A 144,179-nucleotide genomic window follows, 5' to 3' on the forward strand; every position below is an offset into this window, starting at 1 on the left:
AATCTCGTAGATATATCTATAAAACTTTACAACGGTGTTTTATAACTGCCGTGCTTATTTATTTGGACTGCTATGAAACATCAAATTATTCACAATGATATTATAGTTTGTTTCTATAGAACTCAACGAAAACGTAACTAAGTTTTATTGAAATTATCACAGAAACATTTTCCAAATGAAATATTCAATCAACTAGTCGATTTCTAATTCGTATTACTATTGCATATCAGCAAACTGTCTTATAATCGAGTCACTCCAATATAAGTTTGTATATAATTCTATTAAGCTCTCTTGAAGCGTACTATATAACAAAATATTGACGATTCGGCAATAATTAAGGTGTAGTTGTTTATATAGGTGAAAATAAAGATCACATAGGCATAAGTGAATACAATAATCCTGATACATGTATAAATAATAGAACATACATGGAAATCAATAGGTGAACTTATTGATAATTAATTTACACTAAATTTATTTATATTTGTGGAGTAACAATTCTATGATACTTTATGGGAAAGACAACAGTATCTAATCACCACAGACCATGGATACTGGCATTACCAGAAAAACCACTGATGAGGATATCTTCTTTAAGAAAATATAAACTCATTTCTTAAAGAATCTGTAGAAATATTTAGATATTTGTTATTAAATTATTTCAAAGTTTAAAATTTGGTACACAGTCTACATTCTAGATAAACACTTGGGTCGTATTTTATTCTATTCCACACAAGTAAAATCAGAGAATACAGCTAATAATTCATATTAAATACAAAGGATAATTCTATTTCCAACAATATTCGCCTAAAGAAATTACAACAAATTTTTCTTTGTGATTACGCAACGTTGTTAAAATATTTGCAATTAATCTTACCATTCAATGAAACCGCTACCTATTCAATTTCCAAAACATGATTTGGTATTTCATTTTATTGAATGAAAGTACCTCTGACTGTATTTACAAGAATGAATTATAGTTCTATTTCATAAACGAAGTAATATAAACATGTGCTACTTAAAAATGATACAAACTAGTGTCTTTTTTTTAATCCTGAAATCTGCGAGGAGATTCCATAAGTACATAATTACAATAAAATATGTGACTGAAAATACATAACGGAAATAAGAAAGAGAGGGAGAAACAGAAGGATTGATTTTTTTTGTCGATCATTTTGTGGCTCGTATAAAAAAAATTAGAAAACGTCAGATTTTCAAAATTCTAAGAAATTTTGAAAATCTGACGATTTGTAAAAAATAAAAGAAATATTCGTCTGGGTAAAAAATCGAAATTAGCATCTTGCAATCCAGACCATTATAGAGTATACTATACAGAGTATACTATTCCATCTTTATGGAACTGGACTGTTCCTTAATCAACATAACTATATAACGAGATAATGGTACCAGAATTTTGGAACTAAGATATTGCCTACGATTTTCGTGTAATTATTATAATTAAATACAAATTTATAAAATATGAGTACCTATTGACGAATGTATACCAATATCTACTGGAAAAAGATTATATTCGGACACGAATATAATCTTTTTCCAGTAGATATTGGTATTCATTGTGATTTTTGTAGTGTCAATATTTCCTTTCTATTTTTACTCACTCAAAAGGTCGCTCCGAAATTTAGGTGTATTTAAATTAGAAGGTCAAATAAAATATACTATCTTTTCACTGCGCTTTTAACGGGAGTGCCCATTTTTAAACTAATAGAATTTCTTTCCCAGAAGGCGTCTTGTAACAAAATTTTATTCTCAAACAAAAGTTCATTCTTATTTTCCATCTCTTTTGAAGATTGAACTAAATCTACATTGCTTTTCAAAAATTAATTTATTTAGTTTATCGCCAGAAGCATTAGATAACTTAGGTACATATTCGAAGAATAGTACCTATGGATTTTCTACGTATATAAGTACCGTTTTTTGTTACTATAAGCAAATGGGTAATTATTATTATAAATCTCATTTTTTAAAGTTAAACAAAAAGTATTTACAACATTTAAATTTAATTTGACATATTACAGATTTCCGAAATACCGTTCACTATTTACCTCGATATATAGCTATATATAGATAGGCTTTATATACTTCAAGGATGCATTAATTGTTATAATTTCTCATGGGAACAAGAAGTAATGCGTTCCGTGCAGAATAAACCACGGTGTTTCAGAAAGTATACAGAGTACATACATGTGTATGTACATACATACATACATACATACATACATATATATATATATATATATATATATATATATATATATAAGACTATCATTTTAGTCATAATAACTCTACACAGACCTATTACTAAACCGGGTGTCGATATTTATATATCACATTTCCAAATAGATTGGAAACTTTACACAATGTCAATCCTGTGAAATCCTTTGTCTCACTCGTGATTCTGCCAGCAAATAATTGTGATTAAACGGCCATTTTTCGGTTTGATGAGTGGAATATGATAGAGAAATCACTAGGTACAAATGCACGACAAATTAATTCTCAAGAGTACCAACGCATGGGAATTACTATCAGCATTACAGTGTTTTCTATGCTATCCACGACATAGACACTACTTTCCATTAAAGCTGTCAACTTATTTACTATTAAATTGAAAAGCTATTTATCGAATAACTTTATAGTCTTAAAGTTGCTGGAGTTTTATGTGACTCGAAAGATACACTGTCTTCCGAAACAGCTTACTATCACGGTCATTCATCAAATGTTATTTACATTGACCACATGAACATTTTTAATCGATGATATTATCCATTTGTTAATGAGTAATAATACAATAAGTTACCACTTCTTTTCATCATTAGGATGTCGTAAAAAACGAATGGTGAAACAAAGCTTCATACTGCAGTATTAGAGAAAGAATACTCGAGATATAACCATATATACCAATACCAAAAGAACTTAATTATCGAGGGTTAGGTAGCAGCATCCCTCTTAAAACACCTCCAAGGCCTAACTACGGTTGCCAACCCGCATGCCAAGCGTGGCAACTATTGGCAAAACCCCCAATAGAGGTAGGCCTACGTTCAGCAGTGAACAATTAACGGCTGATATGATAGCATAATAAGATTAAATTATAGTTCCCTCTAACAAGGAAAACTTACGTCTGGACACGAGTGGTATTTTAACTACGCCCTAATAGCCTTATTCTTAAAAAAAAATATGATAAAAAGTTCTTTTTCAAAAATGTCAACACTACTGAACGTTTATAATACTCGTAGAGCATTATTCATAAACATTCAATAAACCCACAATAACTAAAATAGGTTTTTAGAGGATTTACGCTATTATGTTGCAAACTTGTCGTGCTTTAGTCAGTTGTCAAAAATATTATATGGTTTTATAAAAATCTTGCAAAATATACTACTCCCAGTATTATATTCTTGTACATACAATTAAAAAATATTGTATTTGCTATTTTAATTAAAAACAAATACATATATGTATATATCAAAATATTAATATACATGAACCAGGTTAAGCAAATACAATGTTGATTGAACACGTCTTTAGGAAGGGTGCGTATATCATATTATAGTTATGTAATTCTTCATAATCGATAGCAAATCTTTAATTGATTCATATTTTAGTTTATAAGAATTGAAGATTTGCATGTATATGCGTAAAGTAATATGTTGTTATAATTTAATTAATATTAATAATTTATTTCATTATTATAATTTTATAAGACCACTATTTGACGTTTTCGCATTATTGGCTTATTATAGTGAATAAAAAGTGTTATTTATGAATAACACTTTGCTATTACAGCTTTATGATATTTGTATAGATCATCTACACCTAATATCGCTATTATTGCAGAATTACAGTGAATTTATCGATAAAAATTATTACAAGCACGTAATTTCCTTAGATTTATTTTAAGGGACTCATAAGGGGTTGATATTTTTTATGAATAGAACAGAATCTAAAAGAAGTCCACTCCACACACACAGGTAACATTCGACCCGCCCGCTGCCTTTATTGCATATTCTTTGCCTATATCCTTCCAAGTTCATTGTTTTTATGTGATGTTTTAATGTAAAAATCTTTGTTCGTAATATATATAACGAATAATTTATTATCATAAAACGAATCCAAAACTATAAAATATACGTTTTGGAAACGTACGAATTAGTATAATACTTATTACACTGAACCGAAAATAATAGTTATTGAAATATTTATCTGTGTGTTTACTAATTTCTATGTTAGCGTTTCACGTAAAAATGGCTCGAATTATTGTTGTGAAATATTCACAGTATATTAAGCTGAATAAGAGAGTCAACATAGAACCTTCAAGAAATAACTCCTAAAGGGATTAAATTAGTAAAAGTTGTCTGTTACCAAGAATTGTATTTACTCTATTGGCATTAACCCTACTTAACAATACTTTACAATATAAAAGTGGAAATAATCCTTTTCAGAATTAACTATTATTAAAGGTTATGGTACTTACACGTAAACGAAGTTACAGGCATAAGCAGTTCAGTATATTTTGATAATTTTTAGAAATATCTCTGTAAATACGAGTATTATTTCCAAATAAGTATTTGTTAGGTTTCACATTATAACTTAATGTGATTAAAACAATTTGCATGGAATATTCATTAATGAAAGGAATATAAACCATTAAATGATAGTAAAAACGAAAGCGAAACGAAGATATGATTATCATCTATGGATGTCATCTATCTATCATAAAACATAGACGTACTAATATATATTATTTACACACGAGTTCAATATTTGATATATCTCAATAATACGTATAGTTTCAGTTCATTTTTCTCTATATAAACAGCACAAACATGCATATATATTACCTACATTAGGTATATATATAACTAACAGTAACTGCAATATAGTGACATCTATAACATGTTTCTGCATCCACAACTTGCAATAGTAAGTGGACAAACTTTCCACAGTCGACGATCCGTAGCTCGGTAAGTCGATCGCTAGTACCTATGGTAGATTATTTACTTTTTACTAATTACTACTTACCTACTACTCCTTTTAGAGTTAAATTATAAAATAATAAAAAGAACCCGTCCGTCCATTCCTTTTACAACACTAAATATTAGCAACTACTAATGTTTTCGACTTGAAATTTGTATATAATAGTTCACATTTATTGCAAAGGACGTAACTGATATTTTAAAGGGTCCTACTAATCCAGAAGGGATATCATATGTACAAACATGATAAACACGTATATACCTAACGTCAAATATATATGTATCCAAAAAATCTAAGTTTTAATACAAATTTTATGTACGGAATTCTAAATATATGAGTGAAACTCGCATTTGATCGATTTTATTCAAATTATATTTGATTTGACGAGTAATCATTTAGCAATGATTACTTGTAAATATTTGTTACAACATAAACTTGATTAAAATATGAAAATCATATTCATATATTTTACTATCCACCCCGACTATGCACGAGTACCTTTAATAGACAAATTTTTTATACTTTAGATCGCATTATTGTATTTTTGTAAGAATCTCTGATTTTTTAAACCTGACCTACAGACATACTGATCTGACTTTCTCCACAACGATTCATGCTCTACTGGCTTCCCATCATTGTATACAATTATTATATAGACCAGTCCACCATTCCATCTTAAGCCATTGAAGAACAAACACATATACTCATATATTTAATCAAGTACCTAAATGTATGTACATATATGTAATTTTAGTTAGTAATAACTACATACATTGTTTAAGCTCTTAAATGTTGTTGTTGGTTAGCAAACGAACTCAGTGACAAGTAAAATATAATATTACTAACTATATGGAAAAGTAAAGTGTATATAGGTAGTTGACTAACTTTGTTACCTGCAGCTAAATAACGGAAAAGTACCAACAGTAAATTTTCTAGGAAGGAAACGATTTGTTTAAATACGACAAAACTGTATAACATTTTATTGATACATATGTTTATGTATAAAAGCTTGTTTTCTCGGTAATTACAAAACATTTCATTTTAACCCAAACGTGCATTCAGAATAAATTAATAGAACAACTACAACTAATATTTATGTACTCATAGTAAGTTTTGTTCTGTAATCCAGATTTGCCTGCGTGATCTAATACAAAAAATAAAGGTTAAGTTTCAAGATTGTGCCAAATTTACATTAAATCTATCCTGCCATTTAGAAGGTTTATTCGACCATTACATTTACTAAGCACGTTCTATGATATTTTATAGACAAGATCTAGGTAACTACCTATTATCTACATTTGCGGATATTCGGTTTATTTAACCGAATTTAAAAAGAAGTTGGTTATCGAGTCAGTTGTATTTTTTTATGTTTGTTATCTCATATTTCTGTCGATTTTAAACCGATTTGGAAAATATCTGAAAGGATGTACTTACAGATTAGTCCCATAGAATTGTTATCAAAATCGATTTAGAAGTGTATTTTTAAATCAAAATAATTGATTTTAAAACAATTGCAGACGGTTTTTTTATGGAACACAGTTTAATTAATAGATGATTTAATTTCTAAATAATACAACGCAAAAACATTATTTTCTCCAATAACAGGATTGAAATTGAGCTCTCTATTTTAGACAGTTAAGACAATTAAATAAAAAATATACTCCATATTTCCATAGTAATTCATTCGCTTATATACTCATACTATAAATGCACACAGTAAAGCGCACTATAATGACATGCTGACAAACAAATAGAGGTGGATCTGATGACGAGTCGCTACCTTCACTCAATACAATCAATGCGGTACGTTCTGTAGTGTCTCTACAAACATCACACTATAATGAGATGTAACAACACATACATACTTAGCGTTAGCGAACTACTTTTTATTTAACTCAAGGAAGACGAATATTTTACGAAAGACCATATCATAAATTTGTTGATAAGAATTATTTTAGTTCCTTTACCATTAGGGACTACTCACACTTATTCAGCTCTATGCAGCTTTTATTCATAAAAAACAACGATTTTGTATGGAGACGTGTACGCATCCAATTAGCTTTCCACATCTATTCTGTTTTCTCGGCAACTCAGTATAAAATGAGGATAAATGTGTATTTATCATACGAATGCTATAGAGAGCGTTCAGCGCTGTTCCGCCGCATTCACCATCGAACGCGGCGAAACAGCTCTTTACAGGGATGTTTCGCGACTCCTTGTCGACAAGTTGCGTCCTGTATTGTTTTGGCATTGATTTATTATTGCGTTTGCGTACGCATCGTATCATTATCATTATTTATGTAATTATAATTATTTTATTTTTACGAAATACAGCATATTCTACACCGTACGCAGTAGACAAGTGTTTCAGCGGAGATAGCACGCTATGACGGCTTTTCTCATTCTTACGACGCCGTACGCGGCTGATAGAAGCAGAGCTGTATAAGTGTGATCAAAATCGTTCAGCAAAACGCGAATAGAGCTGAATAAGTGTGAGTAGTCCCTTAGTATGCATACAACTACCAACATTTGAATTGACTATCAATATTATTACCAAAAGTTCCATATATATATATATATATATATATATATATATATATATATATATATATATATATATATATATATATATATATATATATATATATATATACATATAATATTTTTCAAATTGACTATCAATGTTCGATTGCCATTCAATCCACGAACATTTTGCATTACGTGTTTCACCTCTAACCGAGACAGCTTTAAGCAAATTAATAGATCATTGTTCGGAGCCTAGTGTTAGTAGATTTACTGTGTTCGCAGTTTGGGCGCCGAATGGTTAACACCTGGCTTCATACTATACTATAAAATATTATTTTAATCGTCCATTTTTCCGCCAGCATCTTATGTTTATGGGGTACAAATGATATGAAAGCCTGAAATATTAAAAACGTTTGGATTTAATTTGTATATTACACTACACATAAATATAAATACACGATAGTCGTATGACCTTTAGTATCTATGTTGTATCTACACAATACTTTGTGTGTATATATTTGTTTTAGGAACTATGATTACCCCCCTAGGGAGTTGTGATTGCAAGTCACGTAGGTATGTTTTAATAAAAATTATAGTAATGGTTTTCTTTAATATTCATTAATATAGCTTAATTTCTATAATATAGCCGTGCCATTTTATTCTCAAAAACAATGCATAAGACATTTGCCAAATTAATAGTTGTGCCATTAAAATTCCAAAAGATAACAATCACAAAACAAATAAAAAAAACATAATCTTAGTAAAAATAATCAGTTTTTCATTACTCCTGTCCAATAACAATAATTAGAAACATTATTCTGTTTTTTGTTAATCTGTCTCTTCTCATACGCTTCTTACTTCTTACAGCATACAGCCTTCAAAGTAGATAGCATCTTGTAGATACTTCCAAAGAAAATTGGTTTGAACGAAATACATTTAGATATAAGTTTTTGACCTTTGAGGACAACGCCTTTCTCGACGATATGGGCGGTTAAATTGCTATACTTTGAAACCTTATATGTCTCATAATAATGATCGTAGAATAATGAAGTAGGTACTTACGACCTACGGAATACTTTCCCTTTATTATCTTACTAAAGTAAGTTTAAAGCCATAGTTTCTGCCTCGGTTTCGCACGTTTTTTTTATAGATTTTTATCAATGAATGATTTTTAAAATCAGGTAAGTATTTAAAAGTAATCAAAACATACCAAATTTTACGCACATTTGTAAAAAGGGAATAAAACTGAAAATCTGGGAACAGATATAAATTATAAACCATAGAAAGTCCAATATACCACTAATGAAACTGTCTAAAATTAAGAATTCGCATGAGTATCGAACAGTTAACGCTAGGTCATTTTGAGATTAAACACGTATCGCAAAACGTGTGTAAACAAAATGACAGTCGAAGATTGAGTACAATAATGGAAGATTATGGAACTTCTGGTAGCAATAGTAGTAGTGGTAGTCAGAAATAATTCTAATCGAATAACTAATGATATCGTCTTACACACGATAACACCTAGTTTAGTAAAATATTTAGGTTAATTATTTCTTAATTTATCCATTACAAACAAAAATCAAGTATTTCTTCATTAGAATGTTAGTACTAAAATGTAAATATATAAACTAATTCTGAAAAAAGCATACTGTCGTCTACAACGAAGGGTATCATATATCAATCTACTATAATATTATCAAAAACTAATGTTGCCTATGCATTGTATATAAATTTAACAGTGAATAATTTAAATGATTCTTCCCTTTAATTCTATAGATACACATTTGAGTCTCTCGCCACCATCTTTCATTTTTTTAAATATTATAGTTACCTTATTTTTTATATTTATGGTAGACATATAATGCAAACAAACTTCATCATAAATGTACGAGTACTTCGTTCAAAAAGATTAGTTTACTCTTATAGTACCGCGTATAGACTCGCCATTATATCACTATTTTTAGAGTAGTTTATCAATTCCAACTTTTTTTTATCAGATACATATAACTTGACTTGTGCCTTCCACGTTTAACTCATTTACTTTAGAGAATTGCAACTCGCTCTCTAATATGCAGTTATTAGTGATAGATGGATGAATATCATACCTATACCGCGACATTCATGGGATAATAAGGAAGGAAGGGAAGTTAATCTCTTCGGTCGAAGTCATCGTATAATTATGATAAAACTTCACTTACAAGTAAGTTCGTTAAATCATTAATTATACTTCGTCTTCAACCTCAAGATTAATTTATTACACTTGTAGATATTTAGAGAGCTGCTGAGTTGCAAAGTACGAGCCTTCAATATTTTAATTACTCATACTCACTATTATTAGGTATAATTGCGAATGTGTGTCTAATTTTTGTCATGAAGTTTAAATACCTACACTATTTTTTATACTGATCAATAAAAACATGTATATTCCGGTCGATGCAGCTAGTCTATATACTATAATATAACACCAGTATAATAGACAAGGTTAATTTGTATTATATAAGACATTAAAATATTTAGGAAAGTGCCAAGCTGCTATCCTTGACATAATTATGGGAGTTCAGTGGATAGTAATAGAATAATAAAAAATTGGCGCTGAAAAACTTCAGAAGGTGAGACAATGACGAATATTACATTTGTATAAATTTCGTTCATTTTCGTGTCAGTTTCGATTTATCTTATCCTTATACGCCCACCAGTAGTATCTAACAACAACTAGTGATATAGCTTTACCGCTCATATTAAATATCGTTAAACAGATATAATAATGATTATAGAGTTGAGTAGAGAAGAGATTGTTAGTAATGGGAAATAGCGACCTATTGAAAACTATCGCGATTAATTCTTATAAATTAATCACGATGGGCCAATAGAACTGCTTAATCTTCACCTATTATTCGTCACTGGTGTCTGCTAGTGTATACCGATAGCACGTAATGATGTGTACAATAGTTTTGTACTAGTTTAATGTTAACAACGTAGTAAAATAACTCTACCAAAAAAACATTAAAATTATCTAATAGCTAATAGCAATACCTATATAAAACTAAAATCTCACGGGGTTAAAATTAAATTTAAACGTGAAATTATTTATCAATTATTTACAAATGGCCATGCAGAGATAGACTATAATACTAAAGTGTAATGTTAATACCCTCGAAATTCATGGTAGAATTCCGAGGTATATCGAATGTTCGTTATTGATATTTATACCGTCTAACTTCCAGTTCAGGAATTTCAAAACATCTTCCAAAGCAACGGTAAAGAGTTTCGGTGATACTGTCACCTATTTTACATTCTTTTGCACTTAGGACTTTGATTTTGTACCTGGTTCAATATTATATATAACCTTATTCTAAACAGTATATACTAGTGTATATAATAATAAAAGTAATAAAATATCTTCAAATTACAAAAGTGCACACACACACACTCACGTCCCAGCGTATTTTTACTGTTGTTGTTCTGTATATGCTATGCACGCATATATTTTTATTTGTACTTTTAAAAACAATATTAACTATTGTTTTATAATTACCTAAATCAAAATAATGCAAATAATGATCTACCTAAGATGACCGCCTACCACATCGCCCAACAGACCAATTTTAACAAGCAATCAACTAACTATTTTAAACCTACATGGATCATTATACGAGTACCTTTCCCTTGATTGCCTTTGATTGATACTTATTTATCTTAACTACTAACTTTTATCCGCAACTTCGTCCATGTTACCATGATATGTTTATTGACCGGGTTTAAAAAATAATTAGCCTAATATATAATAAATCCTAAGTAAATGCTGAATCATTCTATTAATTACCTACTGGATCATCTCTTTGTTAAAAGCAAGGAATTTCTCAATAACTTATAATAAACATGAACGGATAATTAGGCAGTTTAACATCAAATAAAGTCAATAAAATATTTACATTCATTACTATTAGAGCCTGGAACCTCGTTACATTTACAAGTATGCAACTCTTAAAATATGTCTAACTAATAAAGGCCCTAAAAGTAACTTTAAATATTAAAGATAGCAAAATAATAATTATTCTTCTTTATTCCATATAGTACTTGTATACCAAATTTCATAGTGATTGCTTAAGCCATTTAAGCGCTATAAAGTATAAAACAAACAAACTCACTTTCACATTACATAATAAGGGTAAATTGTTAATATCAAATTATTCGAATTATTTTAAAAAAATAATAAAATGGTAAAAACAATTTACCATTTTCCAAATGATTACTATAAAAATAAAGCAAACTATCACATTCTTTTGTTCTAAATAAAATTAAAAAAAAAATTGAAAAATTTTACATTATCTACTTTTATAACTATGGAAGAGGCTTTTGTTCAGCAGTGGACAATTAACGGCTGATATGATAATTATTATCATTTTAAAAAGTAATCGATCTTGAAGACAAAAGTTAACCAATTTGAAAATGATCGTGAGTAGGATTTGATAAAAATATTTTAAAAAATAGAAACTGATTTAACAAAAAGATGAAAATATAGGTAACTAGCTTTTATTCGCACCTTCATCTGCGTGACCGAGATATGTTCTTCTTCATCCCAAATAATACGTGTATAAAAATTTCATGACGATTGGTACCGTTATTGTGCTAAGAGGTAACAAACAAAAAAGTCACTTTCACATTAAATTATACTAATGTTACTTATGAGGTTGTGGACATAATATTGTTGACAAATAGTTAAGAACATTGCTTTTCATAAGGTAATAAGATTTTTTAAAAACTTTATTAAGAAACATTGAGCTTTTGAATAGAGCAGAAACCAACTTTAAACAAAACATGTTAACAAACAACTTACTTTTGAATTCGTTCTTTAAAAAAAGTGGTGAACAATTGTCTTTATTAACTGTAGTACACAACTTAATTTCTATGAAGCACAGTAAATGCCAGACTTTTGTTAACAATTTTAAAAAAAGAAAAAAATATTACAACAGGTATATAAACTTTCAAGAAAGAGGTTATATGTAAAAGGTGGAAAATACCTTGATGACAGTAATAAATTACGAATGTCAAAATAATAATAAAACCAATTAAATAATCACTAACTAAGCTAAATAAATCCTAAGTAAATGCTGAATCATTCTATTAATTACCTACTGGATCATCTCTTTGTTAAAAGCAAGGAATTTCTCAATAACTTATAATAAACATGAACGGATAATTAGGCAGTTTAACATCAAATAAAGTCAATAAAATATTTACATTCATTACTATTAGAGCCTGGAACCTCGTTACATTTACAAGTATGCAACTCTTAAAATATGTCTAACTAATAAAGGCCCTAAAAGTAACTTTAAATATTAAAGATAGCAAAATTTACTTAATGGAACTATTCTTTTGCTTTCATAAATTACATTACTAAATAATAAATAAATTTTTTGTCTGTCGTTTAATATACCGTAAACAAAACCGATCAAATGTGAAAAAAATACCGGCATTCTTAAACACAAGTCATACTCCAAATGTATCATTATTATTTTTTTTTTAACAACACAGGGGTAAACGAGCATGCGGCTCACCTGATGGTAAGTGACTACCGTCGCCCATGGTCACCCACAACACCTACGACATTGCAGGTGTGCTGCCGGCCTTTTAAAAAGGAATATGCTCTTTTCGTGAAGGTTATATTGTCGTATCGGTTTATACTCCTATTTAAGAGTATTTTTAAAATTAAGGTACCTTGATTTATTCCGAAGAGCATAGATTTGATCTGCTCCAGTAAAAAATGTAGATGACAGAGAGACCCGTATTAAAATCCATTGCATGGTATAGGCAAAAGAAAGCAGAAAAACAGACAGACAGCAAATAGTTTTGCTGTTATTTTACTGTTATTTTCTACTATACTACTGTAATACTGTACACAAAGTCGTTAACATCTCATATTAATGCGAATAACGTCCAAAGAGCTAAAGTCACCCGACACTATACCGATGATATCCCGGACGTCAATTTGCAGGAGATTGAAATGGCTCTCAAACAGCTTAAAAACGGCAAAGCGCCGGGGGAGCATAGAATTACAGCAAAACTTCTGAGAGTAGGTGGAAAACTATTGAACTATTGAAGAATTATAGACCGATATCCCTTCTGAATCGCGTCTACGTGCTGTTTTCGAGAGTTCTGACAAATTGTCATACGCGCAAACTCGACGACTTCCAACTACCCGAACTGAGCTGGCTTCCGAAAAGGCTTTAGCACCATAGACCACATACATACGCTAACGGCAGATTATACAGAAGACCAAAGAGTATAATCTTTTCTGCTATAATCTTTGCCTTTGATTCTGTCGATCTCTCCAGCGGCACCAGATCGACTATAGATATATCGAAGTGTTGAAGTGTACATACAGTAAAGCTACGATATCTATCCGAGTACAGAACCAGAGTACGAAACCCATCCCAGTGCAGAAAGGTGTAAGACAGGATGACGTCATATTTCCGAAACTCTTCATAGCTGCATTGGAAGATGTTTTTAAACTTTTGGATTGGAAAAGATATGGTATAAATATCAATGGCGAACACATCACTCACCTTCGATTTGCCGATAACATAGTAATCATGGCAGAATCCCTGGAGGATTTGAATACTTTGCTCAATGACCTCTGGTGACCAATGGTGTTTCTCAACAGGTAGGTCTTAAGATGAACATAGACAAGACTAAAATTATATCCATGTCGCACCTATACCAGTTACGATTGAGAACACTGCTCTTGAAGTTGTCGACGAGTATACCTGGAACAAGCTATCCGAATAGGTAGCCCAACTTGGACCGAGAGGTCAACCAACGAATCCAACTCGACTGGGCAGCACTCGGAAAACTACGCCACATCTTTTCGTTTAAAATACCTACAAGTTTGAAGACGAAGGTCTTTAGACAGTGTGTGTTGCCAGTGATGACTTATGGAACCGAAACATGATCCTACATAATTGGCCGTGTGCAGCGGGCTATGGAGAGGGCTATGCTCGGAGTTTCTTTGCGTGATAGAATCCGAAACGGAAACATCCGCAAAAGAACCAAAGTGACCGACATAGCCCGAAGGATACGCAAGCTGAAGTAGCAATGGGATGGTCACAGAATTCGAAGAACCGACAACCAAGAGGGAAGAAAGGTTCTTGAGTGGCGACCTGATACGAGCGTACGTATTACGAGCATACGTTACACGTAGCGACCACAACATGTGTACTTAATTATTGTCAAATTTCAAACGGGTGATAATAGGAAGCGGGTGCTTATGCACTGACCTTAGCCAGGCAAACAATAAAATTCATTTATGTTATTATTCTAAAAGTTAAGTTTACATTCATTTAATAGTAATATGAAAATTTTATAATGCCTTTGATCTGTGCACTATAACCGAGTTTAATTACTAAAAATGACCGCCCACCACATCTTTCAGCAAGCTAATTTTGACAAACAATCAACTGACTATTTTAAACCTACATGGATCATTATTCTTTGCCCAACCCTCATAATACATGATTTGATTTATACTGGTCTATTTTAACTGCTAGCTTTTACTCGCGACTTCGTCCGCGTGACCAAGATATGTTTACTAACCGGAATAAAAAGTACTTAGCCTTCTGTATCCTACGTGTATACCAAATTTTATAGTAATTCCTTAAAACGTTAAAGCGCTATAAGGTAATTAACAAACAAACAAATTCACTTTCACGTTTATACTCATAATATAGTAAAGGTAAACAGTTCATACCAAGTTATACGAATTAACTTAAAATGTTTTAATAGTAATAAAATGGTAAAAAATTGCCGTTTTTCAGACGATTATTTTAAAAACAAAGCAGGTTCTTTTCTGTTCTAATTACAATTAAATAGAAAAAAAGTTGTTGAAAATTTTGAAAGTGTTAAGTAGTTTCAAGATTTTTAATGGTAAATTTTTGTGTGACTTATATTACCTACTTATTATAATTATGGGGGAGGCCTATGTTAAGCAACGGACAGTTAACTGCTGATATAAAGATTATAATTGTGTGCATTTTAAAAAAAAAAATCTATCAAGTAGGTACTAAAAATATTTAGAAATTAAAACTGATTTAACAAAAAGATGAAAATATAGGTAACTAGCTTTTACTCGCAACTTCATCTGCATATGACCGGGATATGTTTATTGATAAATAGCAGCTCATGTTCTTAATCACCCTAAATAATGCGTGTATAAAAAATTTCATGATGATTAGTACTGTTAATGCGTAAAGTCACTTTCACATTAAATATAATAATGTTATTTATGAGTTTGCAAACATAATATTGCTAACAAATAGTTAAGAACATTGCTTTTCAAAAAGTAATAAGTATTTTAAAAAAAAAACTTTAAAAAGAAACATTGAGGTTTTAAATAGAACAAAGGCCAACTTTAAAGAAACATGTTAACAAACAACAAAAACTGGTGAAAAGTTATTTTTATTAACTGCAATATACAATTTAATTTCTTTGAAATGCAATAAAGGTCAAACTTTTGTTGACAATTTTAAGAAAACGAAAAATATTGCAACATGTATATAAACTTTCAAGGAAAAGGTTATGTGTAAAACAATTGTAAAACCAAATAAATAACCACTAACTAAGCTAAATAAATCCTAAGTAAATGTTGAATCATTCTATTAATTACCTACTGAATCATCTTTTTGTTGAAAGCAAGGAATTTCTCAATAACTTATAGTAAACATGAACGGATAATTAGGCAGTTTAACATCGAATAAAGTCAATAAAATATTTGGATTCATTACTATTAGAGCCTGGAACCTCGTTACATTTACAAGTATGCAACTCTTAAAATATATCTAACTAATAATGGCCATAAAAGTAAATAAATACTTTAAATATTAAAAATAGTAAAATTTTATGGAACTATTATTTTGCTTTCATAAATAAATAAAACTACATTTTTTTCTGTCGTTATATAAACCGAGTCAAAACTAATCAAAGTCAGTCTCCACATGTATCTTTATACGCTTATTTAAGAATATTATTAAGGTACCTTGATTTATTCCGAAAAGAATTGATTTAATCTGCTCCAGTAAAAAACATTTGTAAATAACAGAGAGACTCGTATGAAAATTGTATGATGTAAGCAAAGGAAAGCGGATAAACAGACAGCAAATGGTTTTATACTATCTAGAAATAATAATAAAATAATAGAATTAAAATAGAATTTTTTTTCTATTTCAGAAATTTTAATGTTAGTATTTTAATTTGAAGGTTAAAAAATCCAACGCAATATCCTAACATTATATTATTAATTCTATTTTTTGGCACCTTCTCAAATAGTCTAATGCAAAAAAGCCTCATAGTATTAGAATCTTTAAAGTGATAAGCATGAGAAACGTCATGGATGTAACGGTACAATCTGTGTTGTCCATTATATATTTGTCTGTAAATAGCTGTAACTCTCTTAAGAGGCCGTTACCTCTTAAAAGTTGTGATAAATATTCAATTAAAAAATCTGACAATAGGTGCATACTGCATATAATAACTATATTGTCATTCCAAATTGAGCAATATTAATATCAATTAATAATTTATACAATAGAAAAATTTAACTTATTAACAAACTCATTTACGAGTTTGTAATTCTAAAGAAATCATGATAGCTAGACATACCTACGTACTCACGTTTATAAAACTCGGATATCGTATCACTTTCGATCATGTGGACCGTCAACTTGTTTGCCATTCTAAGTTGCACAAAAAAAATATCACAAACAAAATATCGAATTTTAATTAAATTTAGTTTAGAACTTAATTCAATATTTAGAATATGTTATTAATAGCAAAAAAATATTTTAATCGCGTGGAAAATACAAAAATTTGTCTCGCGAATGACGTCACGAGCACAGATAATACAAAATATTATATAATTGATACCTAAAAAACTTAATAATAAACTTTATACTTTATGTAAATATTGCCTAGAATGGATATTTAATAGATGGAATCTTAATAAAACAGATATTATTGGAGAATTCAGGTACCGACGGAAACTTAAACTAACGTATAACGATCATCATGTGCATAGAGTCGAGAATATTCGGAACTAACTTGTGTATATGAGACTAGTTATGAAAGAATGAAGCGAGATATGTGTGTCAAAAAGCGTTTGGCATTGGGTTTTGCTACCCCCCCCCCCCCACGAAACTTGGCGTGAAAATAAATATTCAAATCTTAAGAAGATTTGAATATTTATCTTAATATACCAAAAATACGCCTATCTAAAAGAGTTAACGGAAAAATAAAAAAAAAGAACTAGAAAAGGAAACAATCCTATTGGCGACCAACTAAAACCACTTTCGCATGCGGAGGAGAATCACGTTTATTGTTTACTAATGATCCCGTCCGGCTTTTCACGGATAAATAGAATATTCACAAATAATATATAGCCTATGTTACTCGCTGATCCTGCTGTCATATATGTATATATATGAAATATTTTTTAAAACGGGTAAAGTGATTTTTGAGTTTATCCATTACAAACAAACAAAGCTTTTCTCTTTATAATATTAGTATTATAAAGAGAAAAGCATATATATATAGATATGTCCCTGGCCCACTTTGATTTAGAGCCTCATATGACTGTATTTTTTGTCAATGAAGGCTCCTAGCGCCCGCTATGAAATCGACGTTTTCAAATTCTTAGCCCCCATGGTTGACCCTAGATTCCTATCGATTCAGATTTAATTTCTACAGACATTCATTAGGAATTATATACAATTAACAAGTGACAACCTAGTCATTGGGACAATATTATTTTATTCTTAGAATAGCAAACAAGCTGACGGCCTAATATGGACTGTAAACTCAAATTAGTTACAAGTATATTATAAATACAGACGTTTGTATATTTGGGTGTTTATGTAAAAATACGAAGAACTGAAATAGATAATAATATTTAATATATATTATGACCGAGTCGCTAACTCAGTAGATGTCATCCAATTCTCACTCGAATCCACGACAAGAAACCATAGCGGTAATTCTCAATCATATTTTTATGGTTACTAAGACCATTAATATGTCTTTCTTGAATGTTACATAACAATAAAAATCTAGCGTCTTTTTTATGTCGGTATAGATAGTAAGTTATGTTACAGTACCTTAATACTGTTACTTTAATTACTTAGTTCTATAAATAGTGCTTAATAAAAATATATGAAATCTCTTCATTAAATCTAGATACTTTCTGATAGTATATAATTTTTTTTATAAATACGTCATGTTGTTTTAGGTTTTAAATCGATATATTTAGATGTAACATTTTTAGGTAATATATCTGTAACTATACTAAAAATGGTGTTGTATCACATCAAAAACAATTCAGTATTAATAAAACAACATATCTGGACAAATAATAGCCGTTAAATAATAAACAGCTATGTAAAGTGTGTTATTTAAATTTAAATGAAAAATATAAGGGTACAATCAACTAAGAGATAACTGTAAGTAAACTAAGCAAAATTATACGTGTAATGTAAATCTAATTATTAGATACAACTAACGAGATCAAAATAACCTTCTAGATAATTTAGAATCATTACGAAGATTACGTTGCTTTAGTGGGCACATTTAACAAAAAATTATGAACTTACATGTGCGGTGCAAGAGGCGTCGATCCTCCTCAGCTAACGTTCAGAAGCACATAGTATTACAAGGGCACCGTGCGAGAGTTTGTTGTGCCGAGGCGGCTGACGACTGGCGGCTGGCTGGCTGGCGGGCTGGCGGGCTGTCGGAGGCGCTAGGGGCGAGCGCGGCGCATGGGAAGTGGAAGAAGGCTCTGCCGTCGGGTGGAACGTGCGGCTGACGCGGTGGCGGGCAGCTACTGGAGGCGGCGCACCGTCGACGGTCGGCAGGCCGCGCAGCCCGCCGCCCACGGCTCGCCGCTTGCCGTCACGCCACTTACCCCACAATCTTTATATCACATAATATCACACCAAATAATCCTACAAATAAATGTGCTAAACTGTCTGCCCTTTTAGCCTTACAATTTAATTACATAAACAACAAACATTTTCATGTAACTGTAGAATTTTTAATCTGTTGCCAGTTTCAACGTATCGCAAGTACCACCCTATCTGCCCACGTCTTTTACCAGTCCATCGAAGTGTCAAAGGTTGATGTTTACATAACACGATCTATTTACGTATTAGTATGAATTCTATTTCATATACTCTAATTACAATTTAAAATATTTACATATACTATAATGTTTTTTTTCGCTAGTTATATATTATATGATTAATTGAATGAAATGCATACTAGGACTACGAGAGTGGGCGTACGGTAAGTGAGTCACATTCTCACGTCGAGTCAATAACAAGAGCTTCATTTCTGAATGAAAGCTCTGGACTTTAGTTAAATATTAAGTGACACCTCTCTATTTACTTTATAAAATTACTAACTTTTACCCTCGACTTTGTTCGCGTGATCGGGATATATTTACTGGCCGACATAAAAAAGTATCCTATACTCTATCTCATACCAATTTTCGTAGTTAAGTTAGTTACTCGTTACGAACTTTCCTTTGTTAGATTTATAACTACTAAAAAGTAATAAATCTTCTGATAAACATTGAATATGCACTACGTACGTAAGCTCATGTAATTGACTATAACTACAAAGCCGTGGATTATCAGATAAATACGTGTACAATCAGTTTGTCAGTTTTCAATGCAAAATATCACTGTAAAGAGAACTAGGGTGACGTTGAAATCTGCTAAAGACTATTATTTTTATTCAGATCTCTTAATAGAGGTACCCAATAACTGCAGTTTCATTATATTCGTCTCTATGTTTTTATGTCCATTTTTTAAATCGATTATATACAATATACTTTTAATATAACCTTCACTTATTATAAATGCACTTCAAAAACTATTGAATTTAGAATTTTTTAGGTAAATTCAGTTAAGTTAAAGATGAAATCATAAAAAAAAAACAAATATGTAATATAATAATACATTTTCAGTAACTATTTTTAAATATATCATCCATACGACAACCCGTTACAGCCCACTGCTAGACGCTATCTCCCTTTAAAACACTGACCCTATAGTCAGCGCAATATACCAATATTACATTGGAACACGTTAGTATGCAAATCTCTAAATCATCTTTTACGATATTCAAAGAGAGTAACTAGATAATGTATTTTTCATTGTGTAATTAAACGAGAAATAACACAAAAGGCAAATAATATACACTTGACTAAGCATCAGTAAAATTTCTTAATTACCGAATACTGGAACATTTCTATAATAATTGGAGTGATCTTTATATATTTAGAAATAAATACAGATTACGATAGAAACAATTGAAACTAAACGTAAGTAGTTCAAAGGGCAAATACAAAACCCAGTTGTATAGTACATCAGTGTAACTTTTAACTTCCCTAAATATTTTAATGAAATAAATAGTAGTACTGTAATCAAAGAAAAAGAAGAAGTCGTCAATACAGTTTTCTTATCAGTATTCATATGTTTTCTTATATGTATCTCCAATATTATTATATATTCTATATTATTATATATTATATATCTGGGTCTAGTTTAAAGATTCTTTTTGCAATTTTTAGACGTTGATCCTAATAATGGATTGACGATTTATGTCACTGCCAAATTCGATATTAAATTCTGTTCGGTAGTTTAAGTGAATTAGTAATTTGGTAGTTGTTTTAATAGACAGTTGTACATTTGAAACATTTGTAAGAACGTGGTAAATATGTGTAATAGATATTATTTATACAATAAAGTATATTATATTATTAGTAATTTAATGCCGTACAAAATAGTGAGATGTTATAAAATATAATCTTTATTGGTATTTATAAAAAAAAATATGAATAGAGATGTTACTATTTTTATTAAATAGAAAACATTCACTTATAGCACTTAATTGAAGTACTAGGCATTAAAGTAGGTATTATAAAAAAACATTATAGCATTAATAAATAAATGACGCTGTAATGAAATTTGGTGTTATTTTCTACTAAAGCCTACAAATTATGTTTAACCAGGTTTCATTGTTTTGTTTGTACCGAAATACAGAATTGTAATCAACTTAACATTAGCTACATAATAAACCCCCATCTAACTTAGTAGAGCTTGTAATGCTATTTGTACTAGATAAGTCTTAGGAATACTTAACTTTTTTTGGAAATATTACAAATTAACATATTTGTATTGCGTAGGGCATTTACTGCTTTTATTTAAATGAACTAGTCGCTTAAAAAACGATCTCGCATATTATACTATCTGATATAAATCTTAATTGTAAACTGTACCAAAACATATTTCCTCAACATATCGACAATTTTCTGGAACATCCTACCTGAGATTCGACGGAGTATATTGAGCAGGTATAAACATTTTGTAAACAACCTCGGAAAATACCTACATATACCTCAACAAAACACTTTCGTAAACTACTTAAATATAAGAAGTTAGTAGAAAATTTTTGAGATAATTTTCGCAGTCATGGATTCTCGCATAAGGTTACTCAACTTTTATAAGTATCTGTGTATATGCCTACCTAAATTACTTTTGCATACTGTTGATGTTAGGCTGGAGTTGAGAGAGTGGAGCTATCTATAGATGAGCTAGGGGCCCGCTGGTATAGAAAATAAAGCATCAGAGGGTGTCGACTAGTGAGTGCTCTTGGGCCCTTCACTGGTATCCCTGACTACAGTAACACATTCCATGATACCATATTATAAAAAGAAACACCAACTTAATTATTACATCGAACTTGATAGTTTTTTAATCTATAAGTTATAGGATTTTGCATGTAAAATGATTAAAAAATTTACGTTCCAGAGTTATGGAGTGAAAAATGTATGAATTATGGGATTAATACGTTTAAAATTTTATTGGGTTTAAAAATATTTCATTATCGGGTTATTTAGTTTAGAGAAGGGCACTCAGTTCAAACTACGCTACAGGCTAATAGTTGTTACGTTCACTGAAGATCAAGTTAACAAGCAATAGCATCTATAAACTTCGAAAAAGCAACCACATTTCTAAATGTCACAGCTGTGACTCCTGCCATTATAACTGAAAGCAGAAGCTTTTAAAGTGTTTCATAAGGGCACGCTTTTTTTTAATCAAATTTAGCATCGTACTAATTTAACATACGTGTATCCATAAGTTATATCTTTTCAATTATCTTTTTTTTTATAATACAGGGAGTTACAAACCACAACCACTGCCGCCCATGATCACCCGCAACACTAGAGGCATTGCAGATATACTGCCGGCCTTTTAGAAAGGAATATGCCCCTTTCTGGAAGATTATGATGTCGTATCGGTTTGGAAATACTGCTGCTGGAAGTTTATTCCAAGGAGTGGTTGTACGTGGAAGAAAATGCTTTAAAAAACGCACGGTAGAGGATTTTCACTCATCCATATTATTGAGAAGTTTAGTTTGTGGCGGGTTGTACAGTGGTGAAAATCAGCAGCAGATATCAATCCGAACAAAATTCCTCAGAGCATTTCCACTGATAAATTCGGTAGAAAATGCACAGAGATGCAACATCTCTACGCAGTTTTAGTGGGTCGTGTCGGACAGTAAATGGCTGATCGTCAATAATTCGTGCCGCCCGACTATGAATGCGATCTAACAGGAGAAGCTGGTACTATGGCGCTCCTGCCCATAGGTGAGAACAGTATTCTGTATGTGGTCTGATTTGAATTAAAATTTCAAGCGGTGTTTCGGAGTGAAATACCGTCTCACTTTATTGAGCATTCCTAATGACCACAAAATTGGACGTCGCTGGATATATCAACACTAAGGACCCCTAGTCTCGATTTATTATCAAAAGAAGTGCTCTGAAAGTGAGGAGATACGACAAATAGCATTTGTTTTGCAATGAACGCGCAGACTTCTGATAAAACTATACAAACTGTAGAGACAGACTTAAAAAGTCACCTGAAAGGTTACTACAAACCTACTTCTACCTGCTATTACCTACCTACTTCTGCTCTACTCATGTTTTCATGTATTACTAAAGAACTAAACTTGTACAGTTATGTTTTAGTTTGAAGAGAGAACTTCTTAGTCCTCAGGACGACAACCCATAATGGATAATATGGGCGTCACAGTGTATTTTATGATTATTTATCTATGGCACTGTATATCTTTATAGCATACAGCAAACAAAAAAATTGTTTTTAACTAACTTAAAAAGAGAAAAGAAGTTATATGTTCGGCAAATATTTTTATGTTTATACACCGATCTTAGATTTCTACGCCGGTTAGCAACATCTTTTTTCACATTAAAACTTTTTATTTTATGAATGTTTCGTATAATTCCTTTTTTAAAATCGACTGTTATGAAAGTATGATTGTTTGTTAACGCCTTAACGATTTAACCAATCACTGTCATAAAGTATACCTCCTACACATATGTAGTATTTAGAATGAAAAAGGATTTTTATAGCAGTCAATCAACATTTTCCAGTCACGCGCACAAAGTCATGGGTAAAAGCTAGTATTATAATATTACGCCTTTGCGCTTTTAATGCCACTCTATTGAAATATTATATTTTAATTTATAAATTTTTATCCACAAAAATCAAATAATAATCTTTTTTCCCTTTCCTCATTAAGTAATGTTTTTATTAAAAAAAATCTGTTGAAAAATATTTGCCTTTTGCTTTAACTTACCTCGCCTTAAATTATTTTTTTTCCGGTCTTGATATTTATAAACTAATAAAAATTAGATACTGTAGTTTAGTATTGTTTTAGTTTCTATCACTTTTAATAAGACTCTTCTTGTAATTTTTTTTATATCTCCTAACATAATTATGTACAAACATCGAATACAGTATTACCGAATAATTTATACGTAATAATTTTCATAGGTTATCAGAAACGAAATAAATGTTTTCTTTCAGCCATGTGACCCTAATTTTCAGACAGCTCTTATATACGTAAAGATTCGTATCGATGATAAACCTTATATTCTGCCAAATGTGCTAAAAGTATATTCGTTACCGTCTAAAAAGTTGTCGGCGTAGGCAGACTAAGCTTTCGAATTATTTTGAGTTTTTCATGGCTTCGTATCGAGGAAATGTTTGCGAAGAAACTTATAACTTCAATTTTAACACCAAATCCCTGTAAAATCACCTTCTACCGATGAAGTTTTAATAACTCCCAAGATATTTTTTTATGAAATAGGTAATTTATCTAGTACTACATATAATTAAGTAAAGTACTATATATATTTACCTTTGCATACGTACAATAAAAATAACAAATAATATTCATGTATTTCTATAACATGCATATATATGTATTAAAATTATAAGTCATGTATTGATGTACTGATAGAAAGTTACCCCTTTCTGTACTGTCGATAATAGACATCACTAATTGTGTTCCACACAAAAAAATAATAGATACAGAACTTTACAGTTCTATTTGTATTATTATTTTGTGTGGAATATTAATATATTAAGTAGGTATGAACAATTATTACACTTCCTAATATCATTACTACACACTGTAACCACAACTAATATTATAAATATTACACATTGTGTACTAAAACCATCTAGGGTTTTATAAACTTTACCATGCAATTATCAAAGACCCTCTAGGTACATCTCTCATTTAATCGCACCTCAAAAGATTAATAAAATAAATATATACGAAAACATCAATGTTCAGACTCTTCAACCTTTTCGATTCTATTTTTGTAAATATTACATATAGATATATTACATATGTACATGTAAGCTCATATAATTATTCTAAAAGCCCACATATACCCACTGACAGCACCAGAATCCGAAAAAATAGCCTGTTCCATGACAAGCTCTGTTTTTTGACGTTCTAACGATACCTACTATTTACTTTTCATAATGTACGAGTATCATAATTTAATTGAAATAGAATTAAATAAATACCTTTTATAAATTTCCGTTTATCTCTTATAAAACTGACATATAAATCTTATTAAATAGAATCAATAGTAACAGATGTGTTTATTTAACCTTTATCATGCCTAACATTCGTCAGTCGTTTTCTAAAAATATATATAAGTATGCTTATTAATTGTCACCCACTTGAGCTCTTTTATTGTTGAACTGAAGATAATTCGTCGAAATGAACCTATTTGTCCCAAGTTACCTTTGCTTATACTCTCGGGGCTACGAACCTCGAATCGACGTATGCAAGCAGCAGCTGTGGGCATGGTTATTAGCATCCAATATCAAACTTTATCTATTTTGATAAAGTTTGACATCGGATGTGTAATGTATACAGTGATCTTTGTTATTATTAGTCACAATACTACGAGTATACTAAACAACAATCATATCTGTACTATGCTAAACAATAATCATAACTGAAATCAACAAATTCAGAAGTTTCACATGCAAAATCAAATGTTAAAAAGAAGACAAGCTATTCGATAATTCGAAGTATCTCACAAAAGTGGCACTCAATAAAAAATCATTTGACATTTCTGATAGCGTTTACAAAGACCTCCTAAACGACGAGATATTGAAGTGGGTCGATGAGTTCCGCCTGGATTTTTGTATATTTATAAAAAAAACATTATCCCATATTTCAGTTACAATAATATATTTTATAATAATAATATTTTTACACAACTAATATTAATAATATGAAACTATTTATCTATCCTATTTAAGAGCTGCGCTCTTGTCGGTAGAGTCTCTTCACCTCTTGATACGACACGACACCAACTCCTTCCTTTATCTGCCTGATGTAACTATGCCTTGGTCTTTCTCTTCCCCTCCTTCCTTCTATATATAATATGAAACTATACAACAATATTTTTTTTTAAATCTGTTTAGATTTGTTTTTAAGTAAAATAATTACATGCAATCAAATAGTTACACAAACACATAAACAAAGATTTTTGTTATTTCTTTTTTTTGATCACACTAATTGCCTAGTCCTAAAACTGTATTATGAGGGACAACAAACATCTAAGGATATTATATAACCCAGAACTTTTAGACTTAAATATATAGATTATTTCTTTTTTTTTTTTTCTTTCTAATTCCTTTTTTCTTTTCTAATCAGTAGCAAGTTTAAGTTTCTATAATATTTTGGTAAAAAAAATAAAACTAGAACCTGAAATATATCTTTTTTTAACGGAAATAGGGAAAATATTTAAAATAAAATTTATTCTTTTTAAAAGAAGGTTGATATAGGCTAATAAAAACAACAAATAAAATACTTCTAAAAAAGAAAATTAATTATTGTATGTAATAATTAAAGTACTAGCTAACGTATTTGTACATTTTCTCTAATAGATAAAGAGTAGTATAATCTAAGGTTGCAGGTAATATGCATAAAATCACAGTTATAATTATATGTCATAACAGAACATAGCGAAAACTTAAGTAAGAAACTTGTAAATTTAAATATAGATAGTGTTTTAGTAGTTTTTTTTTTTCTTTATAGTAAATCAGTATTGAATTCAAACTGAGAGCGCGTGAGTTAATCACTGGATAGCCCCCTCCCTTTGTCAGTAAGTTGACCAAGCAGACCTTTCTCTGTCGGCGAGCAGTGACACAGTGACCGCGTGCCACTCGACGGTTTGGAGGTCTCAAGCCATGCACCACTACACAGTTATAGTGCCGGTAGTGGTTGTAACATGCCATCTTGCTTTCGCGGATGCGATGACTGTTTCACCGTCATCGTCAACCTCCGAGCGCCGCGCCGATACTGATCTAAGCTTCGCAGAAAACGTTTACGTCAAACTATCTGATACATGTGAGTGGAAATATTTCGCTTCTTATATCCAGTATGTATTTAGTTAAAGTCAATGACATATTAAACATTTATTTTTGCTCTTTAACAGGTAGAGCAATCATGGATCTACGTTATAATTCACTGACCAATCAACCTAATCTTATCAAAACTATGAAAATAATCCACTTAGATGGCAATACTGTTCATTCATTTGCCATTGATATGGCTTTCGAAGCATTGACCCGGCCCAAAATGTTTGATATATCCAAACAAACAAAGATTGTTATCCATGGATATAAAGACAACTCGCAATCGGCGATACCACTAGATTTAGCACAAGCCTATAACGAAAAGAAAATATTCAATGTACTAATGGTGGATGCGGAAGAAATGTTAAATAAATGGTATATTTTGTCCGTTTATAATGCCCGGCTTGTAGGTAAAAGGCTTGCCAATCTCTTAGCAAATTTGGAACATTTCGGGGCTAATGCTGATGACTTTCATCTGCTGGGCATTAGTCTCGGTGCACACATTGCGGGCTGGACCGGCAAATACTTTAGACTATATAAATCTCGTTCTGTCGGCCGAATAACTGGATTGGACCCTGCCGGTCCTTGTTTTTCATACGCTTTTAGTGATCAAAGACTGGATAAAATGGATGCAAGTTACGTGGATATAATACATTCAAATAGATTAATCCAAGGAGTTATTGAATCATTAGGGCATGCAGATTTTTACATTAATGGTGGCGGACCAAATCAACCAGGATGTTTTATGCCAACCTGCAGCCATTTAAGAGCAGCACAAGTATATACTGAAAGTATTAGAAATCCAAAATTATTTATAGGTGTAAAGTGTGACAGTTATAAAGATTTTTTGGAAAACACGTGTGTAAAAGATGAATATGCAATACTGGGATATGGGTCATCGTTAGCAAATCGAGGCTTGTACTATTTAAGGACTACAGGAACATCTCCATACGGGCTCGGTATGGCAGGTACAAAGTCAATAGAGCCAAGTGTTGACAGCTGGTTACGGACACTAAACATGTGATTATACTATAATATTTATATGATTTTATGAATTTTGTATTGTTGCCATATTTTATTAAAAAAATCGACTACGTTATTAGTTTATGTTGTCATTAATATCCTAGTTTAAAGTAATTAGATTTTGGCTAGTGATCTAATTGTAAACATAACAGTTATAGAAAGTGTCACATTGAACATTACGTAATTCATTTCTATCTCTGCGACCTGAATAGTATACCTACCATGTTATGGTCAATAATTTAAAATATTGTCAAAGAAATAAACTAAAATGCAAAAAGTGTATCTCACAATTAGGTAGATTGCGTCACTGTTTCGTAAGAGCTCTTGTAACCGTAACGAATGCTGAATGCCATAAAATTTGCAGAACAGTGCAATTTGACATTAATTCGTCACTTTATTAGCAAAAAAGTTCTCCAGATCATATTAATTACACTGAAATAAAAATAATTTCATCCCTGTTAACATAATAAATGCTGAAGACGTAAAAACACCAAATTTGTGACTAATAAGTCTCAGTGATTTGTCAACTGATTTGCTGTAATCATTAAATTCGAATTAGTTTGATGAAAGTTGGCAGACAGATAATCTAAAATTCGTGAATATCAAATATTTCAAATACAAGTATTAATGATCCTGCAGTTTCGCCCAATGATTTCATTCAAAGTCGTTCTCTCCTTTCTATAGTGAATTTCGAAAATTCTTTCTTAAATCCTTCTGTAATCTATAAATATATACAGATACCAAATTTTAGCTCTGTATTTATTTACATTTGTATATAAAAATATAAATAAAGAATCGCAATGTTATATGTTGGAATCAACAAAACCAAGATTCTAAATGTGATCCATTTACAAGAGAGCCAGCTTTAATACGTGTACTGTTTACTTCATACCTATAATTTAAATTCATACTCATACCTAATTTACATACATCAGTTAACCGACCGTTAATTGAAGTTATTTCAGACTAGTTTTCCCCGCCACTTCTTACAGGTAGATTTGGAAGTGAAAATATCAATTAAATAGACCACTTCTAGATCGTGTATCAACATAAAACACACGTTAAAATTTTAAGTTAGTTTAAATTTTAACCTTCAGGAATCCACCTATGAAAACAATATCTCGTTTGATATAATAGTTTTAACGTAATGCCAAATCAACCATACAGATGGACAAACAAAATTTCTATACATGATCGTTTTCGCTTCTATTAGTCTTATTAAGACCCTCATATGCAGATACTGTTTAATTACAATTTTATTTTATTATTACGAGTAACTGATAATGTTAAGAAACACTGCATAGCAAATTGCCAATTCGTTTTATCTACTAATTCCATAATTGAAACTTACAATAAAAACCTAAACATTTAATGATATCTGTTAATTATATTGAAAACGTAGAAAACGTAAAAGTTTGTTAATAAACAATATAAAATATAATATTTACAAACTCCTACTTACATCTAAATTACGAAATCTCACTCTTCCGTCATTATGTCACAAATACAAGTAGCGTCAGTGTGCCAAGTGACTAGATAGACTTATTTGTAAATCTGTACACGTAAAATCGACGACTTATGGACCGATCACTTTCTTATTAGAATTCTATATCAATTTACAAAACCGAAACTGTTATAATGTGTTATCTACGGATATTCACTCAGCGCCATCGTACCTAACAAATATATCGCAAGAGATAATTAACTATAGTAATCACCATCAGGCGGATCGTTAGTACGAGTACTAACTAACGATCCGCACTAGCTTGAGATTAATCTATTTATATTTCTATTTTTATATTGCAAGTTACAATGAATCAATAGTCATCATATGTACCGATATATATGTATATATATATATATATATATATATATATATATATATATATATATATATATATATATATATATATATACTAGTAAACATTTGTAGTTACACGTATTTTGTACATAACTGGTTCTCAATTAAACTAGCTTGTACATAATGTTTATTTATTTATTTAAAGGAACACCAACAGCATATTGCATTATAACACGTATAACAAACATTAAATATAATACAATATTAATGCACATGCCTATTAAAGGCATTCACAGAATTTACTTTAACATAATTATACAGTACGTAGAAATGAAGTAACAATTATAATGAATTAAATAACACTAAACTACAAATATTTTAAAAGTTGCGTTATTAGTTATGGAAATATATTTTTTTTATACAACTTAGAATGACAAATAAGCTGACGGCCCATCTAATGGAAAGTGGTAACCGTCGCCTATAAACATGAGCAGTACCATGGGCATAACTGAGTATACTGTGTCGCCCATCATACCCCCCATGCGTTCCATTTCTGAAGATTCAGATGTTATTCCTCTGTATCTAGAGAATTCACGCCATATCCCACTCTTTAAACCGAAACACAGCCATGCCCAACCGAAACACAACTGCTTTACGGTTGAAACACGAATGGGACAGAGGTACCCAAGCAAACGACTTTTGTACAAAGTCTCCCTGTAACCTGGATTGTGAGTAATATCAATAAATACGATTATAAATGAATTAAATTAACAAACATTAAAAAATATATATATTATGATAATTAGAGTTACTTACTATTAGATTATTGTACAAAGTGATTTAGCAATTTATTCCTATAGGAATTCGAACTATCATAGATTATATCAATTTCAGGTAATTTGGCATTAATTTCATTGTATGATGTTACAGATCCTGGCCAGAGATTGATGCAGTCCTAGGTTAGTTCTGTAGCGCGGTAAGCTAAATTCTCTAGTTACAAGGTGTCGAGGATAATTTAGAGGTACCGTTAATTGGATTGAACTCAGTAAATCCGCACAATGAATTTTATTATTGAGAATTTTATGATAATATGAGATAATTTACTGTATTGTATACATAATGTAATATCATTAATAAATATCAAAAAGAGAACGGGACCCAGATGCAAGGATTGCCTTGCGATGCACCTGATTCTGCATAATACTGTTTGGACTGAAATCCGTATGACTTGAAGCGACTGAGTAGAGAACCTTCTATTCCAAAAATTCGCAAATCCGGTCCCACATGGAGTATTACTGTCACTTATTTATTTATTTATTACATCCACAGCCTTCAGTCTGTGAATGTCAGGTGAGTCTTACAGTCTTCCAATACCAGTTTACCCAGGAAAGCATGAGCACAATAAGATATAAAAAAGGAATATTACACATAAATAACAAAAATAATATAAAAAGATTTAACTCACACAAAAAAGTCTGAACACAAATACTCTGTGGTCACTCAACGAAATTCCAGCAAGTTGTCTTATTGACCGAAATATAGTAATGCACGCAACATAACGCCGAAAAATAATAGGTATGACTTGGACCAACTGAGTAGAGTACCTTCTATTCCTATACATATATTTTTGATTACCTAAATGAACTGGACAAATATCCCTTCTGCTATTTCATCACATATTATCGGTAACATCAACATATCTATTTCAATTTTGTACATTATCAACTACTGGAGGTTGTTTGTCATTTAAATAAAGGTATATACAACGCAATCGGAACCTTTCCTTAACGAAGGTGACATTTAAATAACTCGTTCATAACTCAGAGCAGCTCATAAATACAATATATCATATATCATATATCATATATATATATATATATATATATATATATATATATATATATATATATATAAATTATACGTATAAATAAGGTATAAATACTTAAATTATGTTATTCGTACAGTTGTGCCGTCATGTGCCCGACTGAATCCATTCGCCGAGATCATGGTGGTGGTTAAACCGCCCACCTGAGCTTATATAATTTAAAAACAAAGCTTTTAGTACTAAGATGCTCTCAATAAGTTTATTTTAAAACGATTAAAATTATAATCAGAGTTCCTTTGTAGTACGCTTATTACCGTCTACAAATTCTAAGCTTCCAAGTCTAAACAATTTCTCAGTTGAGTTCATGTCTCAAATTAACCTCACTTTCTACAAGAAATTTATTACTTAATAAAGATATTGTCATTCACTTTGTATGGATTTTTTTTTGTAATGAAATTACTTTAAAAATTTAATACTAAATATGCCCACCAGTTACTCCCTGATAGAGTAATTAATGTTATTTCTAGACTATGAATGTTGTGATGAACATAAAACAAGACATACTTACATTTCGCCAAACACTTAAATCCAACATGGCACGGATCAGCGTACCTCTATTTAGATTATTCTGGTTTGTTAACAGTGTTTTTCATTACCAGAGATTTGGCCGAAATTTTAATTTATCAAAAGAATGTTTATTGTTCAGGTTATAATAAAGCTTCTAACAAATCGTTTGAGGTCTATAAGTCGTAACCATTCTTATTAAAAAATTTTCGTATCCATAATAAACACAGAAACAAAATATTGTTATCTAAATTTGTAAGGTAAATAAAAATACAATATTTTTTTTTAATTTGATAATTAATAAAATACTTTTTCTTAAATTTTCCCTACAGACAATCGAGCTTCAAACCTCATTTATGCAAATAATTATACATACATATCTTTACACCACGAAGATTATCAAATAAGTAATTAATTTTATAACGTAAACCTCTGTTTAAAAAATAAATAAGATAACCAGCAAAACTGCACATCGCTAAAATATATTCACAAAATATTATAGTTACTCATTCACAGCATAATGAACCTTTATTTTTCAGAAGAAACCTGTGAGTATAAATTATTCTCGAATACTACAGCTCTCAACGGATTATTATACATAATAACGCTTAAGGGTATTTGCTGATACGTTACTTCAATATATAGGGACAACGCAAGTGGACTGTGGCCTAATTTCCATAATAAAAATCCATAGCAACTCAATCGTAAAAAACCATTTGTATTATAATCTTTGAATGATGCTGATTCTAGAGTCATTCAATCATAACGATTGTACGATGCCTTTACTGTAACTGTTCTAAACAATAATTGTAGAGAAGTGAAAATAAATCTTTTGAACATAAAAATTTACAATTTAAAACACGTCCAACTCTATATAGGCTTTTACTAGAAACATATCGCTATAGCCATTACACAAGCATAAATAAATAGTTGTGTTGAGTTCTCAACAACGCCATTGAATTGATTTTTCTATTGCGTTCATATAATTTATTAATAATTGAATAATTATACCTACAAAAATATTACTGAAAATATTTTTTGTTTGTCATTTTTGTTGACGAATCAGCTGGCGAGTTAGTAATAGATGAATGAACAGGTACAGTTTGAATAAGACCTCGGTTGACGACTTCTCTACTTCAATGATATCAGAACAGTTTTGTACAAGGATGATGTGTTCTATGTGTTTAAAAAATGGTAGATATATGATATCTTTGCCAGTACTGAATTTATTTTGATTTTTTGTTCAAAAATTAATAATTGTATTACATAAGTTAAATGATTTTGTTATACAAAAATTTTAATAATATAAATTTTGTCATAGTCATATTTTAATGAATTTACTTAAAAAAAGAAAGGCCTTACCATATACTTACTTTATGCGTTATGCAATATCTTCGCCAATTATAAAGGGATTTTAATTTAAAATGTTAACTTTTAGAACAAGAAATAAACATTTTTGTTTATTTTCATACTAAAAATTTTCTCATATTAGAAAAGAAAATAAATTGTGTAACAAAATTAAACAGTATTATATTCATACCTAAATGAAAAGTGCAAAGAGCTACGTTCAGAACAGCATAATGTGGCGTTATTACTCGTCTAATATACTGCGTCCAACAAACCCATACTTCGTAGGGCTGTCGCAAGATTATATAAAATCTTTACTCATCATCATTATCATTTCAGCCATTACCCGTTTACTGCTGGACATAGGCCTCCTCTATAGATTGCCATAAAAAACGGTCCTGAGCCACCTTAATCCACTGACTCCCTGCAATGCATTTCATCTAGTGAGGAGTCATCCTACACTGCGTTTGCCCGTACGGGGTCACTACTCAACAACCTTTCTTTCCCATCAGTTGTCGGTTCTTCGAGCTATGTGACTAGTCCATTGCCACTTCAGCTTGCTTATCCTTCGGGATATGTCGGATACTTTGTTTTTTTACGGATATCCTCGTTTCAAATTCAATCACGCAAAGAAACACCGAGCATAGCGCTCTCCATAGCTCGCTGAGTAATTTGAAGCTTTTGCATACGAGGAATTGTGTAGAGCCATGTTTCAGTTCCATAAGTCATCACTGGCAACACGCACTGGTTAAAGACCTTCGTCTTCTATCTTTGAGGTATTGTGGATGAAAAGATGTGGCGTAGTTTTCTGAAAGCTGCCCAGGCGAGTTGGATTCGTCGAATGACCTCTCGGTCGAGGTTGAACGTACCTATTCGGACAACTTTTCCTAGGTACCTACATACTCATCAACAACTTCGAGCGTAGTGTTCTCAATCTTAACCGATATAGGTGTGATATAGACATTAGACATGATTTTAGTCTTGTCCATGTTCATCTTAAGACCTACCTGTTGAGAAGCACCATTGAGGTCATTGAGGTATTCAAATCCTCTATAAATTCCGCCATGATTACTATATCATCGACTAATAGAAATTGAGTTATGTATTTGCCATTGGTGTTTATACCATATCTTTTCCAATATAAAAATTTAAAAACATCTTCCAATGCAGCTGTGAAAAGTTTCGGGGATATAACGTCATCTTATCTTACAACTTTCTGTACTGGGATGGGTTTCGTACTTTAATTCTGTACTCTGATAGACATCGTAGCCTCACTGTTAAATCTTTGTTGTGTGTTAAAATCTTTACTATTTCCAAATATTATAAATATAAGTGTATTTGTTACTGTTTGGTGCACATACGTTGCCATTCCTGAGGACTCAGGTGTTATTTCCTGTATTCTGTAAATTCACTGCCATATCCCATCCTTCAAACTGAAACACAACCATGCCAACACATGCACGCGCTTCCTGATGCCATTAAGAGACTACTGACTAAACCGTCTTTCAAAAAAAGCGTTAACGCACACTTTTTATTTTTATCCGAGCAGTAAGTACTTTATATTATTCTCAATTTCGTGTATAATATAGTATATGTCATGTATGTGTAAGTATATTTGTTATTTATATATATTTATTCGTTTATATATGTAATTTTAGTATGTATGTATATCAATAATTAGTAGTACCGCATTCGAGTATTCTGACACTTCCCTATGGTTGACTGGGAGAGAATGCTTTTAGCATTAAGTCCGCCATGTACACATATTTGTACTAATGAATAAATAAATAAATGCAAACACAACTGCTTCACACACTGGTAGAAACACGAATGGTACAGAGATACCTAAGCAAATAATTATCAGTGTGTAATTCCGTCGTCATGTCACAGTCATGTCATCTAATGACACTACGAGCTATCCCATGGAGTTTCTAAACTCTTTCGAGTTATCCGGGTTGCTAACACATAAGTTGAAATTAAAAGTAGGTGTGCCCGTTTTGTTAATGCGTAACTTGGATACGCCAAAATTATACAACAGTACTGGATTATGAGTCGCCAAACTAGGAAGGCATATTGTAAAGGTCACAATCTTAACTGGAGAAACCAAGAAAGACAATGTTCTTATACCACGCATCTCAATCATACTTATTAACTTACGTCAAACCTTAAAGGTAGCAGGCATACATTTGGGCACGCCATGTTTTTGCCACAGCCTATGTGGCTTGCTCATGCGTTTCTAAATTGTAAAATCTGCATGTTAATACTGAACAAAACAAATCGTTTAACATAGTTTATAGCAGTATATTGCAGTAGCTACCTATAACTTTTGCATTACCATAAATTATTATATATATCCGTACATCTATCCTCACAAACTATAGCATTTATAATACCTATTTGTGAGATCATCATCAAAAATACTTAGTTTCAATTTACAATATAAAACAAAGGTCTCTCAAAGTAATTCTGTCTGTTACGTATTCACGACTAAACTTTTGTTGAATTCTGGTATAAAGATAAATAGGACCTTGGAAAAAAAAATACTCTACTCGAAATACTAAACCTGCGCAGACGAAGTCGCGGGCACCAGTTAATAAGTGTAGGTATATATTCTAACTAAACTAAGTAAAATTTTATGCAATGTAAATAATTGTAAAATACACTTCCTTCAATAGAAGGGTCTATCTTAGTTGCGAAGAGTAAATAAGTGAGCGATAACTCAAGGGGGTGGTTAAAGTAGTAGCAAAACTTAATCGCGGCACAAGAAACTCAAGACATTAAACGAGTTTTGTTATGCAGTAATCTCACCTCTCCCGCATACCCACTACGACGTCTCGTAAACATTTTTCATGGTGCCCTCTGTAATGAAATAAAAATATTCTATTTTCATTATTGCATTATAAATTTTAGTTATTAATTTGTATCTTTTTTGTGAAACATTATTTTATGTTATTGTATAATAAAATATTTGAAAGTTATATTAAAAATATTGTATAATATTTTTAATATAACTTTCGAAGAACTTTAGAGTTATTTTATGCATTACTCATATTTTAAAACATTAATTTAAAGTATACTAAACTCACACAAACATGGAAAGAAACGTGTTTAAACTATGTTGAGATTAAAACGTTCGTGTATAAATATGAAAGGATCATTCATTAAGAGCACACCAGATTAGTGAATAAATGGTTGATTTTATGAAATGTAATACACAAATAAATCATATTCTGAAATGCAAATCACGGGAAAACAATCGAAATTTGCTACTAGTTTGAAATAATCATGAACTATATCTTAAATTTATAATGGATTTGCGGAGTTCTGATATTATAAATTGGAATAAAATTTATCCAATCTTTGCGAATTGGTTATTGATAATTCATATTCTAGAACAATTTAGGCGATGCAGCAATTTCCCCTGCCTCACCTACCATGGATTTCAATCTCCATACTAAACAAACATTTGTGTTCATGAAATGTCTGTATTGGCATGGACATTGTAAATAGGTAATTAATGTAATAAAATATATTTATATATATATATATATATATCCATATATAATCCAGTTTCCATTTTACAAGTTCTACTTCGTTAAGAATTCGATGGCGTTGTGCGATATATCCAAGTCTATTAAATACTACTTTTTACCCTTAACTTCGTCCATGTGACCAGGATAGACTGAAATAAAAACTTGGCTCTTTTTCCATTCCAAATATATATATATATATATATATATACAGTATTTGGACACAAAAACAAATTTGATATAAGTACAATCGTTTAGCCTTTTACCAATACTATGAGGGAACAGAAAAACAAATGAACTCATTTCATTTTTTTTTTACAACACAAGGGGCAGACGAGCATGCGGCTCACCTGATGGTAAGTGACTACCGCCGCATTTATGATATTAGTAATGATTTGTATATTTTTATAAATATTTTGTTAGTTTTAATAATTATTTTTGTTAATAAGAAAACCAAGCGTAATTAATTACCTAATATTACTTGATTACTTAAATAATTAAACAGATTAACTACGTAAGAAGTATGTGTTTATATTTGTTTCCATCTTTGACCATGACAAATTCAGTTCATAAGGACAAATTAATACAAAATTATGACTATCATTAAAATGACGTAAATGTTAATTACGGCGAATGAAATGAAAATGCTTCTTGTTGATATTAATTTAGAATATTATATTCAACTGCCATCGTTTCATGTTTTTAAGATATTATCTGTTATTTACTGTTATTAAAATTTATCATATTTCTAATTATTTTACTATTACTTTCTATTTAGTTATTATACAACTTAAAGTGAATAATAATACAATCATAGTTAACTATTATAACTATTAATACTCCTAAGCAATTCTTTAGATATATTTTAGTAATGAAAATAAACCTCCCTTCCTTTCCTGCGGGTGTCGTAATAGGCGACTAAGGGACCTTAATGGTCGAGAAATGGACAACAACGTTCCTCTTAAAATATCAACAAAACCTAACTGTAGTTGCCAACTTTTTTTAATTTTAGTTTTAGTGTTAGGGAGGCAAACGAGCAGTCAGACTACCTGATGGAAAGCGGCTAGTGCCGCGCATGAATACCTGCAACACGAGAGAAGTTGTTTGTGCATTATCAGCCTTTTAAAATATTTGTATGCTTATTTTTTTAAAAGCCCCATTTTATATCTACTGGAATAATACCCTTCAATTGCCAATACCAAAAGAAAGTAGCTAGTTCTTTAGAAGTTAGCTAGGAAATACTTAGTTCTTTGACTTGGGATCGTTCATTATGGTGGTCTATGGGGAAAACCTGTTCAGTAGTGGACACTTAACGGCTAATAAAATAATGATGAAGATTAAAAAAAATATAATTATTTAACAATTACGAAAAGGTAACGAGTGTGAGAAGAGGAGAGGAGATTGCGTGCCTTTCTATGCCGAATCACTAAAATGATAAGTACTAAAAATTAATCAACCCTCAAGACAATAACTATGGAGCATGTCTTTTACAATACATTTTTACTCTTTTTTTTTTTACGGAAAAAACCTTATTGTATCAACAGTCAAGTGGCGGAAGTATGCATCCATATACAAGGAATAACGTATGGCACTTATCTATCACTTTTCGTGAATTTGGTACAAGATACACCTTGACGCAATTCCGCATAAATGCCAAACGTGTGAAGATAGGTATAATGAAGATATTTACTTATATAATTTCTGCATAATATTGAGTTCACTTTACGACTATATTATTAGGTTTAAATATTTTAGGTTTTTCTACACTGTTACTCCTAACATTTCTTAATATCTCCATGCTAAGAAATGTTAGGACGATCACTCCAATTAGAAGAAAGATAACAATAGAAAGTCCGCAATAAGTATTTGCTAGCAATTAATATTAGACACAAAATTAATGAAAGGATTCAGATTAAGTTTATACATAAATAGATCATGACTTAGATAACAGACAAAAAAGTTGACAATCATTATAAATTTATATTATTTTCCTTTATATTTATGAATATATATTATAATTAACATTTTGTATTAATAAAATTTTTATGTTATACTTATTAAGTATCCATTATTTATTGACATTAATTTTTATTTATTATTATCCTATCCTAATAATGAACTATCGCGTTCCTTCAAATGTTGACTGGTAGAGAATGTTGCAAGCATTAAGTCCGCCTTTTGTACCATATTTTTCCTATGATCAATAAAGTTATTAGACAGACATCGTCTTGCTCTCAAGATAACTTGGTTCCGAAAATACCAGTATGGACGAAGTGACACCAGTACCAGTTACAATACCTGTACACTCACACTTGAGTTACGTTGTGTAAATTCTTTATTATTATAAACTTTACAGAAATTGTTTTTGTAATAATTTGTTAATTTTAACTACAATACTGAAAAAACACTGCAAATTTTTATCAGGACTACCATCAGTTACACCGTTGCCGAACCGTAATTACTTAATACATTATAGATGTACATATTGATTTTCTTAACAGAGCATAGTTGCAAAGTATACAGGATGTCCCGTAAGTCATGGATCAAATGAATTCTGGCGATAGGGAGGGGGGGTTTCCTCTCCCTTTCCTTACCACACCTTTTATTGCTCCTTTCTTGGCCTGTGCTTGATTTCGGACTATGATTGCGCTTGTTACTTGGACATTATTTAATTTGAAAAATGCCGTTCACATATTCGCCTCGTGAATATGCAGACATGCATTTCGTGTACGGTACCTATAACGGAAACGCTCGCCAAGCTGCACGGGAATATCGCAACCGGTACCCAAATTGTAAGCTTATCCAAACTACAGAGTCTTTATTCGAGTGCACAACTCCTATGCAGAAGGCAAGATTCCTGTATATCCAAATCGAGAAGGGAAACCAAAAACTACAAATGAACTTGCAGTACTGGAGGCCGTACTCCTGGACCTCGCTATAAATGTCAGACACATTCAACCACACCATAAAGGACACCCTAATCACCTAGCGGTATAAAATATCCTTTATGACCTATCATACTTATCAAATATATTTAAAAAAGTTCAATTCAGTCGAATCGTTTCGGAGGACGAACACAACACCGTGACACGAGATTTTTATAATTTATTTTATTTTATAATTTTATTTTATAGTAAAATAAATACTTTTGTTAATTTATTTATTGTAATCTGTAGTGTTTCATTAAATATTCGTCACATCTATCAGCAAAATAACATTTTTTGTTGTTGTGTTTCTCCAGTTCTGACAATAGCGGATAACATAAGACTTAGAACACGGTCTAAATGAAAGAATAACTTAGTATGTGTCAGGTAAACTTACGAAATTCCCTAGAACTTTGTTAATAAAAATATAGAAAAGTACACAAATAAACAAATCTTGATTCATTGTGTACGCGTATCGACTTGTAAAAATGACCTTACGTACATTCACTTTGAAGTAAATAAGTCAAAATCTCCTAACACACTTTGTCTAACCTACATAATTGATCTAATCTGAATAATGTTCAAAGTAACATGCTGATGAGTGTGGAGATGAAAATTATTTTGGTTGACCGGCGCCTGGCACGGATTCAATCGGAACGCGCGCCGCGCACCGCTCGTCTTGGATACAGTATCGCGGTGTGTAGCTATCCCCTCGCCTACACATTCGATCTCAGACCGACCCCACGTGGCATACTTATAACACTCAAAATATATTCATTGCGAAATATTCGACAATGAAAATTATTTGTATTCTCCATAGTAACTCGCATTACGCAGTCTTGACATTTTTAGTTAATGTTACGCAAGTTACCTCTTTCAGTTAAAAGATTTATTATAATTTATTCAGGACATTTCAATATTTGTTAATCTTATTAAATATTAACGACTGTCATTCGTACGTACAGAAGTAGTCGTATTATAATTACGAACATAGATATTTCATATAAATTAGAACATTGCAAAAAAATCGAAGAATAATTTCAAAGCATTATTATAAATCAGATTGTTAATTAATAAACCAACTTTAATATTTTTTATGTATCTAACAATAAATAAGTTTTTAAAATGTATTGGTGCTGACCTTACGAGGTTACTTCTCAAGGGCATATCTTCATAGAACTTTATTTAATGTCTTTAAAGTCCTATGGTGAAGTATCCTTATGGCTTGTCAATTTCACCCAAAATTATCAAGAAATTAAGTATATTTCGTAAGAAATACTTTTCAAATTAATATCAATAATCAATACTCAAATGCTGTCTACCTTAGCACACCTATCTATAATTTGTCAAGTGAAATTCGTTGTGACATCACATCATACGTTTCAAATTTTTTCTTTACCAATCCACATCCAAATACTGGTTTTTTACGTTACAGTCGTCTGAAATTTTAGCGCGATCTATTCAACCGTCAGTCATGTTTGATATTTTGTATACAAACGATGTCTTCTTTTCACCCGATACTAATATGTATTTCTATTTTTCTCACATGAGAAAATATTGTATACTCAATGAGGCACCTAAATCAAATATGTACAAACACTAGCAACATTCTGTATTTTGTTGACTTATCTGAATCTTAATTATGTATTTCATACACAAAATCTGAATCATAAATATTTAAACTGGAAAAAGAAGATCGCAAAAAATAAAAGTAGCAACACCTTTATAACTAATTATATTACTTTTTTAATTATGACATTTTGAAACCGAGACTTTGGCAAATTTCCAAAGTCAAACATGTTTTACAGCTACGTCCTTGTTTGTATTTACAAGTATTAAATTAATAATAATATTATTAATAGACTTTCTATCATGTTATTTATATAATAATATAATATTTCCGATCAAAATTTAATTGGGAACATCTGTTACTCGCTACGGTAAGATACCTCGAATGTTATCTTAATTGACAATTTCGATTTATTTTGAAAGCATATATATAGCCTATAGCAAAGAACTATAGTATATAACATAATTTACAAATAAAGACAAAACATTACTATCCGATTCTCGAGTCGGAAAGAGGTCGGCTATAAGAGGTGGCGGTCAACTGCGCAAAATAGCAACAGGCTGTTGATTAAATTTCTCGTACAGCAGTGCACTGTACTCGTACAATCCTAACACGAATTTTACCGCTTTCATAATAAAGCCAATACATAGGCATAAATGGTGCTACTGTCGTTAAGGGTGTTATTATTGCAATTTGTGTTTATTGTTCTTATTACCACGCCCAGTCTATTCATTCGAATAATAGAACTGTCTGACTAACATATTAATATTAGATTAAATAAAGAAAGACACTACTTCAAATTAATGTCATAAACAGATATTCAAGAAATAAAACTGACTGAGATTGTATCAGACATCCAACGATAAGACTTATTTTCAAGTTTTTCCTTATTTTTGTAATTACATGTCCTATCTACTAATATTATAAATTTGTATATGGATAATTTATAACCCAAATTAGAACGTAGGATATTTTATATACTGATTCACGCAGATTAAAACACGAAATACAGCTTATTAATAAATAAATAAATTCTGAAGCCCTGACTGAAATTAAGCATAATTTGGATACTATTTAACAATGGATATATATTGAAATAGCTTTAATATGAATGTACATATAATATTATCCATAATAATAACGCCTAGATCAATACAAAAATCTGTTTATAAACCGAATTGAAAGCGAACCTACAGTCTTCGGAAGGTGGAGCAGTGTATTAAATTGCTACACCAAAGATTGAAGGTCTTCAATGTCGTATATAAGATATAAATGTATCTTCAATGTCATCGAATTAAATAATACAATAACCCAAATACATGTTAATTTATAGTGTTTACTGGATTTATTTAAATTTTTCACGTATATAACTAAGAGAAGTACGAGTAGCAGAGGACAAACTGACTGATATTTTATGAGTAAAAATCTCGTAGAAGAGACATTCCTTAGATATAAAATTAAATACAAAATATCAAGTCAACCAGTTTTTTATTGCTTTTTTAATTTTATAAATAAATCTCTTTGTATAAGTTAACGTTCTTTATTAAATAATATATGTATACGTATCACTGTTATTCACTGATACTAGACAGTCAGGCATAGATTTCTATTTTTATCATTTTAGTTAATTTTAAAACGGAGCCATTATTACGAATTTCTTTGTGATAACTAGTTTTCATACTAATATACCTTATACCTTACCTTATACCTTATTCATACCATATAATTACCTACCTAACAGTGTTCTTTCCGAACAATACTTAAAAAAGATTTACGTGTCTACAATAATCATAATCGATTATAAATGAAATAGAACTATTATTGGAATTGACTAATGGATTGATTAGTCTCTCAACTCTAAAATTAAACTGTTCATAAGTCAATATAAATTATTTGTTACTTTAAAATGTTATTGAGTACACAATTATTTCTAGATATATGTATATTACGTTTAAGTACTTAATATATTTTTGGAAATAATCATGTGCTGGTTAAAATATATCCACATATATACAGACATCTAATAATAGACACTGACGAGTAAGACACTGTTCCTACACAGTTAATTTTACTTTATTTAATGAATAATAATAAATAGACTAAGAGCCGTGCTTATGTTATACTTATCTAGACTTGACATAACTAGATTATGATCTCGTAATTAAATCATACATGCCTATGCAACCTACTGATGTAAATTGCAAACTAAGTGCCGTATAAAGTTCTATGAGAGTTACAAATGCAAATTAAGTTTCTGGTGTGTTAAATTCACCACCTTTGTTAGAAAATTTAATTATATATGTTTACTAGCTGATCCGACAAACGTTGTTCTGCCATATAAATATTTTTCAGATTATGATAAATTAAACAACTATTACTTTTACATGAATGTATCACTATTAGAATATTATTGATACATTTTGAACTAACTTAAAAATGACTCTTACGATAGTATTTATGATTACAATTACAAGTATATTTATTTAACTTTATAACAATTATTATTACAATATCAGCTCTAGTTACAAGTTACTCAATAGTTACTATATCTCATAATGTTTATCGCTGTTTTGATATGTAGAGGTATATATCTATATATATTTCATATATATTAGTATATTCACATATATTAAGAGTAATGTTTATGTATTATATGTGCATTTCTTATGTATTATGTGTGATTATTTCAATATGTTACTATAATTACGACACATATTTTTCAGCACATCTGCCCTTCATACGCTTTTTGCTTTTACCTAATGGTTAGCTGGTAAAGAATACCATATAAAATAACTGAAATTGTATACTCTAGTCATAAAAGATTAGACTACGGCTTTTTTGAAGAATTAACATGCTAATGGTACATCAACATGTATTCTGAGATTACTTTCCTTTGAGACTAACTTTAGAAAACGATGTTTACAGAATTCCTTTCCAAACTTTATTTTATTTCAGTAATCAACCTCGAATATAATAGTTATCTATAGTCTTACTCTTTTATTACATCATGTTGTTGTAACATTTTGGTTCACCTTGCGATGAGTGGACTAGACAAACATATATGAAACCTGACTGTAAAATATCTAAACTGGAAATCCGGTCATGAGTAGTAACTTAGGCTTCATACAGATATCCTAACAATTAGCCTTCTTTCTTTATGAGTTACTAATAACGATTCAGTTATTAGTAACTCTTATAATAAAATAATTTTTATTTTAAACAAAGTATGTTACAGTAACTACTGACGAGCGACGTTAGTAGTTGATTTTTTATTTAATTCTCAAATTACTACTCAAATATTTATCCGTCTGTTGTGATTCGTGTGCCTCTAGTATTCCTGATTATAATATGATAAATCCAAGGTATGAGAAATTGGAGCCTTTGTACCTATTATTATCTAAAAATAACTAGGTAAGAATTATTATGATAATGAGACAAAAAATATTCGTAAACATCCAGTTTTGTTTTTGTCAACAGATGTATGTTAGGTATAAATAACTGCACCGGTGGTGCTAAAGATAACTACGCACGTAATATTTATAATGTTAAACTGAAAAAAAGAACATTGTTTTTCTAGATTTTGACCTATGTATACGAATCTCTAGGTGGAGCTAATTTAATGATTCGATGTTTTGCCAAAAAACATTCCAGTCGAGCATATTGAGTACCTATATGATTTTACTAGCTAGATAGTAATAAATAATATATACATAGGTATATATATTTAGCTATGTATGCGTTTAAATTTGGAGCCAGCGCGTATGCGCTGCGCCGGCGCACTATGGGCAGTGAGAGTCCGTGACCGGCTCGCGACGCCCGCCCGCCGCCGCCGCCCTTAGCGCCCGCGCCGCGCCCACACATACGCATTATCAAAATGTACGTGCATCTAATTAAAGTAATTATAATACTGTCCCGCAGTAAATATGGAACGACTTGTTATCTTATAAATTTATAATGACCACCGCAATAAATAATTAATAAAGTTATTAGAAATTAATAAAGGTATGAAATACCAGTGTAATACTACAACGGATTAACTATACATAAATAGAAATAAAGAACAAGCAAGTGGTATTTAGTTGTATTTCAGTGAAAACAAGTGTTTTAGTAAGAACTATTTATAGAGGTCTACTAATCTGAATACCTATAAAACACTGTTACTGAGTCTATATGTGGGTATAGTTTTTATTCTATACCGAAGTATAGAAAAAACTTGATAGTTACTATCTATTTTATGTGCAATATAGAGTAAAGCGTTTGTTTTTATATATTAATTATATCAACATCAGCAGAAATTATAATAGTACAGAACATTTTATGAAAGCCTTATAATTATCATTAACCAATGGCTATCCTCAAAGGGCCAAATAACAATATTATTAGTTATCTGCCCTTTTTCCATGGAATAATCTTCATAAATACCCATTCATTTCGGACAAATAAATTATTAATGCCAGTCTGCGAAGGGCAAACTCCCTAATTTATAAAAACGTCAAACCTCTATTATAAACCTATTTTCGCTATTGAACTGTTTTGTTGGTTTCACTTGTACTAAATTCCCAATTAGAAAGAATGTAACACAATAGGTTTGTAGGAGGTTTTAGTTTTTATGGAGGTGAAACTGTGTAGCTGAGGAATTGTAGCTCGCCTCATCAACCCTACCAACGGATATACCTTTAGGGTATCAGAGCTATGTGGTCTGACCTAAGTACAGTTTGATTACATTTTTTATGTCTTATATAATTGAATGCAATTTAGTTTTTTTCCAAATATTCCAAAAACAAAAATCCTCCTTTTGAGGTTAAGTTTGGAATCTACATATGTATCTAACAAATTAACTACAAAAATTATAATTAGATTGTCTACTTAATTATTGAATGAAAATATAATTATGCATTTTTGAATTTCAATCTAAAAGGTGCAAAAGAAGCCAGTGCAAAAAATATTTTAAGAATGGGCAAAGTTACCATTTTTACATTAGTGATTAAATTGAATTCTATTTGACCCCTTTTCTCCAAAACGTCTTGAAACAAAATTTCAAGATCTCCGAGATACCCATAATCGTAATTTGCATTCCAAAAACTCCCTTGCGCTTGCTACCCCCCTTTATACCTACATTAGAAACTTCCGGTAAATATCAAACATACATTTAAGAAGCATGTACGTGCTCATCTTTTAAGTAGTTTCTTATAATAAATACAGAAAAATTTATTACCATCCTACGTAATTATATATATATATATATATATATATATATATATATATATATATATATATATATATATATATATAGTATATCTAAGATATTACTTTATAATTATTAGAAAAAAATATAATAATATGACTTTTTTTATGCAACTTAGTATGGCAAACAAGCTGACGGCCCACCTGATGGAAAGTGGTAACCGTCGCCCATTCTTGAGAACTCGGGTGTTATTCTTCCATACCCTGTAAATTCACTGCCATATCCCACCCTCTAAACCGAAACACAGCCATGCAAATATAACTACTTCACGGTAGAAATACGAATGAGACAGAAGTGCCCAAGTAAACGACTTTTATACAGAGTCTTTCTCTGGTAAAATCATATTAATGTACATATACATTATTAATATATACATTAATAAACGTTATTAATATGTACATATAAGCACTCACAAGCAGTTGCCCGAATATTTATCCTTTAATTAAAATTTTTAAAAATCCTTTCTAACGTATGTTTACATTATAAAATAAACCTATGTTTCAAATTTCAGTTTCTAGACTAAATAGTTTTAGCTGTGTTGATAGTCCGTCAGGAGAAACGATTTTGTAAGGGTAGATTAATGTACGACTATGTTATATATATTTTTTTTATACTAAACCGCACTTTACACTAAAAGTGTATCTTTGCACTTTCCAAAGATTTTGTATCACATTTCACGTCAATAAAGATTAATTAAAATTAAATTAAATTTCAAATATATAATATTGAGAATTTATTTTAAAAGTGTTTTATTGAAATTTATCAAACAACAGCATATCTTAAAAACAATACCTATATATCCTTATATCATTTAAATAATTGTATATTTAATTATAATAATGCTGTTAAAAGTCAACGAATATTAAAAAACAATTAAAAAGTGCTACAAGATAGAAAATCAGCCTACATTATCATATCAGCCCCCATAAGCGGAGTTTTGTCAGTAGTTGCCATTTTTACCAGGCGGGTTAGTAACCGCGAGTAGGCTTTTAGAGATGTTTTTAGAGAGATGCTGCTGCCTATCCCTCGACTATTAAATTCCCTTAAGTAGTAGCATATAAATCTTTAATTTAAAAAGTGGGATATCGCAGTGAAATTACAAATTATGAATGCGTCTGAATCTTTGAGATGAACAACGCATGTGAAAATCATGGGTAACACAGTGTATTTTGTTACATCTTGCATGGGTATGTCAACAGAAAACGGTCACTACTTTCCATTAAATTCACCATTTCCAGTTGCATAAAAAGATGTAGAGCCTAATTTAGAACTGCATGCTACAACAATAAAAGAATATGCTTTACTGTCGCTTTGATATATGAATACAGTTTGAATCTTATAAGTTTATAAAAATAATAATTTCTAAGTAACTATGCGCCGTTGCTACACCACGCCGCGTACCACCACCTTAATAACATTTTGAGTTAAACGTTCCGTTTATGTCAATACCTACGAGTACTACTTAATAATAATTTTAAATCCCAATTAATTTTTTTTTACTTTTGCAATATATAACAAGTTAAGTGTCAGATTTTCAAATGAAGGATTATGTATTCTTACTAATATTATAAATATGAAAGTGAGTTTATTCGTTTGTTACCTTATAAGGCCATAACGACTTCACCAGTCACTACAAAATTTAGTACAAACATACTATATGAGATGCACAATGATACAGGCTACTTTTTATGTAGGTCAGTAAAAATATCCCGGTCATGCGGACGAAGTCGCGGATAAAATCTAGCTATATTTACAAATTATATACATTATTTTATTATATTATTATATATTGTACACTATATGTATATGTATTAGAGGGATTTTAATAACATATATATATGTTATTCTAAAAATTAATTAATTAAATAAAAACCATCCTAAGCACAAAAAATGAAGTCACATAATTAAAAATTTGAGTGTCACAATTAAAAGTTTTATACTCATATAATACGAATACTTCAGGAGGTGAACAAGCAATTCATGAACACGCCTTGTTGTATAATTACGACCTATCGCCTATATATAAAAGTATATGACATAGTTGCATTGAAATATATCTGAATTGAAAGAAAAGAAAGGATTTTTGGGAATAAAAAATTGCCAAAAATTCTTATGACGCGTTTTATCGAAAACGTTTAAGGACAAAGCCATCTAATATAGACTATATATTTATCAAGTACATAAAAAGTTCATTTATGTAATAGATTTAAAAATATCTATGAAGAATTAAAAAATAAGAAAAAAGTATAACTTTATACATACAAATATTTAAAAAGCCGGCAACGCACAAGCAACTCCTCTCGTATTACAAATATATCATGGGCGACGGTAACCGCTTTCCATCAAGTAGACCGTCTGCTCGTTTGCCCTCCTAATAATAAAAAAAATTAATGAAGATAATTTTATATGTGTAACAATTATATCTTTTGTTTCAAAAAAGAAATTATAAACAAATTAGCTAATTACGCATTATTATTGAAAGTCTGTCGACTTAAAAAACTTTTTTACAATTTTAGCAATTTATTTTTTGTACAAATGTAATGAACAGATTTTATTAATTTATTATCGTGTTTCATTATAATAAAAATAAACAAATTATATTACTTGAGGTGGAGGTGAAATTTCCAAGTATACATACAAATCTCATAGCCCGTCCTTGAACCGAGTCGAGAGAACTAAACTGGCATCCAAGTACTCCGTATTGATGTCCATCTTTCGTAACTCTCTGCCCCGTAAAACATCTAAAAATAAGATAACATTAACGATATTAAGACTACAATATTTAAATATTATACAGATATAATTAAATTATTAGAAACTATTGAATTATTTGGTAATCAAATTATAAGAATAACCTCTCGTTATAAGGCAGAGTGAAAAATAACAGTTATTATAAGTACCATTTTGTTTTTGTACCTCCTCTTTTATTTCCGGTAAAACACGCCTTAAACAATTTGTAATTTATAAATTTTTATCGTCAATATCCTTATTTATAAAATTGTTTACAATATTTTACAATAAATAAAGAACTCTGGTATTTACCAGTCTAAGTAGAATTCAGTATTTATCTATTCAGATACATACTGAATTCTACTTAGATCTAATTGTAATTTTCCGTGCTAACAAGAATACTACAACATGAATTGAAAAAGCAATAGGTACATGTTTAATAAATGTGATTTTCTGACACTAATAAAGTAACCACATCCGAGGTCTAATCAAGATCGTAAGTCTTATAAGAAATTATTAATTAATTTCATTGAATTATTATTGAAAGCTATGTAGTCTTTGCATAGAATGGACCATCCCTTCCTTTTTCGTGGGTGTCATAAGAGGTCACTGAGGGAACTTAATAATCGAGGGATGGGCAGCAATGTCCCTCTTAAAACATTCCACAAGGCAACAAAAGTTTGACAACCAGAACAGTAATTATATATTTTTGTTGCACTACGCTCATCTTTCACCCATCAAATCATTAAAGTGGTGTAACAGGTCTAATATAAGTTTTATTCAAAATTTCATATTTTGCTAGCATTAGCCTCCTGTACACAAATCCTCACAATATATTATTTACAATATTTCGAGTTAACAAGTTGTTTTCATGTTATTACATAAAGTTAAGTTAGTTAAGACGTTTTGTGCTTAAAAATATGGCTAGTCATCAAAGGAGATCTTGTAAAAATGAATCAAATAAATTTTGAAATCTGTGCGGATAATATGTAGTTAAAAATTTAAAAAAAAATACGAAAGAGATAAAAGTAGCTTACTGCTCCTATTTTTGATTTACGATTAGAGATATTGAAAAGTCATGAACACGTTAAATGTGTTGTATTTCTTGTTACATGGGCCTTGTGAAGTGAATGAAAGTTAAATAAAAGAAAATGCCTTTTGCAGTTCCTATACTGTAGCGAGAACCTTCGAATCATGTAAATAATTGCTATTTTTGCACGGTAAATATCTCCGGATACTCGAAGAAGGATAAACATAAAATAAAATATCCAAATTTGTCATTAGGAATTTTTATAGGTCCGTAAATAAGAAGATTAAGGATGAATTGTTTACCCAAAAATTAAATCCAAAAATCCACAAGCATGGAAGTTTTTTGTTACAATCATAAAAGGCTTTCTAGGCAATAAAAATCAGAAAACTATCAACTTTTAGTACATGAATTGCTTTAATCGTACCAAAATGTAAAATACAGAATATCTCTTAAAATCTATTTTCTACACTGTCATTTAGACTTTTTTCCTTATAAACTTGGCCCAATGAGTGATGAATAAAGAGAGAAGTTTCATCAGGATGTACGAACAATAGAAATAAGATATCAAATACGATGGGATCCAGCTATGCTAGCAGATTTTTGTTGATTTCTCAAAAAAGATTTTTCAACATCACACAAAAGGCAAAAGAGAAGTTATTATCCAAATAAAACCTGTATCTTTAAGCTTCAAATATTCTATAATAGTGGGCAATTTGAAATTACTACTATTATGTTAAAAAAATTATGCTTTTAATTTATATAAATTATTCAAACGATTTTTTTACGTTAATTTCTCATTTTTCCAAGTATCACCGTATCTATAAATTTAAACCTGTTACAATAAAAATACTCTTTCAGTTTCTAGTTATGTCAGGCAATTGTAGTTCGAAACTAGTAAAATTTTGACAGTTGTATAAAAAAGTTTGAAATTTGTTGCCTTGTGTTATCAAAGTCTAACTGCATTTGCCAACCCGCCCACCAAGCGTGGCAACTACTAGCAAAACCCCTCCAAAAAACAGGCCTATGTTCAACAATGGACAGTTAACGGCTGATATGACAATATGACTATTGAAAGATTACGCTATTATTTAGTTCTCTCACCTTACCAACAAACCAATACGTATGATTGAACAAATTTATATAACCGATTTCAATAACCGATGCGTCCACAATATAGTAACATTAATCAACTCAACAAATTATATATGTTGTTATTTTTATTAAATTTCTCCACTGTTGTCTGTATATCATAATCATCTCCGACAGTAAATTGATTCTAAAACAATTTTAAGATATGTAATTACTATAACAACTCAGATTACCTAAAATATGGAAAAGACCTATAAACTAAAATCTAATGGACCCTACTAAACCGTCATTAAAAATTGTACCTAAATTCCAGGTATACATTTTTCCTTTAGTACTCTATTCAAACCAAATACAAAAGTCATTAGACAAAACTCATCTAAATAATATTTAATATGTTACAGAGAGAGTTTTAAAAGAAAATCATATAGGATCATTTTTATATTGTAAGTATATATACCCGTATAATTTTATCATCACAAATGGTCGGATATTAAATTAATGTAACACCTACACGTCGCCTTTCAGAAATCATAATATAAAAGTAGTACAGGCGATGTTTAGGCGAGCGTTGTGGACATAAAAATAAACACCTCCCAGCCGCCGGTGTGAATGATTCGCGACATTTACATCAGCTGCACTTTCTATTTATGACGCTGCACCAGGGCTCCCATAAGACCACTCACATATTATACCTCAGAACGCTTGATCCGAACAGTCTTTATTTGTTCTTATCTTCATATTTACTTACTTTGTGTCATTGATGTCACATTATTAATCCCTCCATACATAATTTATGTGCTCGAAAGTAGTAAACACAGAAAATACATAAAAGTGTTAAATACATAAAAGTACTGCGACGAATAATATAAATAATGAAACAAAGGTTATAAATAACACAGCTTAAACTATAAAATAAAAACTGTAAAGTAAAATTTGAGATAGTTACCAACTTTTTTTTCTTATTATATTATAACACGACATGTGAGAACGAATACAGAGACTATTGTCTCTGTGTTCGTTCGTGTCGAATGAGAATCTTAATTTCTGTTTGTAGCAAAAGAAAATACAGCCTTTTAATTTATGTTTATCGCGATATAACTTTACGGTTTAATATAAAATCATTTGCGTTTATGAAAATATTTTATATTTATTTATAATGGTAATACCCAGTTAATTTTTCCTCGTTCACAGCTATCGATAATAACGCTTGCGCCGATATATATATTATCGGTAGAACACTTGAAGAGTGATAGGCATCAAAGATGGCTGCGGGGGACGTGACGCGACGTGCCTCAATCACCGCTCCTTCTATGCATCGGAGACCATCTGCGCGTCGTGGCTCTCTCATTAAGAACCCACAGTCCCAGTCTCAGGTAATATAATTTTACAGCCCTTTTCAAATGTAATATAATTCTTAAACCTCTTATTACTTACATCCATACTAAAAAAAAATCACAATACGCGATTGTTTATTCTAATATCACTAAAGAACAATGAACTAAAAGCACGCAAAAGTATTTGAATTAAAAAGTATTGCATCATTTTCGTTTATTTTGAATATAAAGTAAAAAAGGAATGTTGGAATTGAATCAGGATATTTAATTTGATAATATCAAAAATATCAAAATAATACTTATATTTAATTGACGTCGAAAAACCGCTTCCCATTAGGTGGTACGTCTGCTTGTTTACCTCCCTAACAATAAAAAAAATCATAGCTTTTTGCATAGCTTATTATAGATTTAAAAAAACAATTAATATTTCTAATAGTGTAGAATCATTTAATTTTGTTTGAAGTTTAACAGATAATGCAGTAATTAATAATCTTACTAAAAACAGCGTCTTGTTAATATATATTAGTAAAATCTGTGATACCATATATATGTATGTAATACCATACGATTAAAAGTCAAATATTAACTTTTAATCGTATAGTATTATTATCGAAAATTCTAATAACATGCCTACTAATCTATAGCTATTTATAACAGCATTTTTAAATCACTAGTTACGAATCAAACATTAGATCGCTGTAGGTTATGAAAAAAATTTACTCGCATGATAAAATGTCCTTATGCCATGGTTTATATATTCATAAGTGAACTATAATGTTTGAGAGTAGTATCAAGGTCATTCACTTCATCTCTATATGATATAATTGTTAAATATCTTTCAGATATAAATTTACAGTACGTTGAAAATATCTACGAAAGTGGTGACTTCACAAAAAAAATTCCAACGTACGAGTAAATATATTTTTTATATCACTTTATGTATTCATATAATTATTTTTACTATAATCTCTTGTCTTACAAATATAACCTCTACTACTACTACCATAATAAAATTCTTAAATGTTTCTTAAGTGTTTCAGAAGATTTAAACCCCTAATAACTTTTTACCATATTTCTAAATATCAAATAAATAAATAAACCGCTGATAATAGATGAAAACATGAGGTTTTAGCGTGAGAAGAAAAACTTTTACCACAATGATGAAAACATTTCTAAACTTAAAATATATAAAATTTCTAATACAAATTGCGCACCTATTTCTTAGAAAAATCACTTTCCCTTTAAACTTCTCTTGCTGGTTACTCTGAATCATAGATTGCTACTTGCTCTTCTATTACAGTTGTTTTATTTAATTGTTTTATATAGTAATATTTTATGTATTTATTTATATATGTATTTATTGTCTGTATATATTTATTTATTTAATGTATTAGGTTTATGTTTATATTAGTCTTATAATATATTTATATTATATGAATATATCAAGTATTGCTTTATTTTTCCTCCATTTAATAATGCACCCCCTACGTATTTCCCGGTTTGCTCAACGGTTGACTGGTAGAGAATACTGTCCGGTTTAAGTCTACCAAAGTACATCGAATTTTACTGTGCATTAAAGTTTAAATAAAGAAAAATAAATAATAAACCCCTAAGTATTAAAACAAAATGTACTTGCTTGCTTTCAGTCTTTGTTTTGTTTAATTTAGCATGTAAATATAGTAATTCAATTAAATAAAAAATTTAGATATTAAAAATATATATTATATAAATCAAAATATCTTTCCTTAGTAAGAATCTAAGACAAATTTTTTGGAAGTTCCAGTACAAACAGGAAATAACTAAGAAAGTTACATATAATTATTTACGATCTAGTTTAATATACCGGCAAAAGGCATTGTGATGCAAACCTACCTACATAGTGAGACACCAAATATTTCATACTAAAAAAAAAACTTCATATATTACAGAGTTAGTGCTAGTTCTAAGAGTTTCAGCAGCGACACATGCTGTCAGTTGAAAGTTAAATTATACTCAAATAAATTGCCTTCTTCTTAACTACTTGTCTAAATTTTCATAAGAAATCTGAATCCTATTCACAAATTATTTTATGGGCGGAATTACCCTCAATATTTTAATTTAGCCCATGCACATTTAACTATTTTTATTTTTGTGTGCTATTGCCTTATATTTTTTTATTTTTAACAAATTTAATTTTTTCCACTTTGTTGATTACATTTTACAATACTTAATATGAGCGTATTTAGTTAAAAATGATGAAATATTTAAAGCCCTGATATTTTATGCTTACAAAATCTGTTACGTTGATGTAATATATAGGTACTAAATATATTTGCAAATTAATCAGCAACTAAGTAAATACCTAAGTGTTTTTGAACCCGCTTTGACTAATATGCGAGAGTCTATTTAAAGAAAACAAAAAAACATTTACTTTGATCAACATCAACTAAAGCAAACAATTTACCATAATTTTTTAGATAGAAATCGGACCATCGGCATTTTTCTTAGAAATGGAGGCAATACGCCTACAACTTACTAAACAGTGGTGATTCTGGTTGGCTGACTACAGCCGATGCCTACTTTTAGGAGGAGGGTAATTGATTTAATAGCTAAACATAATAACAATAGAATGACGCAGGCATATACCGTAATCAATCTGAAATTCTTCTTGGACAATATAACACATGTATAATTCACATAGCATCTCATATTAAATTTTGTGTTTGGGTGTGATGTTTTATCTACCCTAATATATGTTTTTTTTTTTTTAATTATCCACATAATTAATATTACCAGTAATCTCGAGCAAATTTAAATATCTTTGATTGTTTATTTTCAAATAAATTAGAGATCTACTTGCGTTCCTATGTGAAAGCAAGTTGGGTCGCTAGTCTATACTTATAATAAATCTGTAGGGAGGTCAATTCTGTACATGAAATATATTTACAAAATAACTATCAGGGGGTGATTAGTGATCGATACTGATGCCTATGCAATCAATAAAATTTTTGTCTGTCTATCTGTCTGTTTGTTGGTTATAGAAACAAAAACTACCCGACGGATTTTAACGAAACTTTGTATATTATTCTTCATACTCCTGGGCAGGTTATAGTATACTTTTCATCATGCTACAATCAAAAGGAGCAGAGCAGTAAAAGGAAATGTTGGGAAAATGGGAGAAATTACTCCATTTTTAGGCTTCTGTCGCGTGTACAGCCATAATGGCCACTTTTTAAAATGTAAAAATGTCCACCCGTGCAAAGCCGGGACAGGCCGCTAGTTTGTAATATTACTAGCGACCTGTCCCGGCCGATACCACCGCAACCGCTATGTCCTCGCATTTTAAATCTGTAATATCTTCGAAAATATTTATTTAAATCACATGTTGTACATGGCCATATTGATCTATATTAAATGCACAATGTATTTAAGGCACTTAATTGGAAAAGGATTATTGTGGGTTATCCCTAAGAGATAGACATCTACCATTGCAGACTTTTTTTGTAGACCTTCTTAAGATGTATAATACTGTAGTACATTATTTTGTATTTTTTTTTTTATTTGAATTATCTCTTAGGGTTTAGCCAGCGTTTGCAATGTAAGCTAAAAAAAATGTGTTTACGACGTTACATTAGAAACCTCTAAAATTATCAGTGTATCTCTACTATATTATGCATATATTATACATTTATTTATTTATTTATTACATCAACTGGATGAGCTTTACAGTCTTCCAATACGCTCATCCAGGAAAACAGTAAAACATATAACCCTTCCTCTTGAATCACTCTACCTATTAAGAGAACCGCATCTACACCCGTTGCGTAGTTTTAAAGATCTAAGCATACATAGGAACAGTCAGGCGGAAAGCAACTTTGTTTTATACTATGTAATAATAGTAAAGTGATAAGTATGAAAGGATTTATGAAATTATATATAAGATCGCATAAGTAAGCTAAGGTTTACTATATGTTACCTATATTTATTTTATTGCAGGAGGTGCCATGGGACATCATCGACCGCTGCGCGTTGCCAATTGTCCTGTGCCATGCTCTAGCTGTCGTGTTGTCCACTTTATTGAATGCTTTACACCTCAGCCAAATATCTGTGTTCACATTATTCCTATGGTTCGCGATATCCGTCACTGGTTCACTGTGGTTTTACCATAATCTACAGGTTAGTGTACTTTATTATATATTACTACTCTTTAATCGCATAATTCTATAATAATAGAATTAACAATGGTGATTATTAAAGAGTCTATAAAAGAGATGTATCCCTAGAATGACCTAAGAAGCGGTAAAAAACAATATTTATAACATAATCTTATATTTATTCCTTTACAATTTTAAAGACAAAAAAATATTTAAAAGCTCTCTTATCCAAATAAACCAATTTTACACAATTTTAGACAAAATATATAGGTAACGTATATAATTCAATATGATAAATGAATACCCATGAGTAATATACATGAACTAACATAAAAACTGATAATACATAAAAGGGCAAAACATCTATTTGAATATTTCAAAGAATAACACTTCCTCTCTACGATATTAGAGGTATACTGAGGTTAACATTTATATTTTTAATGACGTAAATACTCATAATCAGAATTTCTTATATTATAAAGTAATGGATACCTTTTATTAACACCTTTCAAATTATTCTTCCAAATATCCAATAAGTTCCACAGCATCCATTCAAGATGGTACTATTCATATTATAAGCAACCTAGGCATAAGATACGGCCTAAGAGCTCGAGACGACCAGACCTTCGTTATATTATAAAATAACATTTATTATATTTATTCTTCATTGTTTTCTTACCGTGAAAATTCTACTGAATAATTCTCTAAAGATTTATTTTTTAATCATAAATAATTCTATATAATGCAAATTTTCCGATATGTCGAAAAATACATATATCTCACTCACACCCGCTTGTAAGTATATTGCCTTGCACTCGCATCTACGGGAGACTTTCGGCTTCTCTGGAAAGGTGTAAAAATTATCAAAACTGGCTACTGAAGAAATATCTTTTAATATTTTCCTAAGTAATATATGTATATGTTGCAGTCAAAATTCTTAACCAGTTAAAAGTACTATTGACTAGCAAAATCAGTCAAAAGTACTTTTGACCGTATGCTTTAACCAATAATACTTTTAACTAAAATTACAGTTAAAAGTACTTTTGCCCAATGGAGCTAGTTAAAAGTACTTTTGACTTTCCGTCAAAAGTGGTTTTACTGTACTGTTTAGTGGTGTACCAGTCAAAACTCTTAAAAAGTCCTAACCTAACCTAATTTACTGGGGGGAAAGGGATTGTTAGCAATAGAGTTTGACAGTCCCATTGCTAGCAATATACCCTATTAGGTCGACCTCCACGTGTTTCCCCTGGAAACCATCATAAACAATTCTTGTTGAATTCGTCACGATGGGCTAACTGACCTGATTCATCCTTACTTATCTCATCCTTCACTGGTGCCCCGCCGGTGTATACCGATACCATTCCATTATCACCCATTAAAAAAAAACCTAATTTACTTAAATTAGGTTAGGTTAGTATGTTTTCTTTGTATTGATTGTAATGCCAAATTTTTCGTAATAAACGATTTCACATTTAATAAATATCTTTTTATTTCATCTTATCTTAGCTAATCAAAACCACTTTTGACCTACCTATTCAATCAAAAGTACTTTTGACTGATTTTGCTAGTCAATATTACTTTTGACTGGTTAAGAGTTTTGACTGCAACATATTTATATATTCAGCTTTTATGCAATAACGTAAGTTTAAACGCATCTGACAAGAGGTTAGAACGATACTAAGTGTCTGGCAATACAAGTAGATGACGTGTTTTCTAATATTTTTATACTTTGACGTTTTTAGGGAACAATTTTATATATCTTTGTTGCCCGTTTTTTTTTTTTTAATAGATGATAATGGAATGGTAACCCCACCCGCGTTATCGGTATACACCGACAGGGCACCAGTGAAGGATGATAGATGAGGATGAAGTACGTCAGTTAGCCCAACGTGACGAATTCAACAAGAATTGTTCACGATGGTTTCCAGGGGGAACCACGTGGAGATCTTTGTTGCCTGTTACCTGCCAAAGCCACGATGATCATAAATATGTACTCCCTGATCGTTCTACCTGTGTTAGGAGTATGCGCAGAGAAAGTTTCAGCTTTTATAATATAACGAAGGTTTGGCCGTCACGGGCTCTTACTCTACTACTTATTGATATGGATTTCATAATCACTTACGATAAGGTGGATACGAAGCTAACAGGAAAAGTAAAAACAAAAAAAAATACTTAGTATAAACTATATAAAACGATTTCCTTGACAATATGGAGATAGGGATAAAAACAACAAAGCATAATTTAATTAGATGTATAACCAAAATTTTTCCCAGTCAATGAAAACTTGTTCATTAAAAATAGCCTATATCTTAATATTAATATAATATAACACACTCGACTTTTAGATTGTTAAAATAGTAATATATCATTTACCACAGGTTTATGAAGTCAATATTCGCTAAGAACTACATTAAAAATATATTTTTATGAATTATTATTTTGATGGCTTTCTTAGCAATTACATTACAAGCTAAATATACAAATCGATCTTATCAGTGCTATATATAAAAACTCGGACTGTAGACTGAAGTTGTACCTTGTGTTGTGACATACTAAATAAATTTTTAAAACACCAATTTACTTAACGTTTATAACCTCACATACGATCGATTACTTCAGCTGTCCAGAAGCTACCCTACAAAGTAGGTATAAAATTGTTTACATTAGACGACTAATGACGTCACGACTATGTTGTTTCCAACGTAGCTGAGTTATGTTATTTATATATTAATTATTATTATTGCCGTTTCTTTCATACTTGTTTTTATTCCCCCATTATTTGTGTTTTCCATCAATCAATTTGATAAAGCTGATAAGATACTTATCTGTGTTCAAGATTTACTGACGTGTTGTACCTTTAAAATTATATGCATCATCATATTAAAAATACAGGCGGGTTTCACAAAAGTTTACAGTTCATGAAACATCTATAATAAAATACAGTTTTACAGTAAAGCTCTTACCACTATCAACTTGTCTCATTTTAAACAATCCACACCTTAAGAATATCTTCGGCTACCTCCATACATATTACAATAACGAAATTTTAAATATTATGTTTAAATAAATATATTAAATGCAATGAGTATTTTACTATTGTCTATTATAAAAATATGTGTTTAATGATGACTACCCATCGTAAATAGGTATATCCTTGTTTTCATCAGTATTTATTCAATAGGTTCACCATACAATACACTACCGAAATATGATCACGTATGATCGCATTTAAATATAATATAGCAGCTATTATATAAATAATTCTACATTTTACCAGATCTATCCTAACTTAATGATAATGAAATATTTTTTTCCTAAATATATACAAATTCCCAAAATAAGTTTACCTATACCTTTTTAGACATGTGCAATTTGCATTAATATTGAAAGTAAAGAATTTGATTCCCACAAGATCAACTACAAGTACAACTAAAATGTAACCGTTATTGATTGTGTCCACAGCGGAAATGCAAACTCCTACGTCACTGACAATAATCATTTGCCTGCAATAGCAGATGTGTATCAATAATAACGGTCATTATTTCGACGAAAATAACTACACTTTACATAAACAATGCCAGTACTTTTTTCTGTTCAAAACGATATTTTCATATACTCGTATAAATAAATTAGTGCAATTCTGAAAAAGTTGTAAGAAATATAAGGAAACAAAAAGTGGACTCGACCTAGACCTTTTAGTATTTTTTTATTATTTTCTTGGCTAAAGCTCTTAATATAATTATCTATATGCAGGATATAGAGGTATGGTGTATTTATTTTCTTTTACTAATCTAATAAAATAAAATATGAAGTATCATTGTTATTTTGTCTATTTGTCCATCTATCCTTCTCTTATTGCGTCATACTTATACTAATTAAATAGCGACCTACCCCGGCTTCCACGGGTGCTATGCTAATACTAAATACAATAATTTTTGTTAAGAGTAACTAAATATTAGAAAATAAAATGCATTCTTAGTTGCGTGGTTGATAAAAAGTAAGTGAAGAAATAAATAAACGCTAGTAGTGACTTTGTTTTAGCGATGCGCGAATGCAAATGATCTTGTTATTCGAATACTTAATAATTACAAATTTTATAAGTCGACTACAAAATTAGTAATATACTAATTTCCGTATTCAAATGATTTTACTAATTAGTAACTAGTTAATAAGTATTTGAAAAAAACAAAATGATCTAACTTTATAAATTACTCCTACTTATTGAACGAACATACATAAAAAAGAAGCAACTGACGGATCGACAGAATATCAGACATTGACAGACAGATAGCACCCAAACCGATTACTTACATAACATTTATATTCCATAATTCACAATAATTCAACTTCTGAAGCTCTTATATACATAGTTATCATTTTTTATAAACCTTACTAATATGTGTTTCGGTATGAAGGGTGAGATATGGCAGTGAATTTACAGGGTACAGAAGAATAATAGCTGTCCTCAGGAATGGCAAGGCGTGGAGGGTATCATGGGCGAAACAGTATACTCTGTTATGTCCATGGTACTGCTCATATCTATAGACAACAGTTACCACTTTCCATCAGGTTAACTGTCATTGCTTGTTTGCCATTCTAAGTTGAATAAAAAATATTATTAGTTCTTCTAATTGACTAAAAAAATACTAAGTAAAATCTAATAATAATATAAATGTAGATATTTGTAAAGATGGATTATAATTAAACTCAATGTATGTATACATAAACCATTACTTAGATGATTAAACATGGTATAGATACTTTTTAATAAATAACACTTCTAAAACTAAAATAGTTCCTTCTAGTTAATTGTAGTTAATTGATTAAACTAAAATAGTTAATTGTAACTAACACCTTCACAAAAGGTATTAGTTACAATTTTAGTATATTTAGGTATAGATTAACATTAATATGGTTCATTTAGAGGTGAAACACGTATCGCAAAACATGTGTGGACAAAATGGCAGTCGGATATTAATGACTAATATGGAAAGTTGGAAATTTCTGGTAATAATAATAGTAGTCCATCTTCGAGTGTTGGCACACATACTAATGGTAGTAAAATTAAACAAAATAATTCTAATTAAATAACCATCATTTAATATTTACATTTTGTCGAACAAACAATAAGCATTAAATAAGTCTTTTGTATAACATTTAATGAGGTAATAAAATTGAAATAAATAAATAAGTAAAATAATATCAGAATACTGTTAAATTCCCATACAACAGAAACAAACATATATAATGGTGGAGTACTTTAAATATCGAAAAGTAAAATGTCTACGTACTTTATGTGCATTTTCAAAAATAAGAGAAATTCTTTCATGAAACTCAATGATGTTTCATCACACGTTTAAAACTTTGCAGCACTACAAATAATTTAATAATAATTAAAACAAGTTTTAATTGTTATATAATTTTATATATTCGTTCGTCAAAAAATATATAATAATGACACTAATAATAATTATATAAATATTTACACTTTATGTATAATATTTACAATAATAATATTTCCGAACAATTTTAATTCTATAATAATTGAGAAACTCTACAAAATAAAAAATATCTTACTGTTGTATTTAAATATTTAATGTATATATACTGTAATTTCCATATGAAGAAGGTTCGTAAAATGAGATCCTAACCAAAGCATCAGACACCCTATTAATTCTATGAATATTCATCTCGACCTTATTTCTGTCTGTAATAAATTTACTTTCCAGAACACACTTGTAAGATTTTTTAACAAACATACGTGGTTGATATTTCTAGTCAGTTGTTTTTAGGAATTTGTATTAAAAATGTAAAAATAATTCTTATGGTGCGACTTTCTCAGTCCGTCTGTCTGTGTGTCTCAGCATTATATGTCAACAACTACTAAATCTAATGATTTTAAACTTGAATTGGGTTAATAGTCTCGCGCATATTTCAATTGAAATAATTGATAAAATATTTTAATATTCTTTGCTAAGGAGTCCAAAATGTAAATTTCTGAGTCTGAGTGGACTATAACGTGGAAGTGTTGTATTTGTAACTTAAAATTGATTTTTATTAATGCTGCGTAGTTTTGTACTTATGATAAAAAATATACCAAAAAATACCATCATCTCCGAACTTTACAAAATGAAAAATCTAAATAGTTACAACTTATAAAGATTCATGTTAATATTACAAGAAAAATAGAATAATGTTTCTAACTACCACAGTTTATTTATATACTTTAGTACTTTCACTTTTAATATGGATGGTTATAACAAAAATACACAGGTTAAAAAGAGAAGGAGCAGAGGTTATGTCAGCAACACTTTTTGAGAATTTATTTAAAAAACCGCCAAAAATAACCCTTATTATGCGGTCAGGTTTTTTAGCCACATGGCTTAAAATAAGGACTTCCTAATATAAATAATAATTATTATAAAATATCATTCTCATAAAAAATACAATAAGGTCATTTTCTCTTAAATAATAACCTCATATACATATAAAATCTGTTTAATAATTCGAAATTTATTTGATTTGAAATTTTAATTCCAATAAAATTGTATCTAAAGAAAACAAAAACATATTTACAGACTATATATAGAGCCCTTGCGCTAGTGAATTTGACTCACTCTTGATCGATTTTTTATATAAATAACGAACAAAATGAATAATTCATTATTTTTTTAAATACGTGATTTTTTTGTATTTTTCATTATCATTTAGTCTTCTTGCAAACGCGTCTTTCTATCAGAATTTGGTGCATGTCAATATAATAAGAATAAATAAAATAAATTTACAATTTTTTTGTAAGAAGGAGTAAAATGTGGATTTTAAATTTGAAAAAATATTTAAAATCATGAACTTCGAAACTGGAATTTTTTTTTCCAACTTCAACTGCAACATTATTTTGGAACATTGTACTATAAAATGTGGAAATCAAAAGTTAATAAGGAGTTATCTCTGAAACTATCAAACTGTTACTAACATTTTATTCATGCAGATAAAACTAAGGTACTCGTATTTTGCAATTTGATACATATATGTTAATTTTTCTACTACAATAGATATAACAGGCTGCCTAGAAATAGGTTATTACAATTTGTACATGTTATGTACATGTATATATGTTGTAATGTCATTTCATGTTAAATCTTAAAACAATTTTTAAACCAAAATATTCATTAAGCAATTTGTATCATTAAAACTTTGAAAAGCAAAAAATACATTATATAACATTAAAGAAATCTCCTGGAAGTCATTAGTTGCCACCTACGCGATATCTGTTAAGGGTAGATACTGACTCTAACATTACTCCCACACTATTAAGATTAAATGCCAAAACAACCGATGCCAGCAAACGGGACAGACTATGAGTCTCCCTTAGAAGTCACCACTCGCCGGTGTTGATTCAGACATGCCGGCGACGGACTCGGATCTTACGCTACAACGGCGTAGGATGAGATAGTGGTGTGCCGAATCAGGGTGACTCGAGTACTAACTCGAATGTGTACTCAATATACGGAGTTCATATATATGCTACGAATTAATACATATATTGGATTTGAGCACTTATTTTACTCGAATATTAGGCGCATATCTATCGTAAGTGTTTATACTTCTGTTTCAACGTTTCATTAACTCTTTCCTTAATTACTAAAGCAAAAATTTTGAAATGATTTAATATTTATTATCTTCATTAAGAGTACACTTCAGAGAAATCAATTGAAAAATTAGTCGAATTTGATGAAGTATTCAAATATTCATGCAAGTACTCCAATAATGGTATGACTTCTCCGACTCGACTTAGTAATCGATTCTTTTTTGACGAGTACCGAAATACTCTAATACCAAAGAAGACCAATTCAGCACATCATTAAGATGGGATATATTCTTTATACATAACTATGTCTTATTCACATTTTCTGTGCAAAATATTATAAAAAATATCACACTATCGAATACATATATAGGATCATTACCATACATGTACATCCATTATTCTTCATTAATTTCCTCCCCATAGACCCTCCCCTAGCCATAAAGAACAGTTTTGAGCCACCTGCATTCACTGACTCCCTGCAATGCATCTGAGGTCTTCACTCCATCTAGTCGTCGTAAACTCCTAAACTGCGCTTGCCCATACGAGATCAAAACTCACGAATCTTTTTTCTCCATCGGTTGTCAGTTCTTCAAGCTATATGACCAGCCTATTGCCACTTCAGCTTGCTTATTCTTCGATATATGTCTGATACTTTGGTTCTTTTGCGGATTTCCTCTTTTCAGATTCTGTCACGCAAAGAAACACCGCGCATAGCGCTCACCATAGCTCACTGAGTAATTTGAAGTTTTTGTATACGGGCAATCATATATAACCATGTTTTGATTCCATAAGTTAAGCTGAGATTACAATTAGCTATTAAATTTTTATTTATGTGTACAATCACCGTACTTAAATAAATTTCAAAATTGAACATAAATACGTTGTACATAGTTAGCCTAAGAAAACAATGTTTTCCATACGCGGTACATGAAATTAAACAAATAATGTTGTTTATTGTTACCATAATTATGTTCAAAGAAACTAAATTATAATGGGCTCTCAAATATGTAACTTTCTTTGTCTCTTTTAGAGTCCCGCCGGAGATATTCTTACCTACAAGTAAATACACACATTGACAAAGATTTCACTTCTGGCTACTACTTCTTTTAATCTACTTCTTCACATATAACAGGGATGAAAAATAATGTTATAGTAGCTCTTGTTATATAATTTTTTCGCTCCTATTTTTTATTATAAGTCGCTTTACTTGCAATGAAATAGTAGAAATTGTTATTGTAGACATACATATATTGAATGTAGGTACACCGAAAACTGTACTGAGAATGTCTCCATAGGACTTTCTTAAAAAAAAATGGGTTATCGTTTTCTCATCTCGTTATAGGATGTGTTTGCCTGGGATACTAAGTAGGTATCTAGGACTAATAATTTCATTACAGAAGCAATAATAAATGTTCAGTTTAATGTATAATAACATATAAATAATAGATGGGTTACAATGTTATTACTTTCATGATACACAATCCAAGTGACAAAAACAGTAGTATCAATTTTTTATGATATATTTTAGGAAACTTAAAGACACATTACTGAAGAAGAATGTTAAAGAAGCATTTTCATCTATTCATTTAAATATACGAGTATTAAAGGGACCAACAGTACAACTTTGTTATTCAATAAAGACTATTATTATTTAATTTGTACAAAAAATCACATCTCCCCTTTTAAGGAGAGGAGATGGCAAACTAACCCCTGGCAGAAGCACAGTCGGCCGAGGTTCAGGACCCTGGGGAGAGAAACCGGCGTACAATGCGGGTAGTATCTAAGAGCACCGCTTTCTGCATCTTCCCCTGAGCCGCCTCGGAATCCTAACCGTCTGAAATGTTATTATTATTATTATTAAACTACATATGTATAAACAATGATTTTAATCGAGGCAAAGTTACGAGTAATATGGATCTATATTCAGGTAAAAAAAATATCAATATTGGTTCAGAATTTGCGAAAATACGGCTTTAAATAGATACAAGAAAAACAATCCAATTAAGAAACTCCTTTTGAAAAATCGGTATTAGCGGCACCAGTGGAGGAATTGATAGAAATGGGGTCTAATGAACCCATTGCTAGCAATACACCTTAGGTCAACCCCAGGTCGACCTCCACGTGGTTCCCCTCGGAAACCATCGTGAACAATTCTAGTTAAATTCGTCCATGCTAACCGACCTGCTTCATCCTCACCTATCATATCTCACTAGTACCTCGTCAGTGTATACCGATAGCGCGGGCGGGATTACAAGCCCATTATCACCCATTAAAAAAAATACTCCAAATAAGTTTTACAAGATAAAATATTTCCTGAATATTTGTTTCAGATCCAGATTAAGTATAATACTTTCCGGTGATTTTATCTGTATGCCTTTCTGAAACATTCAAACGGCATGAATTATATTACTGCGTAGCACAATTTCACTGTGATAAAGATACCCTGGCCACCCACGCGCTATGTGTGGCCATTAACTAATACGAAACTATCCAATGAATATTGCCATAACACCTTGTCATGTATTAAGTTTATTAAAATATCTAAATTAAAGGTTAGATAAATGTTTCTATTTTTTATGGTACTTTATTGCCATAAGGTAGAACAGAAAGTTTACTTAATATCCCCGTTGCTGCATTAATCATAGTTTTTGGTTACAATAGCTATATTTATGAGCGAAATCCCATAAATATAGTTTTTTTTTTTCAGTGTCGCTTATGGTATATGCAATAAAGAACTGTGCGCTATTTATTAGATTACGCTATCTATTTATTTAGTGGTATGGTACTGAGATGGATTGAATATAGCTTATTAATTTACCTAAAGAGATTGTTTATTACATTTTTATGTAGTTACAGTGTTTGATAATTTAATTGACATTCTGTACACACACGCACGCACTGCCACACGCACGTACGCACGCAGGCACGCACGCACGCACGTACGCACGCACACACACACACACACTCATACACACACATCCGCTTTGGTGATTATGTTTTCCAAAGGGATTTTCTACTCTTGCCATCCGATAAGCAAAGTCAAGACTTAGTCTCCTAAAAATGAATGATCTTTAATGAAGTGCTACATTTTTTTAAGAGTATTGTTTTTGTTATCCGCGATTATTTTAAAACTATACAGGTACGTCTTATTAAAGCTAAGTCCGATAAAGCTATGCGTAATATAGAAGACAGGGGGAAATACTTACAACACCTGCTTCCGTTTATCATAGTCTAGACACAGTTGCTTCATGATTATACAATTGTATCATTATATGAAAAAGACGAAAACACAAGAAAAGAAATGGAAACTTAGATTTTGTTTGTGAAAATTTAATTATATGCAATACAGAAACAAGGGGAGGACGTGAAATGATGCGAAAGAAAATTATTGATAGAACTAGGGTGAAAACCGGGTGAGATTCGGTCGCAAATTAGTAGTGGAGAGTTGAGTTTACAATTATTGAGATGTCCCATAAGTATAGTTATTGTAACTAAAAGTCCTGATGGCCCAGGTATCTTATTTAGTTGTCAATAAAGGTTTAAGAAATATCTATTCAAAATATCCATAAATTAAAAATAATACCTATATTTATGTAGTTACACATTATGTTAATAAGTATCTGTAAATGATATGGTGGTAGTAGTAGTTTAAAATAAATAATCATTTCAAGTCGATATTATTACAGAGAATACGTACTAAGCATTGCTGAGATAAAAAGTGAATAACAAGCATTATTCAAAGATATAATTATAAGTACAAAGTCTTTCCTTGAGCTAATAAGATTTTAATGCTCAAGTCGGAAGATTTCACTTTATTTTTTGCTATATCCATGTAGTTTATTTTTTAATTAAAACAACCGCTCCTATATTTAACCCCCAACGTATAAAAGAGGAAGCGATAACTGTAGATCTTTATCTGTGTATCTGCCTGCGGTATTATAGCGCATAATACACTGTTTTAATGCGGTCTCTTTTCCATTTAAATGTTATTCTAATCCAAATGATTTAGTATTAATGACTAAGTTATGTTAAAAACCATTATAACACAAACTACCAGCAGCAACCCCAATCGTAGCAAATATAATGGTAATCCCGTACGCACTATCAATGTATGCTGGCGATGTATCAGTGAATGATGACAGGTAAGGACAGAGTCAGGCCAATTAGTCCACGTGACCAATTGGTCAACCACCAGAAATAAAACAATAATAGTTTCGAGAAAAGAACCCGTTGAGGTCGCCCTGACAGAACAATTGCTAGTTATAAGGCGAATAATCCCTGCTACTGACGATTATCTCCTCCTGTCAACTAAATATTACAACTACAGAGAACATCGAGTTTGGACTAAAATATTTAATATAATAAGTTTCTTTAAGATAATAAAATATATCACAGAAACTCATTTCCTTAGAATACGGAAATAGTTATGGAAATATTTTAGTTTTTCAGTTTCAAACGAGGTCCAAATCAGCAGCATAATGGAAAGATGATCCAATATACGTTAATTTTTTCGTGTGGTCTATTTCTTATAATTATTGTTTATTCAGTATTCTGCTATACTCTTTTGAAGGAAACAATAATGAATACTTATCTATCTATCTATATACGCCTGTAATTTCGTCCACGCCCAAAATATTGCCTACAATAAAAGATCATAATCTGTAATTAATATACAAAATTTGATACTATTATCGTCATTTTCAATTTCATTGTTTGACTTTTGATTATGATATTAATTCTGTCGGTGAGTTATTAAATAATTTTAAACTGATACATAAACTCGTGTTATGCATATTTAATATATGATTAATAATATAAGAATCCATTTATTATTAAAATATGTATAGAATAATCTTATTAAATATTATAAAGATCTTTTCAATTACATTTTAGGTATGTAGATACGTATATTGTATATAAATTTAAAATTTTCATCTCATTTCGTTTAGAAGTTATAGGCCTGTCTGTAATAAACAGACATCGTTGGCACGATAATAAACTTCTGCACAAGGGCCTGCGCAGACGAACGTATAACGAAACAAAATTACACTCCATAACACGCAGGACTCCATGAAAGCTGCTAAATGAATTTCGTGCTATTAATACTCATCAACATAAGTTTTAATTTTTTTTTCTAATTAAAATCCACATTTTACGTAGGTGTTAAATCCGAGTCATCATCGTATCAGCCATTCACTATCCACTGTTTAACATAAGCCTTCCCCGTAGGGGGTAACTTTTGTTAGTTATCATGCTTGACTGGCGAGTTGGCAACCGCAGTTAGGTTAGGTTAGGTTTGTTTTAAGAGGGACGCTACTGCCTATCCCTCTACCATTAAGTTCCTTTAGTCGCCTCTTAAGACACCCACAGGAAAGGAAGAGGTGGCCTATTCTATGCTGGGAACCATACTACCACTAAATCCGAGTGCTTTAGTTTTTATCACATTTAGTTACTTCTTTAATCTTAAGTTTACTTCAGGACAAATTGATTGACAAACAGTAATTCATCAATCAATTAGCTAAAAATAAAAATCTGTTTAGCCAATAAGCGATTAGGTAGCGATTAATAGAAAAGTATATTTATATTGCCAATGGTGTATATGTGGGAGTACATTTTGAATTAATTTGTGATCTCTTATTTCTATTGCGTGAGGGTCCCGTTGCGAATAAATAAGTATTTGTCTTGTAAAGTGTTTTACCTCAAGTGATTACCTGAGCAACATAGCATGGCGTTTAGAATAAGGTCACATGTCTCACGGGAATTAGCTACAATAGCTTTTCTACAAATGGAATACATGAAAACTAAATTACGGTCTAACTAGCGTTAATACTGACGCTTAATAGTAACATTGATAGTTTTCATATATGAGGACTAAAATATTTATAACTAGTTTATTTGCGCGCAATTTCCTATGCGTGAATTTCAGAAGTAGAAAAACAAATTAAATACCAATAAGATAAAACACACCACATTTTAAGTTTAATGCAGTAGATTTTTGAGACAAAAAAGAAATCTAAACATTATTATTATGGCTTCTATTGCTCCTTAATATCTCCCATGTACAGACATCGTCTAGTTACGATTTAATTATATTTGTGAGGTAACGGAGAATATTACCTATATTATAAATAAATTCTGATAGACAATGTCATACTAATCAATCGACAATCAATGGATACCGGTTGGTCATAATTCTTCCCTATGCCGATATAATGTGACTGCCTATATTCAGAAGTGGACTGTGAACGACTGAATGATAAGGGTAGGCGGTGCAACAACCTTATATAGTGTTCTGTTCATCTGACTGCGTTTATATGTACCTAAATGTCGTCAATAAGCTAAACCTCATGTATTTATTTTCATATACTATGGATATACTGTTTATAATTAAGATACTATATAAATACCGTCACAAAAAATTTTGTGTTTCCACTATTTTTCATTATCTCTCTCTCTCTATCTACTCTCTTTTACGCTGGTAAAAGGAATGACTGAGAATACAAGTTTTCTTTTTTTATACTGAAATCTTGAAATAAACTCATCTGCCAAGAATATCAGTAATTGTCTTATATTCTTCTTTTATCTATAGGTAAAATACTCATTGATTATGACAATGACCTAACAGCAAATATCTAGCTCAAGATCTACGTATTGTAAAAACATGTGATAAGGATTTGCACAGAAACTTCAGTCTAAATATTATTTAAATTTATACACAAATGTTTTGTTTGTATGCATTCAAACAATTAAGAGGCCATATATTTTTTCAAATAAATTATAGATATATGATAAAGCCATTATAATCGGTGAATTGTGTCAGAGTAACAGACTCTTTAAGATATAAATCTAGTATAGTCAACACGATTTATATCTTAAATAACACGTAGCCCGAAGCAGCCACTGTTGTTTTTTTATTAGAAAATCTAGAAAAATAAATAGACTATAAATATTTGAAGTCTTAAATTGCATTCCGAATTGAGTAGTAGAATGATAAAAAAATATTACTCAGAAACTACTTTAATTTTTTATTTCAAAACTAATTATTGTTACATTTACTGTATTTTTATGTATATATTAATAAAATTTATATATACATAACATATATTATTTCTATTAATATATACATAATTTATATATTTATCAATGCATCAAACTTTATTAAGGTACAGATTAGATAACATGGTTCGAAGTAAATACCAAAATTCCTTGTGATTTTTCTGGGGTGAAGTTTAGTACGCGCCATACTAAGTACAAGGAAACTGTCTACAAGTACAGAAATATACACTCGTCGTAAATAGAGCCTCAGTCCTATTGTTGGCCTTGACCTGAAAGGACTATTGTGTAGTTTAATACATACTTAATGATACACCTGTTTAGTTTATCTTAGTGTGTCTGTATAACTTTTCTCTAATTGTAAAATTAGGAGTGAATCTTGTGAACCCATGCAATATTACCTATAATCCTATAGGCTGTTCCTATCTAAATAAACAAAATTATCACTTTCTACAACCAAGGGCCGTAAGCTTGTTTGTTATTTTAATTTTAAAATAAATTTATTATTAATGTTAAAACTTAAGGGAAACTAATGACTAATTATAATAATTTTATTCCTTGTAAAAGCTCATTCAATCTGGATTTCTCATCATAATGTATTTTCAATAATTTATCAATCTTTAAAAATAAAAAGTTTGGACAATGGTGAGGATGCTGTCTAAAGTCTTTTACTTGTAAATTTATCATTTCACGAATATTTTGGCAACATTTTGGAACACATAGTTTCTTCAAATATGAAAGAAGTCTATACTTACCTAGTTTTATTAGTTGCCCCTACTAGTACTAAATTGGACTGTAATGTTCCATTTTCAGATAAGTATATTAATATTCTGAAATATCTCTAGTACCAGTTATATTGACTTAATCGACTACTGTTATATCTTTAAAATAGCGCATTATGTCTATATCTATATTAGACCCGTACATATGGCAACATCCATATAATACTATTCTCCTCTAGTATTAACCGCACAAACTATATCCAGACTTGAATTAAATGTTTGTTTACTTCTTGCAATGTTATAATATGTAAAGTTTCTGAATGTATTCAATAAATTATATTTTTCAATATTAATTTAACGATTCTCAAGTTACTCTTTGCTTATTAAAAATCTCTAGCTAAAGATATTTTTTTTTAAATATATACAAAATGAATTTAAGTTATAAACAAAAATTACAGCTATTTCGACTTCAATGATAATTTTTGTAATCGACTAAATTTTTATTGTATTGAACTTACTCATAATTAAATTTTTTTTTTTATTAAAGAAATTCTTAAATTAATTAAATAATATCTAGGTACGTTATAAATACAACCAGATTAGCCTATGACTAACAAACGAATTTACACTGCTGTAAAATTCAAACGTAATATATTTATATATTCTAATTAAAGAACAGTTCGTCTGATATCTGTAGCATTTCAATAAACAACATTACTACTACTTAGTACATTTTTCTATCGCTTATCGTAACTGACTACTAACCTAATTCATTTTATAAAGTTGAATATTATATTTGAAGTTTTAAAAATATTACTTGTTTGCTGAAGGTCAGCCGCTCCATTGAATCCAATACAAAAGAAAATATATATAAGTAGGTATATCATAATTAATTTATTACTAGCTTCGGGATGTAATCACTAACGTGTGGATTACATATTTGAAACATTAAATTAGAAAAACAAATACGTACGCGTACCATACTTACATTAAGGGGAAACTATATTTACCTTAATTACTGTTCTGTTAACAAATAATTACTAGAATATGTTTGATTGTTAGGTTACGTCAGGGACCGTATAAGGGACACGTTCAAAATGCTGAATAAACTGTGCTCTGGTGCCAACCTCGACACAGTCACTTGCGTCATCAATCCATTCGAAAGTCCGATTTAAAATAGGTTAATGGTCCTGTTTTTACAGAATAAACGCCACTAAAGAAAATATAATTCATACTTGCTGTTTTCTTTTCTAACTGCAAACGATTTTCTATAGTCCGACATCAGAATAGAAATATATAGGTTTTATAGGTACCTATATCAGAACTTAATACTCGCCTTCAATTATTAAAAATAAAGTTCTTATAACTTCGTTATTTGCTGTAGTAACTATTACTTCTTGAAAGAAACCACTTAATAAAAAAGTTTTTCAAACTTCTACGCATAACTATTTATAATTTTATCAACTGCCAGTTATGTTTAATTATATCTACAAAACGAGGTAGAATCGTCATAAAAGCTTACAATGACCAAATATGCAAACACAGCCTGTGATTGGTGCGTGACTTTGAACAGTGAGAGCACTAGAAGATTAAGAATTAACGATCAGGCAAACCTGAAATAGTTAACCTCGAACGTCACTGCGTCACGCATAGGTAGGCACCAACAATTGCCTGAATAAAATATTCACTCGGCGGTTATTATAACGGACATCAATCAAGCTGTCGCCGTCTATTTTGAACGAAGACTTAATTCATTTGTCTGCACATTACCCTCTAGTGCAGGGAACGCTCATTTGCAAATGATAATTTCAATATACCAAATAAATATTAAATTACAAATAATTATGAAATAATTATTAACAAGTTCATTTGTGAGGCATAATTATATAATCCTAAATTCAATAATGTAAATAAGAGGTACTCAAGCTGATGAAGTTTTAATCCTCATTTGTCAGAAATAGTAGGTATATTTTAAACCATAGTATTTACAATATATTTAAATTATGATCCTGTAGGTAATGCGGTGTTTTTACTCTACCTGTATCTTGTGATGTTCTCTACTTGAATTAAGATAAAAGAGTTTAAACCTTGCATAATTTTTTTTTATACTACTTAGAATGGCAAAAATGCTGACGGCCCACCTGATGGAAAGTGGTAACCGTCGCCTATAGACACGAGCAGTACCATGGACATAACAGAGCCCATGATACCCCCCATGCGTTGCCATTCCTGAGAACTCAGGTGTTATTCCTCTGTACCCTGTAAATTGACGCCATATCCCACCCTTCAAACCGAAACACAGCCATGCAAACACAACTGCTTCACGGTAGAAACACGAATGGGACAGAGGTACCCAAGCAATCGACTTTTGTACAAAGTCTCCCTCTGGTACAATATATTAATAATATATTAATTTAGTACATAGTCTGTTAGTATACTAAAATCCGTACTAAGTAACAAACTCTCAAACATCTTTAAAACGTTCATAGCTATAATATTAGTAGGGTTAATTTTCATGCTAAAAATAAATTTTACTAACATTACCTGTATAATGTATAGCTATCCATAAAATTCACAAGAAGAACCACAAGTTTATTTAATTTTAAACGGTACTCGTTATTGAACGTGAATAATCATTATTTACGGATGAAAAGTTACATCTTTACTAAAAATTTTGATAATAAACTAATTAGTATGTTAGCTTCAACAAAGATATCGTATAACAGTCATAAAAATATGCAGGTGAATTAAAAACCTCCTCCTTTTGGAAGTCGCTTAAAAACACCCAGACAAATCCCACAATCTTGTGACATGTTGTTAAGGACCCATGACCCGTTATTTATACCTATAAATAACCTAAGTCTATTTCTGTTCTTTACTAAGTACCGTAGAAACATATAATTAACTACAAATTATTATATGTTGAATTTTCATTGAATTAAAAGTAACTCTCTTTCTAATAATACAGGTAACAGCGGCCGGAAAAGCTGTATTAGTAACCGGCTGCGACAATGTCCTTGGAAATGCATTGGCACGAAGACTTGATGACCTAGGATACCATGTATTCGCTGGCTTCCAGAACAAGGCGGGAAATATAGATGCAGATATGTTAAAGGAAGATTGCTCGGGAAGATTGCATACAATTCAACTAGACTGCACCTCTGAGACACAGGTAATTATTTTAATAAAGGTAGGTCGTATGTATGTAATAGGCAACGATTTTCACTTACCACCAGATGGACCGTCAACATTTTTACCTTTATTTCTTTTCTTCTTCTTCTTTCTTTCCTCTCCATAATAACAGAAAAAGTATATTTGTCTTTATTATATCGGCCAAGTTGCATTCTACTGATGGTCATAACCCTCTTTCTTGACTGAAAATCCCATTGCTAGCAATATACCCAACCAGGTCGACCTCCTCGCGGTTCCTCCTGGAAACTATCATGGTTTATTCTTGATGAATTCATCATGATGGGCTAACTGGCCTGTTTTCATTCTCATTAATCACCCTTCACTGGTGCTCCGCTAGCGTATCCCGTTAGCGCAGGCGGGGTCATCATACCATTTTCACCCATCAAAAAAAACCCTCTTTCTTTCTTTATTAGTTGGATATTTATGTAATACAAGTACTCGTATTATCATCATCACATTAGCCATTAAATGTCCACTGCCAAACATAGGCCTCCTCATAAGGTAGGTTTTGCCAATAGTTGCCATGCTTGGAAAGCAAGTTGGCAACCGCGGTTAGACTTTTGATAATGTTTTAAGAGGAACGCTGCTTTTTATTTGCCCATTCCTCGACCATTAACTTACCTTAGTCGCCTCTTACGATACCCACAAAAAAAGTGGTAGCCTATTCAATGCTAGGAACACACGGCATGGTAACTATGTATCACATATAATATCCGACTTCAAATTTGACCCTTTCAATTAAAACATAATTTTTTTATTTAATACTTTTTTAAATCCTATTCACAATTCACGTATATAGTATATCGTGTAATATAACTACACAAAAAAGTAGATAGTAATAGTAATAAATCGCTCTCTGATATTAAATCGTTGTAACTATACGTTATATTTATTCTAAAAACAGACTTTAACAAATTTGAGACAAATATTAAAATATTCACTCATCGTACATGCAGTAAATGAAAACATGATAGATCGCTTAGGCATAGGATTTGACTAACGTGTGATACATGGCAAAATAGATAAATTCAGATTTTTTTTATTACTAAAAATTTTAATAAATTAGGAAGGTAATGTATAATCGTTTTCGTATACAGAAATGTAAGTAGATATAACGTTTTTGTGCCTATTCATGTTTATTTTATGTCTGGTTCAAAAGAGTGACGTAATTTTGGAAACATTGTGTGTAAATATCCTTATGGTACTAGATGAATTCTATAATTACTGTTCCTATGGAAATCGTATTTTTTGTAGCGTTAGGTGTCTCTATTACTACATCTTTTGTGTTTAATAGTATTATTTATTTGTATGATGACGAATTATAGTGACAATTCGGAAGTTGTCTAACGGTAAATTCATCTATAGAATGGATACATATGCCCAAGATAAGTTTAGAGAATCAATGAATTGGTTCAAGATATAGCCTTGCTTGCTCAACTTATTGCTTGCCGAAGACACCACACAATGACTTTTTATATTGTAAAGAGACCCGCAGTTTTACGATGTGGTCTAATCACGCATTACAGTAGTCCATCGCGTTTATGTTTGATTTATTTATTTATTAACAGAATAATAAATATAATACAGATTAAGCGTCATCATCATCAAATTAATCATTAAAAATAGAAATGTACTATTCAGTACCAAACACTAACATTATTTACTTAATACGCATAATAAAAAAATTATACACCATATGTGCTTTACAAAGGTGTGGTATAATCTCCGTAGGGAAATTGATTTAGTGCTTCCTACAAATACCAATTTATAAATAATCTAAATTGGAGTTTGCAAAAATTCTATTACTACAATAACCTAATTCAGCAAAACTTGTATGATAAGAAAAACATATAACTTTCTTTACATTTTAATTAAAACGTTTATTTTACGTATTTCAATTTGTCAGCAATTATATAACAGGTACTAGATAATGCTTAAAAATACTTTTAATATGTATTTTTTAATATAAGTTTAAATCTATCTATGAAAGAAGACTTTCCTAATTATGCGTAAAGGAAATATATATATAATTAGATATTCGCTCATAGAAAAAAAGTTATTGCTTTTTATCAAGTTAAACTGCTAACGATATCTACCAGTTAATTTGTAACTTATTTCTTACCAGATACTGTCCGCTTCGCTGTATATTGTGGACCATTTACCAGAGGGCGCTCAAGGTCTGTGGGCCATCGTTAACTGTGAATCGTGGTGTGCTCTCGGCGAATTGGAATGGGTTCCTTTCTCGGTCGTCAAACGTGCAATGGATGTAAACTTACTGGGTAAGTTAGAAACTACACCTTCACAATACTTGCTACTGCTGTAGCACCGCTACGAAGCTACGGCAAGTGTAAATAATAATATTGTTAGGTAGATGGCGCTATTGACGTATAACGTCAATAAATTTTAAGTTAAAAGTAAGTAAATTTTAATAAATAGGTTAATACCTTAGTTCCGCCTTTCATTTTCCCGTCTTATAAATCTATACATATATATATATATATATATATATATATATATATATATATATATATATATATATATATATATTAGTTATTATATTATTATTATATATATTTTATGTTGTATAAAAAAATTATTGAATATGACATTTATTGAACCAGGACCAGCTAGACTAGTACAAGTGATGCTGCCTTTAGTGCGACGCGCCCGTGGTCGAGTCGTGCTAGCATCATCGATTCTGACACATGTGGCTGCGCCAGTGCGTGGCGTGCATGCTGCCTCGCTAGCTGCACTCGATGCACTCGCTGCTTGCTTGCGTCGAGAACTGAAACCACGAGGTGTTGATGTTGTAAGTATATATTTACATCTCTACGAGTACTCTATTCTGGTGGCAGGATACGATACATGTCGAAAACGGACCCCAAGGAACATTAAAATACTGATATGCTGTTTTTTGTGGCTAATCAAGACCTAAATTAGATATGGGTAAGATACATTTTACGTAAGGAGTCTTGGTAATGTAAAAAAACAGTTTACAAAAAGGTATAAAATTCTAAAAAAATAAAACAAATCCACAGGGCGCGAGGCCCCTCAGAACGCAAGGCCGAGGGCGGTAACCCACGTCACTCACATCTTACACTGCGTAAGAATGTTTTTATCTGTATACGTCAATACCCAATATAAAGTAACTAAATATAAAGAAATTATCTTTCTCTGTTACAATATGTACAATTGAAATAAAATATTTCCCAAACGTAAATTGAAAAACTGGAATGGGTCCAATTTCTTTTTTTATTCCTCTATATATATTTTATTAGGTTGTAGTAGCCGCTGGGGAATATACTACGGGCAGTGCCTGGTTATCCGAAGAAAAACTTTTAGAACAAGCCCGCGATATGTGGAAAAGACTGAGCGATGAACAAAAGGGAGCCTATGGAGAAGACTACTTTGAACAAGCACTGCGCAGCCTAGAGAAATACACCAAAAATGCTGTAAGTAACAACCACGACAATATTGAATATGAATTTGACAGTCTTTGAATATCTACTAATCCTATTATATTGGTACATTGAAACCGTTCTCTTTCTATGATACGTCAAAATACTAAACAAGCAAGCGGCATATCTATTAATGTCATCTTATAGACAGGAACAAAGCCATGACGTAAAAACATTTTTCGTAATGAATTCGCAATGATGAGCTAACCTGATTTCATCCTCATCGTTTTATATTCTATTGAGGCATAGCTATTAGCATAAGCGAGTGTACCATGCAATTTTAATCTATTGGCAAACTTTCCAATATTCCTCAGAAATGACAGTGTATGGGATGTCCATAGATCTCAAAATCTTAAAATATAACAACGTTTTTGTTAAGCGTATAATTTAAATTTAACCCAGGGTATTTATTTCAATGATTTATCTCCTACTTGAAATCAAATTATTTTGTACTAAAATTAATATACAACAAGCAATTTGCATAATACAGGACGCAGACCTAACAGCTGTGACACGTGCCCTAAGTGATGGCGTTACGCGGACTTTTCCGCTCGCTCGCTATACACCAGTGTCGCCGAGGGAGAAACTTAAGTCTTTGCTGGCTGAGCATCTGCCACGCTCACTCTATGAAGGACTCTATACCGACTAAGGAGAAAAATGCTTACTTAACTATTTTAATAATCAACCGGAACTTCCTTGTAAACCTGATGAATAATAGCGTTTTGCGTTCTGTTCTTTCTTATGCATGCTATTAAATCTTAACCATTCGAGTCATATCTCTCAGATTAAAGGAATATTAAAATGTTCAAATCAACACTATTAAATATTCTACTCATACTTTGAAAATATATAATATGACTATGTATACAACTTACTATCGCTCACGTTTGTAATTTAATCATCAATTTGTGAAATATGTATCTACCTAACCTTTTACCAAATGAGGCCACGGGCCATCAGCTACGAAGTTGTAGTTCTCACACAGCTACATAAGTTTTTAAGTTTATACAAGTTTCTTGATCAGTTAGGCAAGCTCTTTTCCACTTAAACACGCTCCCATAGGCGCTTCGTTAGTGAAACGAATGTAACAACCCATAGTAAGTCGATATTCCTAATAGAAGATAGCTTTCATCTAAAAACATGTACACTTAAACCTTTTTGTAAAGGAAGACTGTCGTCAAATATTATCTTGATTTGTAAAATGCCACGGTCCTGACAAGTTCTTAATTATGAAAATGAATGACACTATTCAAATCTTGTTAGTAATTATTCTGATCCACAGTGCTCCGAAAGTTTTCTTGCTTTTTATAAAATCAGTTAAAGAATGCTGTATATTCCAATTCATTATTTTAGAACATTATTGTTTGTTGATTAATTATCCCTCCTATCTTATTATTAAGAATAACACCTAATATAATTAATTATCCACACAATCTCTTGTGTCTTAATAACTTCATACTTTCTTTATGTAAGTTACTGTATTTAATATATATAAATATCTTTTATATATGTATTTGTGAGTATCATATATGTAATATATTTGTGTTTATATGGTGCATACGAACCAAACCGAAAAATCCGTATAACGCTATACCCTTTAAGACGCCTGCGGAACTTCTTTCCTTCGGGAACTGCTATTGCTTCAATCTTTTCTCCATCCTCTCCTAGACTTTTCTGATGTTCTCATATAGATCCCACACAGCAACTGATTCAAAAGCTTAACTACAACTTAAATACATGTATTTAATACATTGACTACAAAGCCAATGTATTAAATACATTTATTTCGAGCTTCGCAAGTTCAACCATATATCCGGTTATCGCAGTCAACTCAAGTGCCTTCCTATGAACCTACAAAGAAGTGTCCACATTCTTCTCTTTTGTTTAATGTCTTTTTTAATTCATCGTATCCACTTCACCTTCATGTAAAATTTTGATTTCGAGAGATTGATACCCAAATGAAATGTAGTAATGACTTGATTATGAATTTACCTTGTTTTAATACTCAATGTTATGCTCAAAAAGTCATACTCTTCAATAACTTGAAGATGGCATATTATTATTATGAAAATCCTTTAAAGCAGGCCTCATAAAATTTTATTGTGACACTCCTGTTTTATTGAGCCAATTGTTATTAATGTATGTATATAATTTATGTGTATACAGTTATAGTGTAAGTTTATCTTTAGCTGTGTAATTTTTTCCATGAACATTCTATAGCTTTCTTTCAGCTTCCAAAGGTTGACTGTAAGAGACGGGATTAAGGTCACCAGTGTATGTCAAATCTCCTTAATGTGTCCAATATAAAGTATACACAAAAAAGATTTACAATACTATACGATAATACATAGTGTGTATATATATATAACCTACCGTTTCTCTGTATTTGCTACTTTATATCAGGTTTTTGAAAATATTTTTATGATAAAGCTACTTTTAACAATTGCAGGTTCTCTATCAGTACTCTATATATATTTATTTTCATATTATATTCTAAATTGGTTTGTTATATTATGTTCTAACACAGTGAATAAAGCTATATGATACTGGTCTACCTATACGTACATAGTGGCACTCTTATCATGATTATTCCTAAAGTATACAAGACGTTCGAGATGCATTGTGAAAATTTGAACTTTTAGGGCGATAAATACCCGTGTACCAAACTTCATTCAAATCCGTTTGGTACTTTACATAAAAAAATAATTAACTTTCATATATCCATTCATCTACCCATCTATCTACCCATCATTACAATCTTTCGTGTTTTTTTTTTTATATTAATAGTATTTAGAATTCTCAATATCAACTTATACATTTTCCATTTTTGCTTGTTCTATAATTCTTAATTAACTCACATTACTTGATCTTTTATCCTTTTCTAACTACCATTTTTCTATGAACATTCCTAGTATCATAGAAAACGCCAGAGTATTTAAAAATTGATAATAAACATTACAACATGTACAATTCCAAAATAAACTTGTTGCTTACATAAAGTCGTCATAGGAACTGCGATATTAAAAATATTTCAATGAAATTTAAGTCATACTAAATGTATGAACAGAACCTAAGGGATAAAAAATCATAATAGGATTTCATTTGCATAACCCGTCAAGTTTAATAGTTCTCTTGCGCTGAAAGCGTAATATGAGTATTAACAGAGTACACCCTGATCTAAGCCCAGAGCGGCAAAAACGAGGGGCGCCATAACTGAAATTGAAGACGACCTAAAAAAAGCGTAAGCACTCCACTATTTTCATATATTCTTAAGTTACGCTTATAAAAGATTTTTTTCATTGTCGATATAGAGTATTATATGACATATTATTAAGGACGACAAATATTTTATTCGAAAAAGCTACATCGAACCCTGTGTATTTAAGAAAGCGAAAAAATCAACAGTTTGTACCTGTATAATTATCTAATTCTATCCAAGTTTCTTCGTTGTTGTAATAAAAAGTTCTACTATTCCGAGTATAATACTTATTTTAGGAATAATCGAATAAGATAGATCATGGAACGTTTCCAACCTGTATATATATAAGTAATTATTGGCTCTCAATCAAGTCTGTCAGCCACACACTTCCCCATGATCCATTTTCGCGTTTAATAAGAAATAAAAATGTGAAATACATGTTAAGTTTGACATAAACGAGTGAAATAGCCATCACTGAACTTATACTTCATTAGTTTGTAATTAGAAAATAGATAACTGTTTTAGTATATATTTATGTGCTTTGTTTGTTTGTTAATTATCATTTTAAGACAATACAAATACCTAGATGCATGCATTTTAAATAAGAACATATTTAATGTTATATATGTGTGTATATATATATACGTATATAATATATGTAAATCATTTAAGCATATATATCTTGAGAAGGATTATATATCAACCTACCAATGAGTACCTATTTAAGGTATAAATTTAATACATTTTCATATATTACTGTATATAGTGTTTATTGAGGAGTCATAATGTTGCGTTTCAACAAGTATATTATGTCTGTAAGTGTGTCAAATATATACAAATTTGTTATTTTGTAAGTGCATTTAAGTACGACAATATATCTTAGTTCAACTTTAATGAGTAGTTCATATACATATATTGTGCAGTGTGTAATTTCATTTTGATATGTGTTTTTTTTTATTAAAAGTTCTTCATAAGTGTAAAAAATGTTTTCACTTCGCCTTATTCCTTTGGTACGTAAGCTATGAGATTTCGTGGATACTTAAAATTGTGACAACTAAAACTACAACTATAACTACCTAGAACTATTTATATTATTATATTATTGTTGTAGTTTTTTTATGCAACTTAGAATGGCAAACAAGCTGATAGAAAGTGGTAACCGTCGCCTGTAGACATGAGCAGTACCATGGACGTAACAGAGTATACTGTTTCGCTCATAATACCCCCCATGCGTTGTTATTACTGAAGACTTAAGTGGTATTCCTCTGTACCCTGTAATTTCACTACCATATCCCACCCTTCAAATGGAAATACAGCCACTATATACACTCACACTTTGTAAATTGGAAACGTAAAATCTAAATTTTTTTTATATAAAATAGATGGTCTATTGATTAAATGTTTTGAATATATATTGTGTACGCTTTATCACTACAGTGTAATTAGTATAATTAATTATTTATGTATCGTAAAAACTTCATAATGAGATTGCTGTTGGGATAAGGCGTTAAAATATCGTTAATCTTTGTTTGCCTAGCGAACTTTTCGTCATAAGGCCGTTGTTCTCGTTCGTTTGGCAGCTTTCACATCAGGGTAGATTTTAGAACATCAGGTGCGCTATCAGCTTGTTTGCCATTCTAAGTTGCATAAAAAAAAAGTATTATAATTGAAAAATGTAATTCATCAGATTTACGCAGATGTTTGATATGTATAAAATTTTACTAATTTAGCGGATAGTATTATACCTAAAGTAGGTATCGTCGAAAGCTTGAGGTCAGATATACGACCTCGACCTAAATACTTCACAGCAAAGGAAATGAAGCTTGTGTTGTACAGAGATCAGTTTACACAATGGGAATTATAAATAGCAACAAAAGCACAAAAATATATCTATAGGTTAGTACTACTTAGTCACTATATTATATTTATGCCTTTCCTTAGGGTGTAGATTGAGAGAACCAAATGTGAAAATCCTTATGTACGGGTATATTATCGACAAGATTGCGATAGCAGCAATATATAGAATAGCTAAAACGTTTAAGTATGTATAAAATATTATTTATTTTATGCTTTGCCTAGATTTTCTATACAATGCCGAATACGCAGTCGTTAATGTGTATAAAAGATGAGAACAGAATGGGATAACGACGATTATTGACGAACAGTATGAACAACTGTTAGAATAAATAAAAACTGTAAATAAATTCGATAAATTTTCCCCGGGATTACTGGTTATTGGAGAATTAGGATTCCACATCTCTTGGTCAAAAATATAAATGGAAATATCCTGTAAATACTTTAAATAACAGTTAATATAACTTTACCTAAGAATAAATAAATATTTACGAGTGCAGTGATTCTTAAAATCTACTTTACATGTTGCTGGTGGACTACTAGTCCACTACATAACTGGTATTCTACATAATCCCTGGGTATTATATACATTACATAGATAAAGTATAAAATGGACGATATTATTTATAATATACATACTTATATACTCACGTAAAAATATCTATATACATTGTTTACAACTATTATATTATACAACGGTTACCACTTTCCATCAGGTGGACCGTCAGCTTGTTTGCCATTCTAAGTTCCTCACTGATGCCCCGCCAGCGTATATCGATAGCACGGGCGAAGTTACTATTTCATTATTACCCATTAAAAAAACACTAAACAGGTAGGTATAATTCAGTCCGATCATTGAACTTCATTTAAGTATGCATTTTTTTTTAAATCTCCACGCACCAATCATATACATAATTAATATGTAAAATTAGTATAAACACGCAGTAAACCTGAAAATTAAGAAGAATCATCAAAATCGATTAGATAAATAACAAACATTATTATATACGCATACCGCCATATAAAGTTTAATGTCTGCACCTTCCTTTTTTACTAGCTTCAAAGCTAAAAAAATTGTTCTGTATTCAGTAAATGTTTTGTTCAATTTACTTATGGTTTCTTCCACATGACTGTGGAAAGAATCATTAGTATACCATAGATGACCCTCTTATAATATTTTGGGGATAAAAAAAGCTGCTACACCATGTAGAAGTACAGGTGCGAGGCCACCACACGGAGATAATATACCTACTTATTGCTTTTTGTATCATTCATAATCAATACCAACAATATATCCACATCATTCATAGCTGATCCTATGTTCATATCTTCTAAAAAACAATCCAGTATCAATAAGTGCTATTAATGTAATTTTGTAAATGGGCATTATTTGTTCTAAATTGAGAGATAGGATGGTTTTTACCCGATAAAAAAAAATGATCGAATAAGTAACAGTAAGGGGATAAAAGGGAACGTTTGCCGGCTATACTAGTATTTTTTAAGTATAATATATGTATAGTACTTAGATATAGGTACCACAGGTAACTGTGATAAAACTAAAGTTGCAGACTGCATTCTGCGGTAGGGGATGGGTTTGAGGTACAGGGGCGGTTCAACCTATTCTATTGATCCTAGTTCGTCGCGCCGTACTCTGACCGAACGTGACCCTTTCGATTGCCCTTGTAGCACGTAGCTATATTATCGTGCTAACCGTCAACAAGTTAATCTCAATGATCAACATTTTTTTAGGAAATTCCTCATATTAAGTGAATCTGCACCCATGTTGTAAAATACTTTATACCAAGTCTGACAAGGACATCTCATGTGCTGACATTTTCTTCTCAATTTAGGTACTTGATGAAATTAATGATAAATTGATAATCCGTTATTGATCTCTTCTCCTTCTCATTTTGAAAAAGGTTCGCTCGCTTCGATTCGCTCGGACCACGAGAGGAGTATTATATAATAATAATTAAAGATTGTGTTCCAAAAAAAACCGACTTCGATTGTGGCAAAACCAGTTATTTTGATTTCAAAACTAAACTACTAAACTGATTTTGATAAAATTTCAATGGGACCAAGCTGTAGATATATTCTTACAGATAAAAAAAGAATTTTCCAAATCTAAAATACAACCAAATTGAGAACGTCCTTTTTTTGAAGTCGGTTGAAAATGGCAATTTTCAAGTTTAAGTTACGCAATGAAGTTTTTACATCTTTAAATATTATTATTGTTTATTTTTAGTTAACGAATGTATTAACTTTATTATTATATATTTTTTATGCAAAAATCTTGTATTTATGAGAAAATTTTAAATTGAAACAATTCAATTAAGATCAATACCTAAGGTATTTAATAGAAAATAAAAAAATAACAATTTGGTTAATAGCATATCAACTTTATATTAGTTTATTAATGAACGATGACCCCAAACTTCTACGAAATTAGTACAAAATAATGAGCAAAGTAAAAGAAGAGGCAAACGTCAGTCTCCATTGCTCAGCTCAGGAACCTCAGGTAAGTTAAGAACTGTCCTATCCATATAGTTATTGCATAATAATCTGTAATAAAATAAAAATCACAAAAAAATATTGATAGAGTTATTTTAGTGAGAGAAAATGGAATGGTAACTCCATCTGCGCTGTCCGTATACACTGACGGGGAACCAGTGAGGTATAAGAGGATGGAGCAGGTCAGTTAGCTCATCGTGACGAATTTACCAGAAATTAACTACTATGCTTTCCAGGAGAGACCGCGTAGAGGTCGACCTGTTAGAGTTATTAGCAATAGGGCCGTTCAACCACAGTACTAGTTATCCCTTTCCTTCCTATAATGATAGATTGGTATTTAATATCAAGTATCTAGGGGTAAGGGATTGTTAGTAATCAAGTTGGTTCTTATGCTCGCAATATACACGCTGTAAAGTCGACTTTTGGCAAGTGGTAACCGTCGCCTATAGACTTCTGCGATATCCTGATAATCATCGTGATTTATTCCTGATTAGGTTCCGTTACGTTAAACTATTTGCCTATCTTCATCTTCAACTATGGTCACTCAATGACGGCTCACCGCCGTATGTCAATTAATAAAAAATCAAGTATCAAGGCACCTATTTTTTCTCGTTTAAAAGCTTACATATATATGTAAAGTTTGAAATTTCATGGCAAAAAAAAGCTGATCTACGGCCGATTTTCAAACTAATATACTACCAAAAGTTGGATTTGTGTCTAGTTTGATAAGTACCTGCCAAGTTATTATCAGCGAAAAGCGACAAATATACATGTTTGCTGTTGCCCGTCCGTGAAGCACAGTTCGTTGAGTGGGTGGGAGCCGGGGCGAGAGTAATATAGTGATATTCAAGAGCTCAGAGCGACCGCACGTTTTTGTAGTGATATAAAAAAAAATTGTCATCTTATTATTTATTATAATAATATATTTACAAAAATCAAATCGTACCTCTATAAAAAAATATTCGAATCTGGCAATTTTTTCTAAACGTCAGATTGAAATTTAGAAATCCTAATCTGCCTTTCACTGACTGAATATTCACATCCGTTACTGATATAATTCTTTTTGTACCCCATTTTCTCTAAAATATTAATAATTTAGATACGTTAATATAATTTTTGAAAACAATGGAAAACGATGGTGTTAAACCTTACAAAATATGCGATGTAAATCGAGACAAAAAGAAAGGTGTAGTGGCGTCGTCACTGGAAGATTTACTTACGAAAGTGCCCGATAAGTTGGGTCTGCCTGCAGAACATCTGACAGTAGTGCTAGAATCAGATGGAACTGAAGTAGATGACGAAGAATACTTTTCTACTTTAGACCCTGACACTTCCCTTATGATATTGCATGGAAAAGAAAAGTGGGCGCCGAATATGCCGAAATGTCAAGTATCACTTGATCAAACGGATGAAGTAACACTAGATGATAAAGGCCAAGTCGCTAGCTTGGTTGGTCGCTTGCAACACAATCTTTGTCATATATCTCTTCTTGGTGGGCAGGATTTAGAATTACTCTCTGACATGGACCCAGATAGTCTTGCTGATATAGTGACAGATAGAGATAACAGGATTATTTTGGAACACATTAAGGAAGCCTCAGGAAGGTGACTAATCTTCTTAATATACCCTAACAGGTCAATATCCATGTGATCCCCACTGGAAACACATTGTGCTGAATTCCAGGTGTATTCACCACGATAGGCTAACTGACTTGCCTTTTCATTCTTACCTGTCATTCCTCACTAGAATTCCGCCGGTGTAAACCATTAGTCCAGGCTGGGTTACCATTTTATTACCATCCATTAAAAAAACTTATCTTCCTAATACAATTATTTTTTTATTACAAATATAATTAATCACATTCTTCATATTTAAGTACTCTAATTTGTCATCTTATTTGATACGTAATTAAAATATGGTGATTATTATTTTTGTTAAAATACAAATATTGTTCAAAAGATAAGAAGTAAATTATTGTTAAGTAACACATACTAACATGGATTGTTACTATTTATTTTTAGGATATTACTTGAGAAGCGTCAAGCACAGGATGCTATGGAACTTTTAAAACTCTACCATCAAAGTGTTGCAAATGGAACTGAAGATGTTACACCACCAAAACAGGAACGAGTTTAGAGCAACATGACAGTCAGACAAGTATCATGTACTGTAATCTATTAACATAACCCTCAATTTATTTAAGGGATGGTACTTATCTCAAAAGTTTACAAAGAATATTTACTATCTTTTCCAAATAATAGCTATTCCCATTTGCAAATCAAGCAATCAACTGAAATAGGTGAATTAATAGGTACTTACCTAGTATTGATAATTTTTTTCAATACACCAAAATAATGAGGCCTTTTTTGTAATAGACAACACAAATTTGTACTGCTAGGAAATTCATTTTTTAATATTTAGTTCACTTTATTTAAAAGTGCAATTTATTTTATATGTTTACCTAGATACTGTACATTTATAAATCATCATAATTACAAAATACTATATTTGTAACCAGTATTACAATATGAGTATAAACATACATTCAATTTGATCATATTCTATAGTTATTTAGAAAATTTAAAATATAAGCAGGTAGGTATGTGATGAAGTAGTAATAAAATTATAATTAAGACAATCTTATGAATATGAGCTGAAATTGATATAGTTATTTGTAATAAAAATATAATTCTTAGTAAATAAGTGTCATGTAGAAAGTCTAAATAATTATTTCATTGTTGTTTTGTAAAATTTACATGTGCTAATTATTTTTAAGTATTGATTTATATCAAATAAGACTAGGTGCCTACAACAATCTCTAGAAAAAAAATTAAATCAGTGGCTTCATGTCTTATTTATAATGAAGCATTCAAAATGATAATTTTAATTCTTTATATCCTGTTTATTTGATTTTATTCCAATATGTATTTATATGGTTAATAGGATCCAATAATTTTAATAAATCATTTCATTTGTAAACTTTACTTTTATAAGATTTTACTTTACACTCTTAACATTACCACACAACAAGACAGTGAAGTCGCTGATATTTATTCTGATTATGTTTAAACTAGTTGTATAATAAACATCAGCCTTTTACCTTATTTTGTAAGAATTATGTTATCTACCGAAGGCTATTTAAGCATTTTAATTTAAATATAATAGTATAATATTGTTTCTGTAAAACAATAAAAGAATCGACAATAGATATGCTAGAACATAAGTAACCTTTGATTTAGATATGAGAAACAATTTAAAAATTTTCTTTTTTGTAAACTTTTGAGGGACAAATTGCCACAAGGTTGATAAACAACATCAATTCAAAAGACTGATAGTTGGTAAACTTATGTTTTTTATATAGTTTTACCCCTAGCATAAGATTAATTATTTTGATTCCAAATTGCTCAAACCATTTGTATTTACTAATATTGAAAAGTTTTCCTCTATTTAATTCCACTGCCATAAGTTGAAATTTAAGCATGCCTACTTGTAATCCATAATATATTGTGGGGCTGTAATTGTAGAAATTATGTGATATGAATGATATTATTTTTATTTTAACCAAAGAGTAAACAAGATAATTCCTTGTTAATTTTTTAGAATTTTAGATTAATATATATTTTAATACTTTTATTCTCACAGTTTAATCCTCACATTATAAAGAAAAATGTATACATTAGATATGTTTGTTTAAGAGATGTAATAGTAGTATACCTACATCTGCTTATGTAGAAGCTTATCTATTTTCACCACCAATCCACCTTTTTTGTACTTAAACACAACACCAACAAAATTGAATGAATACTTAATTGCACTCTATAAACATTGTATGCTGTTGCACTTTTGTACAAAATGTAAGTTTATACTATTACTTATGTGACTTGTTTCCTATATACTTCTTTATGTATTTGCAACACTAGATAAATTACCATAATGTAGCAAATATTAACATGTAAACAGTAAAATTAATATGTACATCTGAATTAACTTTAAATAGCTATATGTTAGATACCTGATATTTGAAAACATTTCAATTACAAAGGCAAGTGTTATACTATTAGTGGTCATCAATTGCATCTATAGATCTGATTAAATTCTTGATAGACACCTTAAAAATACTCTTAACATACCTAGCTAAGGTGCCAGTCCAGAGGGCGCCAACTAAGCATGTGCCTAGAATAACAAAATAAAATCACTATAATAAAGACATTTTGACCTGTAGCAGCAAAATAACTAGATTCAGCCCAAACTATTTTCATTGGATTCCTTTACTAAGAATTAATGTATTCTGTTGATATTATTATAATATTTAAATATGGAATTGTTTTACTTTTTAATAACATTTACCTATAGAGGAATTGATCTTAAGTTGTACTGTTTATTTTATTGCACAATAACATTTATTAGCAAGCAATTTTTTGTGGTTTCATTACAATATTTTAATCTAAAGATGACAACAGGCTATCTAACAATGAAATCCAGAGATAACCCATATAGACTGTATGGGTGCCTATAGAGCATTATAGTACATGATAACAAGGTCAGAAGTAACTACATATTGCAATATAGTGCATAAAGACCCATCTTGTTAACCTTGAAAAAACATTAAATTCCATTTTGATAAACATACCTAGCAATTGAAATAGTGAAAACAGAAAGTTTTCACATTTTGGAATTCATTAAACCTTTCATTTATATTATAATAATTCTGTCCATGAATTTGTCCATATTACTGAAATAAAAACTCGTCATTTATTGACAAATTTCATGACAATTTCACCAAAAACAAACAAACAATTATCATACATATTATTAAAATCATTAATTTGTAAAAATTTAAATGTATAATTATTAAAGGTAGTAATTAATCAAAGATATTTAAATAAAACAAAATATACCTCAATTTTATTTGTATTCTGTAATCTAGATGTAGCAACATAAGATAAATAGTTTAGTATTTATATTTTATTTCAAACTGGACAAAATTAATTGTACAATTTAATCTGTTGCAACACATAAAACATTTTTAAAAAGAGATATATTATTTTTCAGATACACAAAAATATTGTAGATTAACACTTTTTGATAGAATATACAAATAAATTTATGGAAATGATAGCTGCTTACTTTCATTTATAAAGTATGAGACAGTAATAGTATGCACATTATTCATCTTTTACAATTATACATTAATGTATGATTTTATAATTTTCATCTGAAACATTGGACATCCACATAAACACACAACTTTTATAGAACTGTGCAAGAACTCTTCTCACGGAAAGGGTTGACTTTTTGGCTCGAAAAACCAACGAGTAAACAGTCTTCTTGTTCGTGTTCGTTGATATACTTGACAATGTCTGCCACAGCCACAGAAACAGGAATACGCTTAATGGCGGCTTCCCGTCGTAACTGTTCTGTAACAGCACGCTGCTGTTGCAACGTTGACACCATCATATCCATAACGGCAGTGTCTGATAGGCCTATGTTGAACACAATCAAACAATCGGGAAAATATGAAAATGGGCGTAGCCGTACACCTCAGATTTTGCACCTGGAAACAATAGTAATTTTATGCGCTTACATATATTGAATTTAATTCGTACGTGTTTGCAAACATTTTTATATTACAAACATACCTGGAAGTAGTAATAATTATTGAAATTTAGGTAAAATACGTAAAAAATCGTAAAGGAGGAAGATAAAAGCTACTGTCACTGTCAACTCGATCATTTTTTTTAGTACGTTTGTTCCGTTTGGAACAGGCTAAGGTCGGAGACCATGCTGCCTAGTCTTCAAAGAGATAATTTGTCTGGAATTTTATTTTTCTAATGTCGCTTCAATTATTGTCATAATCTTCAATATTTCATTTGTCAAATCCGGTAAGTACATTTTCATAAATATCTTTTCTTGAGTTTTCTTAAACCAGTGGATTTATCAAATTAAAAATAAATAATTATAAAAAATCATTGTCTTGCAATTCAATAAAAGTATTCTTATAGCTCCTTGAATGTTGTAGTAATATAAGTGAAAATAGCTTTAAAACAAGAAGGAAATCTTAAGAGAAGCGGGATTGAGTGCGGGATATTTTCGGGTTTTTTGAAGATAATCCTAAGTTCGTCAAACATAATGTGTCTTTGAATGACAAATTCAGAGCAATCAAAAAAAAGGTGATGTAGAGATTGGGCTGTATTTGAGTTACACCATGTGCATGATGGGGAAGCGATCATGCCCATTCGGTGCAGGTGTTCGTTGAAATGTCCGTGGCCGATTCGTAATCTACAAATATTGGTGTAAAATTTTCTGTTTGTGTCCTTTCCTTTGCAGAACCACGGTTTTCCAATACGCCAATTAATTTTGCGGTACCATTTGCCTTTAGTCTGTAATATTTGAGTCCAATGCTCCTCCCATTTAGTTGTAACGATTTTATGTATTCCAATACTACAATCTGAGTAACAAAGGGGTAAATCTTGAACACGAGCAGCACTTGAATTAATAATTTTAGCCAAAGTGTCTACTTGTTCATTCCCAAACACTCCAATATGTGAAGGGGTCCAGATGAAGATAATATCTTTTCCATATATAGTACAGAGATGATAATATTTATTACGAATTTCTTGAATTAAGTAGTTTGATGATGAAATGATTGTGTTATTTTTTAATGCCATAAGAACACTCATACTATCTGTAATTATAATCCATTTCGAATATAGTACCTGTTTTTCTATGTATTCTAATGCTAAAAATATAGCTTTTGCTTCTGCTGTGTAAATACTAGCCAAAGTTGAAATTTTATAACCGTGACCAAATCTATTTGACAAATCGTAAAAAGCCACTGAAGTGCTAAGTGCATTTGTGGAACCATCTGTATATATCTGCCTGTAGTCAATAAATTCTGATAAAGTCTCATACATATCGTGCTTTTCTTTTATGTCTTTATGTATAACAATTTTGATCTTACAGAACTTACTCTCATAAAGGCCATTATAACAAGGAAGTATCTTACTACTATAGATGTTATATTCATCTCGTAAATTCAAATCATTGATAATAGTTTTATTCAAAAACATAGAAATGGGGCAATTTAATAATTTGAGTATGAGTGGGTTATTGGAAACTGAAAAAACTTTGAAGAGAAATTTGAGTTTTAGGTATTCGAAACGAAGAAGGATAGGAGGCAAATTACATTCTACTTGCATTGAGATAATTGGAGAAGTATACATAGCACCTAAAATAAGTCTTAAATTCATATTTTGAATTTTTTCGAGTTTTTCTACTAATTTATGTTCTGAGGCATAACAAAAGAAAGCGTAATCAAAATTACTTCTAACAAGAGATTTGTAAAGTAAAAGGATAATTTTAGGATCAGCTCCCCAGTTACGACCAATTACAGATCTTATTATATTAGTGGCTCTTAAAGCACGATCTACTAAGCAATCAACGTATAGATCCCATTTTAAATTTTGATGAAAAATTACCCCCAGAAATTTAACGCTACAGTCTGTTGGAAGAGTTTGATTATTGTATATAATATTCATTAATGGAACATATTTATGAACTTGATGAAAAACAACTACTTTACTTTTGGTTAAACTAATATCGAGGGAAAGAAGATAAAAATATTTCTCAAGTCTTTTTAATGACTCATTTAACACTAATTGCATATCAATAATATTCTTTCCTTTTATATAAATTAATAAATCATCGGCAAATTGCAAGTTGTTCACACTGTTTCCTAAAATTGAATTAAGTTTATAGATATATAAAATATATAGTAGCGGGCTTAGAATACCACCTTGACATACTCCTTTAGAGCTTAACCTAGGTCCTATTAATTTACTATTTACTTTAACATACACTTCTCTATTACTAAGAAAATTATAAATCCATTCGATAAGTTTCATTGGAAGAAATGAGGATAGAATCGAAGATAGAACTGTTAAATTTACATTGTTAAAAGCTCCTACGACATCTAAAAAAACAGATAGAACATATTCATCGTTATTCAAAGCAGTACTAAGGTCGACATAGAAGTTCGCTAAACTTTCGCGCGCTGAATATCCACGGCGAAAACCAAATTGATTCGATGGTAATATACTATTACTTTCAATAAAGAACTCTAAACGCTGTTTAATTAATTGTTCGAATAATTTGCCTGCACAGGACGTCAATGTTATAGGTCTATAGGAGTCGAAATTTGTAGGATCTTTACCGGGTTTAATTACTGGAATCAAACAATCCATTTTCCATTCTGGTGGGATAATACAGTCCTTCCATAAATCGTTAAAAATTTGTAAGAGTTTAGTAAGGTTTATTTTATTCAGCAATCGAAACATATTGTATGTTAAGCGATCAAGGCCACTAGCTGTATCTTTTCTAGATTTTACTGCACTGGATATTTCATCAATTGAGAATGGGTCAGTGAGAAATTTTGGGCATGAATTAACAGAATTAAACTGTTTGTCATCAAAAGGTGAGTGTACAAAATCAGGAGTATATTTGCGTAAAAAATCATTGACCCATGATATATCTTTAAAATGATTTTGACGATGTTTTGAATTTAGTTTTCTCATATTTTGCCAAACAGTGGAAATTGGTGTTAATCTATTAAATTTGGAACAAAATTCCTGCCACCCCTGTTGTCTTACTTGCTTAATTACTAACTTTTTAACAGCTTGAACTCTTTTAAAATTTATGTGATTATCGAGAGTTGGATTTTGTTTAAACCTAAGGTAAGCCGCTTTACTATCATTGACAGCTGTCGCACACCTGTTATTCCACCAAGGTACTGCAATATGTTTGTGCCTCTTTGAAGTATTTGCACCGCTATTTGATAAGTTCCTACGTGGAACGGAACGTTCCACAGCTGTCAAAATAATTTTACAGAACCTATTGTAATTGTTTAAGGGTTCATTGACATCATACTCGAAATCCAAAAGTAATCGATTAACAGTTTCAGAATAAAGATCCCAATTAACGAGACGTAGGTTTATACGATTTAACAAAAGTTTATTAACTTCATCTATAGGAGCATGTTGTTCACCTGACGGAGTTGATGAAGAGTTCTTTGTGTTTATTTTAGTAAAAGTCGGCAGGTGATAACTTCCTAACGGATCATCATGAACCGACCACTCGCATTTTAATGATATGGATGGGGATACCATAGTTAAATCAAGGCCATTGGGTCTCCAAATATGAGAGCCAACAGTAGTAACTTGCTTATCATTTAATAGTACCAAATTACATTCATCTAAACAATCAAGAATGTCTTTACCTCTTGTATTAGTGGAGGTACAACCCCACATAGTATGATGTGCATTTAAATCTCCAGATATGATAGTGGGTTTAGGAAGAGACTCCAAAAAGAACTTAAATTTGGCTTTAGTAAAACTAGGTGTACTATTGGTAGGACAGTAAATACTGGCAACTGAATACCAAGAATTATTAACTTCAATACTAATAGCTATAGTTTGCAAAGAATTGTCGAAAAAAGAGTGAAGTTTTTTATATCTAATACTATTATGTATAATAATCGCTACTCCATTGTGGTTATTACCACAATCATTTCGTTCTATACAATAATCTTTAATTTTTAATTTGTAATGTGGTTTTAGCCAAGTTTCTGAGATGAGAGCAATGTGAATATGATGTTCATTTAAAAATTGTGTAAAAATAAGTCGATTGCTCAGTAGGCTCTGAGCGTTCCACTGTATGATAGTTAATTGGTCTCGATTGAATTTTGTGAAATAGGTGTATTACCAAAAGTATCATATAACACATTCAAAACACTTTTAGTGTTAATAGATGTGTTCTTTGTGTTATGTAGTGAAATAAGTTTGATTATGCTTTCTATTAAAAGTGATAAACTCTTGTTATCAGAATTTAGAATTGAAATTAGGTCTACATTTTTTTTAGGTTTGTTACCCAGTTTAGGAAATATTTCAGTGCTAAGTATATCTCCAAAAGAAGCAGGTCTGAATTTAGATCTATTTTCAGCAATTTTCTTTTGTTTAACAGGGCATTGCGGTGAACACTTGTGTGATTTCCATTGCAGTGTACACAAATAGCGTTTTCCATTCCAGTTGTACAAGTTTTATAATTATGCTCACCTTTGCAGATGCTGCAACGCTCAGAATTCTTACAGAATTTAGCTAAATGTCCATACCTCAAGCACCGGTAGCATTGTTTAACTGGTGGTATATATGGAGTGACATTGTGGCGCCAACCTCCAATATCCAGATATTCAGGTAATACAGATGCAGCAAAAGTAATTGTCACGGTTAGAGTTGGCTGTAACACATATCCATGAGTCAAGGTATTTTTTCTTAAAATTCTTTTAATAGCAATAATTTTCTTAGAACTCGATATCATAGTATATATTTTTTTATTAGATATATTTGTAGGTACATTTCTAATAACGCCTGTAACTTCTGTTGAAGAAGCAGGAATACTGGCCTTAAAATGGTAGTCATTTAAAAAAGTTTTATTATTTAAAAAAGCATTGGCTAAGTCTGGCTTTTGAAAGTATACTCCGATTTTGAATTTATTTATAGATCTAAGATAAGTTACCCCTTTATTAAAACGTTTTAAACAGGAGGAGAGTGAGAGCAAGTCTCTGGATCCAATGGTTTTCTGACTATCTGAGGATTCTACAAAGACAACAAATTCTGTCCCAGGGGATTCCTCGGGATATCTTCTAATATAATCTGTGACGTAGTAAGGTTTATACTTATCGGCCTTATCAATTTCAGATTCTGAGTCAGTAGAAGTATCTTCCGAATATATATCCTTGTCATTACAAGGTTCATGGTCTACATCACCTGAATCGTCATCTTTTTTTTTCCTTTTCCTACAACTGCGCTTCCCCATGAATGCTAATTATATTACTGTCACTGAATTTAGTGAAAATATAATATTTTATTCAATAATAAGAATTGATAGAGATAGTTTTTATAAATTAATAAAAAAAATTTAAAAAACCCGCTTGTTCTTATTCGAGTTTCCCGCCTTTTTTTCCGATCAATCAAATATGCCAAAGTAAATGTCATGATCAAGATGACACACATCTAAGAACAAGAAATTACATAGGAATGATAAAAACTGTAAAACATATAGTTGTCTCCTTTCTTCTTATGTAAATATAATTAGTAAAAAGTAAACGAAAGATACACCATCAGTTGGTATTCTTGTCATTCGTAGCAGGCTAGTGTATGAAAATCTAAGAACAAGGAATTACATAGATGGAATGATAAAAAAATTACTGTAAATCATATAGTTGCCTCCTTTCTTCTTATGCAAATATAATTAGTAAAATGAGGACGATTTTTTTCAATTCATAGCAAGGTAGTATATAGAAAATATTATACGGCCATATACAAAATTCAGGTACAACCTACTTGCATACTATCTACATAAACGATGTCGAATATATAATTTAGTTATGTTAAATTTGTTATTGACAAATAATTAACATAACAAAATATAAAAAATTATTGAAATATTCCTATTATTAATTTTCGATTATTATTACAAACTGCAATTTAAATAAAATAAGTATAGCTTGTATAGTGCAAGATGTAATTCAGACTCTTTCGATAATTGTAAATTAATTGATAATTTAAGTTTTCATAAGCAAGTAAAAACTCAGACGAGTTTTCTGTATTTCATAGAAGTTCACTTTATTATATTTCATAGAAACTCCGGCTCCGGTACTTACAAGAGTACCAGTTGATCTGTAATCGCCAGTGACGTTCAGTCGGTGATTTTTTAGCTTACTTAACACACCGATGGGTAGTGGCAATCGAGAATAAGAGAGAGGTCTTAGCTGTTAGTCTGAATATTCCGAAAGCCTTTGATCGGGTGTGGCATAAAGCGCTGCTTTCGAAACTACCCTCGTTTGGGTTGCCTGTAAGATTGTGCATCTGGGTCGCTAGTTTTCTCAAGGAACGTAGCATTAAGGTCGTAGTCGACGGAGCATGTTTGAATTTAAAACCTCTGAATGCTGGTGTCCCGCAAGGCTGTGTACTATTTCCGATATCTACCCTGTTTCTTCTGCATATCAATGATATGTCACAGATCAGTAATATTCAGTGCTATGCGGATAACAGCACAGGAGATGCATTATATACCGGTCATGCAAAGATCTTGCGGGCACATACCAATGAGTGGCGGAACAGACTTGTATCAGAAATCAAAACTTCACGATCAAGTTTCGAACTGGGGCAAACACAATCTTGTCTAATTTAACCTTAAAAAAAAACACTAGTCGGCGCGTTTACCGCAAAAGAGATGCCGTTTGTTGTATCTTCTTACTTTCAGAGCACGTCCCTTGATAAGTCTAAGGATTCTTAGCGTTGATATATATTGCAACGTCAAATTTTGCGGTCATCTGAAGGAAAAGGCTAAGATGTTTATGTAAGACATCCTCTTTTTACTAAGACAAACGTTAGGAGTGCTCAGTAGAGTGAGACAGTATTTCACGCCGAAACACCGCTTGAACTTGTACGTAAGAGCGCCACAGTACCAGCTCCTTCCGTTAGACCGCATTCAAAGTCGGGCGGCTCGAATCATTGATGATCTTACTGTCCAACTTGATCCACTGAAACTGCGTAGAGATGTTGCATCTCTGTGCATCTAAAGTTTCATCCAAACCATCTGGTCGGGATGAAACTTTAGTTTATTCGGTGTGTGGTCTTCTACCGTACGCTTTTCAAGGCACTATCTTCCACGCTCAACCACTCTATAATCTCAATCAAGTTCCAGCAGTAGTATTCCCGAACCGATACTACAACATAACCTTCAAGAAAAGAGGATATTCCTTTTTAAAAGTCCGGCAGCACAACTGCAATGCCTTTGGTGTTGTAGGTGATCATGGGCAGCGGTAGTCATTTACCATCAGGTGAGCCACATGCTCGTTTGCCAGTGTTGTTAAAAAAAGTTGTAATTGTTTTTAATAATCATATTATAGATTATAACAAAATTTAAGTTTAGCAAAATTTATTTATGTGATCTTCTGTGAAATTCCAAATGAATTATCGTAATATAGAACTCCGCTAGTGTTGGATCATTCACCTGTATCGACTAAATATCGATATTATTTTTAAAGACATTATTTTTCCCGTTAATAGCTAATACTTGTTTTTAGATTTCTTAATGATGATTATTTTTAAATAAATGGACTAATACTATTTCGAGCCACCAAAAAAACAAATGGAAATTGACAAACAATGCACGAACATAACAAACATTTTAATGATGATGATTATTCTGAAAGCTCAACAAATTATAAACGTTTAAAAATAAATGCACTAAATTTAGTACACAATGCTACACCTGAACTTTTTTTCATTTATTTTGTGTGTAATATTTATTCTTAAGTTTTCCGTATAATTATATAACCTACAAGTTAGTCACAATTGAAATGAGAATTTTAATAAGTAATACCTAAATATATATTTTCGGAAATATTTCAAACTGATATTTCAACTAAGGTGTAATATATATGTATTTAAAACTCAAATAATTTGGATTTTTAGTAGACTAGCTGTTTCGCGCAACTTCGCCGGCGTTAATCAGTAAATTCATAAAGTATATCCTGATTTAGCGCATACCCTATGCGCTAAATCAGGATACAACCTACCCATGTAGCAAACTTCATTTAAAATTTGTTTAGTAATTTTTTATAGAAAGAATTGGATATTAATCCAATCATTCAGCCATACTTATTATTACATTTATAATATTAAGAGGCCTATTACAAAATCATGTCGCTCAAATTTGACTAAAGCGCATTAATTTGCACATGTGTTATAACACACATACGCAATCGCAAATAAACGTGTAGCCGAATTGGGTATGGATTACATTTGAAAGAGTTTTGATACTTGTATTATTTTAATTTATTAATGTGATATTTTTCACTTAATTAAATAAACTAAACTACTTGTTGGATTCTTATAAATAACATGTCGTTAGATTTGTCATAATTAACAAAGTGCTAACAATGACCATAATTTATTATTATTGTTATACCCATATATATTATACCCAGAGAGATGACGTTAGACAGGCGGCCGGTCCTAAAATTAAAACCCAAAACCTTGGATAGTATGGGTAAAAATATGTTAATAATATTAATTGGATTAAGGACAGGAAGACGAAATTATTAAAACATAAATTTATTTTTTAATATTTTTTATTGCACTAAATACTAGAAATATCTTACAAAAATCACAAACAATAAATACAAGATAATTTAAATAAAACAGTCGGATATATTATTGCCATATTTACTTGTTCTAAATATTTTACTTAAGTAAGCAAATAATATAGACAAAATAAGATAATTTACTAACTACAAGCTGATGCCCGCCACTGCTATCCCACGGGTACTCTTTAATTTACCGTGATTAAAAGTGTTGACCAGGAATGTAAGGAACCACCATGCAAAATTTCATCTAAATCGGTCCAACAGTTTCGAAGATTATAGTCCGTATAAACAAACAAACAGAGAAACAAAAAGTAAAATATAAAGTTTTATTAGAAAATAAAATTCTTGTAGTATCTATTTTAGTAATATAATAAAACTATAATTTTTAGAAATTTTGTTTATATATTTGTCCATCACACAAAAACTATTGCATCAAATTGTTTACGAGTTTAAAAATTTGGTATCTCTCTATTAGTTTGTTATATCATATCAAGAGAACGGCTAATATGACATTTTATGATATTCTGAGATTTAATGATAGTGTGTGCAGTCGATGTTTGAGTTGAGACAATTTGTTTCAAATAATATACGTTCTGATGGAGATTGAGAGTTATGAAAAATAAAACGCCCTTTTTGTATATATCAGGGATTATCTTAGAATCAGGTAGCACAACCATACCCCTGCCAGGGCGACCTCGGCCGTCTTATCCTTTTCTCAAAACGACTTACCGCACTTTTGACCCCTCTGTAACTTCATTGTGAATAAAGCAAGAACTTTGTTTTTAACTGGCTATTTGCTAAAATACGTAATAATTATACCGAATAGTTTACGAAGCAATAATACTTGTCAAAATTCTTTAATTTTATCACTGACACTCATAAACTTCAAGTTTTTAATTTTAGTTAGCATTTAACTTATAACGGAAGGAAAAAATGAAAAATACTGATATTTTATTATCAATTTTTATTAAATGAAAATAATAATTAAAAATTACGTTCATTTATTCAAATAACGCATTGTGTTTGTGTAGTATATAATCCGAAAAAAATAAGGAGAATAATCTAAAAAAAAGAAATGAGATCCCATCAAAACCAAAAAAAAAAATTAAAAATTCTTTCACTACAAGAGTTATATTGTGAGATCTCATGTAAAACTAAGTCAGTTTTATTTATAGTGATCGTATTAATATTAGAAATCTTTATAATAATTATATTCACTTGACAAATACACAGCGCCGTAGTTATAAAAGAATAATCTAATACAAAATCTATTATTTCAATTACTATGTAAATGTAATCACCAAGAGGAGAAAATTTTAATAAAATTAATGACTTCTACGAATGGGACAGAGCACGTTTGCTTCGGTACCTCTGTCCCATTCATGTATCTATCTGACATTGTTATGTTTACGTGGCTATGTTTCAGTTTGAAGGGTGAGATATGGCAATGAAATTACAGAATACAGAGGCGCCTTAGTCTTCCTCAGGAATGGTTACGCATGAGGGGTATTATGGGCGACAGAGTACATTCTGTTATGTCCATGATAATATTCATGTCTATAGTTGACAGTTATTAAATTTCATTAGGTGAGCCGTCAGCTTGTATGCCATTTAAGTTGCATAAAAAATCTAAACAGTGCATTCAGGAATAAATATAAAATAAAATATTTAAAGTATTTTATTAGTAAAATATGTTGCCATCTATATGCCTAGTAATTATAATTATTATAGAAATAAAGATATATAATTTTGATATAGTCGCTATAAATGAGACTAACTTGGTTTTACATGAAATCTCACAACTTTTTTTAGCAGAACTGCGTTGCAACCTTGACATTATTCTGATGGGATTATATTTATGAAGAAGTATTTATTTGTATATGTGTTAAAAGAAACAAAAAAAAAACGTTAGGACTATGTGTAGTTTAAAATAAAAAAAATAATTAGTAGAATTAAAATTGTTATGATGATTCTATATTTTTACTGTATATACTGGAGATGTAAATGAAACCTTATCAGAATCCTCACTTATATTATCTGTCTTTCTAAAATAAGTCCAGAGTTATACATTAATTTATGGCTAATTAAATGAATATATAAAAAATATACTGTAGTTTGGAAAATAAGTACCTTACTTCTTGCGCCTTTTTTAGTGTAGCTGGATATTGCTTTTTGTCGGAAAACTGTACTTTTTTCTTGGTATGCTAAACAATTAAATAAATACAGCAAGTATATTAAATAACGTCATTAATATATCAACCGTAAAAATATATATTAATTAAAAATGATTAAAATTGACTTACGGTATCAAAATTGGTTAGTCGCGTTATAATGTAACTCGCAACGTCACATGCGTCTGGACATCGTGTTTTAAGCATGGCATAAAACGACACAAATGTTACCTTGTCAAGCGCTACCGCGCGACTAAGGAATTACGTTTGACGCAACGATATTTATACATTTTTAACAGTTTTTAATTCTTATGGTTCTTTATTTTTTCCCTAGAAACTTATGATTATTTTTTCTTATACTCGTTTACAAATATATGAACTCTAATATTATGATTTTTTATGCAAATTTTTCATGGTATTTATGAGAAATTTTGAAATGATTTTGTCAAATTATGGTAAAAAAATTAGGTTCAGTGATCTTCAATTTACTTAGGTATTTGGGTTAAAAATTTAAAAAATGACAATCTTGTTTGCCAAGTTTTAATAACAATATAATACCAACTTTATGTTTCTTTATTATTGAAAATCGACCCCAAACTTCTGTCTCTTAGCATTTTTTAAATAAACGGCTTTGGAAATTAGAAAGAAATGAGTGCATAATAAAGAGAAAAGTAACAATTTAAAAAGCTTGTGTTTAAGACTAGTTATCTATCTATATTATTCAGGAATCAAAATGTATATCAAAGCTTTAATTGTTTAGAACCAGAGGTCCAAATTTCTGATTTTGCGTTGTTTTATACAAAAAATGTAAAAGGCCTCTTAATAAGATTTTGTTTCACAAAATAATGAAACACCGACTTCAAAGGTCAAAACTAGTTATTTGGATTGAAAAATTATATTAATAAACCAATTTTCATAAAATTTCTTTGGAATCGATCCGAAAGAGCTTATCAGGTTCTCTACCATAGGTTCTTTCGGATTGGTTCCAAAGAAATTTTATGAAAATTGGTTTACTAATATAAATAATTTTTAAAGTTATACAGCATGAACGCAGAAAAATTAAGTAATTTTACTAATAACATTGCATCATCATCATCGCTACATAGAATAAAACCAAACCGCTGTCGCTGTTTGTCCGTCCCTATGCATGCTTAAATCTTTAAAACTACACAACGGATTTTGATGCTGTTTTTTTTAATAGATAAAGTGATTTAAGAGGAAGATTTATATGTATAATACATGCAAATACTGCTAACTTTAAAAGGTTCTAATGTGATGTCGTAAATAAACATATTGTTTACGCTTCCATTGCAAACGCTTGCTGAACCCCACGAGATAAATCAAAATAATGTATTACAGTATTGTACACCTTAAAAAGGTCAACAATAAGTCCGCGATGGCATATGTCTATCTCTTAAGGATACCCCACAATAACTATTTTTTACCGTTTACATTTTAATGGGGGAAAAGGACTTATTTACGAAGTGACTTTAAGCAATACAGCAATAATTTTTATCCAATTAAGTACTTAAATACTTTGTTCATTTAATATAGATCTATATGGCCCTTTACAACATGTAATTTAAATTAATATTTCCGAAAATATTACAGATTTAAAACGCAGGGACATAGCGGTGCGGCGGTACCAGCCCGGCCAAAGGCGCATGCCCATACTATATAAAAGCGCGTCGAAGGCCGCACTTCGCCTTATTAGCACTTTATCATGTTTGTATTGTCTAATGACAAAAAAGTTTTAAACATTATTTATAAAGGCATTCTGTAGTAGGTAGGTGTATTTAGTATCAGCATTGCACCCGTGCGAAGCCGGGGCTGGTCGCTTAGCTAATGATAAACATTCATTAATACTTTCTACTATAAGTAATAATATTTTATCGAAATCATAAATGTGAATTGAAAACCAAGTTTAATATTACGAATATGTGTCGTTTCGACTCCACCCATAAAAGAATTGAGATCTATATGGGTGCAAAGTTCTGGGCAGAAAATCTTAAAATTTACAATTTACAAGAACATACGTACGAACGTACTACAATCTACTATGTTTGCTACTTAATATGTATTATAAATTCTTATATTTCACACAATGCATTTATTCCGCTTGGGATGTAATTCAAACTCAAGAATTAGCTTTTAAAATTTGTAATTTTAAGATTTTCTATACGAATTTGACACCCATATAGATCTATTTTTTTTTTTGCAAAGTCGAAACCACATATTCATAATTTTGAACTTGACCCTCATATATTTATGTTTGTGATGAGATTCGCATTTTACAAACATCAAAATCATTTCATTAAATAATCAACATAAACAAAATATTTTTTAAAAAGATACCACATTTATTTTCTATATTTAGTGTAGGTACAACATTAATATAAATATAACTAAAAGCAATTCTAAAGTATCATATGCTTGTTACTTGCATTTAAATGTGATAATTATTAACATAAAGGCATGCGAAAATATTAACATATTACTATCATCAAAATATTTAATACAATAGTGAGAGAAGAGTATAAGCTCAATGCAAAATAATACAACATCAATTAACTAGATGCTTTTGCAGCCTGTCTTCTCTTTACATCCCAATTATATACTCTAGCCATATTAACTTCAGTTGTTGTCCATTGATCACTGCAAAATAAGAAAGATACATCCTATTATGAATATATTATTTAATTTCTTTACTTGATGAAAATTTTGATTGAAAGTTACTGAATTGTACTGAATATTAATTAATGAAAATACTGAACTGAAGTATTACTGATCTCATACTATCATGTAGAAAAAGTAAATTAAAGAAAACTAAACCAAACAGAAAATTTTCTAGAAATCTAGAGCTGGTTCTCTCACTCACAAAGGATCTCTTTTTTTTAATCTATAACTAAATATAGAAAAAGAGAGAATAAATTTCCATGAAAGATAAAGATAAACTATGTTTCATATTTTTTTAGGATCATTTATATTACATAAACATACATATGTTGAATGTTTATTCACATTATTCTTTTGATGTAAAAAAAAACTGAATATTGTTTCTTACCGTAAGAAATCTAAGTCATGTTCAATACATTCCAAATTTTTTTTTGCTGTTGCCATATTTGATGTTAGCAATTTTTCAGCATCATCCAAAGAGTATTCCAACATAACATTTGCTCCAAGCCACAAATATACAATATTTGTTGCTGGGACATTTGCCTACAATAAAATAATTGTAAACCAAAAATAAAGGATGTACTGTATATTATGCAATCAACAACAACAACAACAAAATAAACTTTACATTACCTTAACAAATACTTGATCGCTGAGCAGAAATTTAGTTTCCATATCTGTTTTTTGCATTTTTAATTTTTCAATCATTTCAAGTGACCTAGCTAAATCTGGAATTTGTTGTCTAAGACGTCGTCTCTTAGTTGCCAATGTATATTCCATAAACTTGTATTTACCATGTTGTTCATCAAGCCTTCTTAGTACTTTCTCAACTCCACCAGAATTTTCTGGCAAATTCATGAACTCGTCTACATTATCCTGAAAAATAATAATATATACAAGTATTATTACATATTACCTGCTGTAATAGTTCTTATACTTATCTGTAAAAATTTTACATTTTTTATATTCATTACTGTCATTGTCATTCACATAACAAAACTTCCAGTAGTTAACAGTCACAATAATTAAAATTAGCAATTATTATACAATAACAATGTGTTTTTGTCCATTGATAGCAATAAATTCATATTTTAGATTGTGCTGCTACACAGAACCAATTTTTTCACTTAGTTTATGCTTAGAAGTATTAGATTAGCAATGATTTTTCAACTAGCACCTATTGAGATAAGAGGAAACCTAATTTGTTGATGGGGCACCATTCTTATCAAAATATCTTTTTTTTTTCTTTTTCAAGCAGAAATAATGAAATGCCAAAGCTTTTCTGATTCTGACAGACCTCTTTTACATAAATAATTTAAATCTTACTACTCATAAGTAATTTTTATTTAGAGCTTTTTCAACACATTTATTTGGTGAATGTATGTCCATCTAGTGACCGCTAATAATATCTCCAATCATTTAGATTGGAGATATTATTATTGGATTGGAATGAATGAAGAAACTTATACATTTTTAATGTAGTACTTTTATAGACCATATGTTCCAGCCAATCTTGTAACAATAGACTAATATCATTCTCCTCTAAATAGCAGACCCATGCCTAGTATTTAATATGATAGGACCATACTGGTTTAAGTCAAAATATTGAGGTTGATAATGGTATGTAAAAGTAAAAACCCATGTTATTTTGTGTCTCACTAACTCTTCAACTGAATACCATTGGTATGAAAATATTATGTCTTCATTTTCTACCTATATTTCATTGGCAAATATTTTCAGGTTCGTTGGTTTCACTCTCTTCAAAGATTACTTACGATTCCTGTTGTTACATATAAAAATGAGCACCTCCATATTATAAAAAAAAATTAACCAATAATTTTCAATATAATTTATAAGATTTAGATTCCATAAAATAATATTTAAACGTAACCTACTAACACATAATCATTTTATAATCGGAAGCTTCAAACAGGTGTTTAGGTTAGTCTAACCTAAAAATAATTTCTTTCCTTCTTTAAAGATGCAACAATATTGAGTTAAATTGTAATAAAAAATGTAATAATATTTAGCCACAAATAATACACTTACTACAAAAACAGCTTTAGGAATACCAGGAATTGATTTAGTGTTTGATGAATCGGAGCTATCGCCTTCCATTTTGCTATTTTAATACTTTTGAATTAAACAAATTACAATACCGTTATTATACACTAAAAAATATATTTAAAATTGATTGAAATGCATTTATTATAATAGTAACTATATCAAACTCGGTTATTCTATTTTCAGAATTTCACTCTATCTCACTGACCTATTCAACTAAACAGCAAGTAATGACTAAGTTATAAAAGTTGGCAGAAAAAAATAGAATCTGATATACATGTTACCTTTTCGAAGTAACAACAGAATGAAATACATAAATAAAAAAAAAATTAGTGTTGTACATATATATATAAATTTAATTTTATAAAAAACATTTACAATAAAAGGAATATTTATGTTTAGTTACTTTATTTTGTTCTACTTCAATTTTAAATATTTATTACGATTACGCCCGAGGCGTGGTGCAGAAGTGCGGTAGTACTACTCTTCAAGAAGGGTGACAATACCCTATTAAAAAACTATAGACCAATATACCTTCTAAATCGCGTCTACGTGTTGTTTTCGAAGGTCCTAAGCAATTGTTTTACGCGCAAACTCGACAGCTATCAGCCACTCAAACTAATTGGCTTCCGAAAGGTATTAAACTTTAGCATAATAGAGTACATACATATACTACGGCAGATTATATAGAAAACCGAAGAGTATAATCTACCACTACGTCTAGCGTTTGTGGATTATGAGGAAGCCTTTGATTTAGTCGAGACATAGGTGGTACTACAGGCCCTCCAGCGGTGCCAGATTGACTACAGGTATGTCAAAGTGTTAAAGTGTATGTACAATAAGACTACGATGTTTATCCGAGCACAGAACCAAAGTACGAAATCTGTCTCAGTGCAGAAAGTTGTAAAGCAGGGTGCCTGAAACTCTTCATGGCTGCACTGGAAGATGTTTTTAAACTTTTGGAGTGAAAAAAATATGCTATAAACATCAATAGCGAATACATCACTCATCTTCGATTTGCCGATGACATAGTAATCTCTGGAGGATTAAGATGAACATGGACAAGACTAAGATCATGTCTAACGTCCATGTCACACCTATACCGGTTACGACTACGGTTACGGGTCTAAGACTGTATCTTGATTCACTTTAGCTGAATTTTTCACTCCTTTTTCACAAAAATGTAGTTTTGTGACTCCTTGATAAAACACGCCCCACCAAACCATCACTGAAACACGATGATGACTACGTTGCATCTTTCTAACCACTTAAACAGCTTCTTTAGAACTGTGAGCGTACACTTTATCATTTTGCTTATTGCAGTGTTCTTCAATCGTGAAAATTTTTTCGTGGGTAAAGAGAATATTTGTATGCCTTTCACCTGCGTATCGCGACAGAAGGCGTTTTGATGTATCCACTGTCTTTAATTGTAAAGATTGATTTAGGGGCTGTCTAGTTTAGGATTTTCGACGAATTCTGGCTTTAACAGCATTAACAGTTTTTATAGTTCTAACAGCATACGGCCGCTCCGATCTTTTCTGGTCTTTGACAGAGGAAGTGTTATTGTATCTGTTGATAGAACGATATAGGAACATACGGCTGATACCAAGCTTTTGAAGTGTCTAGAACATGACCGTCGGCTCCATACCCATTTTATGCAAGGCTATCACTGCAATTCTGTTTTCTGTACCACCCCATTCCATATTGTAATTAGATAATGAATACGAAAAAATATGTGAAATGACGCGAAATCGAAAGAAGTTTTTAAAATAATAAACGTGTTCCAAATTCAAACTAATTAAAAAATTAAAAACAAGAAAAGTTCTTATGTAATAGTATTTATGGCCCGATTAGCCTATACAGCTTATATATGACCGTATAATTAACGATTCTTAGTTTGCAGTTTATTCTATGAATTTTACAACTTGCTTGACATGCTTAGATGTAACACAGTTATTAGTAACAGAGTTTCATTAATACTTTTTGAGTACGAAACCCTAATGTAGGGATGTTATTTCTTATTTTCTTCAGTGCATTTGTTCATTTCTTAATCCAACTAACCATCTTTAATTGATAGTATCAGTAGTATATTACTTACGTAGTCACCTACACAGTTATTAGTCAATTATATATACTTACAGATGTAATCGGCAATCGTTATTGTTACAGTATAAATAATTCCTACCCATCATGATTATTTAGATCCATTATGAGATAAAGTGGTGATTGTGTCCAATCTAACAATCATGAATAGCCACGGAACGGAAAAACTATACACGTCAACGATACAATGCAAGCCTAGCCTTACAGGGGGCGCGGCTTCCTTATAGGTAGTTTTTGTACGCTTGAGGCGTGACCTTACATATTTAATTAATATAGAATTTTAATAGGAATATTACATTGCTATTTTTTGATATTTCATAATATTTCACTATAAAATATTATCATTTCTTTATATTATGACATAATACCATAGATTACATTATTTTAAATAAAACAATAAAAAAATGTATTTTTCGGAAAGAATTTCCACAAATTTTCACTAAGAACAAGGAATTAATTATATAGAAGGAAAGATAAAATAAAAACTGTGAATCATATGGTTGACTCCTTTCTTCTTATGCAAATATAATTAGTAAAAAGAGGATGAAATATACACCATCAGTTGCTATTTTTCTAAATTCATAGCAGGCTGCTATATAGAAAATGTTTAATATGTCAATTATTTGTCTGTGACAAATTTTATATTACTGGTGTCCCGACGCTCAGAGATTGCGTTTCTGACTCCTGTCAATTCGTCAAGTCTAGTGATGTATCCTAAATAACATTAATAATATTAAATAATTTATTGCATTCATTATGCATATTTATTCAATTTAATATACACACATTAAACAAGTCTAAGCAACATATACTATTTCAAATTATTAATCAATTATTATATCATTTCTTACCAAGTAGGTAATACCTATGTAAACTTTTTGATCTAGAGGACATACTGACTGATTGTAAAAATATCGAGTATCATTTTTTTTTATAAATTCAAAAGCGAATGTATTTGTTCGAATTTTATAGCGTCAACAGAAGCGTTATTTGCTGTCTTCATCAGCGTTACACTAACACGGGAGATCCTGCTGAACAGCACCCAGGTCGAGGAAGGTGTACAACCACACGACAAGATCGATACATACAATTGGCTGCAAAACGCCAGCCGATGTTAACCGCCCGAGAAATAATAAGTTTAAGACTACAAAATTCGAGTGGTGTTGTTGTTAGCTTCCAAACTGTGCGAAATCGATTGCATGAGAATGGCCTACGAGCACGACGGCCAATTAGGTGCCCGCCGATACGTCACAAAAATCGCGCTCGTCGAAATGAATAATGTAGGGAACACATTACATGGACCCGGGAACAATGGGATAAAATTTTATTTTGCGATGAGTCTTTGATCTTGAGACAAGATTCTACTTTTAAAATAATTTTAAAATAAAAAAAAATTACTAAAATTGTTTTAGTACCGAGTTTAGTGATTGATATGATAATGTTCTATATATTTATCGATATTTAAGTTCGAATCAAATAGTTTTAATATTAAAATCTGCTTAAACTTAGACTTTGAGTCTAAGTTCAAAGCCTACCTAGGCTTTGGCCTAGGTATGCTTTGAACTTCCTAATATTAATAAAGAAGTACAGATTTCCAAAATATAATGAAGAATAAACAATATGCCTATTTAAAACATCTACGTCGATGAATCTTATAAAAAGATGTCTGATTTAAAGCAATAGTTACATAAGTTTTCTGGAGACATTTTCGTATTCAAAGTGACGTGGCTTGCACATGACAATATTGCTTTTTGTGACATGACATGTCTTTGTTTTCATTCGATGCGTTGTTTTATTTATTAGTGATCGCACATTTTCCTTTTTAAAAAGGAACTTATATATTTACTCCAATTCTAAAAATCATGTCAGGCTGTGATTCTCAAAAACCAGAATGTTCAAAAGACAATATTTCTACGACCTCTATCGACGAAGGCTTGCCACGAGAACTCAGTCAGTTAAGTCTATCAAGTACCTCGAGCCAGGATGAATTCTATTGTGATAAAGGACATTCCGATAGCACTCTCAAAAATATTTATCAATATTTTCAAGCTCAGAAGTTATGTGACGTAGCCCTTATTGCTGGAGGATGTAGGTAAGTCCCATTACAACTAAGTATCATTAAACCATGACTTCTTTTGTGTTCTCTGTTTACTATTTATAGGTTTGTTATATTAAAATGTATCGTTGTCAAGAATTTAAAGTCAAATATAAATAACTTATAAGTTCTGGCATTAAAAATTGTTTCTATATATTGTATATTAAAATTATACTTTATTCTTTCTAATTATGACTCCTAAATAATAAAATAAATTTATATGTAGTAATAGAAGAGAACATTCATATCAGTTCTTTGTGTAAGTAACCAGAGATTGCTTTTAGTGATAAGGCCACCTTTTGTATGTGCACATTTTGTATAAATACTCCTTGTATACATCTCTATTGTGCGCAATAAAGAGTTTATTATTATTATTAAGTACCTGTTGTAAATAAACTGCATATAAGTAACAATATGTAATATTTTGAACATCAGGATTCCAGCTCACAAAGTAATGTTAGCATCTTGCAGTGAATACTTTGCAGCTATGTTTACTGGTTCATTGAGGGAAGCCCAGCTAACAGAAATAACTCTTGAGAGAGTGGATTCACAGGCATTACAAGCTCTTGTGCGCTACTGTTACACAGGAACTATAGGTAGGTATAATTTCATCTAAATATTCAACTTATGCTGTTTGCTTATATGTACTATAATAATATTATATTAAAAAGTATGTACTTAAGATTTGTTTTGTAAAAAATTTGTCACATTAGTTCCTTATGAATAAGATAGATCTTTTATTTGCATTATGGAATCAGCTAAGCTGTTGCATGTCAATTCATTTGGATCTTTCATGTTTCTATGTATTTATTACCTTAGCTTTGTCTCATGTTTTAAGATGTCCTGGCTCTGGATAACCTGTTCCCCAGCAGACTTATACATATACTTTCCAACAAATCACAGTTGCACATCGGGTATTCCATGGATTCTGATTCCTGACTGCATAACCTGCACAATGTGTCTAAAGATAGACCCATCTCATATAGTAAATGCCTTACTGTCATGTGTCCAGTCAAGACACATTATGAATCTTGTCTGTTATCTGTATCAGTGGTGACTACTATAGATAAGTTAATCCTATCAGAAGTACTAACAATATATTAAGCAGTATAGCTAGTTAATGAAATAAATTCATTAGAACTGTAGTTTACATACACATAATTTTTTTTGTTTTGTTGTAATTTTTCTGTTACAATTTTACTTTATTTTACAGAGTTAAGGGAAGAAACTGTGGAAGTGCTTCTCTCAACGGCAAGCCTGCTGCAACTGAATTCTGTAACAGATGCTTGTTGTGCATTTCTAAAGAAACAACTTGATCCATGTAACTGTTTAGGTATTGCACTGTTTGCTGAACAACAATCCTGCATGAATTTACACAAAAGTGCTCTGGAATACACATACCAACACTTTATGCAGGTAATTTTTTTTTATTTATTACATATAACCTACCTTTGCTTTTTTTTTCACATAAAGTATAGAGTATGTTCCTTGCTGATAAAGTAACATTCTATAAATGAAAGAAATTTTAAATTATTAGTTTATTGACTTATCTTTACAAACAGGACAATCATTATTAACTTTTAGACTAGCATTGCAAGGTTTATAAGATCCAGTGTATACTTGGCTGATGATACAATGAATAATAATGAGCTAACTATATTCATGGTTATGTAGATGACAGTACTGGGGATGTCCATTTAATGGGATGTACCAATGTCCCTCATTTTATCATGGAGAACAATCATGAGCAGATTGTGTCTGAAATTGCGAGAATGTTAACTAGGGTCTCTGATTGGGAATGACAAAACTTAGTCCAGTTTAACCCTGCTAAGATGCAAACTTGCACATTCACTGCAAAAGACCCCATTTGCTGTGGCTCCACAATTCGAGGATATGTCTCATAACATCTCTAAAAGCATTAGGATCCTTGATGTCGACATCTTCAGCGATATACATTTCTGTGGCCACCGCTAATATCCAAAAAACTTGATGTGTTTTATCAAGTGAAGCTTTGCGCTGAATCAATGATTAATGCTATATAAATCGCAAATCTGGCCCCACATGAAGTATTACTGTCGCTTGTAGATGGGAGTACTTAGATACCAGCACCCATACCAGCTTGAACCCTTTGACCCAGTGCAACAACGAGCCATGAGAATTGTTGATGGTCACAGGCTTACAAGCTGTAAGAACCCTTAAGTCTTAAAGATTTTGCCTTACTCTTCTGTGTTCTACCATTAATGCAAAAGCCTGTACTCAGAGGAAGCGTACAATGTGATGCCTACTGTCACTTTCAACCATCGTGCAGCACGCCGTCCACAGAGAGTTCACCCTCATACATTAGAGCCTGAATGGTTGCATACAACGTGGTTTCAACGATGTTTCCTCCTATGAACGTTCAGGTTATATGGAATGAGCTCCCTGTCGAAGTTTTTCTAAGAGACTACACCCACTTATTATCAGGCGGGCCGTATGATTATTTGCCACCTTAGTAGTATAAAAACACAGTTTTCTGGTATGTCCCATTTCCAGAATGACAAGACTTATGATAAATATTTAATTACTTTTTGAATATAAGTGAATTTAAACATATGTATGATACAGACACTATATCTTTAAATACAGTAATAACATTCAGTACGTTTTTAATTCTATTAATAACTATTGTTTTTTTATTAATAACATAAATATTGTCTACATAATTACTGCAATCTCCTGGCACAATTAAAAATTGCACCTAAAACAAACTATTCACTGTCAATATTATTTCGACATGTAACAAAATATTATGAAGTTTGTTAGGAAACAAAGCTAAACGTGAGTTATTGATTGTCAGCTTTATGTGTATAGAAAAGTCATATGCATGTACTGCTTACTTTGACATTCCTCTGGTAATGGAGCAATTGTTCCATGTAAATATTGAAACTTCTTATTATAATATCTAACAAAATATTAAATTACTTTTTACTATGATACTTTGTGTAAAAATTACTGTCCTCTGTTACACAGTCCTCGAGGCTACACAGAGGACCAGTTATCCAGATACTATCCTGAATTATAAAGATTGACACCCACTAGTTATAATTTCAGTTATTAATTAATTGTTTTGTTTAATTTTATTTGCCAAATTAAATATTTTTGTGTAGTTGTGTAGAGTAATCCTAATATATTTCACTTAGCAATTTTATTTTTAAACAATTTAATCGTATAATATTCTTTATGTTTAAATAATAGAAAAAAAAGGAGTTTAATTGATTACAATTGATAAAAATGTATTCTTGATTTCATTTAAACAGTCCTCTGCCACAATTTTTTATTAAATCACGTGTAACTCGCGAAATAAAAGGAAATTACTAATGCCCTTTGTGAATAGGTAGTTAATTCATTACTAACTTCTTACAAATATGCATCGTTTGTTAATTTTCTGCTAAAATAGGATTGGGACAACTTTGTATGAACGAGTTTTTAATATGTAGATAAATGACCTTTTCCATTACAAACAAAAAAATCACTCCTTTTTTATATTATTTTAGATTTGTTATATATTATTCACATAATTAACATATTAGTATACATATAAATTTTAATTATGTTTTACCTTAGAAAAATATATACTTTAAACAATAATAAACATGAACAATTTCGAAAATAGAAGCATTTAATGTGTATAAAACTATTTTGACTGATTAATCTTTCTAAGCACAATTGAAATTGCTGTACCTTTTTATAACATAAGTATTCATTCAGAAAGGATTTCCTAAATAGCCCATGGAAATGGGAGATACAGATTCCATATAGACAAATTTGTGATTAACAGTTAAGGTTGGGATCCTTGCCCAACTTTGGGATGTTGTAAAATACGATTTTATAGAATATCTGCGACAACATAAAAAGGAATTCCTGGTATGGGATTACTAGTCATATAGCAAGGTTCAGGACTTACCTTTTTTTTTACTTTTTCTATACATAGGTGGTGAAACACCAAGAATTTCTGTCTCTACAAGCTGACCAGTTGGCTAATCTACTGAAATCAGATGATCTCAATGTTGTTACTGAAGAAAATGTATTTGAAAGTCTCATGACATGGGTACAACATGATAGTCCTAATAGAGAATCTCATTTGCCAACTTTGCTGAAACTTATTAAATTACCGTTACTCTCATCCGAGGTATGAATTAGGTTGTTACTACCATTTAATCAATTACTATTTCTATAATTTTATATCATTAGTATATAATAGAAAAATGTAAAAGTATAGTAAAATTGTTGATTGTTAGATTAATCATATATATTAAAATATAAATCACTGATACAAATTTATAATGATCAATTTCGTTTTATAAAAGTGACATTAATCATTAATGAAAATGTTACATTATTCAGACACTATATATATTGCCCCAAAAAACAAGATGTATTCAATTGCCAATTTTTTCAACAAATCAGTGTACCTTATGGATATATATTTACCCAATTTTTATTTTAAGTAGTCATGATTTCTTGTTTGCTGTAATATGTGTAACAATTTTTTTTCCAGTACCTTATCGATAAAGTGGAGTTAGCTTGTGGTAATGTACCTGAATGCCAATCCTTAATCATGGAAGCAGTAAAATGGCACTTGTTGCCTGAGCGCAGATCTTTTCTATTCTCCCACAGAACTAGACCACGAACATCAACTATAGGGCGATTGTTAGCCATTGGAGGCATGGATGGATACAAAGTAAGATTTAATAATTTATGTAATATTTGTGAAGATGGTTGTTTGTTAGTCTTTCAGACAAGAACTACTAATTTAAATAAAATTTTAAACATATATAGGTTTAAATGCTAACTTAGATAATAGCATACTTTAAATACTGTTTAAGTGGTTGAAGCCACGAGATACAACTAGTAATTTATAATATTTATTTCTTTTTATCTTAAATTATTTTCGAGTAAACAGTCTCTCTGTTTACTGAGTACACATGATATCAAGAACCTGTAAAATAGTATACAGAAAATAATTTATTTATTTTAAAATTTTATATCTTATTCAATAGGGTGCTAGTAATATGGAAATGTATGACCCGAGGACTAATACGTGGACGCCATTTATGAGGATGGGTGCTAGAAGATTACAATTTGGTGTTGCAGTAATGCAAAACAAATTGATTGTTGTTGGAGGTAGAGATGGACTTAAAACTTTAAATACAGTAAGTTATTTCAGAATTATGTTACATTTTTTTTTTTATAAATTTAATGTACCCTATGACTGCTTATTTAGAGTAAATTCTTATTTAAGGTGATAGTATTTGAATGTTTTGATGTTAATGTAATTGCTAGCCAATTACCTGTTCTTAAATTGTTGCATGCCCGATAGGGTATAACTGTTTATACTGATGCCAAATCCAAAGCAATGGTTACTGCTATATGTATGTACACAGTTTGCAATAAAATTCTATTCTATTCTAAAACATACTAAATATTCTTTTTCATTCCATGTCAGGTGGAATGTTTTGACTTGACATCACTTAGTTGGAGTACTTTGGCACCAATGAACACTCACCGCCACGGTTTAGGTGTTGCTGTTTTGGGGGATGGCCCTAATTCTCCTGTGTACGCCGTAGGAGGTCACGACGGATGGATTTATTTAAATTCTGTAGAAAGGTAAATTTTCTTATAAATAACATTTTTACTTATATATATATTTCGACACAAGGGGCAAACGAGCATGCGGCTCACCTGATGGTAAGTGACTACCGCCACCCATGATCACCCACAACACCAACGCAGTGCAGGTGTGCTGCCGGCCTTTTAAAAAGGAATATGCTCTTTTCTTGAAGTTTATGATGTCGTATCGGTTCGAAAATACTGCTGCTGGAAGTTGATGACTTGAAAAACGCACGGTGGAAGACCGCTACTAGTTCAGATGGCGAAAATATTAAACTTTCTAAAAATATTAAAATAATTATAATAAGTTAGAAAGTTGTCAGATCAGATTGGCCATTATTACAAAGTATTAACAAAGTATATAAGCATTTTGGTTTCCAGGAGGAACCACATGAGGGTCAACCTAATAGGATATAATGCTAGCAATAGGGCTATTGGTCCCCATTACTAATAATCGAAACTATGTCTCTTCCTACGAATATATAAGGAGCTCACAAATAAATAATTATCTATTTGTGAGTGTAAAGGGAAGCGAATTCTCCTTACCGGTGATTTCAGCTATGCTATATGTGCACTATATATTTTTGTTGCTGCCAGGCCCAATAGGCAAAAACATAATCTTCAATGCGTCAATGACGGTAAATATCTTGTTTGAGGCGAAGGGATTGTTACGATGTTCAACGACCCCATTGCTGTGGGAAAAGAATTGTAAGGAATAGGGTCTAATAGCTCCATTACTAACGATATATCTTAACATGCAACCTCCACACTGTTTCTCTTAAAAACCATCGTCGTTAATTCTTTTGGAATTCGACACCGTGGGCTAACTGACATGTTTTCATCCTCACTTATCATGCCCCACTGATATCCCATCGGCGTATAACGATAGCACAGATGGGGATTTCATTCCATTTTCACTCATTGTTAGCAAGATATAAGTTCGACCTCCTCGCGACCCCCTCTGAAAACTATCGTGGTTATTTCCTGATGAATTCTTCATCACCCTCCACTGGTGCCTCGCCATCCAAAATATTTCGTTTGTAAAACGTGTGTACGTGTAAATCGTGTATATAGCTATGTTGTGCGTGTGCAGGTTTTTTTTTTTTTGATGGGTGTAAATGGTATGGTAACCCCGCCTGCGCTAACGAGATACGCTGGCGGAGCACCAGTGAAGGGTGATAGATGAGAATGAAAACAGGCCAGTTAGTCCATCATGATGAATTCATCAGGACTTAACCATGATAGTTTCCAAGGGGAACCGCGAGGAGGTGGACCTGGTTGGGTGTATTGCTACTAGCAGTCCGTTTCGTCCCGCGTGTGCAGGTGGGACGCGTGCTCGCGGTCGTGGAGCGTGGTGGCGCCGATGGCGGGCGCGCGCAGCACGTGCGGCGTGGCGGCGCTGCGCGGGCGGCTGCTGGCGGTGGGCGGCCGCGACGGCGGCGCCTGCCTGCGCTCCGTCGAGAGCTACGACCCCGCCACCGACCGCTGGACCAACTGCGCGCCCATGACGCGCCGCCGCGGCGGCGTCAGCGTTAGTCCGCGCTACCAGAGGGAGACTTTGTACAAAAGTCGATTGCTTGGGCACCTCTGTCCCATTCGTGTTTCAACCGTGAAGCAGTTGTGTTTGCATGACTGTGTTTCGGTTTGAAGGGTGGGATATGGCGTGAATTTACAGGGTACAGAGGAATAACACCTGAGTCCTCAGGAATGGCAACGCATGGGGGGTATCATGGGTGAAACAGTATAGTCTGCTATGTCCATGGTACTGCTCATGTCTATAGGCGACGGTTACCACTTTCCATCAGGTGGGCCGTCAGCTTGTTTGTCATTCTAAGTTGCATAAAAAAAAAAAAAAAACCTCACTTCTTTACTAGTTTTTATCCGTGTCCATAGGTATATTGGAGGAGGGGCAGGACATGCATCGCAAAGACATCTGAGTCCTTAAGAATGGCAACGCATGGGGGGTTGCATGGGCGAAACGGTATACTCTGTTATGTCCATGGTACTGTTCATGTCTATAGGCGACGGTTACCACTTTCCATCAGGTGGGCCGTCAGATTGTTTGCCATTCTAAGTTGTATAAAAAAAACGTATCTAAAAGTACATATGCGCCTTTTTTTAAAACCAGTCTCTTCCCAAAAAATATCCTAAATACGCTAATACCCGTGACACCGGGTCATATTGATTGATCGGGATAACAAGTTGCCTATGTCCCCCTCCATCCCAAATAGTACGTGTATGTTAAATATCATGATGATCGTTCAAATCTTTATGGAGCCATTCACATATGACGTCATTCGTAGATGTAGTACAGAATTCTCCCGCTAGATGGAGTTAGTAGAGACTCATTAAACTGTGCAGACGGCATCAGTGTAAAGCTGAACGTGCAAGTGTGGTGTTGTGTTTCTCTGACTGTTGGTGGGTTACCCCTGCGAAGTTATTATGGCAACTTTAAAAGAACAAAGAATGTGTGTGAAATTTTGTTTCCTACTTAAAAAATTTGCAATAGAGACACACCAAATGCTTCAGAAGGCTTTCCAGGAGGACGCTATGAACCGCACACAGGTTCTCGAGTGGTTTGGACGCTTTAAATGTGGTAAAATGTATGTTGAAGGCCAAGCTTGTTCTGGACGCCCTTCAACATCACGAAATGAGGAGAACATTGAAAAAGTTCGCCAAAATAATAACGATGATCGTCGCCAAACGATCGGCTAAATTTCAGCAGAGACAGGAATAAGTTGGAGCTCGTGCCAGCGAATTTTAAGTGAGGATTTGCACATGAGACGTGCAACACGCACACACGGCCTTACAAGTGACCCACTATTTGGCATCTCATCAGATGGTTTGTCGTTCCCCACGCTCCGTATTCGCCGGACCTAGCCCCGTGCGACTTTTTCCTATTTCCACAAATGAAAAAACCGCTAAAAGGGAAGCGTTATGATGATGGGAAGGTGGTAAAAACAGCTTCGCAAAGGGCACTGAACAATATCAAACTTGAAGAATTCCAAACATGCTTCCAACAGTAGGAAAAGAGACTTGACGAGTGCATTGCATTTAATGGAGAGTATTTTGTAGGTGACTGAAGTAATTTTGTAAAAAGATTGATAAATAACTTTTTAATGACAAAATCCGATTTCTTTTGAGTCACCCTTCTTAAAATGTTTATATCTACATTTCAGCGTTTGAAGTAGAAACGGGTCGCTGATGAATAATAATTGTAAAATAATGGACTTAGGTTTGCGCGGCTGGCGGCTACCTGTACGCTTTGGGCGGACACGAGGCACCCGCGAACACTGTAGGCGGGCGCCTGGCATGCGTCGAGCGGTACGACCCCGTCGCCGACTCGTGGGTGCTGCTCGCTCGCCTCTCCTACGGAAGAGACGCTATAGGATCATGCCTACTCGGAGACCGAATCGTTGCTGTTGGTAAGCAACACCTACTTAATATTAAATCGTTAGCTATACATAGTCATACCAAGAATCAGTCAAGAACCTAGATCTGAGTTGTAAACGAAACTCTCTAATCTGTCTTACTAGACAACTCCTTTATGTTTCCCCCTTTCATGCAGGAAATGACTAATTTGTTAATTAATTTAAAGTAAATTATTAATCCAAACGTAATAAAATATATGTTTTCTTCTTTGAGTTCCACTCCTATCGAAGATTGTGCAATATATGGGCAATCTTAATTTTTGAAGAGTCAGATGATGCTACAGTCAAACCACTCCCGCAAGATCTTAAACCAGAAGTGCCGCTTCCTCCCGGCACTTTTACCAGAAGTCTTGTCTTGTATGATTAGTTGGTATATTCTGTACTTTTATTTCTCATGACGTGAACGAAGTATGGCATTTTCCAATGCTTAACGGTGTTCAGAAGCGCCAACTTTTTCCAAAGGCTGTTTAATACATCAATATTTGTGACTCGGTCATGCCGTAAGATTTACAGAATACAACAGTGTGCCCACATGTCAAACGTCAAATCCACATCTTTACACCATACAGTAGTAGCACAGAGAATACATAGCAGCGTAATACACGTAGTCTTTATAGATTAAGCTACATGTCTCTGACTACCCCATCAGGGAATACAATTACAAGCATATCTGTCTATACAAATCAACAGGTGGATACGACGGAGTGCAGTATTTATGCGTAGTGGAAATGTACGACTCGGAGGCAAATTGTTGGCGCAAGTTGGCGCCACTAACCACGGGCCGCGCTGGCGCCGCCGTCGTAGCAGTGCCCCCACCAAGGAATCTCTTCTGATATCGTAACCACCAGCTTCTCACTTATGTCCTAGCCTAGATTACTTAATATATAAGGTACCTATGTTAAAACGAGACTTATTTCGTTTATATGTATGTAGGCTTATTGAATTTTAGCTATATACGTGTATGTGTATTGGTGTAAAAATTTAATCCTCGTTTATAGTGGAAATATATCTGGAATGATAATAAAAACCAATAAGTTACAATAATTTACACCACACTTTATACTCAAATTACTGTGGATCAGTTTCTTTAAACGCTGTTCATTATCTATTATTAAGTACACAGATTAATAATATAAGATTTTGTTTCTCTTTATCTAATATAAAAATATTATCAAAATTGGCGAAGTTAGAGTCTAATCAATTGTACAAAAATACATGTACACATAAAATAACAGAGAATGTGCCAAATCAAATCTCTAATATTATTTTTTTTTAATTGAAAATGAACATGAGGTAGTTTTATTATAAGTAATAAAAAATATGTTCATAAACAACTACATGTCAGCATGTAAATAGTGTTGTGTGTGTATTTAAAATAATGTCAGAAATTATAATGTTTTGCCAATATGTATTACTAGCGTATAAATATACATAACTTCACTGAGGGATAGTTGAAAGAATTTTGCATTTCTTTTTTTTCTCTTACATGAACATGGGTTCGATTCATGTTAGGACCAATTTAGGAAACATATTTTCTGAAGTGACTGAGGTCTGGATATTTTGGATTGTTCCTTAAGAGGTCTTTCTGGTTTCTTATAAACAGGGTATCCTAGGTTGAAGAGTAGCCAATTAATGTGACTTTGTAGCATTTATTTACTATTATAATAATGATGTATAATTATTGTGTGTATGTCCATGCCCGCCTATCCGCATCTATTTAGATCATTCAATGTATTGTTAAGAGGCGCTCTATATTAAGAATCGCAACACATTCACATTTAAATGAATTTGATTATTTTTTATAAAAGATCTATTCAGAATCTATGTAACAGTCATACCAGAATACTGATTTATGTTTGAAGTAGTATTAAAATTATGTTTGTATGCATAAAATTTGCCTGTATGCAGTTCTAACACTAATATTGAAAAGATATATATTTCTTTTCGGTAAATTGATCCATACTGTGATATATATTGAAAACATATTTTCTTGCGATTAATACAAAATAAATGGCATAGACTCATATTATTATAAACTAAGAGCATCCATAACTTTAGCTTACCGAAATAAAAAGTTATGAAAGGCAACGTCTCAATTAACTATCTGTCAATTTATAAAAACTATTGTACAATTTTTAATATTTCTGATTATTTAAAAAATTCTTTGCTAGGGAACTAAAACATTAATTATGCAATAAAATTCTAATTAAAAAAAAATATTTTGATGGCAAAAATGTATTTGAAAAATTCCAAAGTAAAATCTGAAGTAGGACAATTTTTAGTGATATATTTATATGCAACGTATTCTATGTATAAAGTTTTAGTTCGTTAGCATAGCCCTTTTTAAATAATTAATCTGAAACGAGTAAAATGCTCAATTATTTCGGAAAAGAGACAATTGCTACATTGTTATACTTCGGTAAGCTAAAGTATGAATGCTCTTAAGTATATGAAATTGAATAGCGTTAATTTAATACCATTAAACAATAATTTTATAATTATTAGTAATAGAACTAATAATTACTATTTATGTACTCGAATATGTTGTGGAATGGTATGAACTGATAAAATATAATAATATATTTTTATTACAAATTGATCTCAATATTATCTATCTACTTAATTATAAATTACATCCAAACATATGTATCAAAAGTAGATACCTGTCTTAAGATTCTCAAGTTATTACAAATATCATAACCTATCCGAGACTGACAACTGATATTTAGCAGTGAATTATTATTATTCAACACAATACCTAGCAGTAAACTGATATATAGCTTACCTACATAATAGACTAAATATTTATCTTTAGTGTTTTAGCCAAAATTATTTAAACAAAAAATAAAATTATATCTTAATCATTCTATTATTGGAGTAGTATTTAGTAAGAAACAGTCCCCATTAAATATTACATGAATTTGGATGCACATGTTATGTGATAATTATGTTCCTTTGAACCTTTTATATGAATACAGTATTATAATTATGTATTTACATTTAAATTTTATTATAGATAAACTACTAGTTGTATGATTTGTTTTCTCAGTAGCTATTGCCATCGCATAATTCACCAGAATTTCGTTAATAAAGAAACAAAAAAAATTTTGCTGTAATAAACGAAATACATTTTATATGTACTTCTGTACATGCAATATATGGGGAAGTCCATTATCTTTTTCTTTTTTTTTTTTTGCAATTTCGTACATATTCCATTTATTTGATATTTACAAAAATTTAAATTAAATTTCATGAATATTAAACAAATATTGACATTATGGACATTATAATTTCGTCAAGTCTATAATACATACGTATGTATTACAGACTTGATGAGATTATAAGGTGTTCTGTTTTTTTTTTTTTGGATTTTCCAAATACAAAAGTATATTCCCATTGTCCACAGATTCCTATAAATATTTCTGTATGAGTTTTTTTTTTATAAGTACCTATATATATATATATATATATATATATTATAATAAAATTTATCGGGGGCTGACCTGTGATGTTAGAACTAGAAAAACGCTAGATAATAAAAAAATATTGAAACTGTAAAAGATAGAAATAAAGTAATTAAGTGCTCTACTTACAAAATTTTATTACGTAAGTAGGTAGGTACTTATTTACTTATTTTGTGTTTTGTATTAAGAATTGTATTAGAGAGACTTATAAATGTGTAGATAAGTAGATATCGGTTTGCAGCCATCCACGAGTTCCAAATTTCAAATTAAATTTTATTCATAATAAATCACTTATTAATAAATATAGTCTAGTATAATTGTCATTGAGGCGTGTAATAGGATGCAAAGTCGTTCTTGTTCCATAATATAAAGGTTACACGGGTCACAGGAGGAGTGACAAAAAAACATCCGGTCGTTACGCGATCGCCACCACTTGTCATTGTAATATTTTTTCTATTCATTTATTAATTCGGCATAAGCCGGGCAGTAAATTTCATAACTGAATGTAACCATAAGAATATGGGCTATTTATTATTATTACGTTCTCACATACATGTTCAAATAAACTTTTACAGTATAAAATTAATAATACTTAATCAGTGAAACTATATTTTAAGATTCACCTAATTCAAAACCGCATATTTAAAATTGTAATTTCTTTTCTCTTCCTATTTGTATTTTCTGTCATGTATTTAAATTTGTGAAATGTCCGCAATTTAGTGACGGCTGCAAATTTGATGAATCTACTAATATTTTAGAACATTTTTATTAATAGTAATCAGGGCCGGTCTTAGTCTACCTGATGTTCCTGTGCAAATTTTTTACTACATCGAAAAAAAGGAATCGTTCCCTTTTAATTGGATCGGAGATCCGCCCTATTTACTTCTAAGACGAATTTGAGGCGATAATTAATTTTATAATGACTCCCTCTTAGCGTCCTCCTTGGACCTCGGTGCCTCCCGATCGCCATCTCTTTCCTATATTCTCTCAAGGCCGGTGCTGAGTACCTATACTGTGGCAACTAGTATCTCATAAGTTTATTAAACAAATTTTAGGAATGGCATTATTTATTATTTTATTAATACCAATATAATCAATATTACCAGTTTTATTTATATTTCTAACAATTGAGCAACTAAATCTCATTATTAATAATCTCTTCTCCCCGGAGACTAAGATTAGATCAATTGGTTATTCATAACTTCGTTATTATCTATCAATTTTCAGAAACGATTGAAGAATTTTTTTTGTTTCCGATTGATTATTTAAAAAATGCTCCGCCTATGAACTAAAACGTTATTCATAGAAATTTTAGAAATGGCGTCGTAACACAGCACGTATTCACTACGTTATAACAGTTGGCACGGGCTTTATATCAACGGAACGCAGAAAAAAAAATTCAATGCTCCTTTTCCAAGTAACAACACAATGGAATCCAATGATTAGCACACTAAAAACACGCGATCAGTTATAATTTGTTCAAATACGGTTTGGATACCGCGAGTGCTGCGTGTAAGGTGGCTCTAGATATTAATGGAAGCAATGTGAAGCTACCTGAAGAGACTGCGCGAGCTACCAGACGAAGAATCCACGTTGAAACGTCGGCAATAAAGAAGCACTATTATTTACCTCTAAATTACATAATGAGCCACTATCGAGACCGCTGACACCACATTGCATTCAAAACTCGTGTAAATGACGTAAATGCCTAAGTACATAGGAGCAACCATAGTATTTATGTATATGTATATATTCGATTTTGTACGTGGGACACTCGGAAAGTTTTGCGACACTAAAAAAAAAATGTTCTATAGGTAAATATATTTTTATTACATCTTTTCAAAGTACTCTCCACCAGCCTCTATACAAAATTTCATGCGTCTGAACCAGTTTTCGAAACGCTTTTCAGTCCGCTGCAGACACCGTTTACAGCCTGCTCGAACGCTGAGAGCGCATCATCGGGCGACGAATATTGTATTCCTTTGAGCTGATTTTTTATTTTTGGGAATAAGAAGAAGTCACACGATGCTAGGTCAGGGCTCTAAGGAGGGTGACCCAGGAGTTTGACCGGTGTGCTATCTAGGAAGTCCCTGGTTTTGATTGCGGTGTTGGCGGGTGCATTATCGTCGTGGAGCAGTAGCCCGCAGAACTGTGTTTGGTCGCTTATTGTTCACAACAGAGAAAACTTCTGCCAAGCATTTGGTAGTATTACCATTCGGCATTAATGCTGCTTTGGTTTCGTAAAGGAATTGACACCAAGTAGCCAGTCAAATTAAAAAAGCTTGCGATCAAAATCTTCCCCCCGCTTCTAGGTCGCTTTACTTTGGTAAGTGTTGATTCGTTTGGAAACACCCAAATCGTCGACTGGCGCTTTGTTTCTGGATCGTATTGATAAAACAAGGATTCATCACCTGTAATGATGTCGCAAACACACCGAAACGAGCCTGCTTCAAATTTGTCTATCATATAATGGCACAATTTCACCCTAGCCTGCTTCTCAATATCGGTGAGGTTGTGCGGCACTCAGCGTGAAACTATCCTCCGCTCCTGTAGAATTTCGTAAAGGCTTCCTGATCCAATCTGCAGTATATGCTGAATCTCTTGGTATGTAACTCGTCTATTGTCTTGGATCAAATTGTTCACTGCTAGCACGTTTTCTTCCGTAACAGCCGTCAAAGGGCGATCACTTTTTTCTTCATCCCCCAAAGTTAGTCGACCGCGCTTAAATTCATTATACCAACGATACACGATTGCCTTAGAAGGGCCTTCATCCATGAATGCCATTTGAAGTCTATAATACAATACTTCCGGTTTTAGGCGATACTTAAAATCGTAAAAATCATAGTGCGAAAATGTTCTCGACACAAATCTATTTTTCAATGAGACACGGTAATTTTAATTAGCTCGCAAAAAATGTGCAGGGAAATTTTGAATTTAGAACGTAAATATTTTTACTTATAAGTAATCATATTTTTAAATAAATTATAACTGGCCAGTCTCACACATACACAAAACCTTTTTCTCACAATACTTTCTGAGTGACCTGGTACAAGTAGTTGCACACAACCATTTTACATATTTTGATTTATAATAATAGGTATATGTTTATATATTGTTATTGTATCTACTGTTTGTTGACTTAAATAAAAAAAAATAGTAGAAACAACACTAATCCCTTTTCAGTCGTACACTCTTGACAGAGTTAGTCGTGGTTTTATGATGATAGTGGATGTTAATGCGTTTCCATCTACTTCTGCTCACAACCGAGCGAGAGCATTTCACAATACTCTGTTGTGTGGCAGCTTTGATGAGGTCAATCCATCGTGTTGGTGATCTACCCCGAGAACTTTTGCCTTGTACCGACCCTTTGACAATTAGACGTTCCATACAATTTTCATACCGGATGATATGGCTGAAGTTCTTGAGAATTCGTATTTAAACAGTCGACGATAATCTCTCTCTGATTTTCAGTTCGTTCAGAATGGAAACATTAGTTCGAAAGGCAGTCCAAGGTATTTGCAGCTGTTGTCGCCAGTATCTCTTGAGCATCAATTTTTCAGCGTTCTTGTTGCCTGATCGTCCAAGTATCTACACTATACAGAAAAATTGGGAAAATCAAACTCCTCATTATATGTATTTTGGTATTCTTTGTGATGTTATGGTTCTTCCAGATTATAATATTATTATATTATATTATTACCAAGGTATACGTAATTCGTAACAACTCGACAGTTGCCGATTGTCATTACATCAGGTCTATTATGTTCAGCTCTGTCCACAATCATCATTTTGGTTCTATTGTTTTCGAGTCCGAAAGAGAGACAGTTTCCAGACGTGTCAAAAGTAAATCCATGTCTTTTTCTGATTGCGCAAGAAAAGTAGTATCATCAGCATATCTCAAGTTACACACCCACTGATCCCTATATATAATTAACGATTAATGTTTTTTTATAAGAAAAATAAAGCTAAGTATTCAATTTTTTTTAAAATGATACAAAAATTAGAAGTAAGTAAAACCACTCATGACATTAATAACGGTTCTGCAGCGGTTTTTCATGTTTTGAATCAAGTGATCAAAGTCTTGCTGTGGAATATTGTCCCAGGTCCTGCTTAGATTCAAAGAATGTTGCTCTTCAGTTGCAATGTTTGCAAAAAAATCCTTCAGAGCCCTTCTTTGGAGCATGTCCCACGCGTGCTTTATGGGGTTTAGGTTTGGTGATTACGCGGGCTAGCTTAAGAACGACACATCGTGCTCCTGCAGCCAGCTGGTCACGACTCGCGATGTGTGCAGGCGGGCGTTGTCTTGCATGAGTGTGAATTCATGGCCCATTTGTAGTCGATGGGGATGGACAATTGGTATTAGCACCTGGTTACGGTATTCTTCAGCGGTCATATTTCTGAACCAAACGAGGCCTGTTCTGCCACCGACGCTAATTCCCGCCCAAACCATAATTGTCTGTAGGTATAATATAATAAGTGATTACTGATTACTAATAATGCCGGGCAAATCAATTGTTTTTTTATTTTCCTTTCTTATGGCACGGCACAAAGTGCATCCGCGAAAGGTGAAGTTTGGGAAACAGCATTTTAGTAAAGGAGTTTTAGACGACGGAGTTTAGGATGAGGATCAGAAAAGTTGAATAATGAATAATATAAGGAAAAGGACAGATACCTAAATAGATATTACAATATATTTAACCCTAAAAATATATATGTATATGTAAAATACATAAACTAAGAAAATTTACAACTTAATATTATTGATAACAATAAAAGAGAAAACCAAATTATATATTTCTAAATTATCAAGAAACAATAATACTGGAACTGATGTAGGTAAGGGAATACGGAGGGAATTGAAAAGAACAGAATGGTCATAGAGAGGACAATTTAGGAGAATGTGATTCAAATCACCCACATCTGTGCCACAATTGCACATATTATTGTTCACAATTTTTAACTTAGCCAAATGAGACGAGGAACTCACATGGCCAAGTCTCATCCTAATAATAGAAGACGTAGCACGTTTATTAATACGGTAAAACCATGGTTTTCAGGGAATAATAGGCTGAATACTAAAGTAATGGCGGGCCTTAACTTGACAGCTAATAGGCCAATCAATTGGTTATAATTATTTTTTCAAATTCAAATTTAAAATCGTTAAAATAGATCTATAAAATAAAATATCTCCAAAAAGAAATAAAAACGGCCAGTGTTTTTAGAATTTAAGAACTTTATATAAAATATCCCTAGACGGTGTTGAGGTGTGTATATTATTTATAGGGAGTCAGTGGATACAGGTAATTCAGGACCATTCTTTATGGCAGTCTATGGGGGAAGCCTGTGTTCAACAGTGGATGGATAATGGCTGAAATGATGATGATGATGATGATATTACTTGTTTACTCAGCGCTTCAAATCTATTGAAAATTAAGTTAAAAACGTTGTTTATTCTTTGTACTATATCATTAAACACAAATTTATTTATATTTTAATTTATTAGTACGTAATTTATCAAAACACAATTATTTAAATATTTAAAAATAATATATAAGTAAAGCGCTATTTTTGAAATGGCGCAATAACACTGTCATGGCGCCATTTCAAGATGGCCATGATTAATCTGTATGGTAACATAGTTTCATAGAAAACGTCATTTCAACAACTATTTTCAAATTGTCTTAGACATGTAACTTGAATAATTTACTTCAGCGGACTGTTTAAAAGGCGTATACGTTTTTATATACCTCTTTTTTTATACATTGATAATTTTCATTATTAGTCATCTTTGATTTTTTGTTATAAAACTTTCTCGTTTTTAAAATAGCTTCTTATTTCTTGTTCGTTAGTGACATAATAGGCAACACTAGCCTCATTCTTAAATTAAAAAAAATGCTAGTTATGTATGTATATAGTATGCCGACATCATTCTTGTATTTATGAAACTTAAAAAATTTAAGTATGTGACCAACTAGAACCAATACACAAAAAATTAAAATGACTACACAGTTTTGTAAAAACAGCTTCAAATCCACTGTTTGAAATATTCGTATCTATTAGTAATAATATATTATTTAATTGTCTAATTATATATAATTTGCTGTGATAGAAAACTATTTCTAAATGTTGCATAAAAAATAGCATAGATTTTAGACAACGTTAGTTTTATTCAAAGTGACGTTGTAGACGCAATATAACATGCAATATAGTCATAATCATAATTCACAGAATTGTTTCGATCCACATAATTTACTTTTCTGTTTCTTAATTTTATTGCGTGATTTCATTAATATATAAAAATGGCATTACATGTTCCAAAAGCTCCAGGAGTACCCCAGATGCTGAAAGATGGAGCACGAGTAAGTTTGTAATTCAGAAATATTATCTATTAATCCGGCATGGTCATGTCCAATATGATTATATTTTTAATATAATTTCTTTTTAAATTGTTTCTTTATTAAATATTATATTTAAAAATTTATTCTAATTAGATAAATTATCCTTTTTTAACGAAATGTTTCTCTTAAGTTAATTTTATTCAATATGAATAATGCGTTTGTAGGTTGTATTTAACATTTAGAGATAATTCTAGAACAAAATTAATTATTGCAGTATTTTTTTTTGATGGGTGAAAATGGTGTGGTAACCCCGCCTGCGCTAACGGGATACGCTGATGGAGCACCAGTGAAGGGTGATAGATGAGAATGAAAACAGGCCAGTTAGCCCATCATGATGAATTCATCAGGAATTAACCATGATAGTTTCCAGGGAGAACCGCGAGGAGGTCGACCTGGTTAGCAATAGCATATTGCTAGCAATGAAATTCTCAGCCTCTATTACTAACAATCCCTTTCCCCCCATTATTGCAGTATTTGTGATAGTATTCAATTATTTAATTTGTGATTGATCAAAAAAATATCTATTCACATTTTTTAATTCACAGATGTTCTCTGGTTTAGAGGAAGCTGTTTATCGAAACATAAATGCTTGCAAACAGTTTGCACAAAGTGTTCGTTCTGCATATGGTCCCAATGGCATGAACAAAATGATTATTAACCACATTGATAAGCAGTTTGTCACCAGTGATGCTGGCACTATTATTAGGGAACTAGACGTTGAGCATCCTGCTGCCAAATTAATGGTACTGGCTAGTCAAATGCAAGATGCCGAAGTTGGTGATGGAACAAACTTTGTAATTGTATTATCTGGAGCTCTTTTAGAAGCTGCTGAAGAGCTATTACGTTTAGGTGTAACTACAAGTGAAATAGCCGAAGGATATGAAAGAGCCCTTGATAAATGTCTGGAAATATTGCCTGGACTACTATGTGAAGAAATTAAGGACTACAAAAATATTTCAGCTGTATCCAAGGGTATCAAACCATCAATTATGTCCAAGCAGTATGGATGTGAAGATTTCATTGCTGAACTTGTTGCCAAAGCTTGTATTGCTATTCTTCCAGAGAAAACTACATTTAATGTTGATAATGTCAGAGTTTGTAAGGTATGGAAACATTACTATATTTAATAAAAAATAATCACACTTACCATAAGTGAAATTCTATCCTAATAATAGATCTAATAATAGATTAATCTTCTAATCTAGAAGATTAATCTAGGCATAGTACAGATTATATAAGAATATAGATTTTGTAACTCTAAAATCCAGTAACATGAAAGAATTATGAGTTTCCTATTTTAACTGCTTAATGTGCCGTGTTAGTATGAAGACCCAAAATTTTTTGTCATTTTTCAACCCATGTTTCGTTGGTGAAAATGTTCTTTTTTGCTGGTGACACTCCCTTCAGAAAATTATAAAGTCTTTGATTTCAGCCAGGTATACTTCATACAATATGGCTAACATAAAAAAGTAGGTATTATTAAATTGTAATTTATAAATTTGCTATTTGATAATAAAAAAGTTACAATTATTTGAATGAATGAATAAGTATACTTTATTTGCTTTATACAATATAGGGGAAAAACAACACAATTAATAAATTATAATTATTGATTTTGATTCCAAAAATTTATACACATTTTTTTTAAACAATAGATACTGGCTATATACATATTACTATTACCATAATGCTGCAATGTATGGAATTTAATTACCATTTTACATATTTATAGATACTTGGAGCTGGACTTTTCCAATCAGAAGTACTAACTGGAATGGTGTTTAAGCGTGAAGTAGAAGGTGACATCTCATCTGTCAGTAAAGCCAAAGTCGCAATATACTCATGTCCTGTAGATATCAACCAAACAGAGACAAAAGGAACGGTACTAATCAAAACGGCTGATGAACTTCTCAACTTCAGTAGAGGTGAAGAATCACTTCTTGAAAAGCAAATAAAAGATATTGCTGATACTGGAGTTAAAGTCATAGTTGCTGGTGCAAAGTTTGGTGATATGGCATTACATTTTCTGAACAAATATAACATAATGGCTGTTCGTCTTACCTCTAAATTCGAACTTCGGCGCTTAGCTAAGACTGTAAATGCTACAGTGAGTATTTTTTTGCATTATAAAATATTTTTTATGCAGCTTAGAATGGCAAACAATAAATAAAAGTAATAATAATACAAACTATGAAGTCTTTTAGTTCAATACATATACAATAATCTCATATATTTAATTTATATGAAAAATCCACTTTTCAGGAAATTTATTTTTCTAATTACACTTTTTGTTTAAACCTTATAAATTACCTAGCTAAATAATTCTTATAATTTGGCCATTATCTTTAGTTGAATATAATTAAGTTTAAATGTTTCTTTATTAATTATGGTAATACCTTGTATTTGTGCTTAAATTTTCATCTATTAAGAATAGTTGTGGAACCTATATCTTGCCTAACTAACTTTTCTAAACTCTAGGTTATATGGTGTAAGCTTTTTTTTATACAACTTAGAATGGCAAACAAGCTGACGGCCCACCTAATGAAAACTGAAGATACATATGTTTCTAGCTTTCTATAGTGTGACAGTAGAGTATGTAGATTTTACTTTATAACTTTGTTTTCCTTTAGGTTTCCATAGGCAAACATTTGTTTGTATATATTAAGATTGTTAATATTAGTTACTATATAATATTTTCAGGTACTACCTCGACTCACTACTCCAACTGCTGAAGAGCAAGGCTATTGTGACACTATTAAAGTTGAGGAGGTTGGAGATACACGTGTAGTAGTTTTCCGTATGGAAACTTCAGAGTCTCGTATATCAACAATTGTAATTCGAGGATCTACAGATAACTATATGGATGACATTGAAAGGGCTATTGATGATGGAGTCAATACTTTCAAAGGCATAGCAAGGGATGGGCGGTATGTGTACTAATGATTTAGATTTATAAAACAGTATATTTTATACTATCTTTTTCCCCCGAATTTTATCCGCTTGAAGTAGCTCATAAAGTAATCTAAGTTTTCACGTGAAAGAGTAACAAACATCCATCAATCCATCCATTCTCCCAAATTTTTGTATTTATAAGATTATAAATTAAACTAAGGATCAGAGCTTTAATTCACTGTTGTGACCTCTTGATAGATTTTGAATTAATTCCACTATTTGTTTAATTTATAATAACATTTTATAATAAAAACAATAGAACTAAATACAATTAGTTAAAATTTGTTTAAATATATTTTATAATCAATGTATGGTCATTTGTGTTAGCATGGTTCTTAATGATTTTATTATATTTGTTTTTTTTTTTTTTTCAGATTTGTAGCAGGCGCTGGTGCCACTGAGATTGAATTGGCCCAACAACTGCTTAAATATGCCGATACACTTCCGGGTCTTGAACAGTATGCCGTTCGAAAGTTCGCAATTGCTCTAGAGAGTATTCCACGTGCATTAGCAGACAACTCAGGAGCTAATGCTACTGAAGTGGTGAACAATATCTACAAAGCACATACAGTAAGAATAAAGTGTATACTAATAATAATAAAACCAAACACTTCTTATCTTTCTGCTGCAAGTTTTTGCTGACACCCCCATTATGTTTCACTCATCTAGTCTCTGACATTCATGATGATAATACAAATATGTGGGTATCAAGAATGTCTAGGCTACCTTCATTACATTCTAGGTGCCTTAATGTGGCTAACAATTTTCCATGCAGAAACCTGAATCAATTATTTTTAAATAATATAAATATTATGAATTTGAACATTTAAGATCCTTCCACTACAGTTAGGCATTGTCTGTCTATGCTATTAATGTTCTATCAAGTGGGCACTATGTTTGTTTGCCAAACCTAGTTATATGAAAAAAACAAAACTAAATGTATAATGTAAAATAGTTCTGACTTTCTTTCTTAAATTTAGCTTATATTGATTTATATTATAACATAACTGGTAACATGACAAGTCTTACATTATAACGTCAAATAGAGATAGAGAAAGTTGCTAAATTTTACACTGTGAGGACCCTACTTGAGGCCTAATCTAGGACCAACTTGGATAAATTTTCTTAATATTATAAATTCATTGTATGTATTGCTTGATAGAATTTTATCCCAAATGATAAAATAGCTCAATTGGAACTTGGTGTCGCTATTTAAGCCAATGTCTAAAATTAAAATTTTAACTTTATAGGTTAGTGAAAGTATTTTATTTTATTAATCACCAAGATCTATTTTTACAGTAAAGTTTTTTTTGCCTGCTACTTCATACACATAGTTTCAAAAATAGAAACACCAATAAAGTTTTAGATGGTGTATAAAAATAAAACATGCACCAAATTTTATGTTAGTACTTCAAGAAAATAACTGAAAATCAAATCCAATTTGGTGCCATAATATTTGTGTAATGCCGGAACATACATACAAACATACATACAGAAGTTTTAGTTTAGAAACAAAGAATGACACTTTAAAACAGATCCAAATGTTTTCTATTTCATTAAATAGTAAATAGATACTCTTAGTAATCTTTATCAATATTTGGATAGCATTGTGTAAATAATTACTTAAAATGTGAAAATTGTGTTTTCAGGAGGGCAATAAATTTACTGGTTTTGATATAGAATCTGAAACCAATGGTGTTTGTGATGCTAAAGGAAAAGGTATTTTGGACTTGTATGTTCTCAAAGACTGGGGCTTAAAATATGCAGTTGGTGCAGCCACAACCATCCTCAAAGTGGATCAAATTATCATGGCGAAGAGAGCAGGTGGACCAAAACCAAAACAACCTGCTGGGAGTGATGATGAGGAATCCTAATGTAACCTTAATTACTAATTATACATTATTTTCTTTATCACCCTATATCACTATTTAGCTAAAACGCTATTTCAGTTAATAATTGTTTAATTTATATAACATAGTTTTGTAAGCATTTGCTGCTATCAAATTTTAAAAACTGCTCATACTTGATTTTAAAATAGTGATATGTATTCACTTTTAAAATACATTTATTATTACAAGTTTAGAATATGTGGCTAAAAGTAATAAATATTAATTACTATTATTTGTTCTTTTACATTTAAATAACAAAATGCTTATCATTCCATATACCCACGTTTCGCAAAGCGTATTAAAATCCAACATGGTAGCGCTGGCCTTATCGCCGTTGCTCTAATTTAGTTTGTTATCGGTGTTTTCCGTGTCTAAAGACAAAGACTTAATAATTTGAAATGGAATTAATATCCAATAGAAGTATCAATAAAAGTATTGTGAACTTAACACTGTTTGAAAAATGAGTCCAAAGAAAACGCCTTTCAAATCATGTTAATGTATTCGGAATCAATGTGTGAACACATTGATTTCCAAAAAAAAAATAAAACGGGAAAAAAAATGCGAGAAAAGCAATCCAGGCTTGTTTGTTTCTAAAATTAGGAAAGCTACAAAAAAAAATTTGCAAAAGGTTGAATTAATTGCTAGATTTTTCTATAAACAAAATTTAAATTCAAGTAAATATATAGATAAATGCAACAGGTTAGATGTACTCTTCGATAATATTGAAAAAATAAAAGATACACAGAAACAACTGAATTAAAAACTAACATTGACCCAAATGAAACCGACAGCCATTACGAACTGATTAACAATGATTTTGGTACAAAAAATGGAACAAATGTCGAAATGATAGAAGTAAGACCTTTTAAAACCAAACTGAAACAAGATGTAAAGACAAAGAAGTTCAAACAGAAGTGAAGAGGACACTTTGAAATTGCAGTTGTTTACGAACGCCGGCATGGTTTGTTGAATATGTGATAGCAGTAGATGATATACTCTTAAAAAGAAGAACAAAAAAGTCTACAATTTGTAATATACATAACAAACAGCGCTCAACTACATTTCTTTTCAATATCTATACATATGTGGCGTATTTGTTTTCCTACCGATGAAGACGTGATAAAAGAGAGCTGTAATATTAAGCATTTTAATTTATCAACCTGTTTCATATAACATATAATAAAACTGTAGAAGTGTAATGTCTCTACATAAAAAAGGCGCTAAAATCCGATTCAAGGGGATGTTAGAAATGAAATAGAACACATGCACATTTTTTAAAAAAAATTATTTCTGCTTCTTTTTACAAGCTAATCTCCGAAACTGTTGCACCTATTTAAATGAAATATTGCATTACATCCCCGGGCAACATTTTAGATACTTTTAATCACGGAAAATTAAAGACTTCCCGTGAGATAATTAAAAACTATATTAACTTATTCAGCTTAGTACACAGCCTACGTAAAATCATTTTAACCTAAGGCAAAGAGTGAGAATAACGTAATTTTTTTATTTTGGTCCAGTATTCCTTGACATAATAAATAGTATACCTTAGATTATATTGTCATAGTCGTAGAATATTCACGGATCTGACAAATATATATATCCGTCGGTATTCTACGCCTATGATATAAATCTGAGTGTCTCCATACAAATGCTTTTAAAAAAAGCATGTAAAATTTTTCATACAAGTGATATAACGCGACAGTGTTACCAGATTAGAAAATATTTTTTTAGATTAAGGTAAATAGGTAAAGGTCGTAACTTAAAATATTATTAGTATTGAATTACCCTTTATAATATTTAACTTTATTTATATATTTAATTATATTACTTATTTATTAAGAATAATGCTTAGATAACGAATAAAAATGCGATAGATAGAACTTAATAATCTTTTTATATTGCTTTAAAAAGTAGTAAAATTTTGAAGCTTAGCTGAAATACAGTATTTGTGATCCACACATGGCGAATATACTATAAATATTCGCCATGTGTGCCCCAGCATAGAATGTACCACCTCTTTCCCGTGGGTGTCATAAGAGGCGACTAAGGAGAGCGAGGATGGGCAACAGTGTCCTTCTTACAATATATCTATAAACCTAACTGCGGTTGCCAACCTGCCTGCTAAGCGTAGCAACTACTGACAAAACTCCCCTTATGGGGAAGGCTTATGTTTAGCAATTTACAGTTAACGGCTGAAATAATAAAAAAATACTATAAATATGCACGAATAATATCAGTAAAAGTAACGGCCGTTTTAAATACTTTTTACTTAACTGATTTCTTTACATACGAATATCTTAGAATCTTTGTAGATTTAAAACGTGTATTGATGTTAGAATTAATCGAAGTGGAATCAATTTAATTTTATGCGAGTTTTTGAAAATACCTTAATATAGGAATGTTAAATATGAGTTAATTAATTCTATTTAAGTTGACTAAATGTAAAACATATTTATGTATATTTTATTTTAAGTTTAATTTCTTAATGCTAAAAATAAATACTTCCATCGTCTTAGATAAAAATTGCAGCCATTTTGATTAATTCTGACATAGAATCCATATTTGAAACATTAAAATCGTTATCTGAAAATCCATATAAATCCTTGGATAACGATTTTGAAAGTAGTCGGTCAAATAATAATCATCATTTCGGGAATTTTAATTCACTTGTGGGGAATTTTTTTGTATTCTTGCAAAACTAAAAATGTGAATAATTATATGTATGCTTTAAATTTAAGATATTTATCGGTTATAAGTAATTCCTTTATGAGTTCTGTATTTTGTCTTATAATTTTTGTTCCTTTCTGGTGCGTAAAAACTCCTATATTAAATATAGATAAAATGTATGCGTAAGTATATAGAACATTGTTTAAAGAAAAACTAATTTAACAATTAGCTGATAAACAGTCTTGTGTAACATTTCTACTAGTTTTCAATGTATGGATTTGGTCAAAAAACATCATATCAACGTTTAGTGAAAGATATAACAACAATAGTGCCATAAGTTGGCACAATTAACATCAATACTGTCAAATGCGAAGCAAATGGCTGCCATCTGAATTATTTGTGGAATAGTTTTATCTTTATACTTCATTATTATTAAATCCGCTAAGACATCGAGCAGAGCACGTGCTCCTTACAGTTTTATTTTAGTTTGATCTCTTATTGTCATTGTTTAGTGTTTAATTCGTAAAATTCATAATATTTATTAATTTATAAATAATATTGAACAAATGAATGAATTATATAATAATATAAATAGGCCCAATAAAAAATTCAGGTTGATAGGTGGTCAATATGGTTTGCAAAAGGAATGTAAAATAAAAACTGTAAATCATATGGTTGCCTCCTTTCTTCTTATAAAAATATAATTAATAAAAAGAGGACGAAAAATACACCCTCAGTTGCTATTTTTCTTAATTCATAGCAGACTAGTGTAAAGAAAATGTTTGATATGTCAAATATTTGACAATAAATATTCGGCATAGTTTATGTAGAAAGTATTCAAGCAGGTTGTATCTGAATTTGGTAAGGTTATACGGCTTATACGGCTACTATGAATTCTCAATTTTATCACTCCTATGTAATTCCTTCTTCTTAGTTTCATTTTGACAAAAATTTAACCTAACTTTAAGAATCCAGTCCTAAATGTACGCTCTATTTATATAATTTTTAGGTATAATTTAAGTTTATGTTGTCTGTGATATAGACTTATTATAATGTTCTACGTACTTCTGTGCTATGACTATGATGCTATTGTACATGTTTTTTTTTTTTGTGTGGGTTGGGCTATCATTGACACTAAGAATTTTTGCGTTTATTCTTGACGTTCATAGATAAAGAAAGTAGCGATTGTGAATAAAAATTACGGATGACAGTCGTATCTATCTTGTTTTCTTTGATTTCTTTCAATTGTAATTTCTATTAGAGACTTATACATTGAACTATTCTTAATTCTCATTTTCCCTATTAATACTACGGTATAAAGTACAAAAAGAAATATGTCTTCATATAAGGTATCCACAAATAACAGTATTCTAGTGCGCTTTGTTATTTACGTTAGGTAGATACAGATTTTGTTAAATATTAGAATAACAACTATTTATAATAATTAATATTTTCCAGCCAATCGATTCTAAAAGAGAAGAATTTCGGCGATATTTAGAAAGAGCCGGTGTAATGGATGCTTTGACGAAAGTATTGGTTAGTCTTTATGAAGAGCCCGATAAACCAGAAGATGCCTTGGAATATGTACGTAAGCATTTAGGTACTGATGGAGGAGATGATGAGCTCGAGGCAGCAAGAGCCCGTATAGCAGAATTGGAAGCAGAGAATGCTCTTCTTAAAGGTGATGCTGCCCCTACTGAAGAATAATCTAATATAGTTAATATAAATGTTCAATTAATGATCTCATTATTTTATAATATTCATTAAAATTATCTTGTTGAATTTAAAAAATATAACAGTGTTGTGATTGAGAGTATTATTTTTAATTTAAGAGTACTTGCCTTTTTAATTTCAAAGTGCAGAGGGCACATGTTAAGTTTCCTATGTTTATTACAGTATAGACATTATCAAATTAATAACTTTAATTATTGTGTATATTTATTGATATTATTTTTCCATTAGTATTATTTTTATGGATTGATATTAATAAATATGTAGCATAGGTGTAATCAGGTAATTATAGATCTCTATATGTATTAAATAAAGATTAGTCTTTTAATGAGTCAGGACTGGAGAATTTTTTGCTAGCAAAGTAAGTGAAATCCTCTATATTAATATGTTAAATAAAGTTCTATTAAAAAAATAAAAAAAAAAAAACTATATCATCAGTTTTTTGCATACAACTCTTATAATTTATTTAGATGAAAATCTGGAAGACCAAATGACACTATTAAGTGGGCTTTGAACCTATAAAATAGCACTATAAAAATATCATTATTATTGTAATATAACAAAGAGCAGCACTACAAATGAGCATCTATTGGATATGTATATCTGATGGTTTACAGGTTGTAAAATTTATAATTATGGAAATGTAACTATAGAAAAGTTATATCTGAGTCAACAGTTGCACAAGAATATGTTAAGAAGGCATTTGTCAATGTATGTTCAAACAAAAAGTGCTTGGTTCAATATAAAATTTTGAAATATCCCATTTTTTAAAACATCTGAAAGAATCCTACCTCATTATATAAACTAAATTTAAAAGTTTATCTAGTTAAACTATTTTTATCATAATATAACAAAAGTTATGCTAATATCATATGTTAATATTATTTATTAGCACCATGATACTGAATTCAATTATGTTGTGCAGTACTTTAGTATTTTAAATGCTATCATGTCTTTCAATGTGTAGGATCAATAATATTTATTGTTGGCAATAGTAATATATATCAGCACATAATTAGAAAATTATCAATTGACATATTTTTTGTATACCTATAACTAGGGATGTATGTAAAATTGTGGTCTAAATATAGAAAAATAAATAATATTAGTTTATTTAATATTCACACCTATATACAAGATGTACATGAATATATTTTTTAATTAATACCCAAAATGGTACAAGAATTGCTTCCTAAAGGAGAATTTAAAAATATTAAAGACTTGAATTTAATTAAAAAAACCCATGTTTTTTTTTTTCTCAAATTCATGTTTCAAAACTATAATTTAGATGAGGAATAAAGTATTTTGGTAGTCAAGTCAAAAATTGCATCTAGTGCAGTGTATGTTATACATATATATGCATAAATAGAAAAAATAATAACTGTTATAATATCATTGTTCTTGTTGTAATCTTGATTACTTGGACATATTACATTATCCTTGATTTGGGGTTTCTTTTTCCATGAATAGAAAAAAAAAGCATTATGTTAGCACCCTCATACCTTACAGCCTAAATGGTTGCGTACAATGTGGTTTCAGAGATGTTTTCTCCCACGAACACTCAGGTTATGGAATGAGCTCCCTGCCGAGGTTTTCCCAAGAGACTACAGCATGGGGTTCTTCAAAAGGGGGGTAAAGAGGTTTCTTCAGGGTCGGCGCGGAATACCTCTGGTATTGCAGGCGTTCATAGGCTACGGTAACCACTTACCATCAGGTGGGCCGTATGCTTGTTTGCCACCTCAGTGGTATAAAAAAAACCTTAAAGCATTTGAGCATGTCATTTCAGGTGTGTCATATATTGTAAATAATAGTAATTTACCACCAAGGTTAATTATTAGCAATATTATCTTACATGTAAAATAGAATACTATAGATTGTTAGTTTTAGTATTTTTTATTGGTTTACAATAGTTCAATACCTACAGCTTGAACTAACCAAAAGAAATTAAACAAAAATGCCCAAATTAAATTAATATATGTAATTACTTTTACTAAATATTTGATGAATAAATATGCTATTTAAACAGTGGCACTGATGAGTTCAGTGTATTTCTTCACTTTACTGGCAACACTCATGTCTACATATTTGTCATCAATAGATACAACCATGCCTCCGATCAGGGCAGGATCCACTTTGGCTGTCAACTGTAGAGTCTCATTGCCTTTGAGGAATTTCTGAAAAAGAATATTGAGAACAGATTTGAATATTTGATAATGAAGCATGGCAACATCGTAATTATCAGTCAAGTTTCAAAGACAGTTGAATATATTCCAATGTTTCTGATTAATTATTTAAAAAGTGCTCTGCTAGCAAATTAAAACATTAATCATGCAATAATATATTATTAGGCTGTCATTGACAATTTGAATTTTGATAGCAAAAATATATTTCAAAGATTCTGTCAATATATTACAATTATTAACATATTAGCTTCCTAGCATAGTACTTTTTAAAAAATAAGTAAGAAAAATTTAAATATGTTAAATTTTAAAATTGACAGTTAATTGTAACTTGCCATACTTCAATCAAAAAAGTTATGAAACCTAAATCCTTAAACATATAAAAATAAGCTTTTTTGCATGGAAAAAATACAGTCTACTTTTATTCTAAGTACATATAGACAATTATAGGTAAAGCTAGTTTATATATAACTAGTTGTTCTTAATGATAATTTTGATGTGTTAAGATACCTCTTCATTATTAGTATTTTTATCATTTGCCCATAGAGTTAACCTACCTGTGCACCAAACATTCAAATTGAATTGTAAAGATGTTACTCATACTCATATGGCTAAACAAGCCATATGAACATGAGTAACATCTTTACAAACTTTCACATAATATTAGTAGGATAATATTATTTGAAAGTTGTAAAGATGATGAGATAAAGATACATCTGTGATCTGTTTTTTTTTAATGGGTGTTAATGGAATAATAGCCCCACCTGCATTATTGGTATATGCTGGTGGGGTACAAGTGAGAGATGATAGGTGATGATAAAGCAGGTTAATTAGCCCATCATGACGATTTACACCAGAATTAAAAATGATGGTTTGGGGGAACCGCATGGAGGTCGGCTTGATAGGGTGTATTGCTAGTAATGGGGCTACTAATCTCCATTAATAACAATCCCTTCTTCCCCTACATTTGCGATGTATAACAAACATTGACAAAAACAAAAATTTTGTCACACTTAAAAATTAAAACAGTAGTTATACATATTTTGACCAAAAGTGAGCTTAATTCTGAAAAAGATTTCATTTAGTCAACCACACAATGACATTCATAAATATTTGAAACATGTTAGGCATGAAGAATAGAAGACCAAGTGTATGATTCAAAATTCTTTAAGAACAAAAAGATTTTGTAACAAAAATTATAATTGTTAAATTCCCTGACATATATTAACAATATCTTTCTGTCTACAAAAATTATATGGTCCAGAATTATACAGTGTTGTTGTTAATCAAATATATGTCTTAAGAATATAGTATTAAGTTTAAAAAATATTAAATTTACTTTTAAAGCAGCTTCCAAGTTCTGTCGTTGAGCTTGATCTAAAGGCTTGGCAGTGACTACTTCACAGGTAACTTCTCCACGGTGTGCAGCCATCATAATCTTAAAAGCATTTA

General features: G+C 31.0%; 9 protein-coding genes and 1 long non-coding RNA gene across 15 annotated transcripts in view; 7 read left to right on the forward strand and 3 right to left on the reverse strand.

Annotated features, from left to right (window-relative positions):
• The first annotated feature begins 26,835 nt into the window (after window positions 1-26,835).
• Window positions 26,836-28,387, forward strand: LOC113509778 (pancreatic lipase-related protein 2-like). Its single transcript, XM_026893200.3, has 2 exons — window positions 26,836-27,315; window positions 27,404-28,387. Exons 1-2 carry the CDS (start codon window positions 27,156-27,158, stop codon window positions 28,345-28,347), a joined length of 1,104 nt encoding a protein of 367 aa, XP_026749001.2. The 5' UTR covers window positions 26,836-27,155; the 3' UTR covers window positions 28,348-28,387.
• Window positions 28,388-45,669: 17,282 nt separating this feature from the next.
• Window positions 45,670-83,615, forward strand: LOC113509735 (D-beta-hydroxybutyrate dehydrogenase, mitochondrial). 4 transcript variants are annotated; one of them, XM_026893144.3, is made up of 8 exons: window positions 45,670-45,783; window positions 53,193-53,374; window positions 57,311-57,490; window positions 75,800-76,003; window positions 78,149-78,302; window positions 78,645-78,832; window positions 79,302-79,475; window positions 79,972-83,615. In XM_026893144.3, exons 2-8 carry the CDS (start codon window positions 53,264-53,266, stop codon window positions 80,128-80,130), a joined length of 1,170 nt encoding a protein of 389 aa, XP_026748945.1. In that variant the 5' UTR covers window positions 45,670-45,783; window positions 53,193-53,263; the 3' UTR covers window positions 80,131-83,615. The 4 variants fall into 4 exon arrangements, with proteins under 4 accessions (XP_026748945.1, XP_026748946.1, XP_031766637.1 ...); XM_026893145.3 differs by lacking the exon at window positions 45,670-45,783 and adding an exon at window positions 45,788-45,802; XM_031910777.2 differs by lacking the exon at window positions 45,670-45,783 and adding an exon at window positions 45,797-45,909.
• A 4,267-nt stretch (window positions 83,616-87,882) lies between these two features.
• LOC113509755 (DNA fragmentation factor subunit alpha) lies at window positions 87,883-91,459 on the forward strand. Its single transcript, XM_026893166.3, has 2 exons — window positions 87,883-88,649; window positions 89,067-91,459. Exons 1-2 carry the CDS (start codon window positions 88,171-88,173, stop codon window positions 89,179-89,181), a joined length of 594 nt encoding a protein of 197 aa, XP_026748967.1. The 5' UTR covers window positions 87,883-88,170; the 3' UTR covers window positions 89,182-91,459.
• A 481-nt stretch (window positions 91,460-91,940) lies between these two features.
• On the reverse strand, window positions 91,941-92,820 carry LOC113509621 (guanine nucleotide-binding protein subunit gamma-1). The gene is made up of 2 exons (XM_026892981.3): window positions 92,685-92,820; window positions 91,941-92,599 (listed from the first exon to the last, which is right to left on the reverse strand). The coding sequence occupies exon 2, from the start codon at window positions 92,506-92,508 to the stop codon at window positions 92,296-92,298; it is 213 nt and encodes a 70-aa protein (XP_026748782.1). The 5' UTR covers window positions 92,509-92,599; window positions 92,685-92,820; the 3' UTR covers window positions 91,941-92,295.
• A 2,939-nt stretch (window positions 92,821-95,759) lies between these two features.
• LOC128201659 (uncharacterized) lies at window positions 95,760-98,376 on the forward strand. 2 transcript variants are annotated; one of them, XR_008253363.1, is made up of 3 exons: window positions 95,760-96,140; window positions 97,163-97,360; window positions 97,797-98,376. It is a non-coding gene; the product is annotated as an uncharacterized LOC128201659 (long non-coding RNA). The 2 variants fall into 2 exon arrangements; XR_008253364.1 differs by having other exon boundaries at window positions 95,767-96,028; window positions 97,797-98,265.
• Window positions 98,377-105,762: 7,386 nt separating this feature from the next.
• Window positions 105,763-108,718, reverse strand: LOC113509717 (prefoldin subunit 3). 2 transcript variants are annotated; one of them, XM_052899228.1, is made up of 4 exons: window positions 108,700-108,718; window positions 106,735-106,977; window positions 106,490-106,644; window positions 105,763-106,080 (listed from the first exon to the last, which is right to left on the reverse strand). In XM_052899228.1, exons 2-4 carry the CDS (start codon window positions 106,957-106,959, stop codon window positions 105,993-105,995), a joined length of 468 nt encoding a protein of 155 aa, XP_052755188.1. In that variant the 5' UTR covers window positions 106,960-106,977; window positions 108,700-108,718; the 3' UTR covers window positions 105,763-105,992. The 2 variants fall into 2 exon arrangements, with proteins under 2 accessions (XP_052755188.1, XP_026748922.1); XM_026893121.3 differs by lacking the exon at window positions 108,700-108,718 and adding an exon at window positions 108,151-108,407.
• Window positions 108,719-111,996: 3,278 nt separating this feature from the next.
• Window positions 111,997-125,970, forward strand: LOC113509681 (kelch-like protein 5). Its single transcript, XM_026893077.3, has 10 exons — window positions 111,997-112,360; window positions 112,799-112,959; window positions 113,577-113,779; window positions 116,334-116,531; window positions 116,901-117,083; window positions 117,403-117,555; window positions 117,849-118,009; window positions 119,336-119,543; window positions 121,248-121,437; window positions 122,134-125,970. Exons 1-10 carry the CDS (start codon window positions 112,131-112,133, stop codon window positions 122,274-122,276), a joined length of 1,830 nt encoding a protein of 609 aa, XP_026748878.1. The 5' UTR covers window positions 111,997-112,130; the 3' UTR covers window positions 122,277-125,970.
• A 5,113-nt stretch (window positions 125,971-131,083) lies between these two features.
• Window positions 131,084-136,378, forward strand: LOC113509669 (T-complex protein 1 subunit theta). The gene is made up of 6 exons (XM_026893060.3): window positions 131,084-131,266; window positions 131,851-132,408; window positions 133,038-133,412; window positions 134,006-134,232; window positions 134,632-134,827; window positions 135,907-136,378. Exons 1-6 carry the CDS (start codon window positions 131,207-131,209, stop codon window positions 136,129-136,131), a joined length of 1,641 nt encoding a protein of 546 aa, XP_026748861.2. The 5' UTR covers window positions 131,084-131,206; the 3' UTR covers window positions 136,132-136,378.
• Window positions 136,379-139,941: 3,563 nt separating this feature from the next.
• On the forward strand, window positions 139,942-140,629 carry LOC113509787 (c-Myc-binding protein). Its single transcript, XM_026893212.3, has 2 exons — window positions 139,942-140,165; window positions 140,275-140,629. Exons 1-2 carry the CDS (start codon window positions 140,151-140,153, stop codon window positions 140,521-140,523), a joined length of 264 nt encoding a protein of 87 aa, XP_026749013.1. The 5' UTR covers window positions 139,942-140,150; the 3' UTR covers window positions 140,524-140,629.
• Window positions 140,630-142,504: 1,875 nt separating this feature from the next.
• LOC113509618 (ATP synthase subunit O, mitochondrial) overlaps window positions 142,505-144,179 on the reverse strand; it is a 2,691-nt gene continuing 1,016 nt past the window's right edge. The window contains exons 3-4 of the mRNA XM_026892979.3: window positions 144,067-144,179; window positions 142,505-142,721 (exon numbers count right to left, since the gene is read on the reverse strand). The exon at window positions 144,067-144,179 is cut by the window's right edge and continues 79 nt beyond it. Coding sequence (XP_026748780.2) covers window positions 142,566-142,721; window positions 144,067-144,179 — 269 coding nt within the window. The 3' untranslated portion in view covers window positions 142,505-142,565. The remainder of the gene's footprint in view (window positions 142,722-144,066) is intronic.

Source organism: Galleria mellonella, unplaced genomic scaffold, assembly GCF_026898425.1.
Source record: "Galleria mellonella isolate WM207_F2 unplaced genomic scaffold, CSIRO_AGI_GalMel_v1 utg57, whole genome shotgun sequence".
Classification (NCBI taxonomy): Eukaryota; Metazoa; Arthropoda; class Insecta; order Lepidoptera; family Pyralidae; genus Galleria; species Galleria mellonella.

What these genes read in the sequence shown, in the direction of transcription:
- LOC113509778 (XM_026893200.3), top strand. Translation starts at nt 27,156, where the DNA reads ATGCACCACTACACAGTTATAGTGCCGGTAGTGGTTGTAACATGCCAT. An exon ending in CGTCAAACTATCTGATACAT is followed by an intron (nt 27,316 to 27,403) that starts GTGAGTGGAAAT and finishes GCTCTTTAACAG; the next exon opens with GTAGAGCAATCATGGATCTA.
- LOC113509735 (XM_026893144.3), top strand. Translation starts at nt 53,264, where the DNA reads ATGGCTGCGGGGGACGTGACGCGACGTGCCTCAATCACCGCTCCTTCT. An exon ending in ACCCACAGTCCCAGTCTCAG is followed by an intron (nt 53,375 to 57,310) that starts GTAATATAATTT and finishes ATTTTATTGCAG; the next exon opens with GAGGTGCCATGGGACATCAT. An exon ending in ACTGCACCTCTGAGACACAG is followed by an intron (nt 76,004 to 78,148) that starts GTAATTATTTTA and finishes ATTTCTTACCAG; the next exon opens with ATACTGTCCGCTTCGCTGTA.
- LOC113509755 (XM_026893166.3), top strand. Translation starts at nt 88,171, where the DNA reads ATGGAAAACGATGGTGTTAAACCTTACAAAATATGCGATGTAAATCGA. An exon ending in ATTAAGGAAGCCTCAGGAAG is followed by an intron (nt 88,650 to 89,066) that starts GTGACTAATCTT and finishes ATTTATTTTTAG; the next exon opens with GATATTACTTGAGAAGCGTC.
- LOC113509621 (XM_026892981.3), bottom strand. Translation starts at nt 92,508, where the DNA reads ATGGATATGATGGTGTCAACGTTGCAACAGCAGCGTGCTGTTACAGAA.
- LOC113509717 (XM_026893121.3), bottom strand. Translation starts at nt 108,219, where the DNA reads ATGGAAGGCGATAGCTCCGATTCATCAAACACTAAATCAATTCCTGGT. An exon ending in TTCCTAAAGCTGTTTTTGTA is followed by an intron (nt 106,978 to 108,150) that starts GTAAGTGTATTA and finishes ATTATTTTTCAG; the next exon opens with GATAATGTAGACGAGTTCAT. An exon ending in GCGATCAAGTATTTGTTAAG is followed by an intron (nt 106,645 to 106,734) that starts GTAATGTAAAGT and finishes ATTTTATTGTAG; the next exon opens with GCAAATGTCCCAGCAACAAA.
- LOC113509681 (XM_026893077.3), top strand. Translation starts at nt 112,131, where the DNA reads ATGTCAGGCTGTGATTCTCAAAAACCAGAATGTTCAAAAGACAATATT. An exon ending in CTTATTGCTGGAGGATGTAG is followed by an intron (nt 112,361 to 112,798) that starts GTAAGTCCCATT and finishes TTTGAACATCAG; the next exon opens with GATTCCAGCTCACAAAGTAA. An exon ending in CATACCAACACTTTATGCAG is followed by an intron (nt 113,780 to 116,333) that starts GTAATTTTTTTT and finishes TTCTATACATAG; the next exon opens with GTGGTGAAACACCAAGAATT.
- LOC113509669 (XM_026893060.3), top strand. Translation starts at nt 131,207, where the DNA reads ATGGCATTACATGTTCCAAAAGCTCCAGGAGTACCCCAGATGCTGAAA. An exon ending in GGCATAGCAAGGGATGGGCG is followed by an intron (nt 134,233 to 134,631) that starts GTATGTGTACTA and finishes TTTTTTTTTCAG; the next exon opens with ATTTGTAGCAGGCGCTGGTG. An exon ending in ATATCTACAAAGCACATACA is followed by an intron (nt 134,828 to 135,906) that starts GTAAGAATAAAG and finishes TTGTGTTTTCAG; the next exon opens with GAGGGCAATAAATTTACTGG.